At 43.9% G+C, this 144,179-nt stretch overlaps 3 protein-coding genes and 1 long non-coding RNA gene across 4 annotated transcripts; 3 read left to right on the top strand and 1 right to left on the bottom strand.

Moving 5' to 3' along the window:
* The first annotated feature begins 28,291 nt into the window (after window positions 1-28,291).
* On the top strand, window positions 28,292-34,643 carry APLN (apelin). The gene is given in 3 exon segments (XM_033201538.1): window positions 28,292-28,695; window positions 34,472-34,533; window positions 34,535-34,643. Coding segments are annotated over 3 exon segments (234 nt in total). The 5' UTR covers window positions 28,292-28,628; the 3' UTR covers window positions 34,640-34,643.
* A 39,081-nt stretch (window positions 34,644-73,724) lies between these two features.
* LOC117077507 lies at window positions 73,725-84,383 on the top strand. The gene is made up of 3 exons (XR_004434788.1): window positions 73,725-74,025; window positions 77,995-78,191; window positions 83,324-84,383. It is a non-coding gene; the product is annotated as an uncharacterized LOC117077507 (long non-coding RNA).
* Window positions 84,384-87,203: 2,820 nt separating this feature from the next.
* Window positions 87,204-139,584, bottom strand: OCRL (OCRL inositol polyphosphate-5-phosphatase). The gene is made up of 23 exons (XM_033201153.1): window positions 139,492-139,584; window positions 134,403-134,482; window positions 131,163-131,201; window positions 122,036-122,146; window positions 121,521-121,610; window positions 120,723-120,843; window positions 120,475-120,636; window positions 118,307-118,408; window positions 117,664-117,778; window positions 116,745-116,861; window positions 116,459-116,646; window positions 114,185-114,296; window positions 112,701-112,810; window positions 110,614-110,749; window positions 104,817-104,927; window positions 104,005-104,170; window positions 103,515-103,750; window positions 95,386-95,409; window positions 92,634-92,750; window positions 91,488-91,572; window positions 90,738-90,865; window positions 89,793-89,904; window positions 87,204-89,604 (listed from the first exon to the last, which is right to left on the bottom strand). The coding sequence occupies exons 6-23, from the start codon at window positions 120,809-120,811 to the stop codon at window positions 89,480-89,482; spliced, it is 2,235 nt and encodes a 744-aa protein (XP_033057044.1). The 5' UTR covers window positions 120,812-120,843; window positions 121,521-121,610; window positions 122,036-122,146; window positions 131,163-131,201; window positions 134,403-134,482; window positions 139,492-139,584; the 3' UTR covers window positions 87,204-89,479.
* On the top strand, window positions 136,551-139,469 carry LOC117078444. The gene is made up of 3 exons (XM_033201993.1): window positions 136,551-136,695; window positions 138,407-138,685; window positions 138,937-139,469. The coding sequence occupies exons 1-3, from the start codon at window positions 136,551-136,553 to the stop codon at window positions 139,302-139,304; spliced, it is 792 nt and encodes a 263-aa protein (XP_033057884.1). The 3' UTR covers window positions 139,305-139,469.
* Window positions 139,585-144,179: the final 4,595 nt, after the last annotated feature.

Raw genomic sequence — 144,179 nt, 5'->3', positions numbered from 1 at the left:
CTCTTTTCTGTTACTTTCTTCTTTTTTCATTCATTTAAAAATGCACTCACCATGCATTAAGCACTGTAGTAGTCAGCCTGGCTGCCTTAATAAAATACCAGAGACGGTGTGGCTTCAACAACAGAAATTAATTTTCTCACTTTTGGGGGCTGGAAATCCAAAATCAGGGTGCCAGCATGGTCAAGTTCTGGTGAGGGTTCTCTTCCTGGCTTGTAGATGGCTTCCTTCTTGCTATGTCTTCACATGGCAGAGGAAGAGAGAGAGATCTCTTCTTCTTCTTATAAGGCTGCAGTCCTATCTGCTTAGGGCTCCACCCTTATGACCTCATTTGACCTTAATTACCTGCTGAAGAGCTTATCTCCAGGTATAGTGATATTGGGGGTTAGGGCTTCAGCATATGAGTTTTTTGGAAGTTGGACACAATTCAGTCCATAGCAAGCAGATACAGGGATTGTTAGATCCCTAGGAGCTACAGCAATGGGGAAAGCATCAGTGCAAACAGATGTGACCAGTGTTGTTAATGCAGTATAAACAGAACATAGCAGGAGCATGGAGGGGCAGGGGTGAATAGGTGCCTCAAGAAATCAAAGAGGGCTTGACAGAGAAGGTGACATCTGAGGTATGAGAAGTAATTTGCCAGGCAGAAAACAGAAGACCTATATTTCAGGCAAAGGGAATAGCATGTGCAAAGGCATAGAGTTGTGAAAGGGCATGGCCTGCTTCATAAGCAATGAAAGGTTCTGTAGAACTGGAAGTGAGGGTGTATGGCGGAGGGGGAGGGGGATGCTGGAGATGCAAGCTGGGATTGTCACATGAAGGGCCCAAGCAGGACATGATGATGGTCTAAAAAGGGCAAGGACAGGGAGGCTGGAAAGTAAGGACAGGGTGCAGGGGACACTGGCAAGATCAAATTGACAGCATTTGATAACTGCTTGAATATTGGAGTGATGAGGAGGAGAAGTGGAGGGCAACTCCTGAGTTTCTAACTTAAGGACTGGCACCATTTACTGGAGATACAGGAGGAGGAGTAGGTCTGGGGTGGGGGTGAGAGTGGATATAATGAGTGTTAAGCATCTTTAGAATGTTCTGAGGTTGGGTACTAGCAGTGAAGTAAGGATGGAACAAACTCAGTGTAGATTCACTAGCCCACGTGAGGAAACTATTTAATGTTTGAAAAGGGACTATCCCGAATAGTTAAAAGAACAGTGATCATAACTCACACAGGGCTGGGAATAGTGCCTGCTCCCAAGCAGCTAAAATTAGAGTATTGGGTAGTGCTGCAGTCTGAATTTTTATGTATCCCCTGCCCCCTAAATTCATATGTTGAAATCCTAACACCCAAGGTGACAGTGTTAGGAAGTGGGGCCTTTGGGAGTTTACTAGGTCACTAGGATGGAGCCCCAATGATGAGATTAATGCCCTTAGAAGGAGACACAGGAGAGAGCTTGATTCCTTTCTCTCTCTCTCTCTGTCATTCTCTCTCTCTCTGTCATCTGAAGGTACAACAAGAAGATAGCAATCTACAAACCAGAAAGTGGGCCCTCACCAAGAACTAGATGATGATGGTGCTCTGGCGTCAAACTTCCAGCTTCCAGAACTGTGAGAAATAAATTTCTGTTGTTTATAAGTTACCCAGTTTTGGTATTTTGTTATAGCAACCTGAGTGAACTAAGACAAGTAGAGTACACAGAAGGTTCTTGCTTCAGTATGGTGAAATAATTAGCCCTAAACTTAATACTGTTCTGGTCTCATTTAACAAAGCTTAACAGAAAGACCCAAAAAGATCAAACAATTTCCAACAAACTTAATTAAGTCCTGGAACAAAACTCAAAAATACTTACAGCAAGATTTCCCAACCTGAGAATGATTGACACATTGGGCTTCATAATTCTTATTGTGGGGGGCTGTCTTGTGTATTGCAGGACGTTTACCCTCATACCTGGCCTCTACCCATTGGGTACCAATAGCACCCTCCAGTTGTAACAACAAAGAATGTCTTCAGACAAACAAAACTGCCTTTAGATGAGAACCACTGATAATAGAAATTAAGACATATAAACAAACAACAAAGTAGAATACACAATGTCTGCCATCCTGTAAAAAATTCCCTAGCATGGAAAGAGCAGGAAACTGTGACTAATAAGGAGGAGATAAATCAATTAATTGAAATCAAAGCAGAACTGGCACAGATGTTAGAATTAGCAGACAAGGATAAAAAAGTTAATACGACTGTATTTTGTGTGTTCAAAAAGTTGGGTGGAGACATGGAAGACTTTTTTTTTTTTTTAATTTTATTTTTTTTGAGAAGGAGTCTCGCTCTGTTGCCCACGCTGGAGTACGGTGGCGCGATCTCGGCTCACTGCAAGCTCTGCCTCCCGGGTTCACGCTATTCTCCTGCCTCGGCCTCCCGAGTTGCTGGGACTACAGGCGCCCGCCACCATGCCCAGCTACTGTTTTGTATTTTTTAGTAGAGGTGGGGTTTCACCGTGTTAGCCAGGATGGTCTCGATCTCCTGACCTCGTGATCTGCCCGTCTCGGCCTCCCAAAGTGCTGGGGTTACAGGAATGAGCCACCGCGCCCGGCCGGAAGATATTTTGAAAACAGCCAAATCAAGCTTATGGTAATCACAACCACAATATGTGAGGTAAAAAATACATAGGATGGAATTAATAAAAGATTAGACATTGCAGAAGAAAACATTAGTGAACTTGAATACACAGAAATAGAAATGATTTGAAATGAAACACACATAGAAAAGAGAATTACAAAATGAATAGAGCATCAGTGAACAGTAGGAAAAATTCGGATGGCCTCGTATACGTGTAATTGGAATCTCTGACAGAGAAAAAGAAAGAAAAGGGACCAGAAAAAAGTTTGAAGAAACAATGGCCAAAATTTTTTCAAATTTGATGAGAATTATAAACCCACAGATTCAAGGGATTCAACAAATGCCAAGTGCAAGAAACATGAAGAAAATTATGCTGAGACATATTGTAATCAAATTGCTCGAAACCAGTGATAAGGAGAATATCTTAAAAGCAACCAGAGAAAAAAGACACATTATATACAGAGAGACAAATAAAAGATTTCTCATTGTAAACAATATAAGTGAGAAGAAGATGAAGCAAAATCTTACGACACTGAAAGAGAAAACTGTTAACCAGGGATTCTGTATCAGGCAAAAATATCTTTCAAAAATGAAGGCCAAATAAAAACATATCAGTTATACGAAAGCTCAAAGAATTTATCACTAGCAGACCCACGCTACAAGAAATGGAAGAAGAATAATAGATGAAAATATGAATCTACACAAAGGAAGGAAGAACACTGGAAATAATAACTACACAGGTAAATAGGTAAATTGTTTTAAAAAGTATTTAAATATCTTTAATAGTGGGCTGTTTAAGCAAAAATAATAACAATGTAGTGTGAGGTTTATAACATATGTAAATGCAAAATATATGACCACAATAGCACAGAGGTTGCAGGGAGAAATGGGCATATAATATTGTAAAGTTTTTTGTTTTTATACTTTAAGTTCTAGGGTACATGTGCACAACGTGCAGGTTTGTTACATATGTATACATGTGCCATGTTGGTGTGCTGCACCCATTAACTCGTCATTTACATTAGGTATATCTCCTAATGCTATCCCTCCCCATGCCCCACAATAGGACCCGGTGTGTGATGATCCCCTTCCAGTGTCCAAGTGATCTCATTGTTCAGTTCCACCTATGAGTGAGAACATGTGGTATTGGTTTTCTGTTCTTGTGATAGTTTGCTCAGAATGATGGTTTCCAGCTTCATCCATGTCCCTACAAAGGACACGACCTCATCTTTTATTATGGCTGCATAGTATTCCATGGTGTATATGTGAAACATTTTCTTAATCCAGTCTGTCACTGATGGACATTTGGATCGATTCCAAGTCTTTGCTATTGTGAATAGTGCCACAATAAACATACATGTGCGTGTGTCTTTATAGCAGCATGATTTATAATCCTTTGGGTATACTCCCAGTAATGGGATGGCTGGGTCAAATGGTATTTCTAGTTCTAGATCCTTGAGGAATCACCACACTGTTTTCCACAATGGTTGAACTAGTTTACACTCCCCCAACAGTGTAAAAATGTTCCTATTTCTCCACATCCTCTCCAGCACCTGTTGTTTCCTGATTTTTTAATGATCACCATTGTAACTGGTGTGAGGTGGTATCTCATTGTGGTTTTGATTTGCATTTCTCTGATGGCGAGTGATGATGAGCATTTTTTCATGTGTCTGTTGGCTGTATGAATGTCTTCTTTTGAGAAGTGTCTGTTCTTATCCTTTGCCCACTTTTTGATGGGACTGTTTGTTTTTTCCTGTAATTTGATTGAGTTCTTTATAGATTCTGGATATTAGCCCTTTGTCAGATGAGTAGATTGCAAAAATTTTCTCCCATTCTGTAGGTTGCCTGTTCACTCTGATGGTAGTTTCTTTTGCTGTGCAGAAGCTCTTTAGTTTAATTAGATCCCATTTGTCAATTTTGGCTTTTTTGCCATTGCTTTTGGTGTTTTAGACATGAAGTCCTTGCCCATGCCTATGTCCTGAATGGTATTACCTAGGTTTTCTTCTAGGGTTTTGGTGGTTTCAGGTATAACATTTAAGTCTCTAATTCATCTTGAATTAATTTTCATATAAGGAGTAAGGAAAGGATCCAGTTTCAGCTTTCTACTTCTGGCTAGCAAATTTTCCCAGCACCATTTATTAAATAGGGAGTCCTTTCTCCATTTCTTGTTTCTGTCAGGTCTGTCAAAGATCAGATGGCTGTAGATGTGTGGTATGATTTCAGAGGGCTCTGTTCTGTTCCATTGGTCTATATCTCTGTTTTGGTGCCAGTACCACGCTGCTTCGGTTACTGTAGCCTTGTAGTATAATTTGAAGTCAGGTAGCGTGATGCCTCCAGCTTTGTTCTTTTGGCTTAGGATTGTTTTGGCAATGTGGGGTCTTTTTTGGTTCCATATGAACTTTAAAGCAGTTTTTTCCAATTCTGTGAAGAAAGTCATTGGTAGCTTAATGGGGATGGCATTGAATCTATAAATTACCTTGGGCAGTATGGCCATTTTCACAATATTGATTCTTCCTATCCATGAGCATGGTATGTTCTTCCATTTGTTTGTGTCCTCTTTTATTTCACTGAGCAGTGTTTTGTAGTTCTCCTTGAAGAGGTCCTTCACATCCCTTGTAAGTTGGATTCCTAGGTATTTTATTCTCTTTGAAGCAATTGTGAATGGGAGTTCATTCATGATTTGGCTCTCTGTTTGTCTGTTACTGGTGTATAAGAATGCTGTGATTTTTGCACATGATTTTGTATCCTGAGACTTTGCTGAAGTTGCTTATCAGCTTAAGGAGATTTTGGGCTGAGACAATGGGGTTTTCTAAATATACAATCATGTCATCTGCAAGCAGGAACAATTTGACTTCTTCTTCCTAACTGATACCCTTTATTTCTTTCCCTTGCCTGATTGCCCTAGCCAGAACTTCCAACACTCTGTTGAATAGAAGTGGGGAGAGAGGGCATCCCTGTCTTGTGCCAGTTTTCAAAGAGAATGCTTCCAGTTTTTGCCCATTTAGCATGATATTGGCAGTGGGTTTATCATAAATAGCTCTTATTATTTTGAGATACGTTCCATCAATACCGAACTTATTGAGAGTTTTTAGCATGAAGGGCTGTTGAATTTTGTCAAAGGCTTTTCTGCATCTATTGAGATAATCATGTGGTTTTGTCTTTGGTTCTGTTTATATGCTGGATTACGTTTATTGATTTGCATATGTTGAACCAGCCTTGCATCCAGGGATGAAGCCCACTTGATCATGGTGGATAAGCTTTTTGATGTGCTGCTGATTCAGGTTTGCCAGTATTTTATTGAGGATTTTGCATCGATGTTCATCAGGGATATTGGTCTAAATTTCTCTTTTTTTGTTGTATCTCTGTCAGGCTTTCAATCAGGATGATATTTGCCTCATAAAATGAGTTAGGGAGGATTCTCTTTTTCTATTGATTGGAATAGTTTCAGAAGGAATGGTACCAACTCCTCCTTGTAACTCTGGTAGAATTTGGCTGTGAATCTGTCTGGTACTGGACTTTTTTTGGTGGGTAGGCTATTAATTATTGCCTCAATTTCAGAGCTGCCATTGGTCTATTCAGGGATTCAACTTCTTCCTGGTTTAGTCTTGGGAGAGTGTAAGTGTCCAGGAAATTATCCATTTCTTCTAGGTTTTCTAGTTTATTTGCATAGAGGTGTTTATAGTATTCTCTGATTGTAGTTTGTATTTCTGTGGGGTCAGTGGTGATATCCCCTTTATCATTTTTTTATTGCATCTATTTGATTCTTCTCTCTTTTATTCTCTATTAGTCTTGTTAGCGGTCTATCAATTTTGTTGATCTTTTCAAAAAACCAGCTCCTGGATTCATTGATTTTTTGGAGGGTTTTTTTTGTGTCTCTATCTCCTTCAGTTCTGCTCTGATCTTAGTTACTTCTTGCCTTCTGATAGCTTTTGAATGTGTTTGCTCTTGCCACTCTAGTTCTTTTAATTGTGATGTTAGAGTGTCAATTTTAGATCTTTCCTGCTTTCTCTTGTGGGCATTTAGTGCTATAAATTTCCCTCTACACACTGCTTTAAATGTGTCCCAGAGATTCTGGTATGTTGTATCTTTGTTCTCATTGGTTTCAAAGAACATCTTTATTTCTGCCTTCATTTCGTTATGTACCCAGTAGTCATTCAGGAGCAGGTGTTCAGTTCCATGTATTTGAGCAGTTTTGATTGAGTTTCTTAATCCTGAGTTCTAGTTTGATTGCACTGTGGTCTGAGAGACAGTTTGTTATAATTTCTGTTCTTTTATATTGCTGAGGAGTGCTTTACTTCCAACTATGTGGTCAATTTTGGAATAAGTGCAATGTGGTGCTGAGAAGAATGTATATTCTGTTGAATTGGGGTGGAAAATTCTGTAGATGCCTATCAGGTCCGCTTGGTGCAGAGTTGAGTTCAATTCCTGGATATCCTGGTTAACTTTCTGTCTTGTTGATCTGTCTAATGTTGACAGTGGGGTGTTAAAGTTTCCCATTATTATTGTGTGGGAGTCTAAGTCTCTTTGTAAGTCTCTAAGGACTTGCTTTATGAATCTGGTGCTCCTGTATGGGTGCATATATATTAGGATAGTTAACTCTTCCTGATGAATTGATCCTTTACCATTATGTAATGGCCTTCTTTGTCTCCTTTGATCTTTGATGGTTTAAAATCTGTTTTATCAGAGACTGGGATTGCAAACCCAGCTTTTTTTGTTTTCCATTTGCTTGGTAGATCTTCCTCCATCCCTTTATTTTGAGCCTATGTGTGTCTCTGCATGTTAGATGGGTCTCCTAAATACAGCAAACTGATGGGTCTTGACTCTTTATCCAATTTGCCAGTCTGTGTCTTTTAATTGGACCATTTAGCCTATTTACATTTAAGGTTAATATTGTTATGTGTGAACTTGATCCTGTCATTATTTATTAGCTGGTTATTTTGCTCGCTAGTTGATGCAGTTTCTTCCTAGCATTGATGGACTTTACATTTTGACATGTTTTTGCAATGGCTGGTATCTGTTGTTCCTTTCCATGTTTAGTGCTTCCTTCAGGATCTCTTGTAGGGCAGGCTGATGGTGACAAAATCTCTAAGCATTTGCTTGTCTGTAAAGGATTTTATTTCTCCATCACTTATGAAACTTAGTTTGGCTGGATATGAAATTCTGGGTTTAAAATTCTTTTCTTTAAGAATGTTGAATATTGGCCCCCACTCTCTTCTGGCTTGGAGAGTTTCTCCCAAGAGATCTGCTGTTAGTCTGATGGGCTTCCCTTTGTGTGTAACTCGAACTTTTTCTCTGGCTGCCCTTAACATTTTTTCCTTCATTTCAACTTTGGTGAATCTGACAATTATGTGTCTTGGAGTTGCTCTCCTCGAGGAGTATCTTTGTGGTGTTCTCTGTATTTCCTGAATTTGGATGTTGGCCTGCCTTACTAGGTTGGGGAAGTTCTCCTGGATGATATCCTGTAGAGGTTTTCCAACTTGGTTCCATTTTCCCTGTCACTTTCAGGCACACCAAGCAGATGTAGATTTGGTCTTTTCACATAATCCCATATTTCTTGGAGGCTTTGTTCATTTCTTTTTACTCTTTTTTTCTCTACACTTCTTTTCTCGCTGCATTTCATTCATTTGATCTTCAATTGCTGATACTCTTTCTTCCAGTTGATCGAGTTGGTTACTGAAGCTTGTATATTTGTCACGTAGTTCTCGTGTTACGGTTTTCTTCTCTATCAGTTCTTTTAAGGTCTTCTCTGCATTGATTATTTTAGTTATCCATTCATCCATTCTTTTTTCAAGGTTTTTAGTTTCTTTGCGCTGGTTACGTAGTTCCTCCTTTAGCTCTGAGAAGTTTGATCGACTGAAGCCTTCTCTCGACTCGTCAAAGTCATTCTCCATCCAGCTTTGTTCCGTTGCTGGCGATGAGCTGCGTTCCTCTGGAGGGCGAGATGCGCTCTGATTTTTTGAATTTCCAGCTTTTCTGCACTGCTTTTTCCCCATCTTTGTGGTTTTATCTGCCTTTGGTCTTTGATGATGGTAACGTACTGATGGGGTTTTGGTGGGGGTCCTTTCTGTTTGTTAGTTTTCCTTCTAACAGTCAGGACCTCAGCTGTAGGTCTGTTGAAGTTTGCTTGAGGTCAACTCCAGACCCTGTTAGCCTGGGTATCAGCAGCAGAGGCTGCAGAAGATACAATATTGCTGAACAGTGAGTATTGCTGTCTGATTCTTGCTCTGGAAGCTTCGTCTCAGGGGTGTACCCCACCATGTGAGGTGTGAGGTGTCGGTCTGCACCTAGTGGGGGATGTCTCCCAGTTAGGCTACTCAGGGGTCAAGGACCCACTTAAGCAGGCTGTCTTCTCTCAGATCTCAACCTCCATGCTGGGAGATCCACTGCTCTCTTCAAAGCTGTCAGACAGGGGCATTTACCTCTGCCGAGGTTTCTGCTGCTTTTTGTTTAGCTATGCCCCATCCTCAGAGGAGGAGTCTACAGAGGTAGGCCGGCCTCTTGAGCTGTGGTGGGCTCCCCAATTCGAGTTTCCAGGCAGCTTTGTTTACCTACTTAAGCCTCAGCAATGGTGGGCGCCCCTCCCGCAGCCTTGCTGCCGCCTTGCAGTTAGATCTCAGACTGCTGTGCTGGCAACGAGGGAGGCTCCGTGGGCGTGGGACCCTCTGGGCCAGGTGTGGGATGTAATCTCCTGGTGTGCCATTTGCTAAGACCCTTGGCAAAGTGCAGTATTAGGGTGGGAGTTACCTGATTTTCCAGGTGCTGTGTGTCTCAGTTTCCTTTGGCTAGGAAAAGTAATTCCCTTCCCCCTTGCGCTTCCCAGGTGAGGCTATGCCTCGCCCTGCTTCAGCTCTCGCTGGTCAGGGTGCACCCACAGACCAGCACCAGCTGTCCGACATGCCCCAGTGAGATGAACCCGGTACCTCAGTTGAAAATGCAGAAATCACCCGTCTTCTGTGTTGCTCATGCTGGGAGCTGGAGGCTGCAGCTGTTCCTATTTGGCCATCTTGGGTGCGCCCCCAATATTGTAAATTTTTTATAGTATATGTGATGTGGTATATATCACTTGAGGGTAGACTATGTAAGTTAAAGATGTTTATAATAAATCTAAAAGTAATCACTAAAATAACAGCACAAAAAGTTATAGCTAATAAGCCAATAAATGAGATAAAATGGTATCATAAAAACATTCAGTTAATCCCCAAGACAAAAAAAATGTAACAAGGAATAGATGGGACAAATAGAAAACAAATAACAAAACAATAGATTTAAACCTAAGTGTATCAAAAATTAAATGAAACGTAAATGGCTTAAATACCAGATAAAGGATTGAGATTACCGGATTGGATATAAAAGCAACAGCCAATTATATACTGCCTATAAGAAAAACATTTTAACTCCAAAGTTAGAAATAGATTAAAAGTGTGGAAAAAAGATATACCATGTTAACACTAATCAAAAGAAATCTGAAATGTCCATATTAATATGAGATAAAGTGGATTTCAAAGCAAAAAGAATTTCCAGAGGCAAAGAAGTTCATTTCATGCTGATGAAAGGGTCAGTTCATCAAGGGGACATAACATTTCTAAACATTTATGTACCCAATAACAGAGCTTCAAATATCTGAAGTAAAAACTGACAGTACTTCAAGTAGAAATAGAAAAATCCACAATTGTAAATTGCAGATTTCAAGACTCATCTTTCAATAATTGATAATAATCAAAGAGAAGATCAATAAGAATATAGAAGATATGAATAACACTATCAACCAACTTGACTTAATTGATACTTATAGAGCACTCCACCCAACAAAAGCAGAATGTACTTTCTTTCCAAAAGCATACAGCACACTTACCAAGATAGACCATATTCTGGGTCATAAAACAAGTTTCAATAAATTTAAAGGAATTCAAGTTATGTAAAGTATATACAAAGTATATTCTATGACTATAATGAATTTAAATTAGAAACCAATAACAGAAAGTTCTCCGGAAAATGCCTAGATATCTGGAAACTAAATAACACACTTCTAAATAATCCGTAAGTCAAAGAAGAGGTCAAAAAGAAAATTAGAATGTATTTATAAATGAATGAAAATGAAAACACAAGATAATAGAACTCATAGGATGCCACTAAATGCCTATATTAGAAAGCAATAATGCTCTTGAATTATTTAGGGTTCTCCAGAGAAACAGAACCAATAGGATAAATAGATAGATAGATAGATAGATAGACAGATATAGGGATATAGAGATAGATAGATATGGAGATATATAAAAAGATATTTATTACGAGAGATTGGCTTACATGATTATGGAGGCTAAGAAGTCCCAAGATCTGCTGTCTGTAAGCTGGAGTCCCAGGAAAGCCAGCCAGGTAGTTCCAGTCCAAACCCAAAGGCCTGAGAATGAGGGAGCCGATGGTGTAAGTTCCAGTTCGAGGGCCCAAGAACCAGGACTGCTGATGTCTGAGAGCAAGTGAAAAAGAATATTCCAGCTCAAGCAGAGAGAGCACATTTGCTCTTCCTCCACACTTTTGTTCTATCAGGCCCTTAAAAGATTGGATAATGCCCACTTGTGTTGGTGAGGGCAATCTTCTTTACTCCATCTATCAATTCAAATGTTAATCTCTTCTGGAAACATCCTCACGACACACCCAGAAATAATGTTTACCAGCTATCTGGGCACCCCTTAACCCAGTCAAGTTGACACATAAAATTAACCATCACAGTTCCTAAATCAGTTATCATAGTTTCCAGAACCAAAAAAGATCCCACATTGCCAAGACAATCCTAAGCAAAAAGAACAAAGCTAGAGGCATCATGCTACCTGACTTCAAACTATACTACGAGGCTACAATAACCAAAACAGCATGGTACTGGTACCAAAACAGAGATATAGATCAATGGAACATAACAGAGTCCTCAGAAATAACACCACACATCTACAACCATCTGATCTTTGACAAACCTGACAAAAACAAGAAATGAGGGAAGGATTCCTTGTTTAATAAATGGTGTTGGGAAAACTGGCTAGCCATATGTAGAAAGCTGAAACTGGATCCCTTCCTTACACCTTATACAAAAATTAATTCAAGATGGATTAAAGATTTAAATGTTAGACCTAAAACCATGAAAACCCTAGAAGAAAACCTTGGTAATACCATTCAGGACATAGGCGTGGGCAAGGACTTCATGACTAAAACACCGAAAGCAATGGCAACAAAAGCCAAAGTAGACAAATGGGATCTAATTAAACTAAAGAGCTTCTGCACAGCAAAACAAACCACCATCAGAGTGAACAGGCAACCTACAGAATGGGAGAAAAATTTTGCAATCTACCCAGCTGACAAAGGACTAATATCCAGAATCTACAAAGAACTTAAACAAATTTACAGGAAAAAATCAAACAACTCCATCAAAAAGTGGGCAAAGGATAAGAACAGACACTTCTCAAAAGAAGACATTCACACAGCCAACAGACACATGAAAAAATGCTCATCATCACTCACCATCAGAGAAATGCAAATCAAAACCACAATGAGATACCATCTCACACCAGTTACAATGGTGATCATTAAAAAATCAGGGAACAACAGGTGCTGGAGAGGATATGGAGAATAGGAACATTTTTACACTGTTGGTGGGAGTGTAAACTAGTTCAACCATTGTGGAAAACAGTGTGGTGATTCCTCAAGGATCTAGAACTAGAAATACCATTTGACACAGTGATCCCATTACTGAGTAAATACCCAAAGGATTATAAATCATGCTGCTATAAAGACACATGCACATGTATGTTTATTGTGGCACTATTCACAATAGCAAAGACTTGGAACTAACCCAGATGTCCATCAATGACAGACTGGATTAAGAAAATGTGGTGCATATACACCATGGAATACTGTGCAACCATGAAAAAGGATAGTTCATATCCTTTGTGGGTACATGGATGAAGCTGGAAACCATCATTCTGAGCAAACTATCACAAGGACAGAAAACCAAACACCACATATTCTCATTCATAAGTGGGAGTTGAACAATGAAAACACTTGTACACAGGGTGGGGAACATCACACACTGGGGCCTGTCGTGGGGTGGGGGGAGCAGAGAGGGATAACATTAGGAGGACCTGATGTAAATGACAAGTTAATGAGTGCAGCACCCCAACATGGCACATGTATACATATGTAACAAACCTGCACGTTGTGCACATGTACCCTAGAACTTAAAGTATAATAATAAAAAAAAAGAAACTAGAAAGAGATAAATAAATTAAACCCAAAGTAGAAAAAAGAAAATAATAAAAATCATAGCAGAAATTTAAAGAAATAGAAAAGAAACAAACAATCGAGAAAACAAATCAAGCCAAAAGCTTAGAGTTGAAAGTTCTTAGACAACATCTGAAGTTCTTAGAGATAATCAATAAAATTGATATATTTTTAGCCAGGCTAATCAGGAAAAGAAAAAGACACAAATTACCAGTATGAAGAATGACAGGGGTGACATAACTACGGATTCTCCAAATATTACAAGAATACTAAGGGAATATTATGAACAACAACTTTTTGCCAATAAATTTGACAACTTAGATGAATGGAAAAGTTTTTGAAAGACACAAAACACATAAACTCACTCAGGAAGAAGAGGCACTATGAATAATCCTCTATTCAAAAAATGACTTGTGGCTAAAAACCTTTCTACAAATATAACTTCAGTGTCAGATGACTTATTGGTAAATTCTACAAAATATTTTAAGAAGAAATAATACCAATTCTAAACAAAACTGTTCCAGAAAATTGAAAGGGAAGAAATATTTCCCTTTTCATTTTAGCTAAGTTTATTACTAGCATTACCCTGATAACAAAAAAGGAAAAAGATGTCATGAGAAAACTACAGACCAGTATCCCTTATAAACATCTATGCTAAAATTTTAGCAAATCAAATCTAACCATATAGAAAAAGGAGGATACACCCATGATCAAGTGGGGTTATCCCAGCAAGGCAAAGTCGGCTTAACATTTGAAAATCAAGCAATGTAATTGCCACATTAATAAACAAAAGGAGGGGAAAAACATATGATTATCTCAGTAGATGCAGGAAAAGCACTTGACAAAATCCAACATCCTTTTTTTTTTTTTTATTGTACTTTAAGTTCTAGGGTACATGTGCACAACGTGCAGGTTTGTTACATATGTATACATGTGCCATGTTGGTGTGCTGCACCCATTAACTCGTCATTTACATTAGGTATATCTCCTAATGCTATCCCTCCCCCCGCCTCCCAACAATAGGACCCGGTGTGTGATGTTCCCCTTCTTGTGTCCAAGTGATCTCATTGTCCAATTCCCACCTATGAGTGAGAACATGCGGTATTTGGTTTTCTGTTCTTGCGATAGTTTGCTTAGAATGATGGTTTCCAGCTGCATCCATGTCCTACAAAGGACATGAACTCATCCTTTTTATGGCTGCATAGTATTCCATGGTGTATATGTGCCACATTTTCTTAATCCAGTCTGTCACTGATGGACATTTGGGTTGATTCCAAGTCTTTGCTATTGTGAATAGTGCTGCAATAAACATACATGTGCATGTGTCTTTATAGCAGCATGACTTATAATTCTTTGGGTATATCCCCAGGAAAAACTCTCAACAAACTAGGAATAGAAGGGAACGTTCTCAACTTGAAGAGGAGTATTATGAAAAACCCACAGTTAACATAACATGTAATGGTTGACTACTGAATTCTTTCCCTCTAAGATCAGGAGATGAAGAAAAATGTCTGCCCTTATTTGATATTTTACTGGAAGTTCTAGCCAGTGCAATGAGGCAAGAAAATGAAATAAGAGGCATCTAGATTTAAAAAGGAAGAAGTAAAATTGTCTTCATTTGTAGATAACATGATCATGTATATAGAAAATCTAGGAGGATCTACAAGAAATCTATTAGAACTAACAGATAACATTAGCAAGGTTTCTGGGTACAAAATTAATATATACAAGCCAGCAACAAACAATTGGAAACTGAAATTTAGAAACAATACTGTTTACAATTCAATGAGAGAAAAAAGTCTTTTCAACAAATGGCGCTGGGACAAGTGGATATCCACAAGCAAAACAATGAAGTTGATCTCCTTCCCTACATCACACATAGAAATTTACTCAAAATAGAGCATAGACTTAAACGTAAGAGGTCAAACTATAAAAGTCTTAGAACATAGGTATAAGTCTGTGTGCTCTTATATTAGTTGTTTCTTAGGTACAACACCAAAAGCACCAAGGAAAATATAGATAAATTTCACTTCATCAAAATGAAGAACTTTTGTGTATCAAAGAACACTATAAAGAAAGGGAAAAAGAAAAAAGACAACCCATGGAATAAGAGAAAAAATTGCAAATCTTATATCTGATAAGGGTCTAGTATCCAAAACATGTAATTAACTCTTACAACTCAACAATGAAAAGACAAATAACCCAATCAAAAAGTGGGCAAAGGCTCATTTCTGCAAAGAAGATATACAAATGACCAACAAGCATATAAAACGTCATTAGTCATAAGGGAAACGAAAAATCAAAACCACAAGGAAATACCACTTCACACACACTAGAATGGCTATAATCAAAACAAAAACAGAAATAAGTATTTGGATAGGATATAGAGAAATTGGAACCCTCACACATTGCTGGTGGGAATGGAAAGTGGTACTGTTGCTATGGAAAACTGTTTAGCAGTTCTTCAAATGGTTAAACATAGAGTTATCATATGGCCCAAGTAAATATTTGTAGGTATATTCCTGAGAGAATTGAAGATATACATCCACACAAAAATATGTACACAAGTGTTCATAGAGCATTATTCATAATAGTCGAAAATAAAAACAACCCAAATATCCATCAACTGATGGATAGATAAAATCTGGTATATCCAAACAATTGGATATGATTTGACAGTAAAAGGGGATAAATTTCTCATACATGCCACAACATGGATGAACCTTGAAAGCATTATGCTGGTGAAAGAAGCCAGACACAAAAGGCCAATATTGTATGACTCCATTCATACGAGTGCTCAGAAAGGGCAAATCTGTAGGGACAGAAAGTAGGTTAGTGGTTGCCAGGGGGTGGAAGGGTAGGAGAATGGGAAGTGACTGGTAATGGATATGGAGTTTCCTTCTGGGGTAATAAAAATGTTCTAATATTATATTACTGTGATGGTTGCACAACTCTGTAACTATACTAAAAACCATTGAATTGTACACTTTAAACTGGTGAATTGTATGGTATGTGAATGATATCTCAATAAAGTTGTTAAAATAATTCAATACTAAGAAAACCAACCAATAAAAAATGGACTAAATATTTGAACAGACAATTCACCAAATAAGATATCTGGATGGCAAATAAACACATATAAAGATGCTTAACCTCATTAGCATGAGGGAGATAAAAATTATTATTATTATTATATTATTATTATTATTTTTTTTTTTTTTTTTGAGACAGAGTCTCGCTCTGTCACCCAGGCTGGAGTGCTGTGGCCGGATCTCAGCTCACTGCAAGCTCCGCCTCCCGGGTTCACGCCATTCTCCTGCCTCAGCCTCCCGGGTAGCTGGGATTACAGGCGCCGCCACCTCGCCCGGCTAGTTTTTTGTAGTTTTTAGTAGAGACGGGGTTTCACCGTGTTAGCCAGGATGGTGTCGATCTCCTGACCTTGTGATCCACCCGTCTCGGCCTCCCAAAGTGCTGGGATTACAGGCTTGAGCCACCGCACCCGGCCTGGGAGATAAAAATTAAAACCACAGTGAGATACCACTACAGATCTATTCGAATGGCTAAAGTTAAAAAGACTGACCGAAGTACTATTCTGATTATGTGAGGTAGTAGAGTAGTTACAGTCATAGAGATAGAAAGTAAAATGGTGGTTGCCAGGTACTGGGGAAGGCGCAAATGGAAAGTTAATGTTTAATGGGTACAGAGTTTAAGTTTGGAAAGGTGTAAAAGATCTGGAGATGGATGGTGGTAATGGTTGCAGAGCAATGTAAATACACTTAATGACAATAAAATATAAACTTAACAACAGTTAACATTTGTTATGTGTAATTACCTACAATTAAAAAATAAATGAATGAGGTCTTCTTAAAAATGTCTAAATGGTAAATTTTGTCATATATACATTTCACCACAATAAAGAAAACAAACAAAAGACTGACCATACCAAGTGTTGGTGAGGATATGGAGGAACTGGAATTCTCATACTCTACTGGTGAGAATGTTAAATGGTACGATCATTTTGAAAAATGGTTTGGTAGTTTTATAAAAGTTAAACACACATCTACCATATGGCTTAGCATTCCATTCCTAGGTATTTACCCAAGGGAAATGAAAGTCTTTGTCCATACAGAGACTTGTATATGAATGCTCATAGCAGTTTTATTGGCAATAGCCAACAACTAGAAAAAAAAAATCCATGTGCATCAACAGGTGAATGAATAAACAAAATATGGTGGAAACCACTCAGCAATTCAAAAGTAATGACCTGCTGATACACAAAACACTGTTAATACATACAACAGCAGGAATAAATCCCAAAATAATTTTTCTGTGTGAAAGAAGCCAGCAAAAAAGTACATATTGTGTTACTCTTTTTATTAAAAATTCTAGAAAATGCAAACTATATATTAACAAGAAAACCTTCCCTCCAGCCCCTCCCCTCTCCTCCATCCCCAGGTGACTGCTTGAAAGCATTATCCCCAAGTGATTGCTTGGAGATGGAGCAGAGGGGAGGGGCTGGATGGAGAGCTTACAAAGAGGCAGGAGGAAACTGTAGGGATTGATGAAAACTTGATAGCAGTGATGGTTTCATAAGAGTATGTATATGTAAAAACTTAGCGAACTGTACACTTTTGTACAAGGCATGAAACTTGTGCAGGCATTGTATGTCAATTATACCTCTATAGTGCTATAAACAAAAAAGGAGGATGTCTTTGAACAGATGAACTTCAAGGTCCTTTCCAGCTTCAATTCTGTGGTAACTATTAGAGAAAATTATCCCAAAGCCTGCTACTGAAGTAGTCCTTTGTACTGGGATGCCCAAATCATTGAGACAAAACTGAGGATTTTGCTTGGATTATGCATAGACATGCTCCTGTTATTCACCTCTCTGGGGCTGTGTAGACAGAACCTCAAAAGCCAGTGGGACAGAGTAGGGAAGCACACCACCAAACCAGTGGAAAGACATCCAGGTCAGAGGAGGAAACCGGGGAAATGACAGCCTAATGAGCACTCATCTTTCCAGTTTCTTTGTCTATGATTCAGAGGATCGGCTCGCCCTGAACATTCCAGACCAGTGAGGCATCTCAGGGCCATGAATGCATAGATATCCCAGGGGACAAAACAATGGAAGACAAGATGGAAATAAGAAATGGCCTTTTTAGGTCTCTTGACCCAAATGCAAGGAGCTAAGAGGATATGGAGGAAGAGTGGAAGTATCCCTTTCCTGCAGGAAAGGAGATTATGACTTGATGGGGTCTAGGGAAATCAAATGTAAGAAACCAAAGACCTGGAATGTCAAGCCTCCTGGGATGTTTTTTAGATGGACGTGCTAGAGGAGCAAGAGGAAGGAGGTGATACCACCTCCCCGCACCCCGCCCCCAGCCCTGCCAACCCCTCCGCCTGCTGCTAACAGTGAAAGCCAAGAAGACCAGGAAGTGGAAGAACGCAAAGCCAAGAGGCACACTTCAAAGCCATTTGTCAGCTGGGCAGTGCCTTAGGCAAGTACCACGGCTGATGGATCACCTCATGGGAAGCACCAGTCAAGAGGGAGCCAGCCCAGGAGGCTGTCACCCTATCCTCAGCCTGCACCTGGGTTAGATGCTTTAAAGGAAGGCAATCCAAATCCTAAATACCCGAGGTGACTCCTGGCAATATTTACACCTGAGCAGAATGGCATTTTCTTCTTGATCCCAGAGGGTGATAAGTTATAAGCTTCAAGCCTGAAGCAGGGGAATTGAATGTTCTTGTAATTTTATCCTACATAGCAGAGCCACAGAAACTCTTCTTATCCAGAGGAATGTAGACCTCAAGTATCCTTCCCCGCTTTCACCCTTGTTCCTCCTGCTAACCCTAAGCCGTGCACAGTGCACTTCCCATTTCCCCAGAAGGCTGGTTACATTGGCCAATATTGTAATAATTCCTCCAATTAGTAAGGCATTTCATGGTTTATAAAGCTCCTTCCCTTTCATTCTCTTGTTTAGACTCTTATTCAACCCTGGGAGAGAAACACTGTTTTCTCATTTTTTTAGGAAAAGAACTTGAGGGACCAAAGCACAGATGTTCAGACCTATTCGTTCATTAATTAATTCATTTATGTATTCATTCAGAAAATGATTGAACACCTACTATGAGTTAGATACTGGATAGATGCTGAGGACACAGTCATGAAACCAGACAGCCATGGCCCTTGCCCTTATGGAGCTCAGTCTAGTTGGACGGTGAGGGGTGGGTGGGGTGAGCCAGACATTAATTGAACACAAACTGAATTGTGAACTATGAGAAGCGATTACAGGGGAATTTCAGCCAGTCTGAGGGCCAAAAAAAAAATCTCTTGAGGAGTGATTTGACATTAGAGATGAGCTGATGGATGATAGGCATTAGCCAGGAGAAGATGGGGTAGAGCAGAGAATCGTTCAGTAGGAGGAAAAAGTATTGGGAAGGCACTGTGACAGGAGGGACATGGAATTGCAGACAGAAAGAGGATGAGAGGCAAGAGAAGAGGCTGGCGAGGTGGGTAGGGGCTAGATTATGCAGGGCCTTGCATGCCATGGTTAAGAGTCTGGTCTTGGTCCTAAGAGCCATGAGCCACAGAAAGTTTTCAAGCCAACTGGCATAACCATTCTGGTTGCTATGGAGAATGATGTGTGAGGAATGACAGGGCTGGAACAAGAATAGGGCAGCAGAAACATAGAGAAGTGTAGATTTGACAGCTATTTGGAGGTTAAATTGGCAGAAAGTTCATGCTCTGTTGATTCCAGCATGCCAGAAATGTAAATGGAGGTAGTGGGATGTAATGGGTTGAATAGTAGCCCCCCAAAAGATATGTCTATGTCCTAACCCCTGGAACCTTTAAATTTGACACCTCATTTGAAAATGGTCTTTGCAGGTGTAAAAAGGTTAAGGAACTCAAGAGAGATCATACTGGATTATCCAGGTGAGCCCTAAATCCAATGCTGACAATCTTTATAAGAGTGAGGCAGTCATGCCTATAATCCCAGCACTTTGGGAGGTCAAGGTGGGAGGATCTCTTGACTCCAGGAGTTTGAGAACAGCCTGGGTAACATGGCAAGACCCGTCTTTACAAAAAAAATAAAAAATAATAAATCAGCTGGTTGTGGTGGTGCCTGTAGCTCCAGCTACTGAGGAGGCTGAGCCAGGGGCATTGCTTGAGGCCAGAAGTTCTAGGTTATGGTGAGCTATGATCACGCCACTGCACTCCAGCCTGAGTAACGGAGTGAGACCCTAGTGAGGCAGAAGGATATCACATAGACAAAAGGGTCAGGTCATGTGAAGATGAAGATGGAGGCAGAGATCGGAGGGATGCAGCCCTAAGTCAAAGAATGTCTGGAGCCACCAGGGGATGAAAGAGGCAAGGAAGAATTCTCCCTTACACTTTCATTTTCTCTTTATTTATTTTTAATTGACAAATGATAATTGTGCATGTTTATAGGGTACAATGTGAGGCTTTGATCTATGCATACATTGTAGAAAGATTCAATCAAACTAATTTACATGTCTATCACTTCACTAATTTATCATAAACTTCTCACCCTAGAGATTTCTTGATTTCATATTTCTGGCTTCCAGAAGTGAGAAGAAATAAACTTCTGTTGCTTTAAGCCACCAAGTTTGTGGTAATTTGTCATAGCATCCCTGAGAAATTAACACATAGAGTTTTGCTTTAAGATGGCTAGTTTTCTTTCTTTTTTCTCCAAAAGTGTTACCTTTTAAATTTTAGTACAATATTTGACTCTCTCTATGTTTATGGGAAATGTATGAAAGTCAAAAAGTGAGAACCTCAAAAGATCTCAGTCTGTGGCCACGGTTAGGATTCAGGTGGTGATGGGTGTCAATCCAAACTTGAGTTGGGATAGAACAAAGCTGACCTCATTATCTCTCTGACTTTGACCTTATTATCCAGAACTCTAAGCCCATAACGGAACTGGTCATAGACTCAATACCTGTCCTCAACAGTCTTTGCCCTGGCTCTGCAAACAAAGGTGCCAGATTTGAGACATATAATATCCTTCAAGATATAAGCCCAGATAATATTAACCAGCAAAGCAAGAGGAAGAAAGGTTCAATGGACTTTGGAGATAAACCTGCTCCTTTGGGAGTGGCTATCCTAGCTCACAGGGCCTTGCTGCTTAAGGAAGGAATTCACATGCCTCCCCTGGGAGACTAGGGTATTTATAGACTGTAGGGGAGAGGAAGGATGGAGGCTCCTGGGAGACGTCATAGAGGATGTGCAGAGGAAATGAAACTGCTCTGAAAGACAAACAGGAGGAACGGGGACCTGTGTGGCTATGGGAGAGGATCAGAAGGAATTAAGCAGGATGTAGGGAAAAGGGGATAATTCTGTGGAGCTAGGCTGGGCTGGGTGCAGGAATAGAGGAACAGTTCTTCACCTCGGAGAATCTCTCTTAGGACTTATTCAGCTAATAAACTGTGAACCCTTCAAAGACATTTGAAATACAGCTGATTATCTGAATTCCATTGACATAACATTTTTCAGGAACTTGGGTGTTGTGTCAAGGAAGGCATATCTGTGGGAACCCCTGGTGTTCCTTAAATATATCGGACGATCTGAGAAGGTATGTAGTTTGCAAAGAAGTTGGAAGAAACAGGGAAATGGAATAAGCATTTCCAGGGCAGTTGGAGCCCATGTGGCTGTGGTTGAAATGTGCCCCATGGAAGGAATTAGCATGCAGAGACTTGAATATAGTATTAAACACTTGAGATGTGAATAGAGATAATGTGGTTATGCTGCAAAGTGGCTACTTCTCTAATTTTTGCAAATGTGATACCTTGTGATGGTTAGTATTTGACTCTGTGTGCTTGGGAAGAAGGCAAGTGTGAAAGACAAGATCTTGGTCTGTGGCCAGGCTTAGGACATAGCTGGTGATCAGAATTAAGAGGCATTGGACATCAAGACAAGAATCATACAGTTAGCTGAAAAAGAAACCCCAGCAAAGTCCAACAAAGAGATTACTCCCTCAAAATGATCATTAGGGTCTTTTGATTCACGGAGTAAGTTCCAGGCTAAGTTTCACATAATGAACATCATTATGTGAGAATATAAAAATGAATAAGACATAGTGTTACTATGTCATATTAGTCAGATATACACAAATACCCATGGGAATATGTAACATTTACACAATGCTTCCCTTACTATAGGAACAAAACTCAGTCAAGTACTTTATAGGTATTGATTCTTTTAATCTTTTCAATAACAATGGGAGCTAGGTGCTAGCCCTTTTTCAGATGAGGCATCTAAGGCTCAGAAAGGTTAATAATTTGCTCAAAGTTACCTATGTAGTAAGAGACAGAGCTGCCTTATTCCAGAACCCATGTGCTTAACCACTATGTGCTTCATGGCTTCCTAATTCAAGACAGTATGAGTTAGGTGCTAGAAGTTCAAATAAAGTGATAGGTGGACCCAAAAAGTGAGAAACTGCTTCTTGATGTTCAGTGAGGGAAGAGTGTGACTTTTAAGGTTAGGCAGTGATATAGTTTGGTTCAGTGTTCCCACCCAAATCTCATCTTGAATTGTAATCCTCACATGTTGAGGGAGGGACCTGGTGGGAGGTGATTTCATCATGGGGTCCTTTCCCCCATGCTGTTCTCATAATAGTGAGTGAGTTCTCATAAGATTTGATGGTTTAAAAGTGTATGGCAGTTCCCCCTCCCTCTGTCTCTCTCCTGCTGCCAGGTAAGATGTGCCTGGCTTCCCCTTTGCCTTCCACCATAAGTGTAAGTCTCCCGAAGCCTCTCCAGCCATGTGGAACTGTGAGTCAATTAAAACTCTTTTCTTTATAAATTACCCAGTCTCATGAGAGCTCTGCCCCCATGATCCAGTCACCTCCCACCAGACACCACCTCCAACACTGGGGATTATAATTCTACGTGAGATTTGGTGGGGAAACAGATCCAAACTATATCAGAGCCTTTTCTTTCTCATCAGTTTCAGAAGGCCAGAGGACAGACCCAAAGGTAGGGGGAGAGGCAGGTCAGGAGGAGGAGAAAACTAACATCGAATGAGCAGCTACCATGGGCTGGGGACTGTGCTAAGTACTTTACATACATTATCTCATTTAATCTCCCAACCATAAGGTCTTTGTCCATTCCTGTTGCTATAACAGAATACTCGAGACTGGGTAATTATAAATAATCCAAATTTATTTCTTACAGTTGTGGAGGATGGGAAGTCTGAGATCAAGGCGCTGGCAGTTTCTGTGTCTGGTGAGGGTCCAGTCTCTGCTTACTAGATGGTGTCTTGAATGCTGCTTCCTCTGGAGGGTACAAACACTATGTCCTCATATGACAGAAGGGACGGAAGGGCAAAAAGAGAACTAGGGTGCCCCTTCCAACTTCTTTTACAAGAGCACTAATTCATTCATGAAGGTGGAGCCCTCATGACTTAATCAATCTCAAAAGGCCCTTCCTCTTAACACATCACCTTGGGATTTTAATTTCAACATATGAGGCAGGGCGCGGTGGCTCACACCTGTAATCCCAGCACTTTGGGAGGTTGAGGCGGGGAGATCACCTGAGGTCAGGAGTTCGGGACCAGCCTGACCAACATGGAGAAACCCCATCTGTACTAAAAATACAAAAAATTAGCTGGGTGTGGTGGCACAAGCGTGTAATCCCAGCTACTCGGGAGGCTGAGGCAAGAGAATCGCTTGAACCTGGGAGGCAGAGGTTATGATGAGCCAAGATCATGCCATTGCACTCTAGCCTGGGCAACAAGAGTGAAACTCTGTCTCAAAAAAAAAAAAAAATTCCAACATATGAATTTGGAGGGACACATACATTCAAACCTAAGCACATAAAAAATTAGGTACCATTATTATCCTCATTTAACAGAGTTAAAAACTGAGCCTCTGAGAAGCTAAATAATTTGCCCAAGGTCACACAGCTAACAAATGGGATTGAGGGACAGGATTTGAATTCAGTTATGTGAAACTCCAAAAGTTGAGTTCTTTTTAATGTCTCACACTGTTTAACCCACAAGAGAGGTGGGTGAGTCAACTGAACAGCAGTGGCTGGTGGTGGCATAGGACAATAAGCAGAACTGAATAGCATGTGCATAGCTCTGATGAGGGGGGCAAGTCACACTTTTAATTCACATAAGTCAGTTATCTCATTTCTGTCCCCAGCAATGCACTGAGTCCTGCCCTTGCCTCCAGGATTGTCCCTCACCTTTACTGGAAACAGTCTTGCTGCTGACCACAGGTCCTGAGCCCCAAATGCAACAACGCTTCCAGCAACTTCACAGCTACTTGCTGCCTCAGGGCAGGAGAGTGTGGACAGTTTCATGTACCTCCTTCCCACCTCCAGAGAAATACCTTGAAACAGTGGTCCCAACATTTTTGGCATTGGGGGCTGTTTTCATGGAAGACAACTTTTCCATGAACTAGGGTTAGGAGGGATGGTTTCAGGATGACTCAAGCGCATTGTATTTACTGTGCACTTTGTTTCTATATTATTTTGTTGTGATATGTAATGAAATAATGCTACAACTTGCCATAATGTAGAATCAGTGTGAGCCCTGAGTTTGTTTTCCTGCAACTGGACGGTCCCATCTGGGGGTGATGAGAGACAGTGACAGATCATGAGGCATTAGATTCTCATGAAGAACATGCAACCTAGATCCCTCACATGTGCAGTTTACAGTAGGGTTCATGTTCCTATGATAATGTAATGCCACCACTGATCTGACAGAAGGTGGAGCTCAGCTGGTAATGGGAGCAATGTAGAGCGGCTGTAAATACAGATGACGCTTCACTGGCCCATCTGCTGCTCACCTCCTGCTGTAAGACCTGGTTCCTAATAGGCCAGGGAGCCATAATGGTCCATGGCCCAGGAATTGGAGACTTATGCCTTAAAACATTTATTCTGCTGATATTCATTCAATAGTATCATCCTGAACAAAAGACAGCACAGAGTTGGGCCAACAGTTACTTACTTACCTGACAGGCAGTTGTGAAGTATCAATTATGTGCCAGGCATTGTGCTAGGTGCTATTACAGCAGTGACCTTAAAGTCTGGCAAATAGATACAGATATTCGAAAACTGGTCATTTCAATCTGATATTAAGATATCTGGGAGCCTACAAGGGGTTCAGGGTGGGCAATCAGAGCTGTGTTCCTTGCCTCTTGAGCCTTGACCCCTGAATGGATATGGTGGTGATGGGTCCTCTCTGCAGAATTACAGCAGGCCCATAGAGCACGGTGTGTAGATGCAAAAGCACTCCCAATGCACCATGAGAGCATCTACCAGTGAAAGGTACAGCCATAGCTGTTATGGAGAGGGCAAAGTCACCGTGGGCAAGAGTGTCCTGAGGAAGAAAAATGAAATCTTGGATCTGGGACTACAAAAACAGATGTGGTCAGGCATGGTAACTCACACTTGCAATCCCAGCACTTTGGGAGGCCGAGATAGGAGGACTGCTTGAGACCAGGGGTTTAAGACCAGCCTGAGAAACATAGTGAGACTCAGTCTCTACAAAAAATAAAAATAAATTTAAAAATTAGCCTGGTATGGTGGTGCATGTCTGCAGTCCCAGCTACTTGGGAAGCTGAGGTGGGAGGATCACTTGAGCCTAGAAGTTTGAGCCTGCATCGAGCTGTGATTGCACTACTGCACTTTAGCCTAGGGTAACAGAGCAAGACGCTGCCTCTAAAAAAAAATGGATGTAACTTGGTTAAATGAAGGAAGGATTCAATTAAAAAATGATTATTCCAGGTGTCAGATATTTAAATCTTACTGTAAATGCATGCCTTCAACTTGGCTTGAATTCTATTGGTTTGCTTTTATGTTTTTTCCCTCACCTTGTACATTTTGAAGGCTAGGTAGGGTGGGAAAACGGACTATAGAAAAAAGAAGAATGAATGAGTGCTCTATCCAATAGAACTTTCTTCAATGATTGAAGATTCTATTCTGTGCTGTCCAGTGCAGTAGCCACTAGCCACATATGGGCAATTGAAGCGTGGCCAGTGGAACTGAGGAACTGAATTTTAAACTTCATTAGAAATGTGGTTAGTAGCTATTGTATTGGAAAGCGCTATGTTTTCCAACCACTTAGCAATATGTCATACACACCCTAGTAAAGGTGCAATTAAATATGAATGCTTCTTTTAACCTAGTTATGGGGGACACTTATTTGGGTGTGCATGGGCTTGTCCAATCAAGGATTGGAGCACCAAGGTTCCTAAAAACAACTCTGCAAGGGATTATTCTTAATTTGTACAGTACCTTCAGGCACATTATCTCACTTAGTCCCATAACAACTTTGAAGTGGGTAGAGCAGAGATTATCACCTCCATGAACCCCAGTAAGTTGAGGTGATGATGGCAAGGCCTTATAGCAAATGGGGGTGGAGACTAGAAGCCAGATGTTCTCCTCCTGGTTAGAAAACACTTTCCAGCCAGGCATGGTGGCTAACGCCTGTAATCCCAACACTTTGGGAGGCGGAGGCGGGAGGATCATCTGAGGTCAGGAGTTCGAGATCAGCCTGACCAACATGGTGAAAACCCGTCTCTACTAAAAATTTATACAAAATTAGTCAGGCATAGTGGCGCATGCCTGTACTCCCAGCTACTCAGGCTAAGGCAGAAGAATTGCTTGAACCCAGGAGGCAGAGGTTGCAGTGAGCCGAGATAGCGCCATTGCACTCCAGCCTGAGCAACAGAGCAAAACTCCGTCTCAAAAAAGAAAAACAAAAAGAGCGAGAGTGAGAAAAAGAAAAGAAAAGAAAAAGAAAGAAAACTCTTTCCAGGGGAACAGTGAAGGGAGAATGGTCTCCTGCTACCCATGCCTGCTACCTGCTACTCATATCCTGGGTCTCAAGGATGAAGAAGGGTACCATGCTTCACGTGCTTTTTTTTTTTACTTGAGTGTGGTTAATGGGCCATAGGCTATTAATGGGAACCTTATCTTATTCCCTTCCTGCTACCTGAATTTAGGCAGTAAAGATGTTTTTGAAAATTTCATTCATATATTCAAACTTATGTATTGAGTACCAGTCATGTCACAGTCACTGTTCTAGGTCTGGGGACATAGCTGTGAACAGAGCAAAGATCCCTGCCTTGTGGAGGTAACCCTTCTGGTGGAGATAGACCGATAATAAATACATTGTGTATATATAGGATTTTTGTAACATTTCAAAAATATTTTAAATATGCCGTGGTGTCTCATGTCTTTTATGGTACACATGCACCCTGTCCAATGTATCTTTTGTGTAAATCTGGACTTACACTTCAAGCAAACTGCCTGGCTTGCTGAAAGGTGGAGACACCTTTCGATTCAGTCTTTTAATATGTGTTGAGTGCCACCTATGTGCAGAGCAAGATATTGGGGACTTTGGAGAGATCCAGAAGAGTGAGAAGACAGTATCCTACCTTAGGGGGTTCCCAGTCCAATGAGGGAGGCAGCCCCATGCCTTGGGAGCTCCCAAGCTATAGAAGGAGCTAACAGTCTAGTCTGGAAAGGCAAACAACTTCAGGACCTGCTTCTAAACCGCAATCCCAAGTACACCCAAAATGAATCCAGCCTTGACTGTGTGGAGTTGGGTAAACCACCTGCCTCTTATCATGATGGGGAACTAGAATGAGGACAGCTCCAGGGAACAAGAAAGGGGCCACCATAGGAGCTGTCGCATGTCCCAACAGTGGGGAGGAGCTGAGGGGCAACCCTTGCTGGATTAGTGTTATCCTGGGAAGGCTTCTGGATGCGATGGGATTTGAGGTGCTGCGGCAAGAATGAATTGCTCACGGAAAGGTGGGGTGGGGGCATTCCAGGTAGAGGGTGCCTCCTGGGGGATGCAGGGAACATGAGGGTGCTGGGCAATTAAGCCTTGGGCACAAGCCTAGGCAGTCACCCCCAATTCAGAGCCAGTTGAAAATGCAGAGGAGAGAGGAAGGCCAGTGTGTGGGTGTCTTGACCAAACCCTTGAAGCTGGCCAGCGGCAAGGGCAAGGACCAGGGTCAGGTCAGAGGTAGAGGGCGTGAGTGAAGGCGACCCAGACTGAGTCCTTCCCTAAGCACCTAGGTTTCCTGAGAGCTGTTAAGGAAGCAAGGTGAGAAAGGGTTAAGTATGCCCCTCCACCGCCCCCAAATGCTTCCTGTGTTTGAAATCCTTCAGGTCTCTGCAAACCCTCTGGCCCCCGCCAGACGGGCATTGTCCGGGGAGCGGTTGTGGGTTGTCAGAGAGGCCGCGCAGCCTTTGTTGTGGGGCCACCTCAGGGTTCCCTCTCGCGCTCTGGCTGGGGCTGCAGAGTGCGTGCCTGGAGGGGGGCGGTGCGGGAGGCTCGCTCCCTCTCCCTCTTCCTGCCCCCCCTCTAGCCCTCCCGATGACCACATGACCAAGTGGGCTCGCGGCCAAGCCACAAGCTACAAAATGCAGCCCCTGGAGTGAGCGGGGAGCATTCTCGCTGGCAGCCGGGGTCAGGGGCAGTTGCAGCCGCGGCTGAGCAGCCAGCTGCTAGGAAAGAGCTCGCCGCTGCCGCTCCCGGAGCCGCCAAGGCCAGCTTCGCGGCGCTGCCCCGCGGCGGGAGAGGAGGCTGCAGAAGAGCGGAGGCGGCCAGCGGGGGCGGCGGGGCTCAGCGCGCACACTCAGCGGCCGGGGAGCCTCCCGAGCTCAGCGCCCGCACGCGCCAGCCGCGGCTTGCGCCTTTCTTGGCCTCCTGGCGCCCGACCTCTCCTCCCCTGCGCCGGCTCGCCGGGGCCGCGGCGGCCCGAGGAGCAGCATGAATCTGCGGCTCTGCGTGCAGGCGCTCCTGCTCCTCTGGCTCTCCTTGACCGCGGTGTGTGGAGGTGAGTGCGCGCCCTCCCGCTCGCCCGGGCTGCAGCCGGCGCGCTCCTTTCCCTCCGCCCTCCTCGCACTCTCCCCGCCTCCCGGGGAGCCCGGCGCGAGCCGTGCAGTAGCAGCCACGCGCCGGCTAGCGCCAGGCAGCAGATTGACAGGGCGCCCCGGGCCATGGGGCGGCTGCTGGCCGCAAGAACCGCTTCTTTTGCGGGGCTCAACTTGGCCTCTGGCATCATCTGCCCGTCACCTTGTCCCTCCTAACCGTCGCTCGCAGTCCCAGGAGCGCAGGACCACAGGTGTGCGCCGCGTGTCCCATGCCCTGCACCCCGTGTGGTGAGGGTGGAGGCCGGGGACATGCCCGCTCCCTCGTGGATCGGTGGAAGGAACTGACCAGAGTCGGGTGGGCTGGGCCCCCATATTAAACGTCTTCTGGTCCCTGAAGGCTGGGAGCCTCCCGCCGGTCCAGGGGCGCGGGAAACCGGGGATGATGTGCCAACATGCAGACGTGACACTTGTTGCATAGGCAGGAGTGCGCGGAGGGGGTGGCGGCATGGAGCCCAGCTGTTGCTCCTTTTGGCCTGCATGTGTGAGCAGAGGCAGCCACCCCAAGGCAGGGCCGGGCCCAGCCGGGCTGGGCTGGTCTTCTCCTCCCTAACCCCAAGGTCCTGGCTGGCCTCCTCCCCTGCACAGGATGCCCTCCCCATAGCCTCCATCCCACCCCCAGATACTTGGTTCTCTTACATCCTGGCTCCAGCCTTTCTTTCTGTCCCAGGCATGGGCATGCTTCACCTTAGTCTCCCTGTCGCTAGGCACCAAAGGAGGAAGCACAGCACCTGACCCGACCCCTCCCTGCAGCTCAGGAAAGGGGAGTCCTTTTGCCCTCACCTGCCAATACTTGGCACTAGTGCCCATGTCCGCCCCTAGCCTGGTCCCCACCCAAGCCCCAGCAGCCCCATCCCGGGCTGCCTGTCCTCTGTGTGTCAATGTCTCCTGGGGCTGCCAGCTCCCACCTCCAGCTGCCACAGTCCTATGATCTGGCTGTCATTGCTGCCTGCCTGGCACCACACAAGGGGAAGGCCAAGACCAGGTGGACTAATGCCAGGACCATGGCTGGAGTCACAGGGAGGTGGGAGCAGAAAGAAGGAGAAGGCAGAGCAATGAGTTTCCTAGGGCAAGGGCACAGGGCCCTACGTGGTTCCAAACCCTCCAGAACAGGAGGATGGCATGCAGCCCAGGAGCCTCTGAGGGGTCCAGCCAGCTCTGCCTGCCTCTCATCGCAGGCCACCTCCTTTCTCTGCTCTTGCTTTTTGGCCCTGTTGTGGCCCTGGGAATACTGCCTGACTTCTCAGAAAGGCGTGGTGGTTGGGGCTGGCACCTCCTGCCTCCAGGTAGCTGGCCAGTGATCTCTCTCTTCAAGACCTGAGCATGAAGTCAGCCACCGCCACAGTAAGAAGTGGGCAGGTTTTTTTCCACAGAAACTCCTATCAGGCAGGTAACAGAGGGAGCAAAAGATACTAATGTAAGATACGAATGATACACCATACCAGCCTGTCCTCAGGGAGCCTACCGTCTGGTGTCATTAACAAGGCACGACACTTGTACAATACCACCACAGGCAAATAGTCCAGGGTGGTGACTTCAGGGAAGAAAAAGACTGGGTGCAGAGAGAGTGTTCCAGAGGAAGGTGGGGCTTCTGGATCTGCACACTTGGTGCTCCCCACAGAGGCTGTGGGGAGACCCCTAGCCAATAGACAACCATTCAGACTCTCCTGGGGCCCAGCCATTGGGACAGTACTAGCAAAGGGGAGAGAGCTGGTTTCAAGGGAAGGGAAGTCGGCCAGGATGCCTGAACACCGTGTGGCTGGTCCAGAGCCTGCCACTTCGTGCTTTAATTCCCCCGTCTTCATTAGGTAATCTGTCTACTCTGATTTGGGTAAATTCGTTGCCCTCACATTTTGCTCAAGCCTCGTGTGGGAAACTTTCAGGGCTCTCACTGACTTCTCTACTCCCTGACTTCTCCTGGAGCCAAGGAGGGGCACGTCCCTGGAGGTGGCCACCAGCCAAGGGTCCAGGTACACATGTCCTGCTCCTGCTGGCTCCTGTCCTGGGTTAGAAGTAGGAATCCCAGAACCACTTTGTCCTTGGCCCAGACTGGCGTGCTGTCCCTGGCCAGAGTCCCCAGTCAAAGTTCCAGCCTGAATGCCATACTTCCTCCTCTCCACAGTCTGTCCTGACTTGGAATGTCTGCCCCCGACCCCTCTCCACACCGCCTCTCATCACCCCGATACCACCGTGTACACTCCTCCACTGCCTCCTGACCTGGGATACACTTTGCTCTTGTGAATCTGAGAACTCCTGGGCCAGGGCCAAGTGTCCCTCGGTCTCTGAGCACCTCTCTTTTTCCCCTTCTCCTCCCCCTCCGCAGGCCCAGCTCAAAGCCTGCAGTCACAGTGGGAGTGTGAGGAGAGCCTACTGTACCCCTCCTGCTCAGGGAAGGGCATCTCCACTCCATCCCCAGTCCTTAGCACTAAGCACCCATGTAACCTGAGCCAGGCCTCTCCACGCAAAGAACTAAGGCAAGGGAAGCAGAGGGCCGCCAGATAGAGCATGATGTATCCCAGGGCAGCAAAGCTGGCACTGGAGACAGCACAGGGCCCTGGAGAAGGCGATGGGATGGGGGGGTGGGCAGACAAAGAGACACATGCAGGACCACAGAGCAGTGGAGGGGCATTGCCAGCGGGGTCCCCAACGGAGGACACATTTGGGCTTTTAAAGTCATCACAAGACAGGCCAGACTGAGAGGAAAAACAGGTGCGTCATTCCTGATGAAGCTGGCATGTTCCTGAAAAGTCGCACGTACCTCTTGGTGCATTGGCAGGGTTGGAGTTCAAATTGCATAAAAGTCAAATCCTGTCCTCCCCCGACTGCAGTTCTCAGCGTGGAGATGCTGTAGCTTCATGGCTGATGGCGCTTCAGCAGGCAATGGCTCCAATCTCTCTAGGCTCAAGATTGTTTGGGGGATTGCTCCAGCCTCCTTTTACGTAGCAAATGAGCTAGAAGAAAATATTTAAGTGCATTAGGGCTGGCCTCCATTTCTAAAGGGGAATTCTTTTGTACAGTCAAGACCTCTGCAGTGATGAGAATCAACAGCCTCTAATTTGTTCCTTTGGACAGGATAAAGCCAGGGTTTCAGGTGTCAGCTTATCTGATGGTGAGCTAGACTCAGAATCAAAAGTAGGAAACAGGTGGGTGATGGGCTCAGAGTGCGGGAGGAGCCAGCAGAGCTCGGTGATGCTGAGGACAATGAGTCCCCCACCCAATGGGAGGGATGCAAGAGGCCCAGGGCTGGTCTCCAGAGCTTGGCTGGGGGCTCAGTCAGCTCAGAGCAGTTCTTCTCTGCAGACCTAGAGTCTAGACATCTTCCTGGCCAGAGTCAGAACCACCAAGCCTGCTCCCCATCCTGACATACGGCCTCTAGCCCTCCCTTTCTGACTGCCATAGACTTACAGTCTTGGGTGCTGAGCACATGGAGATGACACCCTCCCCCTCCTGGCACGGTGCTTCTCTTCTCCATGTCTGCCACCACTCTGAGCTACAATGGCCTGCGTCACTGCCCCATCCCTTCTGCACCCCCAGCAGTTCAAGGTGCAGAGGTGAGAGCCAAGTGTTGACTTGGTTCACTTCACAAGGCCCCTAGGTCCTTCCCCTGCGTTATCAGCATCATTCAGATCCATCCTCAGTGATCACGGTGAGCCTTGTGGGGACCCCAGAACTCAAGGGAGAGGCTGAAGCAGCTGCGGTGGGGAGCTTAGTGAAGGTCTTTCCCTCCTCCCCCTCTCTAGCCCCAGCCCCCTCACAGATGGCGCCAAGAGGGTAGCTCTGTGATAGTCAGACAGAAGCAGCCCACTTGTTCCATCCATACTTACTGCTCCAAAATGCTAAGATAATTTTTCTTTAATTCTCATAGGTTATGAATTTAAGGAATAAGTTGGCATGGAATTGTGGCTAGCTAACCAAATGACCAGCTCAACAGCGGGGTCCTCATGGACCTGACGATTTTTCTTGGGGAAAGAGGGAAGGAGGGTGCAGGCTTGGAGAATATGCGTTTATGTATGTGTTTGTGGAGGGGGTGGGCATGTCTGGGTGTGAGTGGGGAGAACTGCAGGCCCAGAAGCCTGGGGGAAGAGAGCCCTAAGGCCAAACCCCCCACTTTTGGCCCAAGAGGAGCCTAAACACTTGGAAATTGTGTGCAAGTGGAAGAGGACTCACAAGAGCCAAGGAGCCAAGGAAGGAACAGAGTGTGGGGATGTTGGAGGCAGAGGCAGAGGGGAAGAGGGAACTGCCAGTGGTATCACTGGGGTGTGAGCAGCCAATGGGAGGCTCTGTGGAAACTGTGAGCAAGTGGTGGGAATTCCTGGGTAGATGGCAATGGGGCTCAAGGGACAGGAATCTAGATGCAGGCAAATCAGATGGTGTGCAGGGGGAGAGACTGTTACTCATGATCTCTGGCCTCAGATGCTGTATCTGCACAGGCCTGTACTGGGCATTGCACAAGTACCCTGCCTGACTGCCTCTTCCCCGGCACCATCTCATCTCCGCACATGCCTGCTGTCACCAACCAGGCTTGTCTTGGGGGTGGCAGCTCGGCTTCCCTGCATGGACTGTAGGCTTCGTGAGAGTTGGCCTGCATGACTTTTCCCTTACTGCACCCAAGGATACCCTGCACCACTTGGATTCCATTGTCAGGGCTCAGTCTGGTGTCAGGAGGCTTCTACTCTAAGCCTCCTGACAGATGTGGACAGATGTAAAGAGGAGCCCCAGAATGCAGAATAGAAGCCAGTTGGGATTGAAATGGAAGGAATTTACATGAGACACAGGATGTAGGGTGTGATCCGGGAATTTCAGGAGGTAGGGCATTGGTGGGGAGGTACCAACGTGCACAGCCCACCCCGCTCCTGGTGCACAGACATGCTGCTGAAGGTGACCATTCTCTCATTTATTCATTCTCAAATATGCGTGCAATATTTATTGGTCTCTAAATCTGGTCTCAGATTTCTAAATCTGGTCACAGTATGAGGCAGGCTGAGTCAGAGACCCCTCCCTCTTAACCCGCCTGGCCCAGCCCCATCCACTGGGAGGATTTGGTGCCCTAGAGAGGCCTAACCACCAATGAGACACCCAGGGGTGAGATATGAGCTCCCTAGTACTCAAAAGTGGGTCATCCTGCATATCAAAGGATGTAGGAGTAAAATGACGTGATGTTCGGGATTTGCTTTAAAATACTGCAGTCAAGGAAAATAGAAAAGGGATAACTAAAGCATATGTGACTCCATCTGGATAACTGTTGAATCCAGGTGATGGGTACATGGTGGTAGGAGGGTCATTGTAATGTCATATGTCTAAAATGTTTGAAGTGTATCAGTCGCAGGGGTGCCATGGTGATTACTGCCTCCTGCCACCCAGCCAAGTACAGGCATGACGCCCCAAAGTGCACACCCCCCAATGATGTTCCAAAGAACCCACTTGTGCCTGTCAGCAACATGATATAACTGTCAAAAGGACAGAAAATCAGCTGCATCAATGGCAAGATGTGAGTAGTAGGTTCCGTTTGTGCCAGGACAGTGCAGAAATGGCAAATTTTCCTCAATATGAACAAGAGAAACAAAGAAAATCTATGAGAAGTGCCGCCACATGGAGAGACCACCCCTCCCGTGGGCCTGTGGTCTGCGGCCCCTGCTCGTTTCCAACAACCTTCCTCACTAACAGGCTTTCTCCTTCCTGCAGGGCCCCTGATGCGGCTTCCCTATGGGAATGGGCTGGAAGAGGGCAATGTCCGCCACCTGGTTGCAGCCCAGAGGGTCGAGGAATGGGCCAGGGCCCTGGCAGGGAGGTCGGAGGAAATTCCGCCGCCAGCGGCCCCGCCTCTCCCATAAGGGACCCATGCCTTTCTGAAGCAGGTACTTGAGCCTTTGCTCAGTGGACAGTGCTAAAGCGGAGGGAGAGGGACAGCCTAGAAGCCGGGTGACCCTGCAGCTCAGCACTGGCCAGACACATCCATCAAGCAGTCCTGGCGCCACACGCACAGGGACTTAGAGTTGGCAAGAGAGCTTATGGGGCAGCTGTCTAGCCCCTTTATTTTACAGACGATCTCCTCATCTGAGGCCCAGAGAGGGGCTTGACACTTGGGGCCAATCTTCCTTCCACCCTGCTGCCTGGGGTTGGGGAGGCTGGCCTGCTTAGAGATTTCTAGACATTCTGGTGGACCTTAATGGCTGGGGAGGGATGCCCAGGGCAAACCTACAGATGTCCAGTGTAGACTGTCACCAGAGTTGGGGAAGGAGGCAGAGAGCTCTAGGGGCTCTCAGGCAGAGAACAAGAGGACAGCTGTGGCTGTGGTTGCCTGGAGCTGTGAGAAGGAGGGAAGAACCAAGGCGGCAGCAGAGAGAGGAGAGCTGAATTCTGTCCCTCACCTGGTCTGCTGGCTGTCCCACTGCAATGGGGACAGGCAGGCACCAACTCAGGGGCCTTGGGCTCGAGGTTTGGGCTGAGTGAGTTGGGGGGAGAGAGAAAGGGGTCTCCTCTCCTTTCCTGGGGAGTTCCTTTGGTCTAGGATATGTCCATGACTTCTCTGTTGTCATTTTTGTCTCCTTAGGACTGAAGGGGCCCCCAAGTGCCCACCCCCTGTGGTTCTGTCTTCTCCATAGATTGGTCTGCTTCTCTGGAGGCCTCACGTCCATTCAGCTCTCACCTCACACCTGCTGTAGCCACCGATGGGCCCGGCTCTTCTCACCTGCCTGCTTCCCCCAGTGGCGTGTTCCTGGCTATAGTTTGGATGATTCCCGTTCTCTCACAAGGATCCGTCCAGTCCATCTTCCTGGCCCCTCCCTGGACTGACTTTGGAGACCCAGCCCCGGAAAGCCTCCCTTCTTCTCCAGGTCCCCACTGCTCTAGTCCCTGCCTGTCTCATCTAACGCCCCAACCCTTCACTTGGGCCTTCCTTTCTCATGTCTGCCCTGGGCCCGAGGTGGAAATGCTCCCTTCTGCGGGCTCCAGCAGATCCCTTGTTTTCCTGTCAGTTGGACCCCTCACCTGGCCTCCAGGGAGGAATGCAGAGAAAAGCAAGGGGAGACTCTATTTAAGAGGTGCTGGCTGCGGGGATCCAGACAGGGAACACTGGGGGCACAGAAGTGTGGCAGGGGGAGCGCTGGTGAAATGGGTGGAGCATCAGTGTTTACTCAGTTAAGGAAGAGGTAAAGGAGAGGGGCCTGTGAAGTCCTTTGTCCCTTCTCTTGACTTACTGTGCCTCCCAATACTCCCTTCTTCCTGCCCCCACACCCCATCCCCAGCTAGCCCAGCTCCAAGTCAGGAGGGGAGGGTGCTGGGTCTGACATGGCTCTATACCCTCCCAGGAGTAAAAGCCAAGCAAGAGGTTGTTTTTGCCAAGAATCACAGAATATTAGAACTGAAAGGACCCTTGGAGATCACTTAGCCTTCTTAGGCAAACGCCTGTAAAAACAGAAGCCTGGAGAGGGGAGTGACCTGCTCAGAGTCATTGCAGAGCTGGAATGGGGACCAGGTCTCCCATCTCCTACTTTATGATGTCCTCTTCCCTCTTGATGATGTCTTTTCAAAGCAAATGAAGTGCCTTTTCCGGAGGCTGGGGCTGGGGGTGACTGGGAGGGGAAGGGAAGGGAGAGGCAAGCTGGCTGTGAACTGTCCTGTTGTGGGGCCGGAGCTGCTCCCACTTCCCTGACCTACCCCTGCTGCACCATTCCCCCAGCTGGGCTGGAAGGTTCCATAACTGGTCAGCTGCCCCCATTCTGGCAGCATTCCCAGACCCGGGGTACTCTAATAGGGGCGGCTCAGGAACTGAGACTACCGTTCAACCCCTGTGGTGATGGTTTTCAGGAGCATGAGGTAGCCTTCAGTCATTGGACTCCATGGCCTTCCCTTCGTGCTGACTGGACTTTCCTTCCAGGGCTTTTCCTTTGGGGGAGGCGGAGAGGGGAGAAGAAGGAAGGGAAGGGCAGAAGGAAGGAGGGACAGGAGGAAGAAAAGAAAGCAAAGGAAGGGAAGGAAGGAAAGAAGGATGGGAGGAAGTGCAGCAGGAATAGCACCCTCTCCCCGGGAGGCCCCAGCTTCCATGAGGGGCCATCACCAGCCATTCCTTGGAGGGAGCTTTCTCACCTATTGCTTGAGCAGGCTTCCCAGGAGGGAGAAAGGGAAGACAAAAGCCTGATGCCCAACTTTGTGTGTGTAGGGACGGGGGAGTCAGGGCCCCCCAAGTCCCACAATAACCCCAATGTTTGCCTATCCGCCCCCCCCCCAAGCCTTCCTTTACCTCTGCTGCTGCTAACACTGCTGCTGCTTAAAGGCTCATGCTTGGAGTGGGGACTGGTCGATGCCCAGAAAGTCTCTTCTGCCACTGACGCCCCCATCAGGGATTGGGCCTGCTTTCCCCGCTTCCTTTCTGTGTCTCCTGCCTCATCGGCCTGCCATGACCTGCAGCCAAACCCAGCCCCGTGGGGAAGGGGAGAAAGTGGGGAACGGCTGAGAAAGCTGGGAGATAGGGAACAGAGGAGGGTAGGGGTGGGCTGGGGGGGCTGCCTTATTTAAAGTGGTTGTTTATGATTCTTATACTAATTTATGCAAGATATTAAGGCCCTGTTCATTAAGAAATTGTTCCTTTCCCCTGTGTTCAATGTGTTTGTAAAGATGTTCTGTGTAAATATGTCTTTATAATAAACAGTTAAAAGCTGACAGTTCACCCTTACTCTTGGAGGTCATGTTCAGGAGGGGCGTTCCTTTCCCCTGGGGGCCATGGTTGTCCCCATGCCCACATATTGCACATGCAGGGAGGTAAGTGCCTGCATCCCAAATCGATTCTAGGTCAACTGGCCTCAAACCGATTTGCCATGAGCTCACAAAATGAATCCCTATGCTTAATGACCAGGTCACATAAAATCCAGCCCTTATAGGTTTTCTGGCATCTGTTTGGGTGTCCTCATTTTTTTGGCAGTGTCATTTAAAGAATTTTTCAAAAGCAATTTATTTAAGAACATGCTGATTAAATGCAGGATCGCTACTAAAAATTGTTTTGTATCCTTGGTGGGTGTCTTCTGCTATTTTATCTACTTTTGAACACTTTCAGGACTTTTTAGCCAGTTTGCCTTTCTTGAAAAATGTTGTGTTTTCAGTAATAAATACATTTGATAATGACTTTGTTTGTATCATTTTATGTTTCACAAAGTAGAGTTGCTTGATAAATGAGATAGCCTGAAAAATAAAATGCAAAGAGTTGAATATAATTCTGCCCCATCTGTCTCACTTCATGCTTTTGTCAAAATGCCAATATCTTGCATAACAGAAGGGAACATTGGGTACATGCTAATTTGGTTAAAAACCCACTAGGTGCACACATGCATACACATTACAAAGCAAAACTCAGTGAGAAGCAGAGAGGAGGGATCGAAATGGGTTCATTTGATAAATCTCGTGGGAAATCCTGTAGATTTGACAAGTATTTAGTGCTAGAAATATACAATTTTAAAGAAAGGGTCTTCAAACAAACTCCCTAAAAAGTCATAAAAATGTTCAATAGGAGAGAAAATAGAAAAAGTCACCCCCAAGCATACAAAACAATCTCATTATTGACAAAATGCTGCAAGTTGTGATAGTGATTTAAAAATGCAGTGTTACGGCTGGGTGCAGTGGCTCACACCTGTAATCCCAGCACTTTGGGAGGCCGAGGCGGGCAGATCACTTGAGGTTAGGAGTTTGAGACCAGCCTGGCCAACAAGGTGAAACTCCGTCTCTACTAAAAATACAAAGATTAGCTGGGTATGGTGGCGGGCACCTGTAATCCCAGCTACTTGGGAGGCTGAGGCCAGAGAATCGCTTAAACACAGGAGGCGGAGGTTGCAGTGAGCCGAGATCACGCCACTGTACTCCAGCCTGGGTGACAGAGCCAGACTCCATCTGAAAAAAAAAAAAAAAAATGATGTTATGTTGGACGTGCCTCTTATTCCTAAGAGGTGTAAAATGCCTTATTTAAAAATTACTAGTTTGACTTTTAGGCAAACAGGTCATCAGAGGAACTGGTTTTAGGCAGAGGTTTCAGGTGGACTGACTTTATGCTGATTAGTCTGTAACCTCCCTAATCATCCCCAAAGTTCTAAATTCACGTGAAAGCAAGGAGAAGCGGGTGGAGCATGGGGCAAGACAACTTAATACCGACCCATAAGTGTACAGTGAATTAGATAAGTGAATCTAGAATCTGGTCTTCAAATTCCAGAACACAAATTCTTTCTACAGTACTACAGAAGGTCCCCTAACTAGAAAGAAGAACTAGATACAAAACGTGTTTGATATTCTTTTTTTTTTTTTTTCCCCAAGACAGAGTCTCGCTCTGTCTCCCAGGCTGGAGGGAAGCCAGTGGCGTGATCTCGGCTCACTGCAACCTCAAACCTCCACCTCCCGGGTTGCAATGATTCTCCTGCCTCACCCTCCCAAGTAGCTGGGATTACACGCACCCGCCACCACGCCTGGCTAATTTTTTGTATATTTATTTATTTATTTATTTTTATTATTATTTTTCAGTAGACACAGGGGTTCACCAGGTTAGCCAGGCTAGTCTTGAACTCCTGACCTCAAGTAATCCGCCTGCCTTGGCTTCCCAAAGTGCTGGGATTACAAGCATGAATCACCATACCCAGCTGTGTTTGATATTCTTAGTAAATACAATACGAATTCGTGTACAAGATGGCACGGTGTGGACTGGTGGGATCAGGGAAAGCTAATAGAGGCTAAGTGATAAAAACAGGCCCTAGAAGGCACAATAGCATTTGGTTAAGTTGGCGAAAGGATGATGGGCAGTGACGGCGGGGACAAGGAAGGGGGAGCAGCCACCAGGGTCCATGGAACATATGTAGTCAACTGGATACTACTGGGTGGATGCAAGTGTGACCTCCTTGGGACAGGGGATAAGGAAAATAAAATTGGTGGCTTCTGTAAAGATAATTAGACCTCAGACCAAAAGAAGGCTGGACATATGATATGCGTTGCTACTACCCTTTGGAGATATCTTGACCAAATAAATACAACAGAAGCAGAGTAGGGCATTGTTTTTCAAAATGTAGAGCTTAGGAGAAGAAATAGGAGTTCACTTAACTGATTGTTTCTGGACTGGAGGTCCTGAGCTGAGACGTTGACGAATGGGGGCAGAGAACCTGAAAACCAACACTCTTTCAAATCCATCTGGAATTAGGCAGCCTCTGAAATGACAGAGATTAGGGAGGCAAACAGACTCAGACCACACACAGCTTTTCAGGACCCCAGGTATGGTGTAAAATGAGCCATAACTGTTTAGAAATCTAACATTTCAGACTCTCCTGTAGGCCTGGCTGGCTTGGTACCCCCCGTAGGGGCTGGGCTCCTCTGCATTGAGGGAACCACGAGGCCTGGCCTGAGCAGCCATTCTGAGGTCCTTACAGAATTCAATTCTCCAAGCCTAAAGGTTATTCAACTGAAATGTCTCAATCCAAAGTTTCTTTCTGACCAGAGCGTGCCTGTGCCAGCTAACTGCCAAAGGAGATGGCAGAGATTTACTCAATGTCTTCCTCTCCGGCTTCAGAAGGGCCGCTGACTTAGCCAGCATTCTCGGTAACTCTCCAAAGGAAGGCTTCTTCTCTAGGACTCCTTTGAAAATCCAGCTTTTCCTATGTAGTGGCCAGTGCTCAGAGAAGGAGCCCAGCAAGGGACACCCCTTGCCGCTGTCTTGGACTTCAGCCAAAGGTCCAAGTCGCATCCAGGACACTTCCTTGAATGTTTCAAATCAGCCGCCAACAGACTTTTTCTGTAAAGAGCCAGATAGTTTTCTTGACTTTTTGAGCCATATGGTCTCTATCCCAACTCAAACCTCTTTGAGTTTGATGCTGCTGCCTACTTTTTAGCACTGTGGTCGGAATTGACTGTGACGACGCAGGTAAAGTTTTTGGCATGTGCAAAAGCAGCCATACACAATACATACACCAGTGGACATGACTGTGTCAAAAAAAAAAAAAAAAAACTTTATAAAAGCAGGTAGCAGGGCATAGTTTGCCCAGCTCTGTCTCAAATGAAGCATCAGCAAGCTCTTCAACTCAGCCCCTGAACCTTGCCTGGAGCACAAGGGGAAGACTTACATTCTGCAGCAAAGTGTAGAATTAAGTGATTGAATACACTGGTTATGAGATGGCCTCTGATGATAATCATACTGACAGAGTGATTCCAGTGGAAGAAGTCTGGAGTCAGATCAGGTTCAAATCCTGGCACCACCATTTACTCACCTGCGTGACCTTGCAGCAAGGGTCTTGATCTGGATGAGCCCATGTTTCTGCTTTGGGCAGGATGCTGCTGCCCACTTTATAGCACTGTGGTCAGGATTGACTGCGATGATGCAGGGAAAGTGTTTGGCACAGTGCCTGGCCCATGTTATGAGCTTACTAAGTGGGAGCTATTATTATCTCTGCTAAGCCTCATTCTAGCCCTGAGAACTGGACAGGGCAACCATCATTATCCCCAATTTATAGATGAAAAATCAGGCTCATGGAGGTGAGGTCACTTGTTCAAATTCACAGAGCCACTCATGGGTGAGTAGAGCCTCAAACCTGGGTCTGTCCCCGGCTCAGGTCAGCTGCTGCTATGGTTTGAATGAATCCTTCAAATTCATATTTTGGAAACTTAATCCCTAAATTCAAATGTTGATGGTATTTAGAGGTGGGGCTTTGGTACATAATTAAAATTAAATAAGGTCATCAGGATTGTGCCCCTATGATGGAACTGGGGACTTTATAAGAAGAGGAAGAGAGACCTGAGCTGGCACACTCTTGCCCTCTTGCCATGTGATGCCATTTTACCATGTTATGATTTGCAAAAAGGCCCTCACCAGATGCCAGTGCCATGCTCTTGGCCTTCCCAGCCTCCAGAGCTGTGAGCTAAATAAAGTTTTTTTCTTTATAAGTTACCCAGTCTGTGGCTACAGAAAACAAACTATGACAGCTTCCCTGCTCCTGCTAAGGGTCCTCTTTCCCACCATGAGTGTGCCTCAGCCACTGGAAATTTCTGGTCTCCCAGATAACCTATAGGGCCTCCCCAGGGACAGATTGGGTCCTCGGCATTTTTCTTTGTAGAAGCTTAGCTTGGGCAGCAGCCCAGGAGGCCTCTCCAAAGGTGTTAAGTGCTCACCATTAACATCTGATCTGTCTGGAAGTCTGGAGCCAGGCACCTGTTTCAGGATACCTGCTTGGCTGTTGGGGTTCCTTTCTGCACAAGGCTAGGGGCTCAGAAACCTGGGTTCCAGTCCTGAATCTGCTTCTACCTAGGGCTTGCTGGGTAGCTTAGCAAAGTCTTTCCTTGGCCCTTTCTGGGCCTCAGCCTACTCACCTGCCCAGGACACCTGGGTGGGTAGATGTGAAGCTTCTGCTTGTGACTAGGGCTTTGTTGGGGTCCCAGCTGTAGGGGGTGATTCAGGCTGCCCTCCAGAGGCCATTCAGGACCTGACCCAGGGACCTGTAGGGAGGAGCTCTGGGAGAAGAACTGGGCATATGGCAGGAAAATGGGAACCTAAGCCAATGAAGGAGTCCACTGCTGGGTTACGTGGGTTGCACAAGCTTCCCATAACCCCAGTGGCTGCTGGAACTTCCATTCCATACTTCCCCCTTTGCACAAATTAAATGCTTTCTGATCTTCTCTGAGTGTTAAAAAATTGGCACACTGCTGCAGAGCTAGCCTGGGGGCGTGAAACTTGGGGTTCTGACCTCTGGATCCTAATCCCAGCTTCACCAGTAACTGGCTGTGCGATTCCAGGCAGGTCTGTTCGTCTGTTAGGGGTCCTGGTTCTCCCTCATCTATTTTCATAGGATGACAATCTCTGCTTTCCCTACCTTAAACACACAGAATCATAGAAGGGCAGAGCTGACATGAGTCTGACAGATCATTCAGTACCCTAAGCCCTGTTATTTTTACAAATGAAGAAAGTGGGACTCAGAAAGGGTAAGTGAACTCTTAAAAGAACATAGCTAGATAGTCCTAGGAAGCTCATATAGAGTGCTTCTCATGTGCCAAGCACCGAGGAGCTTCACCTGTCCTGACTTACTCAGTTCCCATCACAATCCCATTTTATAGCTGAGGAAACGGAGGCACTCAGAGGCTAAGCCATTAGTCTAAAGATCTGTGGTATGTGAAATGAACTGACAGAAACAAGGTGGCATTGCTTAAAGGAAGGCAAAGGTACTGCTGAAATGCCATCATTCCCTCCAGGGCTGCAGTCACCTCTCGTCTGTGGGGAATGGGCTTCGCTTTGGCACCCTCAGTCCCAGGGCAACAGAACTGCTTGTGATTTAGGGGCTGTGGGAGGCCTGCTGGGAAGAGGGTGCCCCTTTTTCCATCTAGGCAGAGACATGTCTGGCTCCCTCTCCAGCAGGTGTAGGGATAGAGGCTGGTGACTTTGGCATATGTTATGGGGGTTTCATCCCCCATGTCTCTAGGCTCCTGAACTCTCTGGAAGCCTGGAGTTCCTCTCTCCTTTGGAAATTCCCAACTCCTCAGATGTGAGGGATATGGAAAGATAAGGGAGGATAACAAAGCAGGGAGAAAAAAGGTCCCAGTGAGGAGTGCAGGGGGATGGAGGAGGGGATCTCACCACACAGCCCCTTCTACCTCCAGCACCGCAGAGATCTTCTGATCTGATTATCCTCTTTCCTCCTTCCCTCTACTCTGGGCTACTCCCCAGATCAGCTCCACAGCCTGCCCCACCCCCATTCCCACTCCCAAATTGCCTGTCAAGTTTTAGGTCCCAGGCCTTGTGTAAGTTTCAAAAGGAGCTCCCCTTCTCTCAATCTATGCCAAAACTTTTAGAACCCAAGCCTAGAAAGAGCTCTTTGGCCTACCCCTACCCCAAATAATCAGCCTCCTGGACAATCAGCTAAAAAACACCTACCCTTGGCCAGGCACGGTGGCTCACGCCTGTAATCCCAGCAGTTTGGGAGGCTGAAGTGGGCAGATCATCTGAGGTCAGGAGTTTGAGACTAGCCTGGCCAACATGGCAAAATCCCGTCTCTAATAAAAATACAAAAATTAACTGGGCATGGTGGTGGGCACCTGTAGTCCCAGCTACTCAGGAGGCTGAGGTGGGTGAATGGTGAATCCCTTGAACCTGGGAGGCGGAGGTTGTGCCATTACACTCCAGCCTGGATGACAGAGCGAGACTCCGTCTCAAACAAACATAACAACAAAAACAACAACAAAAACGCCTAATCTGTGCAGGACACCATGCAAGGGACTGTGGAGGAGGAACAGTGGAGAAAGACTCGTCCTCACCTTTCCTCTGGGAGGCACCACTGAAAGGAGGTGTGTGGTGAGGGTGTGACAGCCCTCACTAGCTGTTGTAGCCACAGTGCCCTCTGTACCACTCCCCTGCAACCCCAGGGATGTTCCCCTGGCCTTCAGCCTGCGCACTGGCCTCAGCAGGACCTGCAAGGGAGGGAGCTTCATACCCATCTTTTAGGAAGCAGAAGCAGGGAAAGCCGCAGCCTAAGTCACCCAAACCCCATTTCCGGTGCTCTTCTAGTTTCCCCAGACTTCCCTTCCCAGGTTCTCCATCTTCCTCCAATTCTCCGGGTCCTCCAACTTCTAGCCAAGGCTTGCCACCCCCCATAAAGCCTCCCTGGATGCTCTCCTAGCCCTGAAGGTCACCTGCAGGTGAGGCCAGAATTGGAACCCAGACTTCTCCCCGTCACCTCCAAAAGCCCTTGTGCTCGCCAACCGTACACTTCCTTGCCAGATCAGGCATGGCCATAGCCACGATGGAGGTGATGATGCTGACAGTGATAACAAGGGAATATAATGATCATACCTTCCAGCACGGGATGCAGAGACTTAAACATCCTGACTCCTCCAAGTTCCAAGCCTGGGTCAGTCACTTCACCTTTCTGGGCCTCAGCTTTACCTTTTCTAAAATGGAAGTAAGAATCTCCGGCTCCCTCTTGGACTTCTAGTGACTGAAGTTTCTGAAGTTAAAATGTTTGGTACGGTAGAGAGTATTGTGCTTGTAACAGGGGGAAAAAAAACCCACCTTTCTTAGCGGGTGCCATGAAGACCACCCTGTTTGCATGTGAAAGTGCTTTTTGATCTGTAAAGGGGCTATGGGAATTCATTTCTCAGCATTCACTGAATGTTTATTGAGGGCCTACTTTATACCACATTCCTTATAACCTGGAGAGGGAAACATGTTATTCAAAAATCACAACCGAATGTCTAACCAGGAACTGTGGCAAGGGCTCTGGAGGCGAAAACAGGCCTCTAGGAAGTTTATCACTGAGTGTACGATCTGGGGTCAGAGAAAGCTTCCTGGAGGTGAAGTGGGAGCTGACACCTCAGGAGTGAGTAGGGGTTAAGCTGGAGAAAGGAGGTCTCAGCAGAGGGAGCACAGGGCTTGTGTCCAAAGCGCCAAGGTGGGAGGAAGCAGATGTGGTTTATTGTTAAACCCATTTCACAGACAACGAAGCAGGCCCTGAGAGAGGCTGTGACTTGCAGAATGAGAGATTCCGCTGAACTCCTGTGTGCTGGCTGATTTCCTCTGTGGCAAGCAGGATGTACTATGGTCACTAAGACATCCTCTTCCGATAACTTGCCCAGACTCTATCAAATTCACCAGCTGAATATGAAGCGCTGAGAATTCCCCACCCACAGGAGTGGCTGGCTACATGCATCTGGGTCAGCTTGATGGCCTGACACTTTGGAAATTTCTTAAATGTTTCCCTTTCTTTGCGCTCGGCCTCCCTTTCTCCTCCAAGCCTGCTTATTCTTTGGGGGAAACCCAGTGTGTCATGAGCGGCTGCCCCCTGCTGGCTCAGTCCTGGAACTGCAGGGACTTCTTGAGGCTTGCGCCAAGTCTAGGCACAGGCCATTATAAGAAAGTTCCCGAGGTCATCTCCTCTTTCCTGTTCGGCAGGAGGTGTGAGAACGAGCAGAGGCCAAAGTGTGTGTAGAGGAGTGGCTGACTGGTGTTAATCAAAGACGGCTTTTTTAAGGGGGGCAGCTCTAAAATTACTTCTGCTCCAAGATTCTGAGTCTGAACAATTTTGCGGGTGTGCCCCTCTGACTTGAGAGAGTGAGAGGGTGCCTGCCTCTACAGGTCATGGGCATACGTGGGCTCCATGCATGTGCTTGTGTGAACACCGAATGGGTATGCATATTTGCTGCGCGCTGTGTAGCATATTATAGTTCGTATGTCTGTTCACTAAGAGAGGGAGAGGAGTTGCCACCCAGAGGCACCAGGGGTGAAGTCTGCGAGGGCAGAGGGCAGCATCTGGGTCTCCAAGGCCAGGTCAGGCCCCATTTGCATCCTTACAGGACTGTTCTAGGCTGTCTGGCCCTCAAGCTGTCCCAAGGAGCTCTTCCCCCAGTGAGCCCCATGTTCCCACCAATTTTCCCCCTACCAGGTACACCAACCCTGCCCCACCCCCTACAGCTGCTATGGGAAATCTCATACCTTCTGGTGGCCACAGGCAGATCTGATTCCTGCGTGTGCTCATGGGAGAGGCCTCAAGGAGCAAACCCTCCCTTCACCCGGCCCTTGCCACGGCCCACATCCAGGGCTGCTGTTTTCCTCTATCTGGGCTGGTGCATCCTTACAGCGTGTTTCTGGCCAGCAAACATTCTAATCAGTTGGTGTCCAGACCTTGCTGGCTATTAAAGATTTTCACTATTGCCCCTGTCCAATTCCCATACTCCCAGGTGACATGTGCATTTTAACCTGGAGCTTCATGAGGCCACGAGTTAGGGCGTTACTCTTGTTCTCAGGCAAGGTTTTTTTTTAAACAATCCTTTCTCACTGCTCCTCCAAATGGCATGAAAACACTAGCCCACCTTGCTAGTCTCAGCAAGCAAAATCCCTTGGTGAGGCCATGAGCCATCCGTTAAATACTTGAGCTATTAGGTTGAAAGCAGAAGTGTCAGATCACAGTTGAATGACCCCCTTGGACTTTGCCCAAAAGGAAAGCTTTCTGAGTGAGCTCAGAGGGATGGGAGCTCTGGAGGCTCCAAGTTCAGCTCCAAGTGAGTGCTCACACGCAGGCTGAGCCTTGTCTTTTGCCCATGGGTGGAGCACACCAGCCACACCCGCAGCATTTCTAGGAAACACCCTCTTCTGCTCCCTGGCTTTGGCCTCAACCCCTCCTTGCAGAAGTGCAGACAGTGGAAAGTTGATTTTCATAGGCTACTGTCATGCTGGGCTCCTCCTCTGCCCAGCCCGTGACTTGCCCCTTCCCAACTGCTGTCCTCCCCTTATGGTGCCCCTGGGGACGGTGAGGCGGTGTGACAGAGAGGAAGCTTTCATCCCAGTTGTACCACTTGGTAGGTGAACCACTCTCCCCCTCTTAGCTTTACTTCCCATTATCTATCTCAAGGGGATGGTAACTGTACCCTTTGCTGTTGTCTTTAGACCCAATTGAGACACTGGATCCAAAAGTACTTGGAAAGGAAAACCATTGCTAGAAGCACACAAGTGGTGAGCTCAAAGCTCTGAGATGCTACCCTCAGCCAGCGCTCTGGTCGGCACAGAATCTTACCCTTGCCAGAGTCCCTTTCTGATTCTCCGTGTGCAGGAAGATTTGTGACCCATAGTCATATAGAATCTCAAGCTTGGCAGGGACCTTTGTTGGGCCATCAAGGGATAATACAAGCTACCATTTCTTGAGCAATTATATGTTATGTACTGTTCTAAGTGCTTTATATATTATACTCATTCCATCCCCACAACAAGCCCATGAGGTAGAAACTCTTATCATTCCCATTTACAGATGAGGAAATCAAGGCTCAGTATGATTAAGTGAATTGCTCAAAGTCACACAGCTGGTAAACTGAGCCAAGATTTGAAGCCTGGCTGTCTGGCTCCAGAATCTGAGCTCTGAATCGCTGTGCTCTGTGGGCTCTACACGGCCCTCACTGGGCAGGATTTTTTGCCTCTGCTTGTACATCTCCAGTGATGGGGAACTCATTACTTCCCAACGTAGCCTATCCTAACTTCACATAGCTATGGCTGCTGGAAACTTCTAGCATGTCTGGCCAAGCCTTTGGTGATTCAGACCACACAAAGATCTGTTTCCTGAAGACTTAAGCAGGGGATAGGTGAAAAACAGGAGGCTACAGAAAGCAAGCATTCTCCCTGTACCCCTCGACACACAGAGACCCCCTGATCCCATTCCTTTGGGTATGTCAACTCCTTTTCCTCCAATGGAGGTTGACACAGGAAGTAAGGTGGTCCCCTCCACCTCAATATACTTTTCAACTGAAGAGAGTTGGTAAGCCCACCTGTTTGCTCCAGTTAGAGCGCAGGACATATGCAGTGACCACTGTGTTAATGAGTGTGCACTAAATACTGAATGAACGAATGAATGAATGGGCATGTGAATGAAGAACAGGATCACGGCTTCCTTTCCTGCCAGCCTCAGTCTCCTGGAAGACTTAGTTTTGCACTGTGCTTTGAGATCCTGACAAACAGCATTTCCATGGTAACGAGGCATAGACCTGCCAGTCTGCAGGGCCAAATTCTTTCCTGTCACATGGACTGTGAGCTCGCTCCAGAAAAGATCCTAAACTACCGTCAGTGTAAGCAGAGCAGGTCACTGTCAGCTGGGAGACCCTCAGAGTGGGCACTGTTGGGCAGATCTCCCAGCGCCTGTCTCCTCTGGGAACTTCCCGGACTGATCGACTCTACTGGAGTTTCCATGGTAACAACACTAGGCTAATGGGTTGCCAGGGTGATGGTGTGCTACTGCTAAGATTGCATGGACCGGACCACACAGGGCCACCGAGTTGAAAAGATGCTAATAACACCTTTCTGAGTTTCCATGACAACAACACTCGAGCACCGGGTAGGCTTTGTCCCAAATGCAGATTAGGCCCCCGCCCTCCACACTCTGGGAGAACGCCCTGGGAGGTTGGGCCACTGGGAACTGTCGTAACCTCCTAAGGGAAAGAGGTGGCCAGGGCCTGTTCCTCCTCCTCAGTCTCTTCTCTATCCAGGGCCCCTTGCCATACTGTTCCTCAGGGCATCTGGTGGAAGTAGCCTGGTTTTGGGCAGTTGGAACTGTCAGGGAGGAGTTCTGGGACAGAAAGACAGCTCAGGATGGGTGGTGTGGGAGAAAATGGAGCTTTGGGGTACCTTTGGGATCCAGTGCCTCTCTTGGTGTATCTGCTCCCCGGCCAGGGAACTCATGCACTCTGGGGCTGAGGAAGCGGCCAAGGAGCTCTCTTTCCCTATCAAAGCCAAAAGCATGAGGTCAGAGTTTTCAAACTTTTTTTTTTTTATACAGAGTCTCGCTCTCTTGCCCAGGCTGGAGGGCAATGGCACGACCTCAGCTCACTGCAACCTCCGCCTCCCGGGTTCAGGTGATTCTCCTGTCTCAGCCTCCTGAGTAGCTGGGATTACAAGTGCCTGTCACCACACCCGGTTAATTATTATTACTTTTTTTTTGTATTTTTAATAGAGACGGGGTTTTGCCATGTTGGCCAGGCCCGTCTCGAACTCCTGACCTCAGATGATCCACCTGACTTGGCCTCCCAAAGTGCTGAGATGACAGGCATGAGCCACTGTGCCTGACCTCAAACTATTTTTTTAAAGCCTTGGCACATGTAAATTCCATCAAAGTAGGCTCAGGGGCCCAGAGCCCCACCCATTCAGTCTCATCCCTCTCCCTACCACAGAGTCCCCTGAGGCATCCAAGCTTCTGTGGAACACAATTTGAAAAACCTCTGGTCTAGGCCACTCCATCTCATAGTCCAGACAGAGAGACTGAGACCGCCAATCATTAGGGCTGCCGGAACTAAAACTCAGGAGTCTCACGTTTGTAGGGTTACTCCAGGAGCTGGGGTGGAGAGAAGGTTCTGTTGTGGGGGCAGATTAGAGGTCAATAACATCCTGGTGTATTCTGGGTTCTCTGACTTCCAGCCCATCTCTACTAAAAATACAAAAATTAGCCAGGCGTGGTGGCACGCAAGAGAATCTCTTGAATATAGAGAGGACCGCTGGAGCTTCTGCCCTTCTACCTATGGGTCAGCCTTCATTCCGGTGGTCCCTCCTGGAGCTAGTAATGAGACATCTCAATAACTTGAGGTTCAGTTGTGGGGGCAGGCACAAATGTTTAGAACAAACCTTCCAGATGTGACATTTTTAAGCATCTACTAAGTGCTAGGCATTATGGTAGGATACATTTTTCTAGGCTGGTTGTCATCTTTTTATTTTTTTTGAGACAAGGTCTCACTCTGTTGCCCAGGCTGGGTGCAATGGCGCGATCTCGCTCCAACCTCCACCTCCTATATTCACCTGGCCCTGTTGTCATCTTATCTCTTCTTTATAACAAGTTATTGAGACAGGCATGGGTATCTTCAACAGATAAGAAAACAAAAGCTCAAGGGGAGTGAACTAAAGCTTGGGTGTATTAAACATTGAGCATATCTTTAGCAGGGGTGTCTCATTACTAGCTCCAGGAGGGACCACCGAATGAAGGCTGACCCATGGCCTATCTCCGGTGACACTAGGCTGAGGCAGGTGGATGCATTCAAAGCATTAGAGACACCTTACTGCCTGCTGCACCCTCATCCCCTCACTAAGTCTGCCCCATCAGGGATGACTGTAGGGTAACTCCAGTCTCCAAGGCCGGGCATGTGTTATTTATTCACAACATGACACAGCTGCTGGCCACAACAGACAGAACATCTTGTGGGTTGAGTTGGGGTGGGGGGCGGTGGTTCCTAGTTGCCATGGAAACTTGAGAAGGTGTCAGGAACACCACATCATGTAAACATTCCATAATTATTCATTTGGACTGGGGCGGCAGCAGGCAGTCACTTCCCCAATTACTAAATGCTTGGCCTTGCTGGGCCACAACCAAGGCTGGTGGGCCTGATGGGTGTGGTTCCTCCTTTGGCTGTCCAGGAACCGCCCAAGCGTGTGGGCTGCTGCCAGTGGCTTTTCTGGGACTTCACTGGGGCTCATTGAGCACTGAACTTTCTCCAGTCACACCCCTCCACCTGGATATCCTTCTCCTGTCTTAGTCTGTTTGTGCTGCTGTAACAACATACCTGAGACTAAGTCACTTATAACTGGAAATCTCTTTCTTACAGTTCTGCAGGCTGGGAAGTCCAAGATCAAGCTGCTTTCAGGTTCTCTGCATCCAAGACGGCACCTTGTTGCTGCATCCTCTGGAAGGAAGGGACACTTGTGTCCTCAGGTGGTGGAAAAGACAGAAGAGCAAAAGGGAAGGAATGCTGTGTCCTCGCATGGCAAAAGAGCAGAAGCCAAACAAACCTACTCACTCAAACCCTTTTATAAGGGCCCTAATCCCATCCATGAATGCTCCACCCTCATGACTCACCTCCGAAAGTGGAGACTTTCATAATACTGTCATATTCGCTGTTACATTTCAACACATGAATTTTGGGGGACACATTCAGACTGAAGCACCCTCCTTTGAACTCCAGCTCCAGTAGGATAGCCCTTCTGCCTAACCCTGCCTGCCTCATGCCTCTCCTTAGTTCATAACACCCCTCTTTCATCTGAGCTTGTTTGCATTTGCTTGCTTTTGCTGTAGCAGGGATCATGCTGGATTGGGAGTCTAAGCACTGACTCTGGGACCAGCTCTGTGACTCACCCACTGAATGTTCCTGGGCAAGACCTTTGACCTCTCTGGGTCTCAGTTTCCCTCTCTGTAGTCTGTTTGCTAGTTGCTCTCCCCCTCTAGACTGTGAGCTCTCTAACTGCAGGGATAGGTCTCTGGTCCGTTGCTACAGTCTCAGCCCCCTGTACAAGCACATAGTAGGTGTTTCATAAGTGTTAAATGACCAGAGATAATAATGGGCTGCCCTGTACCCTCCTCCATTCCTATTCAGATTTTTCCACCCTGGTTCAGTCTCCTTAGGGCCCTGCTATCCCTGCAAAGGTCTGAGAAACTCATGGCAAAGCCTTCATTGGGCTAATGGCCCTACCATTCCTAAAAGAGGCCAGGAGGGAGACACCTAAGGCCCCAAGACAGAGGTGGAGTGGAGACCTTGGGGCCTCTGGCAACCCCAACTTGTGCCCTGCTATGCCACCTCCAAGCAAGGGTGGCTGTGAGTGTGTCAGTGAGTGGGCCTTCGATCCGCAGGGGCAGCAGCTCCACTACAAGCTGCCTTGCTCAATGAAACTGCAGTATAACCTAGTGATTAGAAGCATAGGTATTGAAGTCAGATGGCCTGGGTTCAGATCCCAGCTTTACTTCTTATCAGCTGGGAGACTAAGGGCAAGGCACTGAACTTCTCGAGGCTAGTTTCCTCATCTATAAGATGGAGGCAATGATAGTGCCTGCCTCATAGAGATCGTGTGCATTAATGCTGTGTGTGTGTGTGTATGTGTGTGTGTGTGTGTTTCTGATAATGCTTGCACTAAGTAAGCAATCAGTAAAATGAAGGGGGAAGCAAGAGGGGAGCTCTTTATCCCAAGTAAGGGTGGGGCGTCCCTCCCTCTAATCTACCCCTTCCCCCCATTGCCATTACCCCAGTTTCTGGTCAGAGTTGTCCTACTTTCCCATGGGAAAAAAGCCCAGCTGGCTATTCTAGTGTCACTGATCTGGACCCAGCAGGACCCAGACCAGGGTAGAGTTTTCTATTCTTGTGGCCTCGTCCTTCCCAGCTCCCCCGCAGCAAAAATCAGTTTTATTTATTTATTTATGCCCCATTTGTTGAGCACCTAGTCTATGCCACTCGCATGCTTCAAGTGTTTCTTGGATCGACTCTCTAAACTCTGCTTAGAGGAGCTCCTACCTTAGCTGCTTGACAGTCCCTTTTTCTGTAGCATCAAGTCTCCTCCAAACTATGGCCCTCCCATTCTGCCACTCAGTGGCTCTGTGATCCTGGACCAAATCCCTCCCCATTCTGTACCTCAATTTCTTTAGCTGATAAATGAGGGTCTGGAAGGTTTCTCTGGGGCCCTGTGTAGCTCAGGTGGCTATAGATGACTGGTTCACTGGCTCCTTGTCCCAGGGTCAGAATGAATTGCGTGTATCCTAGGAGCTCACAAAGGGAAGGGCTTGGAAGTTTGAGCCGCTGGTTTCCTGCCTGCTGGGGCAGACACAGTCCCCAGTCTCAAGATGCTCCAGGTTTCCTGGGGAAAAACTAAGACCCATGGTGGGAGCAGGGGTGGGGCAGGATTCCTAAAAGGGAGATCTCCATTTCCTCAGTAAGTTTCCAAATGTTACCCAAAGTGGGCTGGACTCCAGCTGAAAGGCCTTGCCAAGGCTGGATAAAAGCAGCTGCCCAGCTCTCACTGGGGCCTTCCAGGCCTGGATGGAAACTCTTTCACTGGGCTTGTCAACTGCTTGGAGAGCCAGCAGGGCTGAGTGGCTGGAAGAGGATATAATGGGGACAGCTCATTCGCAGTGAGAGCCAGGCTCCCAGCCTGCCTGTCTTCCTTGCGGGCCCTTACTTGGCCCACGTGAATACTCTCCCCAACACTCCCTCACTGGACCTAATTAGAGTCCCACTGACCTATGGCATGCATCTTACCACCTCACTATGCAGGGGCTTCCCCACACCACCCTCACAACTTCAACCTTAATTCGGGTTACAGCCTCTTGATTGATAGTCAAGGAATTCTCACTAATTTTCAGCCGTTGTCTGGCCTGCTTGAACTGGAAACTCTCATTCGGTTCCCTGTAGGGCAAGAGAGTTCTTGACCTTACAGACTCAAGGGAGAGGACTTGAGCAGAGGAGCAGCACGCTGAAAGTGCTGAGGCCTAATGAGAAGCCAGCACTAGACTTGAAACACTTAGAGACTGGATACCTGAATTCTAGTCCCGGCTTGGCTGTTTATTGCCTATATGACCTAGGCAAAGCCATGTCACCTCTCTGCATCTGTTTCTTCACCTAAAATAGGGACAATGAGATCCTTGTTCTGCTAGCCTCACTGGATTGATATGAGGCTCAAGTAAGCCTGTATGGTCATCCTTTGGTATCCACGGGGGTTTAGTCCCAGGACCCCCTGGATCCATGTATACTCAAGTCCCACAGTCAGCCCTTTGAGACACATACACAAAAAGTCACCCCTCCATGTACACAGGTTTCACAATATGCGAATATTCTATCTTCAATCTGTGTTTGGTTGAAAAAAGAAATCCATGAATAAGTGAACCAGTGCAGTTCAAACCCATATTGTTCAAGGGTAAACTGTATATGGAAAAGTACTTTTTTACCTACAGAGCACTGTGTGTGTTTCTGATAATGCTTGGCACCAAGTAAGCAATCAGTAAAAATGAAGGGGGGAAGCAAGAGGGGAGCTCTTTATCCCAAGTAAGGGTGGGGCGTCCCTCCCTCTAATCTACCCCCTCCCCCATTGCCATTACCCCAGTTTCTGGTCAGAGTTGTCCTACTCTGGGTAGATGACAAGATGCCCTTCCTCTTCTCCTAGAAGCCTAGCGTCCACATTTCCCTTCCCCTCCACCATTTGCACTGGCTTCTTCCCCTGGCCCTCAAATGTGCTCAGCGATACCCCATCCAAGTTCTGACACAAATGGTCTCTACCAGACGTTTTCCCATTCTCCTACTCCTGCTCTCTGGCTTTCACTCTATGCCCCTCCTCACTCTTCTTCCTCCTCAATGTCTCTGCAGGCATTTCAACAATCGATCCTACCCCCACCTAAGTCCTTTGGTTTCCATGCTTGGCAGCTTCTCTGATAGTCCCTAGTGATCCCTCATCCTGATGTTCCTGCCCTTGTCTAATCCCGTCCCCTTGGATGTGGGCTGGGCTAAGTAACTTGCTTCTAACAAATAGAATATGGCAAAGATGATGGGCTGCCATTTCCAAGATTAGATTGTGAGACTGACTCCTGCCTTTCTCACACACTCACCATCTCTCACTGGCTTGCTCTGAGGAAGCCAGCTGCCATGTTGTGAACTGCCTTCTGGAGAGTTCTGTGTCTCAAGGAACTGAGGACAGCCAATAGCCAGCAAGAAACTGGGGCTCTCGGTCTGATAGCCAGTGAGCACCTGAAGGCTCCTGCTGACAGTCATGTGAGTGAGCTTGGAAATGGATTCTTCCCTTGTTGAGCATTGAGGTGACTGCAGACCTGGCCAACACCTTGACTACAGCTTGTGAGAGGGCCCAAGACAGAGGGTCCAGTTAATCTGCACTCAGATCCCTGACCCACAGAAACTGTGAAATAATAACTCATTGTTTTAAGCCACTAAGGTTTGAGATAATTAGCAAAGTAAAAATCACTGCTGTTACTTTCTTCTCTTTCTTTCTTTCTTTCTTTCTTTTTTTTTTTTTTTTTTGGACAGAGTCTTGCTGTGTAGCCCAGGCTGGAGTGCAGTGTGCAATCTCAGCTCACTGTAACCTCTGCCTCCTGGGATCAAGCGATTCTCCCACCTCAGCCTCCCAAGCAGCTGGAACTATAGGTGCACACCACCACACCTGGCTAATTTTTGTATTTTTAGCAGAAATGGGATTTTTGCCATGGCCAGGTTGGTCTTGAACTCCTGACCTCGTGTGATCCACCCACCTCGGCCTCCCAAAGTACTGGGATTACAGGTGTGAGCCACGGTGCCCACCCTATTGCTGCTAGTTTCCAGCACCTTGGACAACATGGCTAACCAAATATCACCAGCTTAGTAAATAAGTCCCTGTGAAATCAACAGATATGATGTGTTCCCTGTTGCCTGGGAATTAATGATCCCAGGCACACAGATGCAGGTTAACAGAAATACTCAATCATTTACTATCTGTGTGCCCAGCACCGCAAAGCATTATATCACACTCTGTGGAGTACAAAAAAGCATTCGGAAATCCAAACAACCCCAATTATCCTAATAATAGGGTAGTAAGTACATAAATTGGGACATATTTATGTAATGGAATACTATGGAATCAAATGGAAAGAGCTAGATGTTTCAGTGTGAAAAATCTCGAAAACTTGATGTTGAGCAAAAAGAGCAAGTTGCAAAATGATATGTACAGGAAATCATTGATGGAAAGTTCAAACACTCATAAAGCAATCCTGTAAATTGTTTATAGATACAATGCACTGGACAAGTATAAAAAACACACAGGAGCTGGGTGTGGCGGCTCATGCCTGTAATTCCAGCACTTTGGGAGGCCGAGGCGGGCAGATCACGAGGTCAAGAGATCAAGACCATCCTGGCCAACATGATGAAACCCCGTCTCTACCAAAATTACAAAAATTAGCTGGGTGTGGTGGCGCACGCCTGTAGTCCCAGCTACTCAGGAGGCTGAGGCAGGAGAATCACTTGAATCCGGGAGGCGGAGGCTGCAGTGAGCTGAGATTATGGCACTGCACTCCAGCTTGGCAACAGAGCGAGACTCCATCTCAAAACAAAACAAACAAACAAACAACAACAACAACAACAAAAAACAGGAAAGGTATAAGTATCTCCCTTGAGCTCCAGACTCATGTACTAAACTGCCTATTCGTCATCTCCCTTTGGATTTCTAACAGGCTTCTCAAACATAATGTGACCACCACTGATTGCTTGATCCTCTCCTGCTGCATACCTGGTCCCTTTGAAGTGAATGGCAGTATATGAGAATTCCCATGTGGCTGAGGCAGAAATCTTTTTTTAGAAAACATTAGATTCAGGGGATATATGTGCAGGTTTGTTACATGCATGATGCTGAGATTTGGGCTTCTATTGATTCCATCACCCAACAGTGAACATAGCAACTGGTAGGTAGTTTTTCAACCCTTGCCCTCCTCCTTCCCTCCCACCTTTTGGAGTCCCCAGTGTCTATTGCTCCCATCCTTATGTCTGTGTATATCCAATATTTAGCTGCTGCTTATAAGTGAGAACGTGTGGTATTCGGTTTTCTGTTTCTCTGTTAATTCACTCAGGATAATGGCCTCTAGCTTCATCCATGTTGCTGCAAAGGACACAATTTCATTCATTTTATGGCTACATAGTATTCTATGGTGTACACATACCACATTTTCTTTATCTAGTCACATTGATGGGCACCAAGGCTGATGTGATTCCATGTCTTTGCTATTGTGAACAGTGCTGCAATGAATATGCGAGTACATGTGTCTTTTTGGTAGAACAATTTATTTATTTTTTGGGTACATACCTAGTAATGGGATTGCTGGGTCGAGTGGTAATTCTATTTTCAGTTCCTTGAGAAATCTCCAAGCTTCTTCTACAGGAGCTGAGCTAATTTACAATCCCACGAACAGTGTATGAGTGTTTTTTTTTTTTTTTCTGCAACCTCGCCAACATCTGTTATTTTTGACTTTTTAATAGAACCAGTCTGACTGGTGTGAGATGGTATCTCATTGTGGTTTTGATTTGCATTTCTCTGATTAGCGATGTTGAGCATTTTTTCATATGTTTGTTGGCCACTTACGTGTCTTCTTTTGAGAAGTGTCTGTTTATGTCCTTTGTCTAGTTTTTAATGGGGTTGTTTGTTTTTTTTCCTTGTTGATGTGTTTAAGTTCCTAATAGATTCTAGATATTAATTAGTCCTTTGTTGGATGCATAGTTTGCAACTATTTTCTCCCATTCTGTGGGTTGTCTGTTTACTCTGTTGATGGCTTCTTTTGACATGTAGAAGCTGTTTAGTTTAATCCGATCCTACTTGTCAATTTTTGGTTTTGTTGCGTTTGCTTTTGAGGACTTAGTTACAAATTCTTTACCTTGGTCAATGGCCAGAAGAGTATTTCTTCAGTTTGATTCTAGGATTTTTATAGTTTGAGGTCTTACAGTTAAGTCTTTATTCCACCTTGTGTTAATTTTTGTATGTGGTAACAGGTAAGGGTTGAATTTCATTCTTCTGCATGTGGTTAGCCAGTTTTCCCAGCAGCATTTATTGAGTAGGGTGTTCTATTGGGTATTCCCCATTCTTTATTTTGTCCACTTTGCTGAAGATCAGTTGGTTTAGGTGTGCAGCTTAATTCAGGGGTCTCTATTCTGTTCCATTGGTTTATGTGTCTGTATTTATTTTTGTACCAGCACCATGCTGTTTTGGTTACTGTGCCCTTATAGTATAATTTGATGTCAGGTAATGTAATGCCTCTGGCTTTGTTCTTTTTGCCCAGGATTGCTTTGGTTATTCTGGCCCTTTTTTGGTTCCATATTGATATGGGTTGGCAGTGCTTCCGCCCAAATCTCATCTTGAATTGTAGTTCCATAATCCCCACATGTCGTGGGAGGGACCCAGTGGAGGTAACTGAATCATGGGGGTAGGTTTTTCCCATGCTGTTCTCGTGATAGTAAGTCTCATAATATCTGATGGTTTTATAATACGGAGTTCTCCTGCACACACTCTCTCTTGCCTGCCAACATGTAAGACATTCCTTTGCTCCTCTTCACCTTCCACCATGACTGTGAGGCCTCCCCAGTCATGTGGAACTGTAAGTCCATTAAACCTCTTTTTCTTTATAAATTACCAGTTTGGAGTATGTCTTCATTAGCAGAGTGAGAACAGACTAATACACATACGAATTTTAGGATTACTTTTTCTAATTATTTGAAAAATGATGTCACCATTTTGTATAGGAATTGCCTTGAATTTGTAGATTGCTTTGGGCAGTACGGTCATTTTCACAATATTGGTTCTTTCAATCCATGAGCATGGAATGTTTTTCCATTTGTTTGTGTCTTCTCTGATTTCATTGAACAGTGTTTTGTAGTTCTTCTTGTAGACACTTTTTACCTCTTTGGTTAGATGTGTTCCTAGGTATTTTATTCTTTTTGTGGCTATTATAAATGGGGTTGTGTTCTCGATTTGGTTATCAGCTTAAATGTTATTGGCATATAGAAATGTTACTTATTTTTGTACATTGGTTTGTATCCTAAAACTTTACTGAAGTTGTTTATCAGATCTAGGAGTCTTTAGGTGAAATCTTTAGAATTTTCTAGGTATATAATCTATTGTCAATGAATAAAGATAATTCGATGTCCTCTTTTTTATTTGGATGTCTTTTATGTCTTTCTCTTGTCAGGTAGAAACATTTTGAGTCATCTTTGATTGTTCTCTTTTACATCCTGCCCTCCATCTAATCCATTGACAAATCCATCTACCTTCAGAATATTCTATATTCTGCTCACATATCACCACATCCACCATTACCACCATGGTCTAAGACATCATCATCTTTCACATGGATTATTGCAAGAGATCAAGAAATTATTGCAACCAATCTCCCTGTTTCCACCCTTGTCCCCCTACAGTCTATTCTCAATACAACATCTGGAATAATCACTTACAATCTAAGTCAGATTACATCAGACCTATGCTCAGAACCCTCTGGTAACTCCCCCCAGTCTCTCTTATTACAAAGGCAAATGAGGTCCCACAGAATCTGGTCTCCATCACTTCCCCAGCTCACCTCCTACTCCTCCTCCTTTGAGCCCTCCACCCCACACACACTGGCCTTCTTGTTATTCCTTGTTCACACCAGGCACATTCCTACCTCTGGGCCTTGCATTTGTTTCTCCCTTGGCCCGGAATGTCCTTCTTTGAATATCAGCATCGTTTACTCCTTCACATCCTTCAGTATTTACTTAAAACATCACCTTCTCCAGTAAAACCTTCCATACCCACCATATTAAAATAGTAGATGGGGACTGGGGGCAACTTCTACCCAGGAAGTTTTGCCTGTCAGTCAGGGGAGGCTTCCTGGAAGAATGTCAGTCACTTACCCACAGAAAAAGTAGCTTCTGGCCCTGACACACCTGATGGCTCCCCTGGAAAGATGGGTTGGGTGAGAGAGTGCATGTGAGAGCATGTACAGAACTGTGTGGAATGGGTAGAATTTGGAATGGAGGGACATGGCTGTGTTTGTGTAACTCTGCGGGTAGTTGTGTGCAGTACTCAGGAGGGAGGGGGGAAATACTTGCTGGGGCCTTCAAGTGAATTCAAGACACAGAAGCCTAGGTAGCCCCTCAGATTTCATCTTTGACCTCAGGCAAGTGTACTTGTACTGCTAGCCTAGCCAGATTCTCTCACGCAGCACAGCATCCCTTGAGGGCCAGGAGGGCCGGTGACTATTAGGCCAAGCATCTGAAGCGTGAGGGCGAAGCTTCAGGCATTTCCCTCATGAGCCAAAGGAATGCCGGAGAAGCCCCAGAAGCCCTGAGAACAATGGGGAGTTGACAACCCCTCTGAGGACTTGTGACGTGGGCCCTTGGAGGGGCGCACAGCTGCCTGCCAGAACCTGGGGCAGGGGAGAGGATTTGGCGAGGATACAGAGGAACCCCTGGAATCCTTGAAGGAGGAAGCCGGAAGCAGCTGGGGATGACACTGATAGGCATTTCCCGCCTCAGGATGCCCTCCTGCTTTCTTTACTGCCGCTGCAGCTGCAAAAGCAAAGCTGCAGCTTCCCTCTGGCCTCAATGGCTGGTCTTGAGGTTGGGAGCTGTAGGGCCCCAGTCAGACCCCCTACTTCTTGCCTCCTTCCGTCTCTCTGAAGAAGGTAGGCAGCCCCCATTCAACTCACCCTGCCTAAAAGGCAGGGTGCCTTTTAGGCCTAGGGAAAGCAGGGGGAGATTAAGGCCATTGTCCCTTTTCTGTTTTTGTTTCTGTTTTTGTTTTTACAGACAGGGTCTCTCTCTGTTGCCCAGGCTGGAGTGCAGTAGTGTGATCATGGCTCACTGCCGCCTCGACCTCCTGGGTCAAGCAATCCTCCTGCCTCAGCCTCCTGAGTAGCTGGGACTACAGGCTTGTGTTACCATACCCAACTGATTTATTTTTTGTAGAGATGGGGGCTTGCTATGTTGCCCAGGCTGGTCTTGAACTCCTGGTCTCAAGTAATCTTCCTGACTCAACCTTCCAAATTGGTGAGATTATAGATGTGAGCTACTGTGCCAGCCAAAGGCAATTGTCTGTAGCTCTTTCCCTGCCTGAAGCCAGGCTTATGCTTCCTTTGCCAAAAGTAGGGCTGGTCCTGAGGGCATCTGGGCCTGGAAGGTGTACTTACCCTCTTGCTGTCTCACTGGGGCCCACACCAGGGTAGGATGACTGGGCATTGCTTAGGCTCCAAGGCTTCTATAGGTGCTTCAGTGAATAGCACCAGGCCCCAGGCAAATTGAGGCCTCTCTGTCTGGAGAATCTGTCTCACCTTAGTCCCCTGTTCCAGGATTCCGCCATATTTTTTGCAGTGCGACGCCCTCCAAGCATGCTTCCATTGACATAGGTTGTGATTTCATCCCACCAAAGATCTTTAGTAGATTCCACTACTCACATTTTCTTGGTGGGAACTGAGAAAGGGTCTAGGTCTGGTGCTTTGGTCAACAGTGTGAAAGCACAGACCAAGCCCAAAGCTGCAGAACGTGGGTGGTAAGAAGGCCATGAGGATATAAATCTTCCCTCTTCCTCCACTCTAAGGGAAGGTGGCTTAGAGTGGGAAAAGGAAGGTGGCTTCAAGCTCAGTCTTTAAGCACTGGAGGACAATGGGTCTCACGGCACTTTAAGGAGTGCAGTAGCAACTCACCCCAGGCCTTGCTCAAGAAAAAGTAGCCATGCCCCTCTGACCAGGTCCAGCCCAGACGATGCTGCCCATTTCCCAGAGGGCCTTGCTGAGCTTCACTGGCCAACCACTAAGCTCTAAGGCGACTGTTCATTCGAGGATTTCAATAGTAATCCCTAATGCTTGGCAGAGTGCTTACTATGTACCAGATACTCTTCTAAGTGCCTTGCAAATAGTAACCCACTTAGAAATTCAAAATATCTTGGGCTGGAGTCTCGACTTGCACTGTTCATGGCACAGGGGTAGAAGGAGGCTCAAAGCAATGTCATTTAGATCTCAAGGGGCATAGAGGGCCCTGATGACTCAGAGATCCACTTGCATGATCAGAATTGTAAAAGTTAAGAAAAATATAATCAGAGTGACTACAGCTTTATTTCCCATCTCCCACCCCTTGATTCAACCAAAAAGAATTAAGGAAGCTTCTACTACAGGCTAGGCCGACATCTACCTCCATGCTATGTGCTATGATGTATACAAAAAGTCATGGTCACTTGCAGCACACAAAGAAGTCATTTCAGCAAGACGTAGCACCGGCAAAGAACAGAAATCAAATAATAGAGTAGTTAAAGGTATGTGGGGGTGCTGAGTCCTGCCTCAATGGATGGTGGATCTGACTCAAGGCAGTGCTGGATATGTCTAGAATCTTTGGCCAGGAAGGAAGGGAAAGCAAGCAGGCAGCATCTGGAGGCCCAAGTTCAGCAGCAACTGGGTAAGTCGTATGAGAAGGGGACCAGCAGGTTGCGTTTTGAGGGAAGGGAATGTGTAGGCTTTGGCTCTTAGTTCAAGATTGATCTGGCTCTACTGTAGAGCCAGAATCCTGGGATTCAGGTGGACATAAAGCAACCCAGATCTGGTCCAGGATGCCTCATGCTTACCATCAAGGGACAACATGGTAGAGGCTGCTTGGCATATCTCTTCACTGTGTTCCCTGTTGACTTTGCCCCAAGCCTTGCCAGTGCTCACAAGGAAGACCTGATAAGGGAGGAGTGACAGATCTATGTGAGCCAGTACCAACTGTGACACACATAACTCGCTGGCGAGGAGTCAAGTCCCTTACTTTCTGGTGGGGAGGCCAGCCAGGCTTAACAAGCAGCTGTGCTCTCCTCCTGGGTCATGTTATCACCCTTTCAACTCCATTCAATCCTTTTCCAAGGATCTATTGAGCAAATACTTGGTGTAAGGCCCTTTGGAAGAGTCCCAACCCTCGGATAGCAGATACATGTGCATACATTGTTATGATACCAGGTAGGTAGCTCCCCAGGAGAGATCTAGTTAAAAGGCTATGGAAAGTTAGAGGAGGGAGAGAACATTTCCACTGGGGTGGATCAGGAGGGATTCATTGGGGAGGTGGCATTTGAGCTGAACCTTGAAAGAAGGTAGGATTTCAATATTAATTCCTAATGCTTGGCAGAGTGCTTACTATGTACCAGATACTCTTCTAAGTGCCTTGCAAATAGTAACTCACTTAGGGCTTACCACAATCCTATAAAGTAAGTGCCATTATCACGCCCTTTTAACAGACATGGAAATGGAAGCACAGAGAGGTTAAATGACTTGCCCAAGGCCACATGGATGGTAAGCAATGGAGCCCAGAATTAAACCTAGACAGATTCCATGCTCATCACCACTGTGCATACTGCCTCTTGGATGGGCAGAAATGGGGATGGGGGCAGAGTGGTCCAAGCAATAGGAATAGAATAAGCAAAGTCAGAAATGCAAGAAAACGGCCTACTCGTGGAAAGTGGGGATGCATCTGATATGGCTGGAGTGTCTGGTGCATGAAAGGGAGTCAAATAAGATGGGGTAGAAAATAGGTGATGCAGTGACTGACATCTGTAATCCCAGCACTTTGGGAGGCTGAGATGAGTGGATTCCTTGAGATCAGGAGTTGAGAACAGCCTGGAAACATGATGAAACCCCGTCTCTACTCAAAATACAAAAATTAGCCAGGCGTGGTGGTGCATGCCTATAATCCCAGCTACTCGGGAGGCTGAGGCAGGAGAATCACTTGAACTCAGGAGGCGGAGTTTGCAGTAAGCTGAGAACACACCACTGCACTCCAGCCTGGGTGATGGAGTGAAACTCTGTCTCAAAATAATAATAATAAGATAATAATAATAATGAGGTAGAAAAGGAAGGTGACTTCAAGCTCACTCTTTAAGCACTTGAGGATGATGGGTCTCACGGCACTTAAAGGGGTACAGTAGCAACTGATTCAAGAAAAGGTAAGCATGCCCCTCTGACCAGGCTCAGCCAAGATGAAGCTGCCCATTTCCCAGAGGGCCTTGCTGAGCTTCACTGGCCAGCCACTAAGCTCTATGGCGACTGTTCATTCGAGGACAAGAATGGAAAATTCATCATGCTCAAGGCAGGAAATTCACAGTGAAGGCCTCTTGAGCTATCATTGCAACAAGAACCATTCCTTGTGCAAGACAGGTCCCATTCCTGTTTTGTTTGTTTGGGGACTGAATGTTGTTATTCCCTGCTCTGCCTGTGTTTATGTCAGGGAACGTTTACCATCAGAAAACAAAGTCCAGGCAGTAGACCCATCAATGCAGCCAACCACGGAGCCCTTCACTCCGGCATTTCCGGGCTTGCTCCCACCTAATGGATTTCTCAATTGAACAACATCAAAGATCTTCTTCTAGGTTCCCTCCCATCTTAAAGGGACTGTGGTGCTGAGAGGAAGCCATTTGATGCTGGAAGCAAAGCAATTTCTGGACTTGGCATCTTCACCTGTCTTCAGTCTGAGTGAGAAGCAAAACAGGCTTGTCCCACAGCCCCCAGCAAGCAGTGGCACAGATCCCAAGGCTTGGACCCTCAGGCTTTTGTGCCGGTGGACGTACATCCACAGAAGCCAGTATGGCCCAGCCCTGGGAGAGCAGCCCTAAGACAGCAGTTCTTGCTGAATGAGATCTCAGAACTGGAATGAAAAGCAGGAGAGGCAACACCACCAGATTCCAGAATGAGCACATTTATCTTGCAGATAAAATAACCAAGACTCAGAAAAAAGGGAGGAGGATGACAAAGAGACCCAAAAAAAGGGAAAGAGAGTAGAGGAGGGGAGTGATGTGGAAAATAAAGGCTAAAAAGAGAACAGAATGGGATTTGGAGGAAAAAGACTACCCCCATGGCCTCTGCCACCTTCTGGCCAATGGTCCCTCTATGCCTTTCTTCTGCCCCCAGCCCTGACTCCCACCTCGCATGCTCCGCCTCTTGCCTTGGCCTGATGGACATCTTCACTCCTCATGGGACATGGGTCTCTGCTTCCAGACGTCAGACAGCTGAACACATCCCACTGGGCCCAGGTTGGAGTCTGCCACCCCATTCCAAGCCTTCTTCTCCCGAGTCTCCCTTCCTCTGGTATGGCCCTCACTGCCCTTGCACTCTTCTTAGACAGCATAGAGTTTAGACTGCATAGTTTAGCACTGGGCTGTGTACCGAATGCCACATGGATTTCCCCACTCCCTCCTGCATGAGATAACACAATCCGTCAGGCAGGGCAGAGGCCAAGTCCTGTCCCGTCCTCTCCTCTTTTTCCAGTGGGCCATGCTCTGTGGGTGAGTGAGCTATATTGCTATGATCCAAAGAGCTTCCCGTTCACCATGGGGATCCACTGACCACTAAGGCTAGTAGTGACTGAGGACATGGATTGGAGAGTGTGTGGGTGAGTATGAAAAAGAAAGAGGACCCAAAATAATAGGAAGAGTCTCTGACAGGAAGGGGAAGCCACTTCCAAAGAAGAGGTAGGGAGTGATGGTGCCTTGCCAACGGCTGAGACACTGAAGAGGGTAAACAGAAAAACACTGACCCAAGGCTGGGCACCATAGCTTTTGTCTGTAATCCCAACACTTTGGGAGGCTGAGGCCAGCAGATCACCTGAGGTCAGGAGTTCAAGACCAGCCTAGCCAACATGGCGAAACCCCGTCTCTACTAATAATACAAAAATTAGCTGGGCGTGGTGGCACATCCCTGTAATCCCAGCTACTCGGGAGGTTGAGGCAGGAGAACAGCTTGAACCCAGGAGGCAGAGGCTTCAGGGAGCCAAGATTGCACCATTGCACTCCAGCCTGGGTAACAAAGGGAGACTTCGTCTCAAAAAAAAAAAGAAAAAAAAAGAATTGACTCAGAAAATCACTGACCCAGATCTCCACTGTGTCCAGACAGGCCCACAGAGCAGCTCCTTGCCTTGGTGCTGAGCCCTCCGTCCCAATGCCCCGTGGGGAAGGCCTGGCACTCAGCACTCAGATGACATTCTGGCAGCGTGGTGGGGGACCATTCGTGAGGGTAAGAGTCTGGGTGTTGCACCCAGCTGGTGACACTCCCTGGCCTGAACCCCATGGGTCCCACGCCAGGCCCCAGGTGCTTGCACACTCAACTGCAAGGTCCCTTGGATGAGGTGGGGCAGCCACATCTGGGTGAGGAATGGAGCCAAGCTGGGCCTTGTCTGACTCATCTTTGAGTTCCTCTTGCTAATTCTGCCAGCACCTAGCACTGTGCCTGGCACGCAATGGGTGTGCAGTAAGCCCTGGCTAATTAATAGTAATAGCAGCTGTCATTTATGAGACACCTACTATGTGCCAGGCACTGTGCTGAATGCCTTTCAAAGATGATCTCATTTAATCTTGACAACCTTACGAGGAAGGTACTGCATTTGAGCTCCATTTTACAGATGAGAATAACACTCAGAGAGGTACAGGTGGCTTGTCTAAGGTCATACGGCAAGCAGATGGTTGGGCTAATATTCAACGTCAAGTCAATGTGATGCTAGAGTCAGGCCGGTAACCCCATGCTGTAATGTTGAATAAACAAAAGAACAGGAATCCATGAGTATTACTTCAATAGCCTTATGCTCAGAGCAAAAGACAAACGAATCCATGAAATGTGAGGGTCTGACATACAGCCGCCCTTCCACTGTGTGTGTGCACATACCGCTTCCCCCGCACACACACCTTGGGCTTTGAAAGCCGTCTTTTTGGTGCAATCGTTGCAACCTCCAGCAGGGAAGTGACCCTGCGATGCAGAGCACAGGCTGTTGGGGATTGGAAGGGGAAGGAAGGCCTGTGCCAGGGCTGCCTTCACACTAAACATACAAACCCGGAAGGACAGACAACAGCTGAGGTCCTCAGCAGTGCCTGCACCAGGAAACTGATAAGGTTCTGGGGAGGGGGTTTGCCCCTTTGAGAGTTTTGGGAGCCTGTAGTGGCTCTTTGACTGTCTCCTGTCTCCAGGAGGGGCATGGGGGTGGGGTCATTTCAGCACAGCCGCTTTCCAAGCCCAGGAGGGATGGGTGGGTGCCCTTGGGCTGAACTGCTTGTGCCAAGCCCCACCCAAGAGCTGACAAACACAAGCAGGCTCAAAAAGAAGAGGGACATCTAGGGCAAGCCATGCCAATGCCTAAGGTCTCACATATACTAGGGCCTCAAGCTGGACGACTGGAAATGCTCTCACTCCCTTCAGAGCTTTGCTTATGAGTTACTTCCTCAGTGAGGCCTGCCCTGGTCACCCTATTTAAAGTTGCACCCAACCCCCGCTCTCCCTATTCCCCTTCTATGCTTTATGTTTCTCCAATAGCATTTATCATCAAATGACAATTTTTACTTACTCATTTCTTTATTTTCTGTCTCGCTCTATTATATCATATGTACCATGAAAGCAGGGGGCTTTAGGCTGTTTTGATCACTGCTGTAATGCCAGTACCAAGAATTGTACCTTGCACATAGTTGGAGCTCAAGAAGAATTTGCTGGATGAATGAATTCACTGATTTCGATGATTTGTGAGCAGTCTACAAAACACGATGATATTTACATTGTACTGCATTTTCAGACATTCCTTGGGGGAAGCACGGTGTTTGGAAACATTTCTACATAGAATTCATTAAACTGGGTAGCGTGAGAGCCTAACATAGAACAAAGAAATTCTTGTCAAATGACTTCCCTGCCAAGATGACTTTTTGAAATCTTCACTTTTTTTTTTCCTTGTTTTTCCTCTCGACTTTTATTTTAGTTTCGGGGGTACATGTGCAGGTTTGTTACATGGGGAAATCGCATGTCACTCAGGTTTGGTGTACAAATGATCCTGTCACCCAGGTAGTGAGCATAGTGTCTGATAGGTAATCTTCACTCCTGATTGAGATTCAAAACTATTAAGTCACATACAAAATCAATGAGAAAAATCAGCAGCATCTACTAGGGTATTGTTTGTTTACCACAACTATCAGCAGACAGGATCTAAAATACCGTAGGAATTGATGTAGCACTTCCTAAGCAACCCAGGTCAACAACAACCACAACAAAAACAGGGGAATTCCCAGGTAGTGACTAATAATAGCTCATTTCACCCTCACTGGCTGTGTGGTGAACAACCTGTTTGACCTCTCTGAGCCTCAATGTCCTCATCTGTAAAACTGGGAATAATAATGGTACCTACCTCATAGGGCCACTGTGAGAATTAAATGAGTTAATAGATGCAAAGTGTTTGGAACAATGCATGGTACATAATAAGCACTATATAAGTGTCTCTTATTATTTATCTTGTGCTGGGCACTGTGTGTCTTCAGAGAGGATCTATAACCCTCTCCCTGTGCCCAGCACAAAACACACAAGCATATATGTGTTAGCCATTGCTACTACTATCAGTAATTATTAAATGATGATAATTAAAAGTAGTAATTATTTGATTTATGCTTTTTCCATTGGAACTGCAAGTTTCATGGAGGCAGGCAAGGACCATGCCAACTTAGAGCCCTAGAACATAGTGGATGCTAAACTTATACACAGGTGCTCAGTGAATCCTCAGGAGTGTCTTTCACCTGGGAATTTGATAACTCTACTACTACTTTAGGACTCAAGTATTTTTTTTTTTTTTTTTTTTTTGAGATGGAGTCTTGCTCTGTCACCTAGACTGGATTGCAGTGGTATGATCTGCTTTCCAGGTTCAAGTGATTCTCCTGCCTCAGCCTCCCATGTAGCTGGGATTACAGGTATCCACCACCATGCCTGGCTAATTTTTGTATTTTTAGTAGAGACAGGATTTCACCGTGTTGGCCAGGCTGGTCTCAAACTCCTGACCTCAAGCAATCCACCTGCCTCGGCCTCCCAAAGTGCAGGGATTGCAGGCGTGAGCCACCATGCCCAGCCAGGACTCAAGTATTCTTAAACATGAGTCAGCACTGCCTCTTCCCTACCTTGCAGGAGGCAAAGGCTATAGAGACTTCAGTCCCTATTTTCCCTTGGGAAACTCACAGTCTAGTAGGCTCAGCCTATGTGTGTCCCCCATATCCATATATTGAAACACTAGCCCCCCAGTGTGGCTGTATTTGGTGTTAGGAAGTAATTAAGGTTAAATGAGAATGAGGCCCTGATCTAATAGGATTAGTGCCTTCGTAAGAGGACATACCAGAGAGCTAGCTCTCTCTCAGCCATGGGAAGGCACAGTAAGAAGTCAGCCATCTGCAAGCCAGAAAGAGGGCCCTTACCTGACACTGAATCTGCCAGTGTCTTGACTGTGGGCTTTCCAGCTCTCGAACTGTGAGAAATGAATTCCTCTTCTTTAAGCTATCCAGTCTATGCTAGTTTGTTAGGACAGCCCATGCTGACTAAGACTATTTGCTTCTCCATCTCTCTTTTCCCCTGCTGTGGAGTTCTAGGAGGCCACATGTTTCAGGTTGGCCTTACTACGTGTCGTCCAACCTGCACTAGACTTTTGTGAGAACCAGAAAGAAGACTTTCTTGTGTTAAACCCCTGATATTTCAGGGTTTCTGTGTTATTGTGGCCTAACTCCACATATTCTGACCAATGCACAGTGACAGAGAAAAGGACATGGCACACCATCTTTGTCCAAACAAAAGTGAAAGCCGATGTGGGCCACCAGCTGTCCTCCCTCTGGCCCATCTTGTCTCCAAGGCTGAAGGTGGCCCCAGTGAGTCCTGGGTATTAAGACAGATGCAAACTGTGCTTCCTGGATCCTGGGATTCAGCAAACTATGAAGATTTAAACTGCTGGAGGAATCCACTGAGGTTTCAAGTAAGAAAACAAGAGCTCCAGCTGCTAAAAAGTTGGGAAACCCTGAGAGGCAAGGCATTGTTTCTAGAAAGCCCCCATTGAAATGCATACCAGTTCCCTGGAAGAGGTCAGGCATTTATCCACTGACAACCAAGAGGCACATGTTAGGGACTGATTTTTCAGGGGAGGGCTAGAGGGACAGGCCCAGGGCCTCAGGGCCACCCTGGGTCACAAAGTAGGAGGTAGACCGCACAGCTTGGCCCAGAGTTCTCCCTCCACTGCCTGTGAGGAGGTTCAGATTTCAGCAGGAGTAGGAGGGCCATGTCACTATGTCAGTTTCCCTATGACTTCTCACTGGCATGCCCCTCTTGGGCCAGGCCACCTGCATGACCATCTCTTTAGACCATCTAGGAGAGAGGATGGAAGTAAACTTTGGGGCCTTACTTTTTTGTTCCCCCAATGCTTGGCAAGACTTACTTATATGCATCTTTTTCTGACATTCCAAATTTGTCTCCTGTTGTCAAGGCCAAATTCAAGCTTAATCTCCCATAGGAGATTTTCCCTGACCCCTCCTTCCCTTTGTAATGGCTGCTGATCTCTTAATCATCCTAGTTAAAGCCAACATTTATTGGGCACCACTCTGTATTAAGCCCTGTGCTAGTTCATTCTTCTTGAGTACCATCTCATCAGATCCTCCCAGGTCCTGAGGGAGGTGTTATCATCCTTACTTTACATCTGAGGAAACTGAGGTTCAGAGAGGGGAAGTGACTTATTCAAAGCCACACAGCTAGGACGTGCCAGAGCTAGAAACCAAGGTCCCTGCTCTTAACAGCTGCTCTCTACTTCCTCCCACAGCTCAGCCCTCTGTCATAATCTCTTATGAATTGCTACCCAATCCCTGCAAGATCTTTGATGGTAGGGATGGCTTCTTTAAAACTAATTAATAATTAGCTTCACTTCTTTGATCAGTGCTTTACAGTTGATATAAGGCTTCTACATACATAATCTCATCTAATCTTTATTACATTCCTGGGACATTTGTGTTATCTGCAGTTTACAGATGAAGAAACTGAGTCTCAGGGAGTTCTGTGACTTGTACAAGGTATGCATCCAGTGACTGACAATGAGTTACTCTTTCCACTACTCCAAGGTCCCTTTTACTTGAGAAGGGCTCCCAGCTAATCCTTCCTCCACTCTTGGCACTTCGCATTCTATGCCCCATTTCCATCCAATGTAAAATAGCTGAGGTGAAGAGGGGACACTCATTTTCCCTCCAGTCCTTAGGAGTTGGAACAGAGGCATGCAAAATTATGCAATTGACATTCAACAGGATGTGAGTGGGACTTCTATAGACCCGAGAACTGGCAACAGGGGCCCAAAGCTGAGGACTAGTTCCAAGAAAGAAGCGCCAAGAAACTTCCAACGATAGGGGACCAATGCTTCCTTTAGAGCTTATTAAGAGCTTAGCAAACAGGTTCTACTGCTCCCCACCTCATCTAGATAAGCAGAAGGTGGTGGTGGGGCACCACTGGGATGATCAGGAGACTTTGGTCCAGTGTTGTGGCCAAGTGAGGGATTCCAAGAGAATGCCATCAAGATGGGATGGGGTGGGGTTCAGGCTGTGAAGTGGGGACATGTTATCTCATTCCTGGTTGGACATCTGCTTGGGTGGCAGCCTTGTGGCTCTGCCCTGAGCCTATGAGAACAACTAAAGGGGAGTGGAGAGAGGGCAAAGAGCAGGGGCAGCAGTGGTGTAGCCAGCCATGTGGCTTTCCTTGGGTCAGAGGGACACCTCCAAAGATCACACATTTGAGTTGTCTTACCTTGTCCTGTTCAAGAGGACTGGCTTCAGGGTAAGGGGACCTCAACAACAAAGGTCTTTGGAGATACTGCTGGGGACAGGTGTGTGTGTAGGTGTGGGTGGGGATTGGGTTGGTTGGAAGAAGTAGTGGCCAAATAGCTTCTCCCACGTCAGGGAACTCTGAAGTGGGGAAGCCTCCAGAGCCCTGCCAAGATGGTTCGTGACTGTGGAAAGAGAAAAGCATTGTGTGTTTGTACCCTATTGAGTTGAGCCTCTACAATGGAGCAGTTATACAGGGTGGAACACAGTCTCTGGTGGTCACTTGCCATCCATCTCACCTTCCTTAAAGAGCTCAAGTGGCTCCTGCCTCCTTGAGACCCCTCCATGGTTAGACTGGCCTAGCAGCTGGAGGAAAGCAGAACAGAGTTTCTGTTCAAATACTGCACCCAGGGCTGAAGTTAGAGGGACGCAAACGAGGCCCCTAGGGCACACAGTGTCAGGAGGGGCTCACTCTCAGGCTTCACCCCTGCCCTTGCAGGAGTGCCTCCCTAGAGTTTGCATTCCAGATACCCTCATTTGTCTTACCTATTTGTAGCTGTCACAGGGCCTGGGCCAATGCCCAGTGGTTCCCCATGAGATTTACGGAACCTGTCAGGCCCATGAAGATGTTCTGGGCTTGAGTGCTGAGGATGTAGGGATCTGGGGTTAGCACCCACTCACCGCCCCAAACAAAAAAAAGGCCAAGAAATTAGCTGGGCGTGGTAGCACACACCTGTAGTCCCAGCTATTAGGGAGGCTGAGGCAGGAGAATCGCTTGAACCTGGGAGGCAGGGGTTGCAGTGAGCCGAGATGGCGCCACTGCACTCCAGCCTGGGTGACAGAATGAGACTCTGTCTCAGAAAAAAAAAAAAAAAAAAAGAGTCAAGCAAAGATTTGTGAGTGTAAGAGAGGTAGGGGCACTAGAAAGGAAGATTGGAAACCTGCTTGCATCCATCCAACTCCCTGCTCTACCACGGCATGATCCAGTCAGGTGACAACCTCTCTGTGTCTGTTCCCCACCTGCAAGACAACAATAGTGCCTCCGCTCATGGAGCTGCAGTGAGGATGAAATGGGATCACGTCTGCAGAACACCGGGCTCCAGGCCTCCTTGTACCACTCACTTGCTGTGTAGTTTGGAGCAAGTCCTCTAACCTCTCTGTGATTGGTCTGTAACAAACCAAAGAATGTTTTTCACTACCTGAAAACAGGTAGTTAAGTGGAAATGGAAAGAATTTTTTAACTACGAAAAAGCAGAGGACTGGTCCCCACGGTTTCTTAAGGTCCATTCCTGCTTTATGTTTCCGTGATTTAAAAACAAAACAAAGCAATAAAAACTCTTCTCTTTGGAGCTGGAGAAGGGAGCCCAGAGCCAAGAAGTCAGCTTTCTGTGCCACGCCCCTCTGCCTTAAAGAAAACTAAGGTTATTCTGCTCCCTGGTGTCCTGTCCTGTCATTGCAGTCACTTCAGTGGCCCATCTAGGCTTCAGATTTGGAATCACGAATATTCATTCATTCATTCATTCATTCACTGAATGCCCCACTCTGGGCCAGGCACTGTGCTGTGCACTGTGGTTGCAAAGATGAATAACACTGGGCCCCTTCCTTGAAAGAGGACACAGTTTAGTGGGGGAAGTCAGACACCTAAACAAATCATTTAGATACAGTTAACCAAGTGCTCTGCAAAGGCTACTATACAGTGCAAAGAGGGCGTGCTTGGCTTGGGGAAGGCAGGCAACATGTCTGGAAGAGCCTGACAAAAAGAGGTGGTAGTTGAGTTTGATGACACGTTTGAATTCTAGGTGGCTGGACAGGGATAGGTGTGTTGTAGAGGATGTGGGGCACATTTAAGAGGCTACAGTGTATTTGGTTTGCTGGGGGCATACTGTGGGCTTAGGGAAACAGGGAAGATGGACTTGAGAGCTGGGAAGTGGTCAGGGTTTTAAGCAAGACAGTGACCTGGGTAGATTTGAATTTCTGTATATTCATTCTGGCTGCTCTGTAGAGAAAGCCTTGAGGAGGCACAGGCTGGGAAAACTCTTGGTTGGGCTGCCAGATTTAAAAACAAAACAAAAGAGTGAAACCAAACCAAACCCCGGATACCCAGTGAAATGTGAATTTCAGATAATAGAGAATGGTTTTTTAGTATAAGTACATCCCAAGTATTATACAAGATGTACTAAAAATTACTCTGTGTTTATGTGAAATTCAAATTAACTGGGTGTCCTGTATTTTATTGGCAACCCTATCTTGGAGACATCAAGGAGAGAGAGGATGGTGGCTTAGACAAGGGCGGAGGGAGCAGATTTGGGTCAAAGGGGAAAAATTCCAGGGATATTCAGGAGGTAGAAATGAAAGAACTTGACGATGACATGGACGTGAAAACATGAAAGGGAGGTGTCAAAACAACACCCAGTCTCCCGTTTGTTCCGTGTTGGGTCCTCCACTGCACCGCATACCCCCAACCACCACACACCTGGAGGTCAAGAGTCCTTCCTAAAACATCCCAAAGAACCCGCGCGAAGCCAGGAGCCAAGACGTCGTCTCCAGGGCCCCGCCTTCCTTGCTTGGCTCCGCCTCCTGCTTGGTTCTGCAGTGTGGCGCTCCCCGCTTGTTTGGGCCAAGTCATCTGCCCGTGGCTGATGCCTGGGATGAATTAGGGCCCCTTTAGGTCTCTGTTCTTTTCCTCTTTGCACCACCCTTCGCAATGGCCAGCATGAGGTGCCAGCCCAGGTCCCCACTGCTGACTAGAACAGATCCTTTCTGCCGGGGAGGATGTCCCAAAGAGTCCCAGAATCCTGCACGTTTCCCTAGGGGCTTTCTCACTTCCCGGAGGCTGGGACTGAAATGGTGGCCGCGCTCCTCCAAGCTTCTTGTGACCTCACAGTGCCTCTCAGTGGTCACACAGCACACTGCAAGCCGAGGTGAGATGGAAGACGGATTTGTAAGCATTGGGAAAGTTTTGTGTGTGTCTTTCTTTTCTTTTCTTTCTTTTCTTTTTTCTTTTCTTTTCTTTTTTCTTTTCTTTCTTTCTTTTTTTCTTTCTTTCCTTCCTTCCTTCCTTTCCTTTCCTTTCCTTTCCTCCTTCCTTCCTTCCTTCCTTCCTTCCTCCCTCCCTCCCTCCCTCCCTCTCTCTCTCTCTCTTTCTTTCTTGAGTCTCGCTCTGTCGCCCAGGCTGGAGTGCAGTGGCATGATCTGGGCTCACTGCAACCTCTGCCTCCCGAGTTCAAGCAATTCTCCTGCCTCAGCCTCCCAAGTAGCTGGGACTATAGGCACCAGCAACCACACCCGGCTAATTTTTTTGTATTTTTAGTAGAGATGGGGTTTCACCAGGTTAGCCAGGATGGTCTTGATCTCCTGACCTCATAATCCACCCACCTCGGCCTCCCAAAGTGCTGAGATTACAGGTGTGAGCCACCGTGCCCGGCCAGCACTGGGAAGCTTTTCATTCCTGATTCTCCCCTGGCAGGGCACAGGGCTCCTGCCTCTGCTGCTGGCCACCCATCTGTCAGGAGTGCTGTTGGCACTCCTCAGCTCTTAAGGATCTGAGCAAGACATTTGTGCAGTGGACCCGCTGGTAAGGAGGTGGCCTAAGATGACATTTTGCAAATCAAACAACTAGGCCCTGAGGTCTCCATTCTTGGTGGGATTCAGCAAGATGCTTCAGGTTGAATGGGTCAGAGATTCCAAAATCCCCAGCCTTCCAGATTTCATAGGTACCAGCCTACAGATAAAGCTTGATGTGCTGGAGGACCCGCCCACACCTGCCTGTGGACATCTCCGCCCAGAAAACTGGGGTGAGGCAGAGGGGAATCTCACAATTGGGTTCCCCACAGTGGGCATGTTGCCAGGCCAGGTGGTAGGGCTGGTCATCACAGAGGGTGGCTGCCCAACTCTCCAGCATGACACCTCCCTCTCTGGGGTCATAGCCAGTCAGAAAGAACCTCCAAAGGCTCCATCCTATATCCCTTCCACACTGGAGCCTGTGTACGGCAAGAGGTGAAGATCCATGTTCCCCATCCTGTATCCCTTCCACACTGGAGCCTGTGTACGGCAAGAGGTGAGGATCCATGTTCCAAGGAGGGGAGCTGAGAGACAACCAGGCCTCAGATGACTTTGTGGGCCAGAACTTGAAGCTGGTCTGAACACTGAACAGGAGCCTGGCTCAGGAAACTCAGCTCCCTCTCTTGTCTTCAGACTGCAGGCATGTGCTGTGAGGACTGGGGACACCTCAGGATGTAGTGCAGAGGCTGAAGCTGTCACTGACCCACTGCTGGTGCCTCCCTTTGACTTCCGATGCCCTCTGTCTGCAGATGGTGAGCCATGCTGTAGGAATGGCAAGCCCCCTCCTTTCTCTCGAGTTTTGGTCATTAGTCTTTCTTTACTATATCCCCTTGGGAGTAGCTGGATTACAGGCACGCACCACCACACCCGGCTAATTTTTTGTATTTTCAGTAGAGACGGGGTTTCACCACGTTGGCCAGTCTGGTCTCGAACTCCTGACCTCAGGTAATCCACCCGCCTCAGCCTCCCAAAGTGCTGGGATCACAGCCACATTTCTTGAAAGAGTTGCCTCCACTTGCTGAATCTCAGGTTCCACCCAGGAAGAGGAGGGGCCTGGCTCCTCCCCGCTGCAAATGACAGGAACTTATGTGGCTCCGCCCCACTTTGCATTCTTCCCAGTGCGCAGGCCGCAGGAGGTTCGGTCAGGGAGCCCTTCCCATCTGGCTATCTCACTATGTTAAGAGGCCCCAAGCCTTCAATGGTGACGGCTGAGACCACAGTCTAGATCAGGGCTGTCCAATCTTCTGGCTTCCCTGGGCCACACATAAAATGCACTAACGATAGATGATAAGCTAAAAAAATAAAAAATTAAAAAAAAAAAATCAAATCACAAAGACATCTCATGTTTTAAGAAACTTTATGAATTTGTGTTGGGCTGCCTTCAAAACTGTCCTGGGCCATATGCAGCCCACGGGCCATTGGTTGGACAAGCTCGGTCTAGATCAAAGTTCGGCAAACTTTCTGTAAAGGGCCAGATAGTAAATATTTTAGACTCTGAAGACCATACAGTCTCTGTAGAAACCACTCAACTCTGCTGTTGCAGCCCCAAAGCAAGTATAGACAATATATAAAGAAATGAGCATGGGTGGCCAGGCGCAGTGGCTCATGCCTGTAATCCCAGCACTTTGGGAGGCCAAGGAGGGCAGATCATGAGGTCAGGAGTTCAAGACCAGCCTGGCCAACATGGTGAAACTCCATCTCTACTGAAAATACAAAAGTTAGCCGGGCATGGTGACACACGCCTGTAATCCCAGCTACTCGGGAGGCTGAGGCAGGAGAATTGCTTGAACCTGGGAGGTGGAGGTTGCAGTGAGCTGAGATCACGCCACTGCACTCCAGCCTGGGTAACAGATTGAGACTCCATCTAAAAAACCAAAACAAAAAAAGGATGTAACCTGAATCGAATGTGATGCCACTGTAAACAAGTCTGAAGTGTGTGGTGGCAGCGACAGACTGCTTCAGATAGAGTTTGGAGACAGCTGCAGACAGAGGAGCGAGTGGGGTTTATGGAGGAGTAGTGTAGAGTAAGAAGAGAAGTGACCCAAGCCCAAACCTCAGCACATGCCATCATCTACTGGAGGGGCCAAGAAAGTAGAGGAGCCTGCAGTGGAGATGGAGATGGAGTGGTCGCTGAAGCAGGAGGAACTCCGGGAAGAGTGTGGAGTTCCAGCAGCCCGGTGAAGGGAGTGTTCCTGAAGAAGGGGTGGAATGCTGCTGAGAGGTTGGGTTAGGTGAGGACTAAGAAATGACCTTTGGTTTTGGCAGCATGGGGGTTGCTGGTGACCTTGGTGAGAATCATGTCAGAGGAATGGGCTAGAAAGGGTTGAGGGGTGAGTGGAGGTAAGAAAATGGGGACAGCAAGTGGAGACAACTCTTTCAAGAAATGTAGCTCACACCTGTAATTCCAGCACTTTGGGAAGCCGAGGCGGGTGGATCACCTGAGATCAGGAGTTTGAGACCAGCCTGACCAACATGTGAAACTCCGTCTCTTCTAAAAATATGAAAAATTAGCCGGGCATGGTGGCAGGCGCCTGTAATCCCAGCTACTAAGGAGGCTGAGGTAGGAGAATCGCTTGAACCCGGGAGGCAGAGGTTGCAGTGAGCCGAGATCACACCACTGCACTCCAGCCTGGGCAACAGGAGCGAAACTCCGTCTCAGAAAAAAAAAAAAGAAAAAGAAAAGAAATGTGATTGTGGAGGGGGTGATAGAATGGTAGAGGAGGAAACTTCTATCCTTCAGCCATCACCCCCACGTATCAGGTCCAACAGTCCTGGAAGTGTGTGAAGAAATTCTATTCTGATTTTACCACTGTTTCATGGCTCCAAAAGCCTTGTAATTAATTTCCCAGGGCTGCAGTAACAAAGTACCACAGTGGGAGGCTTAGAAACATGTTGTCTCACAGATCTGGAGGCCAGAGTGTGAAATCGAGGTCAGCAGGGTTGGTTCCTTCTGAAGGCTGTGAAGGAGAATCTGTCTCATGCCCATCCTGAGCTTCTGATGGTTTGCTGGCAATTTTTGGCATTCTTTGGCTTAGAGATGCATCACCCTGATCCCTGCCTTTGCCTTTACACAGTGTTCTCCCTGTTTGTGTGTCTCTGTCCAAATTTCCCTTTTTTATAAGGAAACCAGTTACATTGGATTAGGGGCCCCCTACTCCCAGTATAACCTTATCTTACTTAACTAATTATATCTGTGATGAGTCTATTTCCAAATAAGGTCACATTCACAGGTACTGGGGATTAGGACTTCAACATATCGATTTTCGGGGGGATACAACTGAACCTGTAACAAGCCCCATTCCCTTTTGGTCTCCTTCCTCTCTACTTCGCTGTGCCATCTTCTGGCCAGGGATTAGTCTGTTTCTTCCCAGGTCACAACTGTGCTTCTCCCCGCCTCTCCAACTGCCTGGATTGCTTCCATCCTTCCTTCCCAGCTGACCCCTCTCCAGAGAAGATCGAAGTCATTACCTTTCAGCAGTGAGATCACCTCCCAACCATTGTGGACACTTTCAAAATAACTTGAAACATTGATGGACAGTGAAAGAGGTAAGAGAGGAAAATGTGATTTAATTCTGTGTTCAATGAAAAGAAAGAGTGCTGAAACTTCCATGAACTTTAGATACTTTTAACCTAGTTCTGAAAAAAAAAAAAATGTTTTTGTTTTTGTGGACTTTTAAGGCCATAAGTAAGAGACTGTAAGGAGAAAAGTCAACTGAATTTCCCAAAATAGAAATGATCATGAAATAAGAAAAGTAACTGCAGCTTTAAATACCAATTTTATTATACAACTAGGAACTGTCATTCTCCTCTGCCATCTAGTGGCCACAGCTACAATCAGAAAATGATCCTTGCTCTTCAAAGCTAGGGCCACCATTAGAGGTAGAGGGGTATAAGCCCATTGTTGTCAAATGGCCTTTGCAAGTGTGCTTGGCCCGTGGACATGCCTTAGAACTCCATGCTCCACGGCGCTGCCTCCGAGGTGCACAGTCAAGATGGGACCTTGCCGCCCAGCCATGTCAGCAGCTGGAGGACAGATGCCTGCGGGTGCGAGGAAGAGGGGCAGGCTTGTGATGTGAGGGAGCTGCGGTGAGCGGCTGTGCTGGCAAGGCCCTGTCCTGCTTGAGCAGGACACTGTGTTCATTCATCCCAACACACAGAAATGCCTTTCTTTCATGAATAATGTTTTCCTTAATCTTTTTCTGATTATAAAAGTCATATATCTTCATTGTAGAGCATTTAGAAAACCAGACAAATATGAGTAAAAAAAAAAATCCATTGAGGTTGGCTCCAGAGAGTGGCTTGGGGGCTTTATCCTAATCTCTATGAGCACCCCCATAGTCACTCTGAATATAGATGCAGTGTAAGGCAAAACCCTGCTTGCTATGCAAAGACATCTTGCAGCTTCAAGACAAATCCCCTAGCCTACCTTTCAATGGTTTCTAAACCCTCCTATGTACACATTCTGAAGCCATGACTGCCCATGACGCCACCCTCTAGGGGTGACTGCTGTTAACAGTTTGGAGAATGGACTTCCACTATTTTTGTGCCTATGTATTGTCTTTATATCTGATTTTTAAATTTAGGAACATTAGGTACATACCTACTTACATGCTGCCTTTTCCACCTCGTTATATCCTAACATTTTTCCATGTCACAATTCCTCAAAAACATTATTGACAAGGCTCTATAATATTATATCCATAAACATCTACAATGTGTTTACCCATCTTCTGGTGATGAAGGTTATGTAAACTGCTTCATTTTTGTGCTAATGAATATGTTGAGAAAAACGGGTAGACTTACGCCATTGCGCTCCTCTAGGGTGATTTCCTAGAAGTGAAATTACGAGTGTGAATGCTTTCAGGCTCTTAATGCATGTTGCCACATTGCTTTTAGAAAGGTGACACTCATTTACTCTTGTCCAAGCAGCAGGAAGGCTTATTTTTCCTTGCCTTTGCCAACACTGGAGTAATCAATGATGAAGATTACTGGATGCCAGGCATCAGGCTAGCTGCTGGAGCTATGATAGTAAGGGGAGGAAAAGATGTGGTCTCTGCCTCAGCAGCGTTCCTGAGCTGGTGGGAGAGAGTGACCTTGATCAAATAATAAATGTGTAATTACAAAGTGAAGGAGAGGAAAGGGTGCAAGGAGAGTGTGTCACAAGGACATGTTACATCCTAGGCTAGGAGGTGGCCAGGGAAAGCTCCACAGAGAAAGTGATGTTTTTGCAGAGACTGAGGCCTTGGGAGGAATTGGATCTGTGTGAGAGGGAGCAGGGAGCAGACAAGGACAGAAGTCCAGTCTGAAAGAATGGGGGATGGGTCTACGGCCACACCACCGTGAATGTGCCCCACCTCAGCTGAAAGAATGGTGGATGGCAGGATGTGGGAGGAGGTTTGAGTCCATGACAAGCAGACAAGCCAAGGCTTGTGGGTCCAAGTAAGAATTCTGGGACCCAGAGAGGGGCGATGTGATCAGACTCACCTTTGAAGAATCACTTAAGATTTAAAAAAATGTTAATCATGGTAAAAAGCACAAAACAGGGGTCAGGCTCGGTGGTTCACGCTTGTAATCCCAGCACTTTGGGAGGCTGAAGAGGGCAGATCATGAGGTCAGGAGTTCGAGACCAGCCTGGCCAACACGGTGAAACCCTGTCTCTACTAAAAATACAAAATTTAGCTGGGCATGGTGGCAGGCGCCTGTAATCCCAGCTACTCGGGACGCTGAGGCAGGAGAATCGCTTGAACCTGGGAGGCGGAGGTTGCAGTAAGCCAAGATTGTGCCACTGCACTCAAGCCTGGGTGACAGAGCTAGACTCAAATAAAAAAAAAAGGAAAAGAAAAGCACAAAACATAAAATTGATCATCTTAGCCATATTTAAGTGTAGAGTTCAATAGTGTTAGGAGTATTCACATTGCTGTGCAATGAATCTCCAGAACATTTTCATCTCGCAAAGCTGAAACTCTATACCCATCAAACAACTGCCCATTTCCCCAATTCCCAGCCCCTGGTAACACCATGCTTCTTTTCTCTACGGATTTGGCTATTCTAGGGACCTCATAGAAGTAGAATCATACAGTGCTTTTTGGAACTGGCTTATTTCGTTTAGCATAATGTCCTCAAGTAGTAGCATGTGTCATGACGAATTCCTTCCTTTTTAAGGCTGAATCATATTCCATTGTATGTAGAGAACGAATACATTTCGTTTTTCTATCCATGGACATTTGGGGTGCTTCCATCTTTTGGCTATTGTGAATAACATGAACATGGGTGTGCAAATATATCTTTGAGACCCTGCTTTCAATTCTTTTGGATATATCTCTAGAAGTGGGATTATTGAACCATATGGTAGTTCTATTTCTAATTTTAATAAACTTTGAGAATCAATTTTAAAAAGCAAATTCAACAAGGCCGATTTTGTTGCCTACAAAACAATAGAAAATAACAGTACTGTGTGGTTGCTAAAAACTATTATCTTCTTGGATTACATTAATATAATTCAGTAAGTCCCCCCCTACCACATGAATTCCTCTAAAGTTAATAGAGCTCAGAATGAATAATTAAATGTATATACATTTCAGGAACACTTATTGGATACACTTATGCTTTGAGGGACAATCTTTATTAGCCAAACATCATTGAACACTTACTCTCTGCAAAGCATTGTGGGAAACCCAAAATATGCCCAGCTTGGTTCCCACTCTCTTGAAGCTTCCAGTCCAAAAGGGGCAAAACATCCTTTGGTATGCAGTATTTTTAAATGGTGGTACAGAGGGCAGGTTCTAGGAGTTCAGTAGGGGCAGGGGTTGTGGGAAAAGGCTTCCTGGAGGAGGTGACATTTGGGTTTGATGGGGTTTGGGCAGGTGGGGAGGTGGGGGCTGAAGGGTTCCAAGTGGCTGGTACAGACTGAGCCAAAGCAGAGAGTGCACATGAGTTTAGGGAAGGGAACAGCATGAGAAGGTCAAGTGGGAGACTCGGCCTGAGAGGTGGGTGGAAGAGACTAAGGAGAGCTTTGCATGCCAGGTGGAAGGATTGGAACTTCCATGGTAAGTGGGCTGGGGGGGCCAGCAGGGGTCTGGAATAGGGGAGAGACATCAAAACAGTGCAATGATGTGTACAGGGAGAGAAACTGGCAACTGAGAAATTAGTTAGAAAGGAGTTAAATACATCAGGCGATTTAACTCCTTAAATGAGGCAATGAGTGTTTGAATTTTATTGGGGAGGAGGGCAGGAGTTGGAGGGGCTGGGAAATGGGCAGTGGAAAGGAGGGGCCAGCTAGAGACTGCAGTTGAGCTGATCTTGGCCCCTTTTCCGTGGAGGTCCTCCCTTCCTCCCTCTTTCTTGCTTTCTTTACTTTTTATCATCCTTCCTCCCTCTTTTCTTCCTTCCTGCCCTTCTTTCATCCATCTTTCCTTTTTTTCCTTCTTTTAAAAAAATATTGGCCAGGTGCGGTGACTCACGCCTGTAATCCCAACACTTTGGGAGGCCAAGGCAGGCTGATCACCTGAGGTCAGGAGTTCAAGACCAGCCTGGCCAACATGGTGAAACCCCATCTCTACTAAAAATAAAAATACAAAATTAGCTGGGTGTGTTGGTACGTGCCTGTAGTCCCTAGTCCCAGCTACTAGGGAGGCTGAAGCAGGAGAATCGCTTGAACCCAGGAGATGGAGGTTGCAGTGAGCCAAGATCGTGCCACTGCACTCCAGCCTGGGCAACAGAGTGAGACTCTGTCTCAAATGAAACAAAACAAAACAAACAAAAATATTATGTCTGTCTTGTCTTGTAACGACCAGTCTCACCCATTTTGGTTTCCTTCAGAACCTTGCATGGTAGCCTGCACTTGGCAGGTGCTGGATAAATATTTGTTGAATTGCAATTGGTAACTGATTAGAAAGTGGGGCAGGGGCCAAAAATAACCAAAAGCTTAGGCCTGGGTGATGGGAGAGAGAAGGATGCCAGGAGAAGCTGGTCAGGGTCAAAGAAAAGTTGAATTTGACCTGCCAGCAGGCAATCTAGCTGACATGAAATCTTGGGATGTAGCTAGAAGGGATAGGGGTTTTAAGGAGTGCCCTCACCTTCATGCCCAGTCCAGCTGGGGAGACAGTGGCTGTGTTTAAGAGCACAAATCTGGGCTCTGAAGTCATTTTCTGGTCAGCCACTAGCTGAGTACCAAGTTACGCCATCTCTCTGAGTCTCAGTTTTCTCACCTATAAAAGTGGGATAATGGCCGGGCACGGTAGCTCATGCCTGTAATCCCAGCACTTTGGGAGGCCAAGATGGGTGGATCACAAGGTCAGGAGTTCAAAACCAGCCTGGCCAAGGTGGTGAAACCCTGTCACTACTAAAAATACAAAACTTAGCCGGGCCCTGTCACTACTAAAAATACAAAACTTAGCCAGATGTGGTGGCACATGCCTGTAATTCCAGCTACTCGGGAGGCTGAGGCAGGAGAATCGCTTGAACCCAGGAGGCGGAGGTTGCAGTGATCCGAGATTACGCTACTGCACTCCAGCCTGGGTGACAGAGCTAGACTCCGTCTCAATTAAAAAAAAAAAAAAAAAAAGGTGGGATAATGTAGTACTTTATCAGCCTATTGTAAAGGCTAAAGTGATATTAAATGTATTAGTACCTGGGATAAATGACAGCTAGAGTTATTAGTTATTATTACTCTTTCTAAGGTTAGGAGAAGGAGCATACAGAAGTCACGTCACTTCCTGAGTAAAGGCAGCCATGGCCTCCTGTGGTGTCGAATGAAATGCAAGCTCCTGCCCGAGGTTCCTCAGGCCCTCTGTGACCACGTTCCTGCTCACCTGTTGTCCAGCAAGTCCTGTCCCTCACGGAGTTCTGCCTGGCTGTCCCCTGAGCATGGCCAGCTGTTTTGCTGCCTCAGGGCCTTTGCATTTGTCTTTTCCTTTGCTCGGAATGTCTTTTGCCAGATCTTGCACATGTGGCTCTTTTTGGGGGTATTCAAATCAAGATATGGTGTCTTGGCTTCCTGAGGTTTAAGTCTCAACTAAAACATCACCTCTTCAAAGCAACTTTTCCTGACCAAGGCTCCCCGCTGTACCCTCGAGTGCATCCCCCTGTTTGATACTCTCCACAGTACTTGTCAGCATCTGTAGTGACCTTGGGTACTGTTAATTTGCATATCTGTCCACCCTCATCCCTGCCCTGCCCTCTTGATGAAGGCACCATGAGAATGGCAACCTTGCCTGGTTTACTTCTAGATCCCCAGCACCTTGAACAGCATGGGGCACACAGGAGCCACTCAACAAATACTTGTTAAATGAATAACCCATACTGAGATGTAAGAGGAGGGGTGATGGTTGATGGGGAAAAGTCCAGAGGGTGGAGGAGAAGGGCTCAAAAGTGCAGGTGAAAGAGCTGGTCTTGGCGAGGAAGACCGCTTATTTCTCAGACAGATGGAAAGAGAGAGAGATGAAGTTAAGCTGGAGACATTTTGATGTGCAGGGGGCAAGGCTGTTTTGACATTTTCACAAAGCAAAGGGTACAGTCACCTGTTGGGAGCTGAAGGGCAGCAGAAGTGGGTTCTGGGCCTGGAAGTCCATGGAGGGCTTGGGAATAACTCCACTAGTTGCCATTTATTTAGCACTTAGGCACCAGGCACTGTTCCAAGGCCTGGAAATGTATAACTGATCTCATCCTCATGATGATACTATGAGGAAAGGTGCTATCATTACTTTTAAGATGTGGATACACCTTCAATACATACAATTTTTCTTCTCAATTATACCCAATAAAGCTGGGGAGAAAAGACACGGAAACCAAGGCACAGAAACGTCAATTAACTTTTGATCAGGGTCACATATCTAGGAAGTGGCAGAGCTGAGATTTGAACTCAGGCAGTCTGGTCATTGGAGCCTATGTGAAGAACCACTATAGTTTTCTGCCTCCCTAGGCCCCATGGAGCAGGTACGTGAGGTCATCAAGAGAGGAAGAGGAAGATTGTGGAAGAGTACATGGCAAGCCAGGGGCAGTCAGCCAGAACGCTGTACCAGAAAGCCCAGGAATGAGGGCAGAGAGTCAATGGGACAGGGCGGGTGACTTATGGTTAGGCACAGCAAAGATGGGGACTGAGGCAAGAAAGAGAGAGGAAGGAGTTTTCTGGGTAAACAGCACATGCAAAGGCCCTGAGGTTGGAAAGAGTTCAGCTCACCGGGAAGAGTAAAAGGACAGTATCAGAGTATAGTGGCAGGGGTGAGGAAGGCTTATGGTAGGCAGAGGTCAGATCCTTTAGGGTGGTATTCCTCAAAGTGTGGTCCAAGCACCCCTGCATCAAAATGCTCTTGGGTCCTGATTTAGAATGCAGACTCTGTGCCTTATCTCAGACCAACTTACTCAGAGTTTCTGGAGCCTAGGAATCTGCTTTTTAACAATGTCTCCAGGTGATTCTTCTGCACATGAATATTTGAGACCCATTGATGCAGGGCCTGGTGGGCCACAGGGAAGCTTAGGTTTCATTGTAAATGTCACTGAAGGGTTATCCACAGGGAAGGGATGAGACTGATGTAATTAAGTCATGCTGCCTGCTGTGTGGAGAATGGATTGGAGGGCAGCAAAGCTAAAAGGAAGACCAGGCAGGGCATGGTGGCTCATGCCTCTAATTCCAGCACTTTGTGAAGCCAAGGTGGGAGGACTGCTTGAGCCCAGGAGTTTGAGACCAGCCTGGGGAACACAGGGAGAACCCACCTCTACAATTTTTTTTTAATTAACCAGGCTTGGTAATGTGCGCCTATAGTCCCAGCTACTCTGAGGCTGAGGTGGGAGGATCACTTGAACCTGGGAAGTCAGGCTGCTCAAGTGAGCTGATCGTGCCACTGCACTCCAGCCGAGGCAACAGAGTAAGACCCTCTCTTAAAAAAAAAAAAAAAAAAAAGAGAGAAAAAGAAGACCAGGCAGGAAGTCATTACAACACCCTCGTAATGGTGGTGGCCTTGACCAATAAAATTGGCAGAGGGGGTGATGAAAAGTAGATGTGTGGGGCATGCTGCTGACGTGGTCGGTCGGTAGGAAAGAGAGAAATCAAGGCTAGCTCCTAGATGCTTAGCCCCAGCAACTGGCCAGATGGTGTTGACATTCTCTGAGCTGAGGGGAGACAGCTAGAGGATCTAAGTTGGGTGGTAGTAAAAGAACCAGAAGTAAAGTAATTCTACTTTGGAAATGGTGAAGCTTGACATGCCTGTGATACATCTGAGGGGAGATGCCAGCTAACTAACTGGATATACTGGGCAGGAACTCGGAAGAGAGCTATGAGGTGGAAACGTAACATTGGGAATCAGGGTATTACAGATATTTACAGCCACGGAAATTGATAAGATGTCACCAAAGGAATTAATGGGCAAGCAGAGTAGAACTGTTTGAAAAAAAAATGCCACTATACCATGCAGTGTCACTAACCTAAGTAACCTTAGGTCAGTCATTGTCCCCTCTGAGACTTTCCCTATCCAAACAATGAAATCAGATTAGGTCATCACTAAGGTTCTCTCCCTAACATTTAGTGATGCCACTGTTGCAATGTGTGGCTTTTACATTATGAGGCTACACCAAGAGCCAGTTCTTCAACTTGCCCTGCAATCAGAAAGGCCCTAATGGGTCTCCTATAACAGAAGCCTAGCAGCTGGAGATGCCATTTCCTCTCTAACCTCTGGAAAGATAGATCACCATGCCTGCTATGCACATTGCCTGCTGCTATGTAAAAACTTCTGGTGTCAGTCTCCATCTGCTGGGGGGAAAATCACTCTCAGAAAGAAACACCTTCTCCTGCCAAGGCTTTGGGTGGGGCTTCGAAAGTTGTTTATGACAACACTGAGTCAGCACATTCAGCAGGGTCAAGCTCACAGCTGGAGGGAATTGGAAGAGGGCCTTAGCAGAGAAGAAACCTCCAGCTGTGGCTTCTTCAGTCTCAAAGGGAATGGAATCAGAATCCACAAATTCATAATAGAGACTGGCACCATGCGCAAATCAGGGGTTTCCTCCCAACATGTTAGACAGTTCAGATGAAAACAACAAAAAGTACTAAATTTATGGACTTGATCACCCCAATAAGTCATAAAAGTTCAAAACTGGTTTTCAAAAGCTGCAAAATAGGATTATGTTAAAACAGGCTCTCTGGGGAAGCACATCTTGAGACTATGTGAGCAGGGGTAACTGGGTTCTCCCCAGATGTGCATCAGGGTTTGTCAGGTTTCTGGGGCTGGAGGGATCACTGATCTGACCTAGTGTGACATTTACATGCATTAAGAGTCAACATCCTTTCCTCTAACTCAGTTGTTTTGTTGCCTGAATCCTTAGGGTTAAAATAAGCGTACGTGGCTGACCTCTGAAAGTATAGGACACCTTTATTAGCCTCTGAAAATGCATGGTTTCTTCTCATCTCTGAGGGTGAATATACCAAGAATTCTAATAAATGGTATTTCCCTGTAAGACAGGTAATGACAGTACAGGCACAGCTGATGGGGACTGCAGTCAAGTCAAATGGAACCCAGTGACACATAAGCCCTCCCTCCTGAGTGCTTCCTCACCAAAATCACACTTTGCTTTTTCACACAACATATATTTATTCAGAAAAAAATTTGCAATAAATTATAATAAAAAAGATGACACGAAATATAGAATCCCACTAGCAGCTTTGCTTAGTGATCAAGACATTTTTGGGAAATATAACAAACAATTATAGAATAAGAAAACAGTGAAAGGGAGACTAACGCAATGTCACCACATGGATTTAAAACCATTTCTTCCCTAAGACAGCAGGTGCAGAGTCTTTCCCTACCAGTTGAATCTGAAATCATTACTTCAGAGCAGCTACAAATTAGTACCTTAGAGGACTTGGGAATCACAGGTGGGGTGTTGGAATAGGCATGGTAGGGAAGCAGATTTCTTCTGTCTGGGTCTACGTCTTGTCTCCTCTACTTAGAGATTGTCTAAAATTCTCAACCCTGTATATGTTCCAGGATGAGCTGAAAAAAGGTCGAGGCAGTACACCAACTTAGTGTTTTGACCTGATGTAGAAAGAGATAGGATACTGCATACGTGCAGTACAGAGCCTCCACTAACCACACCCTTGATCACCGAAAGATCCCAGGTCAACAATATGCTAGAAAACAAGCCCAGGAAAGGCATTTCCCTGGGGTATGACCCTACCCCAGTGTCTATTATCTGCCTCTTTTTGTGGTCACTTTCTGGCCTTGCGGAGATGACAAACCTGTTCTGCTCTGAGTCTTCCATTAACTAAGTTCAACACCCAGCCCCTGACCTATCATACCTCCAGCTCTGTGGCACCAGTAACTTGACTCCTACTGCTTTAACTCTCAATCAGGAAAGCGTTTAGCCGTATTGCAAAATACGTACCTTTTTTTTTTTTTTTCAAGAAATGGGGGAAATCACTGGTGGTGCCTTGGATATGCTAGAAATGTCATGGAGTCAATGCCCAGGATCGTACACAGAGCCTGTACGTTATGTTCCTTGCAATTAACGTAAACAGGTAAGGGTGGTTGTAACAAAAGAAAACCAGGAGGAAACCAACTGCATCAGGCAGTTTTGCAGTCAGTGGTTGGTGGCTTATCAACCAATATAGATGAATTTTTTTTTAAAAAGGCTGTATCACAGAGTTTGAATAAATGAAAAGCTCAGAGGGTCATCTTGGATGGGAGAGGTAAGGTGCTTGGTTGGTCCTGTTGGCCAGTCTCTTTACACAACACTGGATATGGTCTGGGAGCCAAGGGGAGTCTCTAAACCCTTTACGTGCAGGAGCTGGTTGTAGAGCACAGTCAGTCCCGCTGAGGAAGGAGGTGACACCTGCCCTTGGTACTTCACAAGACCAGAAAACGGATTCTAAGGGTCATCCGCAATACTTTTGCTGTGGGAGGATCAATAGCTCTAGATGGGCCTGCCTGAGGTACAAGACTCCCTCTTTTACTGTGGGGCCAGTGTTGCTCTGGAGGTGGATGTCTAGACAGGAGATGGGTCTCAGAGACACCCAGGATTAGTCCTTGTGTAAAATTTGAGTAACAATAGGAAAAGGATAGTGGGAAGCAGGACCTGTCAAACACGAATGCTCTCACTCTTCAGATACTCAAAGTGCTTCCATTCTGATTGTGATTCTCTCACATCGATGGGATGCCATCTCTAATAGTCCCTAAAGTTATGCTACTAAATGTGATCTAAGAGAATATGGTTCCACCCAGTGTGGAGCCATGAAAAGGCCAATGTTACAGAGACATAAAGATGCCATTGTAGTAGAAATGCACAAATGCATGTAATAACTGCACGCAGACAGTGAATTCACTGTTGAGGACACCCAAGGAGTCACTAGCCTCACTCAGACTTCGTTCAAAGTGACAGAACGAGGGGAGTGCAGTGCAAAGGAGTGATCCGGGAAGGGGTGGGTCAAAAGTGCATTATACAAAGGACTCTAGACAAGTCTCAGCTACAGCAAGTAGTGCTTGTAGGCCCAGAATGGGAACATCTCAGAATCTAGGCCTAGGGTACTAAGGACAATCATGACAATTGGATAGGAGGGCAACAAACACATCCCTAGGTAAAGGAGTGTAAATACAGATATTTTTGCCTTATAAAGAGAAAACACAAAAACACCAAAATATGGTAACTTTGGCTTGGCAATATAAGTCTAAAAGTATTTTGCTGTAGAGGATATGGTAAAGGAGGGATTAGGAAACACTCTTCCTTTTTACTATAAACAGAACTTGAAATTCTGCAATAGACCCTTCCTGTGGCATGACTTTTTAAATCATTCTGAAATACTTGGAGCCCGAGATCGTCTGCTTCTAGAATATCAGAGAATAGTAAAAGCCTTAGTCTTCTTCGCTCCCAAGCAGAAAGCCCAGAAGGAACTGAATAGCACGCTGGCGGTCACTTGGAGTCTGTCTTGCCATAAGGTTGGGTGGAGGCCTCAGGAGAAGACTAGTGAAGAGAGTAGCTAGAAGACGACAGAAAGACAAGCGGAAACTTTGTCAGACATAACCTAAGCAAAACCTCAGGGCTGGAGGGCCTGGGGACAATGACTATTGACTGCCATGTGCCTGCACACGCAGTAAGGTATATACTGGATACAATGCATGAAGAGTATTTTCAACAAATGCCCCATGCTGCATGAAGCACTCTTACCGATCATGTTGGCATTGACGCTATTGTATTCAGAGAATTTTAAGAGTTCTCGAAGGAATGCCATCAAGTAACGGAAAACATTTCTATGGCATCTCGGAAGCTGGGAGATCACCTGTTTTTAAAAATAGGGGTAGGCAGTGAGAAAAACAGGTGGAAGATGAAAGTAAGAGGAACTTACAGCTGGCATTAATAGTAGTCTATAATCCAACCCTTGCAGGACCCATTTCATCTGTCACCTTCTATTATCTCCTCATGGCCAACACAACACCTTCCAAATTATAACTTCAAAGTAAGAACGGCAGTGCTGTTTGGTCCCTGTCCACTCAATGACCAGGCCACGTGGTCATCACACATTCACACGCACACCCCGCCTCACAATAGGTCGGTGTTCATCTGCTCTTTTCCCATTTCCGCAGGCATGTAGCCACGGCACCTACCAAGCTGAATGGTTTTCTGTTCTTTTTTGTTTGAATGGTTTTCTTTACAATGTCACTTAGCACGGATGGGGACTCCTCCCAATACTCACTAGTCCAATTCACAGGTACTCTGGTACTCTCAGCTACTGTGCATCAAAATCATTTCAGGATTAAAAACACACACCAAGAAGAGAAAAAGAAGAAAGGCTCCCAAGTGTCACCCATCCTTCCTGGTAATGTCAGCCAGAATTCCATGTACAATCAGCTTCACCAATTTACCCTAGAGTAGAGGGATCCACCCCACTATGTTTTCTGTAAACAGAAATAGGCCAATGGGGAAAAGGTGGCAAATATCACAGGAAATAACACAACCTAAAATTTAAGGGTAGCAAATGTTCGTGTCCTGCCACTAATAACAGATCCAGACCCATCCTACCAGACAGCTGGCTGCCTATCTGGCTCTGTAAAACTGACGACTTCTCTATGGGGGAACCTGCGTCAAACACATCCTCAGGTCAGTAGAACCCACCTGTCGGCAGATCCGGGGATCATGAGCAGAGTCAAGACATCGCTGATACAGCTCGTAACAGATGACTGGCTCTGGCAGGGCTTCCAAGAAAATGAGCAGTGCTTCAGCCACAGAGTGGTTGCTGCCAGCTGAATCAACTTAAGTCAAGGGAAAGGGGCTCCAGGAGAAAGGCCACACAGAGCCCCGACGGGCTCCTTTCCTCAAGATCCTGCAGGGACTGTTTTCCTCCTCTTATTTGGGGCACACTGATCCTAATGGGGGTTGATATTTTATTGATTCAAGTGCCCTGCAGCTGAGTTGTTACAGAATTGGTCAAAGACTCTTGGCAGCTTTGGCCCAGCTTCAGGGTCAGGGGAATATAGCCTGCAGAGTGACAGTTGACACTGGAGCAGTCCTATAAACCAGTTGCCCATGTTTCCCATCCTTCTCCCTGCCCTGTCAACATTACGTGTGGTGGCAGGAGTGACTGATCACCTGAAGGAGAATAGTACCGGTGTTGTGGCTTCTATGTCCCATGCTTTTTAAGTCATTGTTATCTACCCCTTGCTTCCTTTTAGTAAGAGCTGGATATGGAAAGAGGTCAAAAGTTCATAAAAAGAAATGAGAAACAAATGGATAGTCAGTGGTTATCCTATAATAAAAGACATTACAAAGAAAATAAATATAGAACCACAAAAAGCAAATATAGGTGCGAAGAAGAGTTTGACCAAGTACTCATCCAGCTTCTTACGCTTTGGTCGCAAAGGATACGGATTGTCTCAGGAATGCTGGTATCCAGACAATCAATGATCTGCTGGAGCTCTTCCTGCATTCCAGGGGTCTGGAACAGGTCCTCCTACCAAAGAAGTCAGAATGAAGGGAACAGGCAAGATAATCACTCCTGAGGTTATGATGATTACCCAAGGATCAGAAGAGCAGCAGGAAGCAAAACGGAAGGGTGGTATGTGTGTTAATAATTACAAATGGAGGTGTGAAAACAGCACATTTTTCCTTCAGCATTTCTCTAATCCATGTGAAATGTTATTTCAAATAAGAAAATGTTCTTTCCAAAGGTTTTAGCCTACACCTGATAAGGCAGGGGACCAGATGGCTAGAGCAAGAAATCAGGTGTTCTAATTCTAGCCTCTTTTTAAATTTTTTTAATAGAGATGGGGTTTCACCATGTTGCCCAGGCTAGTCTCGAACTCCTGAGCTCAAGCAATGCGCCCGTCTTGGCCTCCCAAAATGCTGGGATTACAGGCATGAGCCACCGTGCCTGGCCTACTTGTAGCCTCTTGACAAGAAGCAGAAGGCAGAGTCCAAACAGAATAACCACATTCAAATGCTAGTACTACTGAACGCTGGGGAAGGAGGAAATCGCATGCTCATACTAAACCTTGCTTTCAAGTTACATTATTCTTCGGTAGGTAAGAGAACATTACCTTTCAGTTTAGTCCCAAGAAATGTCTCTTTTGGGGGTGAATGAGTTGGGGTGGTATTTTAGATAGGATTTAAAAGAAAAACTAGGACCAAGTTAAAAAATGGGTTTAAAATCTGCTTTGGATTTTAAAATCTCTAATGCCTACATGACTCATAGCCAAAGTAGGCATTATAGACTCAGGTGTGCAGCTGTCCAGGGAAAACGAGAGAGTAGCCAGGAGACAGGTGCTCTTAATTTGGTCCTGGCTCTGCCACGACTACACTTAGGCCTTGGTCTTAGTAAGTAACTTAGCTTTGCATGCTTCAGCTGTGACATCTGTGACTAGGGACACTTCCACTCACCCAGTTGATCTGACAGTGCCACTGTGTGCAGGTAGCTTGGGAAAGTTAAAAGCGCTATGCTGATGTGAGGTGTTATGATTTCCTATAGTATTTACACACCTTCCAAAGTTGTAGGGAAGGTCTACTCTCACTTACCTGGTGACAGGCATATTTGAATAGGTGATCTACTAGAAGCCAGATCTCCTTGGGGACCTGAAGGGGTCTCTCACTGGCACCTTCATCCAAAGGAACCATTTGCAGAAGGGATTTCTCCTAATAGATGGAAAAGGATGAGAATCAAAGGGGTCTCAGAATACAGATTTTGGTGTATAACTTAAAAGTCCTTCAAATTCTGGTCATGCAGGTACAATGTGATCTTCATCTCTTAAGATTTTCCATTTCTTCTCACTGGGGACACCCCTGGTCAGAAGGCACTTGATAGCGAGTCCCACAGTTAAAGAATCTCCTTTCCTAAATGCTTCACTTAATTGTTCTGCATTTCATTTGAGTTTATTATGTTTATTACATGGATGCCTTGTGTTTAAATCCTTTCAAAGGTGACACTGAGAACCATTGCTCCAGTGATACAGTCACAGTGGAGTCCATACAGCACTGGTGACTTGGGGGGACTATTAAATTACAATTGTCAATGTAGTACTTTGAGAGATCAGGGTCTACACTTAGGTTTTGTTTATTTCTAACTTACTCTTCCTTCAGGTCTTATCACAGATACTGTTGTTTGTTTTCAATGTTGATTTAAATGAGCTTCTTTGGTTGTCAGGAATTAAAGACAACTCTCCACAACATTAGACCCACATATGTAAATATTTCAGGCTTGATGGAAGTTCTAATCTTAAGGCACTAAAACTCATAAGCCTTAAGGTCCAAAAATAGTAACTGAATATAGCTAACCAAGAGGCAGAAATACCATGAAAAGTCTAAGGTCTGAGTCCAGAAGTTACATTTTCTAGGAATAGCTCAGCCAAGATTTCTAGGGGCTTTTACTCCTTCATCTATCTTTCTACTATCTGTTACATTCTTCTGAAAGAATTTTGTAAGAGAAAAACCCAGAAGTGACATAAATTAAATCAATCACTATATGTGAATTGGAAATGGCCAGGAAATAAATTCAGTTATCTTAGGTTCATGTAGTCAATATAAATTACATGAAAAAATGTTTGAAATAGTAAAGGCATCTGAAGGTAGCCTTCAGAAAAATCCCAGTGGAGAGAACTATGACCAAATTTTTTGCATCCTCCTCCCTCCCCCGCCTCTAGCTTGAGGTCATATATATTCTGCATGTTTAACTAAGAAATTCTTGCCCGACATTGTGCAACTTGTGAATTCCATCCACAACCCCCAGTCACGTAGCTTTAAAAGAAAAAAAAAAGGAGCATGTCACTACTTTGACAGAGACCCCATACACCACAGCCAAGCTGAGGTCTCTTCTCAACATTATGTTCTTTCACAAGCACTGATGACCTTTAAAAGCTGCTGTGCCTTTCTAAGGGAATAAGAAAGAGAAGGGAGTGTGACAGTTGGTTACCATTTAAAATCTTTCTTTTTTTTTTTTCCACATTCAGTTTGCTTCCTTTCTGTCCCTGGGATTCTATCACTTGATATTCATGTCCTAATAGTTGCCAGAATGTCTATCAATGGCTCATCCATTTACTTCTTTCCAGTTGCAAGTATCAAATCCAAGCATCCACATGGTATTTGAGCCAAAACACTGTCCATCTTGCACTTTGCTAACTCTCTGGACCAAATGCAGCACATGTACTGATTCTTTAGCAGATGCCTCCAAACTTGCCATATAGAAATTATGCAGCACTGATTCACGTACTTTTTAAAAAGTCTGACATCCAACTGGAGCTTTTCCTGTACTAAGGCATTAAGGCAACACAAGGCACTGTGTAAGATAAAAAGACAGAACATGGACTGCTCTTAACAGGGAAGAGCTAGGAAGCACAGCTGTCTCAAACCTTGGTGGTTTAAAAGGGTTAATAAAATGTCAGTAGATTACATACACCATCCACTATTCATTTTCAAATTCCTGTATGATAATATGGAATGCCACAGTTGTGTCTCCAAAGTCTAGAGAAAAGATCATGCACAAGAAACAATACTTGAATAATTTCACAAATTATCCTGAACTCTAATTTTCAAAGGAAAACCAAGGTACTTTGTCTTCTTTCAACAAGACACATTCAGCGCCTGATAAGCCCACCCTTTGTAACCTTACTTAGTGTTAATAGCTACAGCATGAAAACAGTATGCCATCCCCATCATCAAAAGGCATTAAATTCCACCAAGTGGGGAGGGTGTATGACTTCAGGAAGTTTTTCAACCTTTCTGGGCCTTGGTTGTCTCATCTATTAGAATGGAGAAAATACCTTACCCTGTCTGAAGGTAGAGGCCTGAACCAGATGATCTTTTATGATCTTGTTCAGGTCCACGATTCTATTCTATGCTCTATTTCTTGATCATATCTGTGTATTTTTTTTCTGAAATTAATTGCTATGATCACTAACCTCAAATCATTCTAATGCAACAGAAAGCTACTTCTTTTTGTTTTATTGTCATTGGAAATGGAGGACAGCTAACTGGTACCCTCCAATTCATGAGCATTCAGATACGTCAAGACGGCTCTGTAGTTACTTCTCATTTCAAAAATACAAATCTAGAACCTTGAGTCCTACTGTTTTTATGTACCGAGTCTCAATGACTTGACTGCTACAGTAAATATGTTTCCTGTACTTCAAACACTTAAGGACAGCTAGTAGGACTTTAGGGGAGTCTCACCAAGTCAGAGGTCTCTGATATGGGAATGCCTAGGGACAAATTCCAGGGACCACAGTTAAGTGTTAAGCACAGGGAAGCTCTCATAACCACCAATGGATTGCATTACCTTTTCTAGGAAGCTGTCTTCTTCCTGAGAGCGGAGCAGGAAAAGAAAGTCATTGACAGACAGAATATGATTAGAATTATTTACAGAATTAGAAACAGATCAGTATTAGAACTCACTATCTTACCAGATATACATGCTTTAAACAGCTTTGAATTCTTCAAATAAATTATGATTGTTGAAAATGAAATACATTTTTCATACACAAAGTTCTCTACTAGACATTTTAAATTTTTGTGCAGTTTGAGAATATCACTCAATAAATATCTGCAGTTCTAGACTTCTGTGCCCTTTGGCATCTGCCAACTGACCCGGCCAAATGCCCCAATGTCTCTTCCTGTCTGCTGCTTGGAGGCAGGTGCACTGAGGTATATACCTCACTGAAAGAATATGGCTGTAGGCCCAACAGTGGCCATCTGGCAGGAGATGGTAAACCACTCTACTTTCCATTTTCATTCTTCTCACGCCAGCCAGCCTCCTAAGCAGCATCCCAGATTCCTTTCTATCTCCTCGTATCCACTCCCCTCCTCAAAGGCCCTCAGAGTGCCCAGATTGAAGGTCCTTCTGAACTATAAATGAATTTCATTTCAGACCTTTGCAGATCAGAAGATCCATCATTATCCCCTATTTTTATTTTCCTATTGGGTATAAGAGAAAAAAGAGAGGCAGGGGATAGGTAAGAAGGTATCTTTTTAATCTTCCTGTCTTTTAGGCTGTTATTACAATCCAATAACAATAGCAGCAATAACTACCACCACCACTTAGGAAGCATCTGTCATATACCAGGAACTGTGCAAAGTGCTTATATACAGTCATTTAATCTGTACACACGTCCAAAGTAGATATTATTCCCATTTTACAGATGAAGAAACTGAGGCTCTGAAAGTGTAAATTATTTTCCCAAGGCCACACTCACTATTAGGTAGTAAGTGGCTGAATCAGGATTGGATCCCAGGTCTGACCAACTCCACAGTCATTATCACTATGTTCTGTTAGACAATTCAAAAAGGACAATGTGACTGCTTCCTGGACAGAGAGGTAGAGGAAAACTGTGAGAATATATTCTCCATAACAGGCTAAGGACAGTGAGAAACCCCACTTAAAAGACAGCATGGTTAATGGAAAGAGTATAGGCACTGGTGTTGGACAGGCTTGGGTACAAATCTTTGTTCCACCTCTTGGCAATTTTGTATAGCCCTCGCACAAGTTACCAAACTTCATAGAGCCTCAGTTTCTTCATCTCTAAAACAGGGATAGTAATATTTACCTTGAAGCAGCCTAAAACCAAAGGGTGATGGGGCAGTATGCCAGCAGAAGGTCTGGGTCCCTCAAGGTTTCTCATACCTCCCCAGTGACTCCCAACCTGGATTGTTTCAAATCTGACTATGGACCACTAAGCACACAAGTCTAAATTACATGTCTCAGTTCTTACAGGTAAAAGGAGAAATCCCAATCTTACTGTCTGAGATGCACGGGAGCTGGGAGTGGACAGGGAGGAGGAAAAGCATGTGTTCCCTGGCATTCCTAGTGGTAATACTGAATGCATTCCTCCCAGACTGTTATCCATGGGGATTAGGCGTTTTAATATTGGTAGATACTTCACGAATTAAACATGCTTTTGTGGGTTTACCTAGACTCTTAAATATCACATGAAATAAAGTAATTAGAATAATAGTCTCTATAAGGTACATATTTATAGTACTATAATAACAATACCTTTTAATGTCAAGTTGATTTTGAGTACCCAACATCTGATACAATTTTAGACTAGAACCTCTTGTAAAATTTAGGACGTGTTATCAAATGAAGAATCTATCTGACACATTTTATTTTTTTCCTTCCATGAATATCTGATACATGATATGAATAAAACTAGACAGAGATTCTGTATACTAACCTGTCAAACCAGGCTCTCAAAAAGTTTTCTTTAAGCAGCAGCCATCCTCCGGTACAAGGCATTGTGCTAAAATGCCTTTGCAGGGGAAGGCAATGAGAAATGAGGATAAAGGAGAAATACCTGGTTTGTCCCTGACTCTGATTTGCAACTGAGTTGGGGTGAGGAGTTCCAGAGTTTACAGACTGGTATTGTCATAATTCATGAATACGAGTTCTCAACAGATCATTGCTAGCCCTTTAAAAGACTCACAGAATTTTAAAGGGTAGAGATGGGGAGAGAATATTACAAGTGGAAGAGGCAGAAATAAGCAAAAGGCACAGAGACTGTAAATCACAAATTGAGATTACGAAGAAGTTAGTCATCTGTTTGTGGGGTGCATGGAGAATGCCAAGAAAAATAGTGGGAAATAAATCTGAAAAGATATGTTGAAGTTAGCCTTGGGGGGACCTTACATGACAGATTAAGGCATTTGGATTGTATTCAGCAGGCATGGGGGAGCCACTGACTACCTTTAAGCAAGGAAGTGATAGGCCCCAAAGCAGTAGTACAGAAAGCTCAATCTGACAGCCCTGAATAGGAAAAATTGAAGGGCAGAGACAGAGAAAGAGAGAGAGAGAGAGAGAGACAGTGAGAAAGACAAGGGGATCATTCAAAGGCTACCGAGGTAGGTCAAGCAGAAGAAGGTAAACATCTTAATAATGGAAAATTAAAAACATATATATATATATGTATATACACACACATAGGTATATATTTAATTTCTAAGTATATATATATTAAAGGGTATATTATATATATAATAAAAGGTATATACATACACTTACAAATGAATACAAGAGAAAACTCTGAAAGAAGAATCGAAAGGACTTTGATTAAATATGGATGGAGGGGCCGGGCGCGGTGGCTCAAGCCTGTAATCCCAGCACTTTGGGAGGCCGAGACGGGCGGATCACGAGGTCAGGAGATCGAGATCATCCCGGCTAACACGGTGAAACCCCGTCTCTACTAAAAAATACAAAAATCTAGCCGGGCGAGGTGGCGGGCGCCTGTAGTCCCAGCTACTCGGGAGGCTGAGGCAGGAGAATGGCGTAAACCCGGGAGGCGGAGCTTGCAGTGAGCTGAGATCCGGCCACAGCACTCCAGCCTGGGCGACAGAGCGAGACTCTGTCTCAAAAAAAAAAAAAAAAAAAAAAAAAAAAAAAAAAAAATATGGATGGAGGGACAAGAGATTTACTTCTCTAGGTACAGGTACAAAGAAACAACATAGAAATTACATTGAATTAAACCCTGGTCTCAATTTGAAAATAGAAACGTCACTTAACCTTTATAGTAAACAACTTACTCCCATAATAATCCTAAGGTTTCTACTATGAATCACTTAGTCCAACGAATTTTAAAGAGCAGAGATGCCCACTCTCTGCAAAAGGCTATACATGGATTACATTCAAAAAGGTAACTGAGTTCAGGATTTCCCCAGTGGGACAACACTGGCACATAGCAAATGCAATGCAAATCATTCTTTACCCCAACATTCACCCTCAGAAGAATATTCCCCGTGGTAAATGCAGCTAAAATAATATAAAAGAGTCAATTAGAGGTAGAATATCCACATTTAAAAATAAAAAGCATAGCCGAGCACAGTGGCTCAGGCCTGTAATCCCAGCACCTTGGGAGGCTGAGGCAGGTGGATCACCTGAGGTAAGGTGTTCAAGACCAGCCTGGCCAACACGGCGAAACCCCATCTCTACTAAAAATGCAAAAATTAGCCAGGTGTGGTGGTGCGCACCTATAGTCCCAGTTACTCGGGAGGCTGAGGCAGGAGAATAACTTGAACTGGGACGCGGGGGTGCAGTGAGCCAGATTGTGCCACTGCACTACAGCCTGGCAACAGAGTGAGAATCCATCTCAGAAATAAATAAATAAATAGCCGAAAACTGAATGGAAAATGAAGTTCTAAAAAGGATTAGTTCATATGAATAGAGAAGAAATACAAGCCATATACTTAATAGAGTAAGAAAGGATGGTTAGATTAGTAAGACAAAGTAAAAACATAGTGAAAAAAAAAAAACTATGGACAAATTAACAAGTTATTCCTGTTATTTCAAATTTTTAATATTGTTCTCCCAACAGATATGTCCCCAAGCAAATACAGTTTCTCTATCCATCCCTCAGCTTTTTTCATCTCTGTATTTACAACTTAGCCACATCTGGCAAGTTCAAGTCTTGTCTCCTTTCAATTAGTCCATTCTACAAGCAACACCAGAATGTTCTTCCAACTATATCAATTTGCAACCTCATACTAATCAGCAAACCCTTCTGATGGTTCTAGATACCCTCTGGCTCAAGTATAAACTTATGTATTGACTTCAAGACTCTCTACCACCTGCCCCATTCTCCCTAACCAGCTTCATACATGTTTATCCTTGATCTTTACTTGTACCAGGGAAATCTTACAGTTTTTCATAGAGTCTTTTCACTTTCACCTTCTACCCTTTATTTAAGATGTCCCTTATGCCTGGAAGAGCCTGCTCACCCACTATATTAATACATGTTTCCTAAGTACTTGGACTTGACTGAAAATACTTCTGTAACTAACCCCAAATCCCTTTCCTAGTTCACTTTATTCTTATGTGCTAAACTTATTTCTCAGTCATGTTAATGTTACATGTATTAAATATTCGTTAAAATGAAAACAGGCTGATTCTGATTTCTACAGGGATTAGCTGGTCAGTCAATAAGCTTTTATAGCATATAAGGGCTTTAATAAATAACACAGGAAAGGAACCTATTGTTAACACAAACTACAACCTCCATAATACTCATCTTAAATGACTTTCCAAAATACTGACTTACCAAGCACACCAGACATTAGCCAGTAAAGGTGGTCAATGTTCAGATTATCTGTAACCAAACTCCCTATTAACCATGACTTAAAGTTTAGCCATATTTTACATGTAAATATACTTTCATCACCACTAAATTATGGGAACTCACATGAACTCCATAATACTTTGTATCCAGTGTGTAATGAATCAACATTGAGGATTATTTGCTACTTAATATTCTAGTTAATATAACAGAAAAATCTATCTTAATTCTGAAAAAGAATAAAGATGATTACAAATGGTAGATTTTCATCTGTTTCCCACTTGTGCTAATCCAACTATTCTAGAAGTGGCAAAGTCACTGTTATGAAAGAGCTGGAAGGATAAAAAATAATTATGTCAGTTATTTCAACTCTGTATTTGGTGGGAAGATGGTGTGGCATAAGGATCTTTCTAAAACAGTGCATAAGGATCTTTCTAAAACAGTACATAGAGAGACAACACATACATTGAACTCATTTCTGGCTTCAACAAAATTTCAGAGCAAATAATACAACAGAGGGCAGGTACCATTATTAATAGCATCATCTCATGAGATTTGAAATATGATATTGGGTCTTCGGAAAAAAAACATGAATACTATACCTGAGGAATCATGTCAAAGGTCAAAATCAAGTCACAATAGAGTGGGAAGGTATTAAAGATAGGGTACTAATTGTTTTCAGATTTCTTGTTTACTGCTCCACACTAATGCAGGTTGACTATCCCCAATCTAGAAATCCAAAATGCTCCAAAACTCGAAACTTTTTGAGTACTGTCATGATGATCAAAGGAAATGCTCACTGGAGCATTTCAGATTTCTGATTTCCAGATTAGGGAAGCTGAACTGTTAAGTACATAATGGATACATTTGAAAATCTGAAAAAGATTGAAATCTGAACACTTTTGGTCCCAAGCATTTTGGATAATAGATAATCAACCTGTATAGATAATTTCCTCATCAATGAGATACAGGAATTTAATAACACTGAAATGCAACAGACTGTGAAAAGAATCAGAACCCTAAATCCTACAAAATAAAAGCTTTAAAAGAAAAATGATGACCACACACATACATTTTAATAAAAACTCAGAAATTCTGTAATTAAAAATGATCAGGGTTCTATTATTTTAACCCTGAATCACTTGTGCACAAAAAGAAGGAAAAAGGCTTCCCAAAGAGCCATTCATTCCTCTAATGATTTTGGTTCCTTTCTATTCATGAGCCAACATGGTAAAATTACCTGATAGTATACTTTACATAAAATAAAAACTTTATGCTGGTTGAGCCTCTTCTGGCCAATCCCAGAATACGAAAAACTGTCAAGTTTTTCATATTAATGGCTTTGCAGTTTTTCATATTAATGGCAAAGATATTCTAATATCTTCACTGACTTTGATCAAAAATAAGGGTAGGTTCCACTTTACATGTAGGCGGAAGGAGAGAGTATAAAAGGGACAAGTTTGAAAAAAAAAAAAAAGAACAAGAAGAAACAACCAGACGAATTTAGAAAATGGTGGACCCTTGACTGGACATTTGTACTGGACTCTTAAAAAAGTCAATGTCACTAAAGAAAGTGGGACCTGCACTACTCCAATAGCGACTTTGGAGACCTCACCAAATACTATATGAACCCAGATTGGATTTTGGTTTAAAAAAAGGTGTAACAGAAATTCTTGGAACTGAAGAAATCTGAATATGGACTGAATGTTAAATGATACTATGGATTACTGTTAGTTTTCTTATACATAATAATGGTATTGTGCTTAAATGTGCCCTTTTTGTTAAGAGATGCAGGCTGAAGTGTTTAGTGGTGAAGTGACATATTACCACTTAATTTTACATGACACAGCAAAAAACATCTGTGTGTATATATGTACAGAAGGCATGTGGGGGTGTGTTGTACTATTCTTTCCATTTTTCTGCACATTTGACATTTTCATAATAAAAAGCTGAACAAAGAAAGCTGGGAAATTATGTCTGAGATGAAGGAAAGGGAGTAGGAGAAATAAGGGAAAACAACTTCATCATCTAAAATGTATTCTAAAAGGTGAAATACTAAAATCTGAAAGACAGAAATATAATGTTAGGAGAAAAACAATTATCATGAAAAACAGCAGAACGGTAGGATATGAATTTCTGAAGAAAATGGTTCTCTCTCAAACAGAGGTAATATACTCAGCCATGAGGGCTCCAGGGAAATAAGTATAATTCCAAGAAATAATGCCGGGGCTGGACTCAGTGTTTTAATCTGCTATCTGAGTCACAGCTAAAACAATTCCATGGCAACAGAACAGATCGGACTCAGACAAGCCAGCAGCCTGCCTGCGGGTCTAGACCTCCCTGCTAGACACAATCACTCGCTCTGGCTAGGCCTAAAGGATCCATGTGAATACTAACAGTAAGGATAACGTATGCTGTCACCTCACCTAATTTTCTTTGGTAAAAAAACCAAGAATATACTTTTGTAGCCCAAAGAGATTCTGCATACAATCCAACAATATTTTCATTTAGAAGGAAATTTCTTAATACAATGAACTTTATTACTAAATCAATTTATGTTACTGAAGATAGTAAGTACTTCCTTCACAAAAACATTAATATTATAGCTTGGCTTGCGGGAGAGGTGGGAAAATCAACCTCCTTTTCTTTCTTAAGCACATCACATTAAATAAGCATCAAATTTCAATGTACATTATAAGCATCTGGAATGCGGATAAAATGCAGATTTGTAGGCTCCACATCCTGAGATTCTGATTCCATTGCCAGAAGTGAGGGTACCTGTAATAAGCGCCCCCAGGGATTCTGATTCAGGTACTCCAGGGTTGCAGTATAGTTTTATGTTTCCATAAGCAGCAAAGTTTTACTCTGATTAGATATAATGTGGTATTAGTGCGGAATACTAAACTGGGAGCCAAGGAATTGGGTGCTAGATTTGTTACTAACTGATGGTATCTGACTTTGGGCACATTAATGTCTCTGTGCCTCAGTTTTCTCATATGCTCAATGAGAATAATTCTGCCTGCCCCACTTAGCATATCTCACGTACATGCTAATTTATACAAAAGTGACTTGAGAGTATGAAGAGCTTAACAAATAAGCATTATATCTTTGAGAGGGGAGTGTTTAATCTTATTTGGTGAGCTTAGTATTATCTATTGTACTCCCAACAAGAGCCAACTGCAGATTAGTCCCCCCTCTTTCCTCTAAGGCTTAATCTAATCAAAACAGTACTAAGTAACATGCTTCTTTATCATTTGACATCCCCCGTGGCCAAAAGAAGACAGAAAGCACAAAGATAAAGAGGATGTCACTTAAGTATTATGAAAATTAAATGTAAAAGAGGTTTATGTCTCGGGACAGTTCTTACCAAGTCTATGAGTTTGGTAACAGGAACTTCTCGGATTGGTCTTTTCATACGGCACAAAGCCTCTAAGGATGTGCCAAAACAACTTGGGAGGTAATTTCCACTGATGGTCAAGAAGTAATCTTTGCCTCGATCCAGGTGAAGGACGAGAATATCTTCAATCTTATCTTCCCCCGAGTTCAGGATGGTTACAGAGTCTTTGCTGACATACACATCAAGAGAAATGTCCACTGTCTCATCTGAAATGTAAGAGATGATACATGGTAATAGAAAAACTTCCAGTGGGAAAGCAAAAAGTGTAAGAACCAACAGAAAAGTGTCCTCTAAAAAAATCATTAAGCAATGAGGGGGAAGAGACAGGACACATACAAGAGGTATCACCAATATGACAGCAAAGGTAAGAGACATGTGGTTAGAAAACAGAAAGTTAGACCAAGGGGATGGGAGTCATGAGGACATGACCAGCAGAGACAATGGTAAAGGGAAAACTCACTTGGCTCCAAGTAGCCCTCAAAAGGTTCAGCCCGAAGCCATGGCTTGCAGTACTGGCTGTCATTAAGTTTAGGGATGAAAGAAAAATGGCAGGGAACCTGTCCATTGTTGCTGATCTGGAACTTCTCCTTTTGTAGTTGCCGAAACTTCACATTTTCAAACACAAACTGGGGAATAACAGACAGACACAAACATGCATCACTAGTAGGGGAAGTAAGTCAGTTGGATTATTCCATAGAGGATATGAGGAGTAAGGTAATTGTTAAGCAGGTGTGCAAATGCCATAGACATTCACCAACTGAACCAACTTCACACCATCCACTTGCATGTATTATTATACTCACAACAGCAGAGAAGGAGTTAGGTGGCTCCTGCTACTTCTCCAGGCTACTCTGATCATTCCTAGGATCCTAAGAGGGTAACCCAACCTTGGTTCAGAGTATTCATCCTGTGACCAAGTCCTGGTTTCTGAGATATAAATTAACTAGCAACTCTGAAATATTAAACAAGAGCAGCTAACAACGGAGGGCTTACTATGTCCCGGGTGCTGTTCTGAGAGCTTCGCGTGTAGTAACTCATGTAATCCTTACAACTACCCCTTAAACCAGAAAAGGAAACTGAGGCTCTGAGTGGGTAAGACACTTGCCTGAGGTCATGCATCTACTAAACAGCAGTGCTAGGACTGGAATGGAGGCAGTCTGACTCCAGCGACATGGGCTTAACCACTGTGCTATGTTGCCTTTTCTAAGCAGCAGTTTCTTCTGTGCTAACCACAGTGGGCAGTAGACAGGGAGATCATGTATTTTTGCTCACCTCCCTCCTGCTGAGTTCTAAGGAAGGAAGGAAGTCATTTTCCATTCTGTCCATGATGCGTACACTATCTTCAAAGACTTTACGGTACCTTCGTTCATCCACAACCTTCACCTGAAAGAAAATGTATCCTCTTTTGAGTCTTCTATGCTTCTAGCTCATCTGCCTTGGAGATTATCTAACAATTTAAAACTGGTCATTACAGCAACCATTTAAAATAAACTGTGGTGCAAACAACATCCTCAAACACTTTCTATATCTTGCTTCATCCACAACTTTCACCTGAAAGAAAACAGATCCTTGCTTTAGTTTTACATGCTCTCAACTTTTATATCTCCAAGAGTCTCTAAAGCAAACATAAATTGAACAAAGCATTATAGAAGCACACGCTTTAAGGTAAAGGTAAGATTAATTGGCTAACGTCCTGTAAAAGTTAAACTCCTATGTTAAGAAGCTTGGCAATAATAAATATTTGGGAAGAACATTTTCTTGCCTCATTGTTAAGTTATTTGGTAGTGGAAAAAATGTGATTGTGGTAAAAATGATTGCTTGCACTGTACAAAATGACGGTGTCGAAACACAGCAATTACTGTTTCTAACAATCATAACTTGGTGAGGTGGCAGAAAATATTATTAAAAAGCTTTTAACTCTATTAGATTCTATGTACAATACCAAGAAGTATATATCACTGCAAAGATATATTAATAAATGGAGCCTACAGCCATTTTAGAAAATGGCTGAAACAAAATGCCCTAGACTAGAGTAAAACCATGACAACGGATAAACACATCTTGACTGATAAATAAAAAAATTCCCACCTGACACAGCACTTTCAGCTTCCTGATATAGCTGTGTTTTTTTAAAATATTAAAACTTCATACAAACCAATGCCAAAATTAACATAACTAACAGATTTTAACTTGAGATATCGGCTTCTTTTTTAGACTAGGAAATTTCACAAAAATCCGTGTCAAAAAAAATTGACACATGCAGCAAAGGTTCTAAAATGATGTGGAAACAGATGCTGGCGAGGCTGTGGAGAAATAGGAATGCTTTTACACCGTTGGTGGGAGTGTAAATTAGTTCAGCCATTGTGGAAGACAGTGTGGCGATTCCTCAAGGACCTAGAACCAGAAATACCATTTGACCCAGCAATCCCATTACTGAGATATACCCAAAAGAATATAAATCATTCTACTATAAAGACACATGTACACGTACGTTTACTGCAGCACTACTTACAATAACAAAGACAGAACCAACCCAAATGCCCATTAATAATAAGACCTGATAAAGAAAATGTGGTAAATATACACCATGGAATTCTATACAGCCATAAAAAGGAATGAGATCACGCTGGGCACAGTGGCTCACACCTGTAATCCTAGCACTTTGGGAGGCCGAGGCAGGAGGATCACTAGAGGTCAGGAGTTCAAAACCAGCCTGGCCAAGACGGTGAAACTCTGTCTCTACTAAAGTACAAAAAAAATTAGCCAGGCCTGGTGGTGGGTGCCTGTAATCCCAGCCACTCGGGAGGCTGAGGCAGGAGAATCCCTTCAGCCCAGGAAGCAGAGGTTGAAGTGAGCCAAGATTGCACCACTACACTGCAGCCTGGGCAACAGAGCAAGACTCCATCTCAAAAAATATAAAAAAATGTCCTTTGCAGGGACATGGATAAAGCTGGAAGCCATCATCCTTAGCAAACTAACACAGGAACAGAAAACCAAACACGGCATATTCTCATAAGTGGGAACTGAACAATGAGAACAGATGGACACAGGGAGGGGAACAACACACACTGGGCCACTCGGGGTAGTGGGGTGAGGGGAGGGAGAGCATTAAGGTTAAACAGCTAATGCACGTGGGACTTAAAACCTAGATGATGGGTTGCTAGGTGCAGCAAACCAACATGACACACATATACCTATGGCACAAGCCTATACGTTCTGTACTTGTATCCCATAACTTAAAGTAAAATAAAAATTTTTTTAAATGTTAAAAATAAGAACATCAAAGCTGAGTCAAGTATCTCAGACTGGGGAAGTTTTTCACGTATTTGAACTGTAACTCTTACAGAACTGAGGATCAAACATCATTTTACCATCACCAGGGTCCATACTATAGCATTAGGTTAAGATGAATTTTATACTTTCACAAAACTCTGCAACTTTTAATTTCCAAAAGTATTCTGCACATGTCTTTTAATTTTCACAACCTGGAAGGCTACCAAAGCAAGGAATATTTTTGTTCTGAGAGTTGAGAACATTAAGATACACAACAATCAACAAACTTGTTCACTGCCACAGTTAATACCAAAGGTGATATCTGGACTAGTGTAAGACTTTTTCCAATATACCAGATATGTGGCAGAATCAACTTGAGTATGTCTTAAAAGCACAGCTGCCTGGGCCTACTAATCACAGTCTCCAGGGGTGGGGACGCATGCATCCACACTTTTTTTAAAGCTCTCTAAGCAATTCTTACATCCACTGAAGTCTGAGAACCAATGCAACGGATCACAGTACCAAGTGCAGGGTTGGAATCCTATCCCAGCTCTATCTCAGCCAGCCCACAGAAAGTCTTCTGAAATTAATTGGCCACGGTGCACTCGGCTCCTTTGTTAACAGTCATTGGTGCCAACGGTGGTGAAAATGTAGTGTGGTTTTTAAAGCCTCTAATCATAACATGCCCAAGAATCCAAAACATGGGGTGATTACTCAATAAAATCAAACTTTTTCTCAGCGGGTTATCATGATCACATCACTTATTGGCAAATCAAGGATAATGAGGTAGGGAAAAATCCCAAAGAATTCACGACCTGACACATCCATTTTAGTAAAGGAAATTACTGACGAAACTAGGAATTTGAAAAAAAAGTACAATGAGCTAGGTCTTTATGTAATAAGATGGGAGGTTCTCCAAGACACACTGCTGATTTAAAAAAAAAAATCAAGTTGTAGACCAACACATACATATGAGACCGTTTATGATATAGAGACACACACAAATCAGTATTTTGTCTACGGGTGAACAAAAAAGCATATACAAAGGTCTAGAACTGCACTGTTCAGTACAATAGTGACTGGACACATAGGGAATTTGAATTTAAATTACTTTAAATTAAATAAAAAGTTCAGTTCTCAGTTGCAATAGCCACACTTCAAGTACTCAATAGCCCCTTGCGGCTAGTAGCCACTGGACTGGACAGCACAGATACAGGACATTTCCATCATCACAGAAGGCTCTATTGGACAGCACTGGTGTAGAAAGATATAAACTCCTAAGGGTAGTGGCCTGGCTGGGGAATGGGGGTTTAGGCAAAGGTGGGAGTAGGAGACAGAACAGGGATGAAGAACTTCTGCCTTATCTGTCAATTCTGCTTAAATTTCCTTTTAATTTTTTTGAAAGCACTTGTAATTGCTGTACAATTTAAAAATCATTAAAAACTCAAAAGCAGATCTTTATTAAAGATACACATAAATACACAGGAAGCCTGAAAAAAATGTAAATATCCCACTAGAAGCTCTGCATTAATGTGTATGGAGTATTAAAAACATCCCAAGGTTGGCCGAGCGCAGTGGCTCACGCCTGTAATCCCAGCACTTTGGGAGGCTGAGGCAGGTGGATCATAAGGTCAGGAGACTGAGACTATCCTGGCTAACATGGTGAAACCCTGTCTCTACTAAAAATACAAAAAATTAGCCAGGCGTGGTGGTGTACACCTGTAGTCTCAGCTATTAGGGAGGCTGAGGCAAGAGAATGGGGTGAACCCGGGAGGTGGAGCTTGCAGTGAACCAAGATCACACCACTGCACTCCAGCCTGGGTGACAGAGCAAGACTCTGTCTCAAAACAAACAAACAAACCAAAAAATTCGAAGGTTTTGAAAAGAAATACAAACAAAAAAGCCAAGCATAGCTGATCTAACCAAAGAGGTTAGTGTTTGAGGAAGGATATCGTCTCAAAATGGATTAAGAGAATTCAAATGAAGAAAAAGGGGCAGCCTGCAAGTACAAACTAGAAATTAGATGGGCTAAAAGAAGTTATCTAAAGGTATATTTTGTCAAGTTCTATAGAATTATAGAGGCATTGTGGGGTAGTAGAAAGAGCACAGAGTTGGGAGTTAAGCCAACTTAAGATTGGAATCTCAGCTCTCCTCCTAGTTGAATGCTCTTAAATAAATTATTTAAACTTGCTGTTCTCCATCTGCTCATCTGTTAAATGGGAAATACAGTTGTCCCTTGATATCTGTGGGGGATTAGTTCTGGCATTGCCTGTGTATAATCAAATTCACGCATACTCAAGTACCACAGTTGGCCCTCTTTATACGTGGGTTTCACATCCTGTGAATACTGTATTTTCCATCTGCATTTGGTTGAAAAAATCTGGGTATAAGTGGATCTGTGCAGTTCAAACCCATGTTGTTCAAGGATCAACTGTATTTAATTCAAAGCGTTGTTGTGAGGAGTAAATGAGATGTGTGCAAATTGCCTCACATAGTGCCTGCCACACAGCTACTAGCTGCTATCTGGGGAACAGTTACTATTATTGATGATTATTATTTTAAAATTTCAAAATGGACAAAAGTAAAGTCATGACTATCTTGATAACATTTAAAATCTATTCTAAGACCAATAACTAATTCTGATCTTAAATGAAAAGCCCCAAGTCTTTCTTCCTTAAAACAGGAGCAGGATAAAACAGGTTGGTGATATCTATCTCAGAAGCCCCCCAAATCAACACACACACAGAGGAAAGAAACCTATCCCATTACACTATCCACATGTCTGAACTCATTCATCTTCATAAGTATGTACCAATATTACCCACACTTAATAGAGGAGGAAACTGAGGCATAAATATGTTACATAAATTGTCCATGGTTACACAGTTAGAAAGTGGTTGAACTGGGATGCAAATCCCAGAAGTCTACTACAAAGTCCATTCTACTAAGCACTGCACTGTATACATTCCACCAGATTATAGGGCTGTAGATCTGAAAAATCCGCAAGAAATCACCTAAATGTACTGGCTATAACAAATTAAATCAGCATGATTACAAGATATAACCTACATACCAATAACACACAGTTTAAAAATACAATGGGAAAAAAAAACTTTACTCACAATACAGACAGAAAATTAAATAACTGGCCATTAATGCAGCCCAGGATAGAACAGAGTTAAATAAAAAATTGGCTTGGCACAGTGGCTCATGCCTATAATCCCAGCACTTTGGGAGGCTGATGCAGGGGAATTGCTTGAACCCGGGAAGAGAGGTTGTAGTGAGCTGAGATCACACCACTCTAGCCCGGGGTCAGAGCAAGACTCCGTCTCAAAAAAAAAAAAAAGAAAAAGAAAAAAAAAAAAGTGTAGGGATGACACTACGTCCCTTAAGGCAATATGCAGATTTGGCTGTATTCTGATCAGTCTGTGCCTTTGGTCCTGCTGTCTCTACCCTTCCACCCAGAATCTCTCTCCAGGTGTTTCCCTTCCTTACTATCTGATAAAACTTAGTTTTTAACTCTTCATTATGCATACTTACTTTAGGAAGCTCAAGTTACCACCTAACCACTATGTAGCATGAGAAACATCTGTGTCACTAAAAGGCCTGGAGCATTAAGAACTATACGGACAGCATTTGGGAGGGTTGGGGGTAGTAACCTTTCAATGCTGCAAATGGTTACTTGGTTATGGAACATTTATGGCTTGCTGAATTACTGATCTGCTCTGAGTCTAAATAATCCTCTAGTAATTGATACTTAACACACAAATAAGTGAATGTACAAACAAGTGTTTACCCCAATATGGAAGAGGGCGCTAACAGGCTTGTGGTCACTGGTTTTCAGTTCCATGTGACTCCGATAATTAAGCTGATTAACATTTGTTCCTCTCCAAAGAATTCGGTCACACCAGGCTGGAACCCGGCATTTCCCACTGTAAGTAAAGAAATGAGTTATAAAGAGAACATACCACACAAGAACATAATACCTACCACACTGGTTTAGATCAGGGTTAGGCGGTCTTGTTACATGCTCCCAAAGAACCGTGTACTTCTCCTTCCCTAACAACCCCTAACTATCATCCTCCCTACTATTCTGCAAGCTCTGTGAAGGGATTGTATTTGCTTGTTTGCCACTGAACTCCTAGAACCTAGCATGGTATCTGGTGTAAAGTAGGTGCTCAATGCATAGCTGTCTAATGAATTAATGGTTCTGTTAAGATTGGGAGTACATCTTCAACAATGTCACCACAGGAGAAAATAGCACGTCCTTAAAATATCCTCAGAAGATTTGGATTATATTTTGAACACTTCATTTTCCTTTCCTCTATGAGTGTCAACAACACTTCACAACAGATAGATAACTAATCAAGTCTAAAATTCCAATCTTCTCTTCCTAGACTGGGCTTAATCTTTGGAGAGGAATAACAGTATTTATTTCTCCTTTAAACCAGACATTTATGGACAAGTCTAGCTTCTTCTAATAGAGACAAAATAAAATCAAACCATGCAAGTCTGAGCAGGTATCAGTCCACAGAATACCAAGGGCAGGGAAAAAGAACCTATTCATCATTCCATTAAAACAAGCAACACCTTGTACACCTGATCCAGAAGGTGGCACACATATTTCTCATCAGTAGCTATGCAGTTGACTCTAAAGTCAGGTGAGTGAAACAAACATGGCAAAGTGTACAAGATCTAACAGTGTCACTTCATTTGCTGGCCAGTTACCTAGGAGCACAGGAATATCGACTCCCCCCCACCCCCATGCCAGTACTCTCAAAGTTCAAAACAGCTGAACATCCCTGGGAATTCTTTGTCTTTCAAGTTTCTGTGCTCAGCCAGCTAGGAGAAAAAGAAAGAAAGAGAAAAAGAACAAGAAAAAGAAGAAAAAGGAAGGAAGGAAGGAAGGAAGAAGGAAGGAAGGAAGGAAGGAAGGAGAGAGAGAGAGAGATAGTAGGTAGAGGACAAATAGTCACTAAGAACAGTGAGGGCACTTTACTATGGTGATTAGGAAATCAAAAGGGTCTACTAAACAGTAGTTCTCAGTGTTCTCCAGCTGTGGCAGATATTAGGTCCAAGCATTAGTTTTTTTTTTTTTTTTTTTTTTTTTTGAGACGGAGTCTGGCTCTGTCGCCCAGGGTGGAGTGCAGTGGCCGGATCTCAGCTCACTGCAAGCTCTGCCTCCCGGGTTTACACCATTCTCCTGCCTCAGCCTCCCCAGTAGCTGGGATTACAGGCACCTGCCACCTCACCCGGCTAGTTTTTTTTTTTTGGTATTTTTTAGTAGAGACGGGGTTTCACCGTGTTAGCCAGGATGGTCTCGATCTCCTGACCTCGTGATTCACCACTCTCGGCCTCCCAAAGTGCTGGGATTACAGGCTTGAGCCACCGCGCCCGGCCCTCAAGCATTAGTATTTTTTGAAGTTCTCTAAGAGATTCTAAAGTCTTTTAAGGATTGAGAGCTACTGGTGCCAGAAGAACCTTTCATGGCTTTGTTTTGCCTTCTGGTATCCTGAGTTAAACAGTTGAGTAGTTTGGGAAAAAAGGAGCCAGAATAGGTAATAGGTAAGAAACAAAGGCAAAATCAAGAAGGCAAAAATTTAAGCAAGTCTAAGTCTGCTGAGGTGAGAGAAATAAGGCACTGTAGGCAGCCCACAAAACTTCAACAGTCTTGACATATAAGTAATAACTTCCCTAAGATAGGCTCACCTTTCAGTATAGATGAATGAAACACTCCTATTGTTCTACAATAGCACTGAGCCATTAGGTTTTTATATCTGCTTATGGTATGGCCTAAAAAATTCCTAGCCCCTTACCAATATGGAGGGTCAGAAGTAAGATCAAGCCTTAACCTTTTCTGTGAGATGGTTCTTATTACTTTACCTGGAATCCCACCGGTCTGTTTTAGAGTCATACTTATAAGTGGGGATGAACTTGATTTCCCCTTCATTGAAGTCAACAAAAGCTTTTTTCTGTGTGCGCTGAATATTTAGCTACAGATAGAAAGAAGCATCAAATAAGCAGGATAACACTATCTTAATATAACAGATAATCAGGTTGATAAGCCACTGTTCCCATTTCTAAGTATCTAGTTCCACAGCCTTTACAACTGTTGTGAGGGTACATAAATAAAACTTCTATACCTTATGAATTAAATCTCAGCATTCCCATAGCATCTAAACTCACCCTCAGATAGGATGCTTGTTATTAGCACATCACTATTCTTTTATTGCTAATAATGGCAGAAGGTAAAATGGAAAAACGAAATCTGAATAATTATAAGTTCCTTGGAGCTGGGCAGAAACCACCCAGCACAATTTTAATTTAAAGAAAAAGCACACAAATATTGAATGAATAATTCCACAAACCAAATTCAGCGAATAGTTTCAAATTGTTTTGAAAGATCCTCACTCAAATATTTTACCAGAGTTACATAAGACTCAGAATTTATCCTAAATATACCCCTTTTGGAGGCAGAACAGAGAAAGAAAAAGCAAAGAAATTTGCCAGCCAACCACAATGTGAAGGTAGACATAGACAAGAACGGCTCACTACAAAAACCATTCTGCTGCAAATCACCTGAATGTTGGCTACGTCTGAAGGTTGAAAAGGCTCTCATAACGATTTAAAGATTATTCGAATGAAGTCAAAACATTTTCTTCCCTCAATAAGCAGCATTCACTTTTAGCAGCCAGTATCCATATGTTGAAGTAAAAATTCAAGTCACATGCCAGGTTCTGAAGCAAATTTACTGCTTCAAATATATGGAAACCAGGTTTTTGAATATCAGGTTTTATGTAAATGTTACTGACTCAATGCTTTTTCTGCAGGTTTTAAATACCAGTTAGCTTCAACTTATCATCTAGTTCCCATGAGCCCATAGCCTATGCTGTTCATCCCAGACAAACTTCTTTTCTGTGCTTCCCAATTCCCCTCACAGGGCCTCCCTCTTTTACCTCCAAGCTGTTCCTCAGTCTGCCAAGTAATCATAGAACAGTTTTCCCTGTTCCATCTGCCAAACCACATCAACATAGCTGAAGGCCCACTTCCTCCAGGAAGTGTTCTCCAATTAACCCCACCCATTCACCAACTCATTTATACAAATCTCTGAAATCTCTTCTTGATAAAGACGTTTTGAATAAATGTTATATTTACTTTTTATCACTAACGTTATCTTCCCTCCTCCCATCCAAGCACTTAATGAAAGCACTACAAATCTTGTATGTAGTCAATGCATCACTAGTTACACTGTTTTCACAAGACAGTAAGACGTTTCCGTCACTCCCTAGAGTAAGACATACCTCCCATAACTCTAACAACCTCATCTCCCATCTAGGAAAGTTCCTTTAAAATGAAACTTTACTTACCTGGTCGAATTTCAAGAGTCTCTGAAGGTCTTTCTTATTAATAAGACTTTTCACCTCATTGGCATCAGGCATGCAGAGTCTATAATTCAAATCTCCCAACCAAATGACAACACTAAGGATCAAAAAAATATATGAACAGAAGTAGCAGTGATTAGCATAAAAAAACAGAGAAGGATGGAGAGAAGAAAAATGGGTAGATTATTGACAAACGCTCACTAACCACTACCTCACAAGGGTTTAAAGTTGTAACTAATCCTTTGAGGGCAACTACTATCAACACCTGAGAGAGACAAGGGATTACAAAATAGGTGGGAGAACAGGACTCTACACATGAAGAATGAAAATGGGAAATATTATGTATGGGATTCAGAAGCCAAGGAGTTAATGGACTGAGAAGTATGCAGTTTATTTGCTGGACTAGCTTCAAAATTTTGCCTGGCTACTAGCCAGGTCTTTAGGGAAAGAGAATCTGAACGTCTTCCGCCTCTCAGAGCCCTGAAGTTCTGCAGGTTCTCCACTAAGGTCTGCATGGTCTGAGTGACAGCTCTCCCAGGCAGGACCCACTAAGAAAAGTAGGTCCAGGGCTCTCTAGTGTAGCCTAATCCGTCTACCATTGCCCAAGTTACAGGCAGGAAGGAGACTGGCATTCCATGGGATCCTCAGCTCCCAATAACAGCAACAGGCCCTTAGATGTGCTGAGCCCCACAAAGGGAGACAATGAAATTACCACATCAAAATGGACTCTCCTGTTGAGTGATCTCAAGTCCCCAATGGGTCATTCTGACAATCTCAAATGCAACATGAAATTTATGGAATCTGGGAAAATAAATTTATGGAATTTCATGGCAACTTCATGACCATACATACATTTTAAGGCCTTAACTTTACCACTGTGAAATAGAATTCCACATGATCCTAATTATTGAGACATTATGGAAAATAGTTGAATATCCCTACTCTTTCCTCCTCTTTCCCCAATTACTCTACTCTCTATATTAATTTCTTTAAAACTAATCATTTTCTACCACCACCATATCTACTCAACACATCTCTGCTTCTATGCTTATTAAATCCCATTCTTCACTGATCTCTCTCTGCTGCCCCTATTTTTAATAATCACAGCCATTAAAAAGAACAATGTAGATCTAGGGGCTTGGAAAGGGATCCACAATAAATACAATAAATAGAATAATATAGTCATGTTTTTTTTTTTGAGACAGAGTCTCGCTCTGTCGCCCGGGCTAGAGTGCAGTGGCAGGATCTCAGCTCACTGCAACCTCCACCTTCGGGTTCATGCCATTCTCCTGCCTCAGCCTCCTGAGTAGCTGGGACCACAGGTGCCCGCCACCACGCCCAGCTAATTTTTTGTATTTTTAGTAGAGACGGGGTTTCACCGTGTCAGCCAGGATGGTCTCGATCTCCTGACCTCGTGATCCGCCCGCCTCGGCCTCCCAAAGTGCTGGGATTACAGGCGTGAGCCACCGCGCCCGGCCGAATCATATAGTCTTATACACCAGGTACCTATGTGTGTGTTTGTATGTGAATAGACAAAAGGCTAGAATAGCACTATTTAATAGAATTATAATGTACCTCACAATATAATTTTAAATTTTCTAGTAGATGCATTTAAAAAGAAAAAAACTAGTGAAAATATCAATAAATTTCATTTTACTCAATATATTCAAATTATTTCAACATGTGATCAATATTTTAGAAATCAAGATATTGTACATCTTTTTCCTAAGTCTTTAAAATCCAATATATAGTTTATGCATACAGCATATCTTAATTTGGACCAGTCACTTTCAGGTACCTAACAGCCATATATATGGCTACTGGTTGTCATCTTAGACAGTACAGATCTAAAAGGCTACACACCCAACTGTTAAGAACGGTTTCCTTTGGAGAGAGGGACTGGCTAGGTAGAGAATATGAAATGAGGAAATTTTAGTTCTCATTTTATCTCTTATTACATTTACAATGAGTATTTCTACTTTATCATAAAAACAATAAAAACTGACTCCAACTACAGACCCTCCAGCATTATTCTAGATGCCCCACTAATAGAACTATCCTTTCCTCTGATATCAACTCTAATTTCTCTGCCTCAATGATCTGTTGTTACTCAAAAACCCTCTCTTCTTTGTGACCCCAATCCCTCACTGGTAATCTTTCACTCTTCACAGCTCTACAGTATTTCACCACATTTAATCTCTTCACTATCCAAACTCCTGTAGCCACTACTCAAAGGCTACAGGTGAGTTAATCACTTACTCATGCTTCATGATGTTCAATTGTGGGAGGGTCTGATTTGGGACCACAAAACTCATTCTTGCACAAATGTCCTTATAATCTTGATTCCTTCTCTCAAAGTCCTCCACGTGGGCAGCCAGATGGGAATTGACAATGCAAAAGGTGGTGTTGTGAAACACAAATCTCACAGCGACCCCACCTTTGTTTCCCTGTTAGCAAGAGTAATTATTCAATTAGTACACTGAACTAGCAACTGAACTTTACATGAACATGAATAATAATCAAACTCATTTCCAAAGTAACTCACCATTTTCCCCATGATTCCAGTTCCAACTGTTTCTGTAGCAATATCACGAATATATCGACACTGATCCTTTCTGGCAAATATAAGAAGCATCATCCCGACAAGGCGTACCAGTTGAACCTATGGGTTCCGCGGAGTTATAAAAGGTTAATGTTAATACCAATTGTTGCCACATATCTAACATCCCATGACTAATTTTTCATCAAGATGATATACCAATGCCCAAACCTGAATTCATATCCTCTAATTTCACAGTGGACCCCATCAAGTGGAAACCAATATTCTCTGGGGAGGCTCTAATCTGGCTCTGACCAGTAAGAGTTAAAAGCCTGGAGGGACAATGAGTACTTTCAGCTCTAGATCCATTCTTTTAATCACTTCTTAGCCTACCAGGAGTAAGCAGCATTAAAAGTTCAAATAATAAAGCCACTACCCCAGCTTGTTCCTTCCACCTTTCCTTCCTAGTTTCTGATGTCTAATTTTCTAAGAAATTGAAATCAACCAACAGCACTCCTTTTTACTTCACTGATTGCAACACATGCACCATGAGCCCATATTTCATACTGCTTTTCTGTAAAGCATTCAGTTCTGACCATGTCAGTGAGTAATCTCAATCTTCAAGTTTTACTGCATAAATCAGAACTCTTATGTGTAATTATTTCAAACTAAGTACTGATATATGAATAATAAAATTCTTTTTTCCCCTAAAAGCTATCTAAGCAATGAAAATACAGTATCCAAAAGCTTAGGGAAATTTTTTTCTAGGAAATACGGATGAATGATCAGTCTGCCCTATCCCAGTACTACACACAGAGAAGAATTCAATTAAACTGTTCTTTTCGAACAAGTTGTAGATAATGGAATAACTCCCGGTGAGCCCTATTTAGTCATATACTTAAAAAGATAATTAAATGCGGCTTACTTTTTTATACTTGGCTTTGGAATGCAAACCCCTCTCTACAGCCATGGACCATTCTTGTTCCTTCACAGATTCAAAGTAAAAAAAGGCTTCTGTGCTCAAGTCCAGTTCTTGGAATCTGAGGAAAAAAGGGATGTGAGATCTATACATATCCCATAATTATCTCTGGCTACCTCCTGTCCCATATGTTGAAACAGCAAATGAAAAAAAGATGGGAGAGAGATAAATTTTATAGAACTGCTCTGTTCACCCAAGCTATAAGTAACGACAAGTAGCTTTCTTTTCTAAACAATTCCCACAAGTACATTCATAAGCTATGCAAAAAATAAATCAAAATACCTCCCACAGAGGGTAACAGCAGAGCTTTGCGCTTATATCCTAGGAACTGTCACTGTTAGAACTGACCTCAAGTCTTAAGTTTCTATGCAGAATATATAGATTCCTATGGGTTTCAAGAAAGTTAGATGCTTCCTCACACCATTTTAGGTATCTGTTCCTTTCTGTTCTCACAAATTTGACCCACAAGTTAACTCTCGTGTATAGTCTACAGTAGGTTTTACCAAATTCTTTTTTAAAAAAGGCAAAAACATCATGTAAACTAACACCAAACATATAGCCAAAAGGAAATTCCAGAAGTGTTCTTTACCCAATGCAGTAGATATCAGGAGGACTGGGATCACAGTTCAGCCAAGGTTCTAACCCGCTATCTGGAGACTGGCCATTCACATTCCAAGTTCCAACAAAAAACCTAATACATAACATGAAAAGATAATTTGAAAACAAAGATGAAGTATAAACCAACAGAAGGTCTTTCTTTTCACTTCTATACAAAGGTATGTTCACAATATGCTAACATAATTCCTCAAAATGTTTTGCTACATATGTAAGAAAGATCTTTTGCATCTAGAACACAAAGGCAGTGGGCTTATTTTCTCTAAATTTTACATTAAGTAAAACTACAGAGGAAACCAAGTCTCTATTTTTAAAAAATGCAAAGGTAATTGCTATACCACATTTCCTTTCAATTAAGCTCCATCCAAACTCATACTTGAAAGGAGAGCTTACGGATGGGAAAGAGGTATCTTCATGCTGTAAGCTAGTCAAACATGGATAAATGTTCTATAAGGGGCTGTAGTTGACTCCAGAAATTCACTTCCTGAAGGATTACAAAGACATCTGTGTAGGAAATTCTGATGAGGCAGACATAGTATTAAGGGGGAAAGCAGAAGGGAAAACTCATGACTGTCTTAACTGTTTACACACAAATATAAGCATAGTGGGCAATATGAGGAACTGGAAGTTTTAGCACAGTGATATAGTTATGATTGAATTAGAATAAATGAGGCATGACAGGAAAGCAGATGGGACTAGAATCTTGGACTAGAAGGGTACATTCTGCTCATGAATAACAAAGAAAGGTGGTGTTGCTTCATGCATTGGTGATACATGCCACATGGTACCTCACATGCAGCATACACACACAGGTCCAGAAAAGAAGATGTCGACAAGTAAAGATGAAATAAAAAATAATACAGATGAAAGAATCCAAGATAGACCTCCCAATCAAGAGGACTGGGTGAAACTTTCTTTACTTACCAAAGTAAGTAAGTTAAGAGCTAGTGGTAATGATGGACTTTAATTTTCTAATATTGGCTGAAAAAAAAAAAACTTAGCAGGCCAGATATATATATAAACACGCTTGCTTATGGAATGTGCTAGGGGAAAATTCCCTAGTACACGTGACCTTGATTTGGTTCTCTAGGACTCGATAGAGACATTAGTAGACATGGCATAAATTAGTAGTTAGAAAGTCCAAGGGAAGGCCAAGCACAGTGGCTCAAGCCTGTAATCCCAGCACTTTGTGAGGCCGAGGCAGGTGGATTGCCTGAGTTCGGGAATTTGAGACTAGCCTGGGCAACATGGTGAAACCCAGTCTCTACCAAAAATAAAAAAATTAAAAAAAAAAAATTAAAAAAAAAAATAGCCGGGAGTGGTGGCAGGCACCTGTAGTCCCAGCTACTCGGGAGACTGAGGCAGGAGAATGGTGTGAACCTGGGAGGCGGAGCTTGCAGTGAGCTGAGAGTGTGCCACTGTACTCCAGCCTGGGTGACGGAGTGAGACTCCGTCTCAAAAAAAAAAATTAGCTGGATGTGGTGGTGTGTACCTATAGTCCCACCTACTTGCGGGGCTGGGGTGGGAAGATTGCTTAGGACTAAGAGGTTGAGGCTACAGTGAGCCATGATCTGCTCTCCAGCCTGGGTGACAGAAAGACCCTGACTCACAAAAAAAGAGAAAATCCAAGGGAAACTGTAGCATCTGCATTATTTTTGATATGCATGTTATTGGCCAGCATAGAGACAGGAGCTTGAAACAGGCGACCATTCGTTTTTATCATATTTTGTTTTTTTGTTTTTTTTTTTTTTTTTGAGGCGGAGTCTCGCTCTGTCGCCTGGACTGGAGTGCAGTGGCCAGATCTCAGCTCACTGCAAGCTCCGCCTCCCGGGTTTAAGCCATTCTCCTGCCTCAGCCTCCACAGTAGCTGGGACTACAGGCGCCCGCCACCTCGCCCGGCTAGTTTTTGTATTTTTAGTAGAGACGGGGTTTCACCGTGTTAGCCAGGATGGTCTCGATCTCCTGACCTCGTGATCCGCCCGTCTCGGCCTCCCAAAGTGCTGGGATTACAGGCTTGAGCCACCGCGCCCGGCCGTTTTTATCATATTTTGATTCTTAATTAGGCTAATGTCTTAAATATCACCAGGCCACTGTGTTATACCTACTAACTTTTTAGACTCAGGAAGCAAAAGAGACACTAACCTGAAAGTCTGAATGTTGACATATTCTTTCTCTCGCTTTGCCAGGATATGTTTGATGAGACCCTCCCGCTGCCCAGATTGGGTATTTGGTACAAAGAGCTTCCGCATGGTGTTGGTCACTTTGGGCTGCTCCTTGTTAGAAGCTTCTTTTTCACGTGGAAGCCTAGCAAATAAACGAGAGATTCAAAAGTAAAATTGTTAAAACTATAATTCTCCTACAGGGGAAATATGTTTTCACATGGGACTTACATTTTATTCACTAAAGGGGGTGGAGGTGGGGGTTCCCGGTGAATCCCAGTAGGCTGATTTTGTGAATTTATTTTCTTGTCCAAATTCATAGAAGAAAAATTGTCTTCAAATCCGAGAAGCCCTGAAAGACACAGACCCCAAAGTCAAAGGGGGAAAAAATCTAACATCCAACATATCCAGGGTAACAGGGCTTTGATTTGATCACAATTTGATCAGTGGTATTACTAAACAGAAAGCTACCATAAGGGTAGAAATTACTTGGATTGGGGTTTGAAGAAGCACACCCATTCCTGAAGCACTGATATACTAATTAGAACAATAGTTTACAATAACTTGGAACAGACTAGTAATAGCTAACATTTATTGAAGACAGCACAATGCCTGGTTGACAGTAAGGGAATATATCATTATCTCACTTAATCATCACAAAAAACCCACAAAGTTAGTACTATTAAAAATCTTCCCATATTAAAGAAAAGAAAATGGAAGTTCAGAGTTGTTGAGTAACTCGATGAAGGTCGTATAACTAGTAAGTCCTTCACTTGGGATTCAAACCCAGGCTGTCTGGCTCTGGAGCTTGTACTTTCTACTATCCTCCTAAGCTGGCTCCTGAACAGCTACCATGCTACAGAAAGGATAAGGAGTGAATGCTGGTCAGTGGGTCTGGACTTGATAAAACTACTCTGCAGGAGAATGTGTCTGACATTGGCTTTAATCTACATCACCATATTTGGCCTGATAAAATCCACTGACTCTGCAATGACCATAGCAACAAGGGAACCAGGAACTTTTTAGTACCTGAAAAAACAGAAGGTTTGTCCTTAGTGTCTAATTTCTGGTACCAGCTAGATGAGTCCTTTTGCTCTGGAACAAGAAGTTGTGACTGAGCTGGAGAGATAAGGTTCATGGTAAGAAACTGGGAAGTCTTTCATTGAGTAGAATTTACCATAGCCAAAAGCCATTCTTTCAACATTCCTTAAAAGCAGGGGCCAGCACCATCTTTGGATACAGTGGAAGAAACTAAGGAAATGAGGGCAGCTCTGGGGTCATCTAGGGGCAGAAGGAGAATTATAGTCTATGGTAATCTGTGCTTGCCACGACACTGAATATTCTGAAAACAGGCCTAGTGTCCTAAAAGCTGGGCAGATTTGTTCCCTAACCTATCCCTGTGTTCACTCCTGAAGAAAAAAAAATCAGCTATCAGGGCTTCAAGGGTGAGGTATTTTGCCAATGGCCACTTTCCTCTGTATCAGCATGTCAGAATTCCACTCCCATTGAAATAGAAGAAAGAAAATTGCTGAGTCTTGAGTTACCTTTCTGAGCAGCAAGGACAGCTGAGAGGAACTTCAAACAGTGTTCCTCATCAGGGATTTCAAAGCGGCGCTCTCTGATCCAGTCCCCCTGAACCCGAATTTTGCAGCCACCTAAAAAGAATTGAAATCCATACATACACTGCTATGGGATAAAATGTTTTACTGGGATCATATTCTCAACTTATCAGGTTAATAGAAAGTCCAGAACACAAATATTCCAGATCTATAATATAGGAAGCACATGTACAAGATCAAGAGAGTCAGTACGACGGTGGTGGAAGGGGTGATGCAGAGAGGGAACCCTAAGGGAAGTGAGAACTCCTAGGGCTGATGAACTGTGTCAATGAGCAGCCCCATCTAAGGATATGACACACACTAAAATCATACTTTCCTGCGTTCTGATCTCTCTCTCAGACATCAAAGCAGGGACCTTCGAATTCTAGCAAAAGGTAAATTCCTCAAATCACCCTCCTCCCATTCCTTAGCTGGAAATTCCTATCATTTCAAGTCCAGATCATATTGTCAGAGTATCTGAAGCACAAGGGGAATAAAAGAAGTAGGACGGTTTGTCTGTAAGTACAGATTAAATTTACAAAATGACTTAAAAATAGTGATACTGAAGTATTCTGAAAAGAAGCATCTACAACTCATTACCTCAAGTTTAAAATGTATGTGTTGAATAAACATACAAAAACAATATAATGACCTATGGTCAGAAGTGGTTTGGTTCAAGTATAGCCCAATTGGAAACTAGGAGAATTAGAAGCAAAGTTAGCTAGGACTTTAATTTCATATGTGTATAACATATTGTCTCCCCTTTTCTGATGCCCTATAGTTATCATCTATATCAACTGTTTGGATGTGGTGATCCAGGAAACCTATGTACTTGTTTCTATTCTTATTGTAACTGATTTATTACATACGTTGTTTTCTCATGCCTCTGGAAACTACAAGCTCCTTAAGGGCAAGAGGCAGCATACACATGCAGGGTGCACATACAGGGAACCCAGCACTTTCAGCAGTCTAGGGTAACCAACTGTCCCAGCATTATATGGGACTCAGAGGATTCCTAGGACTCAGGACTTCCAATGCTAAGACTGGGAAAGTCCCAGGCAAATAAGGCTTGCTGGTCACTCTACTGGTGACAGTAACATTAGACTTCACAGACAGAAGGTATTTAATGACTGATGAACTGGACTCTTTAACACTTGTGAATAACAAATACATGAGAAAATGAACGAAAATCCTAGTTTATTTTTTATGGTGGAAATTCACTTCTGAACCTTTGGCTTTTTGTCCTCTGCATTTTTTCTTGTTTCTATCTTTGTAAAGTGAGTTACAAAAAGGAAAATAAAATGATTAGTTAGAAGAAAAGAGATAAAAATGGAGAAAAAATGTGAAAGAAGGCACCCTAATAGACTACAGATAAGAAAATTAATGAGGGTGCCACTGTAGAAAGGAAAAAAGAGAGGAAGGAATAAAGTGTCAATTACAGCAGCCATGAAGATACAGGGAAAACTCCTTCAGGGCCTAACAAGTCCTTTCTTTCTCAGATAATTTATACTAAATGTGGTTTTAAAAGAGTAGTTTCTATCTGACATAAATTTAGAACAAAAACCCTTATTCTCTCTCATACACACAAACACACAATTCCTGAAAGACATATTTTAGCAAATACATAACTGACCTATTTAATGGGCCAGAAATTGCTTACAAAATAACGCTGGATGCTCCCTCACCATGTTGCTTGAGAAAGAGAACAAATTACCTCAAGACTCAACCTTCTACTCTTCTTGTCCATCCTGAAACCCTCTGCACCTCTATGATCTGCAAACACTCCTACATCCTCAACTTCATCTGAATATTCTCTGCATCTCTCAGTAGTTCTCAACTATGCATGCATTAAAATTACCAGAGGCACTTCATTTTTATTTATTTATTTATTTTTTGAGATGGAGTCTCACTCTGTTGCCGAGACTGGAATGCAGTGGCACGAACTCAGCTCACTGCAACCTTGTCCCCCGGGTTCAAGCAATTCTCCTGCCTCAGCCTCCTGAGTAGCTGGGATTACAGGTGCCTGCCACCACATCCGGTTAATTGTTGTATTTTTGGTAGAGATGGGGTTTCACCATGTTGGTCAGGCTGGTCTCGAACTCCTGACCTCGTGATCTGCTCACCTTGGCCTCCCAAAGTGCTGGGATTTTAGGCGTGAGCCACTGTGCCTGGCCACCACAGGCACTTTAAAAACAATATTGAATCCAGGCCCCACTCCAGGACAATTAAAACAGAATCTCTGGAGGTGAAGCCCAGGCACTCGTAGTTTCCCAGCGATCTGACCATATGTCCACATTAAAATTCAGAGTCTACCGCAAAACTGGCTGGTCCCTAGGAGAAGCACTTCTCCTACAACCCTCTTGTATGGATGGATGTATGTATGTATTTATTTATTTTTGAGATGCAGTCTCTATTGCCCAGCCTGGAGTGCAATGGTGTGATCTCGGCTCACTGCAACCTCCACCACCCGGGTTCAAGCGATTCTCCTGCCTCAGCCTCCCAAGTAGCTGGGATTACAGGCACGCACCACCACGCCCAGCTACTTTTTGTATTTTTAGTAGAGACGGGGTTTCACCATGTTGGCCAGGCTAGTCTCAAACTCCTGACCTCATGATCTGCCCGCCTCAGGCTCCCAAAGTGCTGGGACTACAGGCCTGAGCCACCGTGCCCGGCCTGACCCTCTTAATGGAGTCTGTTTATATTCTCTCACATCTGAAGTAATTTTTAGTTGGTGTCTTTATTTGTCCTAATAACACCACCAGACTATTCTTTCTCCTTCTCCCTCAGGCAAAATCCTTTCTCCTTTGAGGCTCATCCACTGGAATGTACCATTTCCTCCCTTTCCTCTACAAGATCATGCATCATCCTCCCAGAAACTTCAGAATCTAAGATAACACTCATAAGACTTTCTCTACACTCAATCTCCTGCCATTAACTTTGGGTCCCTTTAAAATCAGCACAGAAAACCCAGTTAACACCTTCAACTTCCTCATCCAATGAGATTCCCCCTCCACCTCAGCCACCACTTCCTCAGTTGCCATTGGAACCCTCTCAGTTATACCCTGGATTTTGTCATCATAGAACCACCACCACTTCATAAACCTCTAATTCAAATATCCCTCCCTGATATGTTATTCCTTCCAACTTACTTGCTCATTATCCCCACTGTAACTTTTTTTTTTAACCTCATGGGAACCTCCAGTCCATTAATTTCTCCATTTCCTTACTATCCGTCAGCCCCTTCCTGTTCTCACTTCCCCTTTTACCAAACAGATGCCATCATTACACTCTTGCAAAAACCCAGAACTGCCTTACCTCTCTGTTCTTCCATGGTACCTACTTGGCTAAATACCAACCCTCATAAATCGAACTAATTGCTTTTCTGAACTTATACCTGAACAACCAGAGGGGGCAAATATGCACATCCACAACCAGATGGCTATCATTATAAATTCCTGATTGCCAATCTCAACTGGGTCCTCTATCATAGGAAGCAACCTAAGTTCCCACAGTCAATCAGTCTCCTACTACTATCTGAAACAACTGTTTCACACCTACTCATTTATCCTCAAAATTTGGATCCCCCATCTTCTTGAGCCCTCTTATTCTAAGCAGAATGCTTCAGCTCATACTTCAGAGAAAAAATAAAGCTATCACATGGAAATTATCTGTATTTGTACTCATCTCATCCTTTCCTACTGATACAAGGAAGAAGATCCTCCTATCAAGCCTCCTTCACTTTGAATTACAACCCCTCTGATTCTCTCAGTAATCGTACACTCACAACTATTCCCTAGACACATCCCCATATCCTTAACGCTTTCCCTTTCACTAGTTCCTCCACATTAGCATATAATCATGTTCTAAGTCCTTCTCATCTGAAAAACAAAAATATTCCTGGGGCTCTGATTTCCCTCCAACTCCAGTCCATCTCTATATTCCCCTGCAGTCATGTTTCTTTAAAAGACACACAGTCACAGACCTCCCATTTCTTACTTGAATCCATTCCAATATGACTTTCAAACCCACTACTTATCTGAAATTGCTTTAAGTTCACCAATAACCTCCATCCCATGGATATTCTTCAGTCATCTTATTAGACCTATTAGCAGAAATCAACAGTTAATCAGGGCTTGACATAATCTCTTCCAAAGGCTTCTACGATACCATACTCATCTAGTTTCTCTCTCTCTCGTCACTAATTTTGAGTGCCCTTGAAGTATCTCTTCCTCTATCTAACATTTAAAAAGTGGAGCTCCTCAAGTTCAAACATAAATCTTTTTTCTCATTCTATACCAGTATTGTCCAATGGGACTTTCTGTGACTATGGGCATGCTCTAAACTGTGCTGTCCGATTTGGTAGCTAACAACTTGATATGCGACTGCTGCAACTGAGGGACTGAATTTCTCATTTTATTTCTAATTATTTTAAATAGGCACATGTAGCTAGTGGCTACTGTATTCGATAGCACAGTCCACACACAATCACATCATCTCTTACGATTTTGAGTATCATCTACGTGCTAGTGACCCAGACCTTTCTTCTGAGATTCAGATGCATACGTTCACTCGCCAATTTATCATCTACACTCAAGTGTCTCAAAAAAAAATCTCAGCCAGGTAAGGTGGCTCACGCCTGCTAATCCCAGAACTTTGGGAGGCCGAGGTGGGCAGATCACCTGAGGTCAGGAGTTCCAGACCAGCCTGGCCAATAAGGCGAAACCCCCATCTCTGTTGAAAGTACAAAAATTAGCTGGGCATGGTGGCGGGCACCTGTAATCCCAGCTACTCAGGAGGCTGAGGCAGGGGAATAGCTTGAACCCGGGAGGTGGAGGTTGCAGTGAGCTGAGATTGCGCCACTCCCCTCCAGCCTGGGTGACAAGAGCGAGGTTCCATCTCAAAAAAAAAAAAAAAAAAAAAATCTCAAACTAAACATGACTGAAACTGAATTCATGACCCTTCCCCCTTAAGGAAAACTCATTCTTTCTGCAGTGTTCTTATTTCTGCAAATGGTACCATCATCCACAGTCATGTCAGAAACCCGAGATTCATCCTTGACACTTCCTCTCACCCCCTACACTCAAACCAATTCCTATGGATTTTACCTCCAAAAACATCTATCAAGTCTGACTGCTTATCTTCATTACTACTGCCACCACATTCTCTAGCTTATGCTATGGAAACAGCCTCCTAACTGGTCTCTCTGCTTCCATGCAAATGATGACACCCCAGCATAAAATCCTTCATATTCTTCTCATTTTTGAAATCTCAAAATTCAGATTTAATACAAGGCTTACAAGATCCTGCAGATCTGTCCCCTAGCCCGTTTTTCTTACCTTGGTGCCCAAGACCTGTTTTAGGCACCCTGGTCTTCTTTCACTTCAAAGAAAGTGTCAAGCTACTTCCCAGCCTGGAGCCTTGTGATTCCCTTTACCTGGTAAATTCTTCTCTCTCCCATCTTAACCGGTCTCTTACTTAGCCCCTCTGGTCTCAATTTAATTGTCACTTCTTCAAAGTGGTCTTCCTTGACCAGCCTCCTAATATAGTTACTCCTCGCATAAACTCTTAGTACCTTCCCTCAAGAGCATTTATTAAAACTACAAGTATCTGGGTCGGGTGCGGTGGCTTACACCTGTAATCCCAGCACTTTAGGAGGTTGACACGGGCAGATCACAAGGTCAGGAGATTGAGACCATCCTGGCTAACATGGTGAAACCCTGTCTCCACTAAAAACACAAAAAATTAGCCAGGCCTGGTGGCGGGCGTCTGTAGTCCCAGCTACTTGGGAGGCTGAGGCAGGAGAATGGTGTGAACCTGGGAGGCGGAGCTTGCAGTGAGCCGAGATGGCGCCACTGCGCTCCAGCCTGGATGACGGAGTAAGACTCCGTCTCAGAAAAAACAAAAACAAAAACAAAACAAAACAAAAAAAACCCAAACAACAATTATCTGTATCTTATCAGTTTAAAGTCTGTTTCCTATATTAAAATCCTTAAAGTATCATGACTGTACAGCTTTCTGCTATATCCCTAGAGCCTAGCGTAGTTCCTGGCACATAAAAGATAGTCGTATTTTTATAGAATGAATGATTGAATTATAGGTATCTGTGTGACACTAGTACCAAATTGCACAGAAGCAAGAACCAAAGTAGGAGCAGCAACTTTATCTTTGTCATTCTGTACTGATTCTGCACTTACAAAAGTGCCTGACAAAGAGAAGGCACTCAACAAATATTTGTTGAATAATAAATAAACAAGGGGCAGTTTAATATTAGGAAATTAGTACAATACAGTGTACCAATTGGTCAAATAAGAAAGAATAAAATCATCTCCATAAATACTGAAAAGACATTTGCTAAAATTCAGTATACATTCATAATTTTAAAAAACACAAACTTGAAATAAATGCAGTTTCTTAATTAAAAAAAAAAACCTGTTAAATCAACAAGCAATAATGTCATTAACAGTGAAATACCACTTGAGGCATTCTCACTGAAATCAGGAGCCAAACAAGAAACATCATCGTTTACCACTGGTCCCAATATTCTCACTGGTATAGTGTACAACAATAGTAGCTACTAGAAAAGAGACAAAATTATTATTTATAGATGATTAAGGTTAGCTACCAAAATGAAAAAACAAAATGAAAAGCAAAAAAGATTAAAAATAAATTTCAATGAAGCAACTGGATAAAAGATAAATATCCATAACTCAACAGCTATTCTGTATACTAGTAATAAACAATTAGAAGGGCATAGAAAAAAACTCCACTTGCAATAGCAGCAAATAAAATCCACCACAAAATACTTAACCTAAAAACTATATATATGAAGAAACTATAAAATTTTACTGAAAGATATAAAGGAGGACCTGAAAAAAATAGATACATCATGTTCCTTGACAATGACTTAATTTTATGAAGAAGTTAATTTAATAAAATTTGGCACAGACCTATGGTGAAATGTTGGTCTTTAAAAAGCATATTATAAAATAATTATAAATGACATAGGAAAATGTGACAATATAATGTTAAATGAAGATGCAGGATAAAAAACTATATATGAGGATTCCATTATGTAAAAATATAAAGAGTGGAAGGAAATACATAAAAATGTTAACCACAGTGGTGATCTCTAGATTGCAGGAAAATAATCTTAATTTGATACTTTAAGCTTTTCTGAATTTGTAAATTGTATATAATGAAGATGTATTACTTCTATAATGAAAAAAAATTATTTACAAGGCATTTAACACCAATATCCAGACAATGGGAAAATGCATATTTACATTAAAATCAGGCCTGCCTAATAAACCCAAGATCTCCTTCGTGCAACACACTGTGTACCGTAAAGGTTTATGTATGAAGCCCAAGGATCAAGATAAAATATGGTTTCAGTGCAAATATTACTAAATGGGTAGAAATAACCAAGGATTTTACTTAAGTGGTCACTTACCTATTTTCCCCCTATGAGCCAGTAACTAGAACTCTGGACATAGCAACACATGGCTAATGTAGAAGCAGCTACAACAAAACTAATGCCGAAAATTAAGTGCTTATAAGAGAAAAGACACAGCTCAGTTTAACTTTTCAGCTTTGAATCAAATACCTCTCTATATCAAATACAGGACGTTTCCATCTCTTATTTCAGCAGCAATTTCAGTTGTTACAGAATTGCCTTTGTTCTAATTTTGCTTTTTTAAGTGTTGTTTTTGCCTTCTCCTTTCTAAGCACAATAAGAAATAGACATTAAGTTATTTTCTCTCTTGGATACTTGCAGCTGGGGTTTACCTGGCCTTTCAGGCACAGCCTTTAAGACTTCTAAAATCCGGGGCCGGGCGCGGTGGCTCAAGCCTGTAATCCCAGCACTTTGGGAGGCCGAGACGGGCGGATCACGAGGTCAGGAGATCGAGACCATCCTGGCTAATACGGTGAAACCCTGTCTCTACTTAAAAATACAAAAAACTAGCCGGGCGACGAGGCGGGCGCCTGTAGTCCAGCTACTCGGGAGGCTGAGGCAGGAGAATGGCGTAAACCCGGGAGGCGGAGCTTGCAGTGAGCTGAGATCCGGCCACTGCACTCCAGCCTGGGTGGCAGAGCAAGACTCCGTCTCAAACAACAACAAAAAAAAAAAAAAAAAAGACTTCTAAAATCCACAACCAAAGGGAAAAAAAAAAACTCAAGCCAGAAAAAAGCCTACTTAAACCGTTCAATACAAATTAATAGTGCCAAGGGTGGGACTCTGTCTAAACAAAGTTATGTAAACCCCTAGTCCCAAGCTCAGTGCCAGTTCCCACTCATCCAAGGACTCAACCAAGAGATAAGGCAACCCATTTGATTTCGATTCATGTGGTCAGATACTCTTTTCCATAGCAACCTCACAGTAGCATAGAGTGCCCATTTTCTCCACCCCATAAAATAGGACAATTAGATGATAAACAAAGAACAGCTTGCACAGAAAGTCAAAGATGATTTGCTTCAACAGATAAAAATGAGAGAATGGAAACACTGAAAAGAAGATCATGTTCCCTCTAATAAAGAGATGCCTTGAGGGGATGGGGCTTAAATAAAAGACTAAACTTTCTTTTTAAAGGAATGCCTGGACAAGCAATTAAGGGACTCTTCAGCCTTCCAAAAAATACAACAAATAAAGGAAAATATTATGACCTAATTTAAAAAGAGGGTAGGGAAAAAACTTAAAATGTAATAGCAGTTAAAAGTGACCAAAAAAACCCACCATAAACTTTATGTGCTTTAAACATTAGCCCTTCCTACAATTAACAATTCTACAGCAATGATTTAACTGACAGCAACAATACTGGTAGCTCAATGAAGTACAGCATTAGAAAGGTAGATCATTATTTTTAATTTTTATAAAGATTCTTACCAGCCACCTGCTTTTTCTTAGGCTTAGCCTACATGTTTTTGGGAAACAATGCTAATTTGTATGGCTGCTACAGGAGACTACAGGAAAAGATGATAAAATAAAAAATGTGCCCCAAAAGGTGTCTTAAATGTAGTGAGTGTTCAAGTAAATATTTGTTGAATAAAAATCAAGCACATTCAGAAAGATACTCACTGTTAGAAGCTATGTCAATCAAAAGAGTTTCTTCTGCTTCTGAGATGGGAAAAAAAAGAGTAGATCAGGGAAGAGAAAACCACTCATTACAACCAAAAGAATACATGCCTAACTAAATAACTGCTTCTCTCAGTCACTACTCCTAGGTCTTAGAACCTATTTTTTTAAATCCTTTTTCATTTAATATTTTTTAAAGGGATTTTTAATAGCACTAGATTCTAAAGACTATGAGCAAATCAACTAAAATAAAAATGAACTGAAGAAGTAACCAAATGGAACTCCTTAAAGCAAATCAAGGAACGAGAAATTAATAGTACAGAATATAACAACATGTTAATTCAAGCAAAAGCAAGTTTAATTCCCCTTAACTGTAATATACTGATTTAACTCCGGGTCCTTTAGATACTTCTTTAGATACCAGAAGGCAAAGGAAGTTACCCTGAAAGCCCACAGGTGAATTACTTTCTTAACTCAGATCTATTCTATGAAAACTTCCCAGTGATCTCATCATGTCTGCCCCTGCCCCACACAGGTGGGTAGAGTATACCTTCAGGTTACAATTACCACCTGTGGGCTAAAGGCCCTCCATACCCAACAGGGTGCAAAGCAGTCTGCAAGTTTAGAGTTCTCTTATCTCTCAATGGTTCTCCTGGACTTCTTCCTTTACAACAAGTGTCTAGATCCAAGCTATCTCTTCCCCTCTGATTTCTCTGGATTTGACCAACTGCACCTGCCAGACCCTCCAGGCTAACTGAATTCCGGGTACTGACTCCGTGGGATTAGCTTGGATCTACCTTGGTCAAATGGAGTAGTCTCACCTTTTTCACCTCCCTCCCAAGACTGAATTATTTATTTGGCTCCATTACTCAGGTACAACAGAAGCAACTGGCAAGAAACTAACTCACTTAATACCAGAAAGTAGTCTCGATATTATTAGGATGACTAAACAAGGGGAATTAGGGCATCAAAACATAGCTATTGTAAGTTTACTACTGTTCTTCATTAACTTTTAGTTTTGTAAAACCTGGGTGTTTACAGATGGTTCTCTTTTTCTTTAGAGACGGCCTCACTCTCTCACTCAGGTTAGCATGCAGTGGCACAATCACAGCTCACTGCAGCCTCGAACTGCTAGGCTCAAGCAATCCTCCTGCTTCAGCCTCCCAAGTAGCTGGGACTACAGGTATCTGCCACCACGTTTGGCAAATGTTGTTTTCTTAATTTTATTTTTGTAGAGATGGGGTCTCGCAATGTTGCCCAGGTTGGTCTTGAACTCCTGGGCTCAAGCAATCCTCCTGCCTCAGCTTCCCAAAACGTTGGAATTACAGGCACAGTTTATAAAATAGATGCACAGGTCAGGAAATAGAAAGGAGGTGAAAATCATACATAAGTCTTCCTACAGTCATGGGGAACTACATTACATGTGTGCACATATTTTCCCAGATTCTAAGCAGCAGCACTACGATCTAACAATCAGCAATTGATTTCTTATTAAAAATACTAAGAGAAACAGGGTAAAAGAGATCCTAGAGGTAGGGTAAAAAGGTACAAAGCTAACAGGATATTAATTTAAAGTCATGTTCTTTGGCTCTTCCCCTCTGTGAAGGGCTACATCTTGAAAAGTGAGGTGGCCACAGCCACTTACTATGGCACGCAGCTACCTTGTTTAGAATGTCTCTCTCACATAGGGCAGGCTAAATAGCTATCACTCCAGTCTTCTGTACAATATGGACACTATTCATTGAAGCTATTTTTAATTCTTAACACAAGCATTCTTAAAAAGTCATATCCACTAGCTTAGTATTTTCACTTACAGGAATAAATCCTTAGGAAATAAGAGATGTGCAGGTATATTTAGGTGCAGAGATGTTCATCATATTACTATTTATACTAGTGAAAAAATAACCGAAATGTCAACATAGCGGAATTATTACATTATGGACCATTCATAAACTGGAATGGTATATAGCCATTAATGATATGGAAAGTGCTCATAATATGATAGCATGTAGAACAGATAAAAAATTGTATAAGATAAGTATCACTCATGCTGCAATGTATGTATAGAAAAAAGGAAAATGCTAGGTGTTTATCTCTGAAGGATGGGAATTTAAGTGACCTATTTTCTTTATACTTTTCTGTTCTTTCCAAAGGTATTACATTATGTATATGTCACTTAGTGATTAAAAAAAAGTTCAATGTAGTTTAAGAAATAATCCATGCAAGCTAAGATTTCAGTTTTCCAAGAAAGGCCAGGCATGCTGGCTCACGCCTGTAAGTTGCCCAGCACTTTTGGAGGCTGAGACAGGCAGACTGCTCGAACTCAGGAGTTTGAGACCAGCCTGGGCAACATGGCGAAACCCCGTCTCTACAAAAGTTACAAAAAAATAAAAATTAGCTGGGGGGTGGTGCACCTGCAGTCCCAGCTACTTGGGAGGCTGAAGTGGGAGGATCGCTTGAGCCTGGGAAATGACCTTGTCTTGAAAAAACAAGTTTTCCAAGAAGCTACAATTGATACAGAATGCTTCTGACTGATAAAGCCACTGGTCCTAGTGAAAACAGAATGCATTTGTTCTCTAGTATCAATTTCCTTTCTAGAGCAATGTGAGATGACAGAAGCAACACCTCCTACACAAACCTCCCAATTTTTAAGTTTCATCGTAGCAGATGAAACAACAGATTTTCTGTGCTCCGTCCCCAAATTTGAGGGCAGGAGGCCAAATATTTCCTCCCCAGAGTCAATTTTCTTATGATTCACCAATGTCAAGGTTTGAGAATCAGCACAATTGAGAATCAGCACAAGATATTACAATCTGGCAAGGTATGTTGCCAAATGTCTTAATTTCAAATAGCATGTGGAGAAAGTGCTGAATGTGTGTGAATCCAAGTGACCTTGGTACCTTATAATGAGCACTGTGTCCGTTAAGCCCAAGAATGTTATTTAAATCCACATATAGGTCAGTCAGCATAAAAAACTACCTACACAGGTAACAATCTACGTACATCTCTAACCCAAGCCAAGGAAACAGGTGAGCCAACAGACACACGCATATATACAAATACATTGCAATATAACCCTTCAGCATTCTTAAAGTATCATCTCCTCAATGTTATCTTTTTATGCAAAGAGTAATACATTTCATTTTACATGCAGTGACAAATTTAAATATGCATGGTATTACATAATGCAGTAATGACCAAGAAAAAACACTATAAAACTAGCTAAGCAATTAAAGCTAGTACCTTGAACACATCTGAAGTGGCTATTTATAGGAATGATATCTTGAACATGCTGTTCCTTCTCATGCAACTGGATTATTAACCTAGGAAACAGAAGAACGCATCAAAGAATAGCCATTGAAAAACCCATTTAGCAACAAAATACTTCGCTGTCCTGTTATACAAATCTAGTCTGTATTTATTAGACTTGCTGCATCTAGTTCCCTCGATCTGAGCATCATGACAGCTAGATATTGCTCTAGACCTAAAAGGATGCTAGTGGTGATGAACATCTGATTACCCACACTGTTCTCTAGGCCATATATCCTAAAAGCAGCATACAAGCTTAAGAGCATGAATTACAGAGTATATAGCTTCAGAGTATGCATACCAGAGTGAAGAACTGACAGCCAGATGTGAAGTCCAGGGACCATAGCTATCTTTACACCATGGAATTTCTAGTACCTAGCACAGAGCCTGGCACACAGCAGTTGCTCGTGTGTGTGGAATCAATGAATTAGAAAATTCATAAATTAAGTTTCCAATTACATTACCATGGCTTTTTACCAAAGAATGGATCTGTCTCTTCAAACAAGCATTCAGGTTCATGGAGGAGTAAGAGGGAGTGCCGAGCCAGCTGGATCGGTCAAAATATCAGTGACCAACAAGGTGGCAGATACCACAACCGATTGCCTTCAAATCCCTTGTGTTTTTTCTCTGGTTTCTAAGTTTACGCTGGTATTTCTATGAACATGAGTAAACCTGGCTCCCCAGTATGAAATCCATACTTCTAAATCCATATGTACTCCTGAAATATTAATTTTTCATTTATTATTTATCCTTAATGGCCCAGAATCAAGGTACAACCTACTGGTAAACAGCCATTCTGAACGTCAACTAGCATTCCCAAAGTCAAGCACTCTTCCAAGTATTGTTTTTAGTTTTGTTTTTGTCAGGAACACTCTGTTTCTTCCTGAGTTTCATCTCAAATATCACCTCCTCTGTGAAGCTTTCCTCAATACCCCCAAGCAGAACCAGCAGCCTTATTGCCTTTGTTTGCCCCTCTAATAGAACACTTATACACTCCATTATGGTTATATTTATTTCCCCTCACTGATTTGAGCCCCTTGAAAGCAAAGACTAGATCATAATCAGTTTTGTTTGCAGCCTAACAGATGCTCAACAAATACTGGTTGAATAAATCAACTAGCTTAATTAAGCTATAAGCAGAGGTGAATTTTAAAATGAAACTGTTTAACTTCTGACATTAAAATGTCATCGTTTTGAAGGGTTTGACTTCTATTTTGTTGTCTTTTGGGGTGCTTGTTGCTTTTGCTTTTTGTATTTTCAAATGTGTTAACTTTGAAGAGGATAACCTGGGATAGGATAAGTAATTACTTAGATAGAACTAACAGAAATAAAAGTATTAATGCTTCTTTTCTGCTCTGATCCTTCTTGCCTAATTTGCAGGGGTTTGTATTCTAAGGTGACTACAGGAATATGGGGCAGGCCCCTTTCAATCTGGAAAGTTCATGAGTTGAGTGGAGAGTCCTATAAACCCAGATGGAAACCAGAAGCCAGATAAAAGGCTGAGAAATCAAAGGTTAAGGAGGAAGAGCTTACTTTGAGGAAGATAAACACAAACCACTAAAATCTCAAAATACATAAAAAAGAAACGGTGTTGAACATCTAGCAGTAAAGCTTCATGTGAACAGTACTGTTAAAAACTACTACAAACAGAAATAAACTGAGAATTTAAGTGAATTCCACAAACATTTATTGAGTATTTACTACGTAATTGAGTATTATACTATTGAGTATAAACACGTGTTACCCACTAAATTACGACGAAAGAGTAGGGCTAAGAATAAGCATAAAAATTCTACCTGAGTGTAATTATTCATTTCAGAATATAAAGATTAGAAATAATTAGTATACAGCAAAACAATGGAATTCAGAATTTGGTAGTTGTCAAACAGAAAAGAGTGACAAATCCTGAATGCCAACTCTGCCTTATCCCTAGGAAACACTTTGATTTGTTCAAGGAAGGTTAAAGGTCAAACAGGTTTTTTCATAATCTATTATCCTTGAAAAAGATGAATCTTAGTGTTTGAGTCCCTGTTTCCAAAAAAACCTGATTTTTAATTGCAATTTTGGTCAAGTAAATTTCCTATGGTTGACAGTAGGAACCACAGACCTAAAGATTTAAGACAGGCTTCAAGTTCTAGGACAAAAAGGCCAAAAGTAAAAAGTTCTGGACGTTTGAGTCAGAGAAGGCACCAGAGACAAGAAGATGAGGATTACAGATGGTATTATGGTATTAGGTGTCTCCAGTAAATGCTTTCAAGAGAAACTTCTCAGTGTCATTCTGAGACATGTTACATAGGATCAGATCTCAGGTATTCTACTTCCTAATTGCAAACAAGTGACTTAACCTGTCTGTGCTTCAATTTCTGTATCTATAAAAGGGGGATGATGATATTACTATTGTATGTAACCCTCACACGTGGATTAAATGAACTAATTAATGAAAAGTGCTTAGAACAGTACCTGGCACATAAGCAGTCATTGAGTGTTAGTTATATAGCAACAACTGTATCAGCTGTTTATATATAAACTATAGTTTATATATATTTAAAACTATATAGTTTATAAATAAACTGTTAATATAGTAACAACTATATTAGTTGTTAGTTATATAGTTGTTAGTTTTATAGTGTTACTTATATATTAGTGTTAGTTATATAGCAACCCCATACCCCCACATATACCCCCAACTATACCCCCATAACTTACACAGAATTGGAACACAAGACTTCCTTATTAGCTCAACAGAGTTCCAAATCTACTAATCCGAGGGACCACATTCTGGGCTGTGGTCATCTCAGTAATGTAGCTATTCTATTCAATCTTCAGATTTTTGTTTTTACATTAGAGGAAACCAAGGCACAGAAGTTTTACTGGTTTGCTCAAGGGTCACCTCTCTCTAACCCACTCTAGCCTTTGGAAATGTTAGTGGTGTTCCACTTTTCTGCTGAATTTAGTTTTATTAAATTCTGAATTTAGTTTCATTAAACTAGTCTTCCAGGGTTGGATGAAATCTGGGTTTGATGAACTTCCCAATAGAGCTGACTAAGCAGGACCTAGGAAGGAGCTACTTCATAGAACTAGCTGACATCCAGTTACAGTGGCATCAATAGTCTCAGAAAAGAGCAGGTTGGGCCAGTGGGGATTTCTTCCATGTAAATCAGACAGCATAGACACAGAGGATCTAAAAGTGGGGACTGAGGAAATTGGTTTTAGGCAGAACCCAACGTTGGGAGATGGCAAGATTTAAGTGAACAATTTTTAAACTGGGAAGGAATATTATGTCAAGAAGCCAGTGAATATCCAAGGGAGGTGTCTTGGGCACACAGGGATAGGGACCTATGATATGTAAAGGTCACCATGGATACTTTTGAGATGAGGCATTAGTGACAATAGAGGTTAGCAGCTATGGTGATAGCTTATCAAAATAATCTTTTGATCAATCATTCAACAGTATTTACTGAGTTCCTATGTCTAAGGCAGAGAGGAAGGTGACACACTGATAAAATACTGTTATTTCTATCTCTACACATTTCATTACATTTTCTTTCTAACAGTCAAATCAGTAAGTGAGGCAGTTTCTGGCCTACACTAAACCATTACTGAATTAATGAATATGCCTTCAAACAAGTGGGATAAGGGGGTGGGGAGACTGGAGAAACCAGCTGAATAGGGTTAAGACACGTCTGTAACGTGAACAATGAGGCATTTCCATAGCATTTTTACGTTTTGTAAACCACGCTCGCATTTATTTTTCCCCCACTTATAACTCCAAAGGCTATAAGGTAAGGCAGTTAATGGTTTTATTAAACTGAAGAGTTAACTTTGGCCCAGAAAGCTTTATTGACTTGCCCAACGTTACACAACACATGTCAGTTGCAGGGGCAGGAACTAAGAACCCAGGCTTCCTGCTTCCCGGCCCATTCAGTCATTCCACTGAGCCACACTGCCAAGCAAGATCCAGAGGCGTGGAAGTTGGGGACAAAGCCCCGAGGTTAGAGAGCACTGGTACTTCACACCTGGACCTGAACCTGTTGCCCGCGTGGCCTTAGTAGGAGTACAGTGGGTGACCCGTCGCGGTTTGGGGTTGGGAGGTAATGGCAGGCTCACCTCCTCTGTGGGAATCAGGTGGTTACTTACTCATATTGCCCGTTCCTCTGGGCTAGGGTCAGGGCGCAGGGCTCCCGGAGAGGACCCTTCATCTCCATACCCTCGACAGTATGCGGGCGCTAGTCAAGGGTCTCCTTTGGAAGCGCGGTGGGGAGAAGTGGTGCACTGCGGGCGAAGGGGGTCTTCCACCCACCCCCCCCCCGGCCGCCCTCCCCCGCCCCGCCCGGCTTCGCCTCCCGCGCCGGCCCCCTCCCCCACTCTGCTCGGCCTCTGGCCACCCGGCCCGCCGTGTTCCGCAGGGCCCCCGACCCCCACCCGCGGCCCTGCGCGGTCTCCCCTCCCCCTTCTCTCCGGCGGATACGGCAAGGGGCTGGGCTCCGACCGGGAGCGGCGGCTCCATCCAGGCGGCCTCCGGGCTCGGCGGGACAGCGGACTGCAGGCGGATCCGACGACAGTGGCTCCCGAGTCCCCACACCCACCCACCTCGGCTGCGTGTCGTTTGAGGAACCGCTCCGCGCCGGGCGCCGGGCGCCGGGAGCCGGGAGCGGGGTGCTGGGAGCTGAGAATCTGACCCGAGAGAGAGCGGCGCCTCGCGCCCCCGCCAGTTTTCCAGGCCGCCGCAGATTCCGCTCCCTGCGGCCAACCTGCGGAACTGCAGCGAGAGACCCGACGGACTGGGGGCTTCTCTACCACGTCCAGCAAGGAATGGGGTTTAAATGCCACCTGTGACATCAAAATTGTTCTGCGGACTTTGAAGATGGCCACAGAAACAAAACACAGTCACACCTATGGGGGATCTCAAACCTGTTGTGTCAATGCGACCCATATCATCCATATATAAAACAATATATATAACATATATAATATATATATATATATTTCTTAAGGTTATAATGCTCCGTGTTGGTTATCCTACCATTTCCCTTCCTCTTCTTTCTTCTATGCCCTATATCGGAGAATTCCCTAAAGCCCAGACCTTTGCTCCTCCTCTGCGTCCCCTCCAGGTCACCTCTAACTAGACAGTGTCCAAATATATATCCCTGGCCCAGGCCTGTTACCTAATAGTGTCCATTGTTAGCACATCACTACGTCACAAAACTAACTCATTATCATTTCACTTGAAAGTCATACATTGTCCTCCCCCTCCTAATCTCTATATCCAATCAGTCAACAAACCCTGTTAATATTTTACATGGAATTACTTTTAGATTCCTTATTTTCTCTCCATTCGCACTGCCATAACTTTATTGTAAGCCCTTGTGATAGCCTATCTGGGTTATTGCATTTTTCTTTAAATAAATCCTGTTGGGTTTACTCTGTCCTTTGACCTGTTTACTCTGTTGACAGCCATAACAATATTTTTCCCAAAGTAATTTTTTGATTGTGTTATTCATTTGTTCCAGAATCTATACACTAGGTATCAAGACTGACTGTAAATCTGTAGTAATTAAAAGTATACTATGGAGATAGACAATCAATGAAACACAATATAAAAGCCCCCAAACAGACCACACATATTGGAAGGTTGATATGCAGCGTGTGGGACATTTCAAATCAGTGGGGAAATAATGGATTATCCACTAAGTGGTACTAGGACTACTGCTTATCCATATGGAAAACTATAAAATTAGACCCCTACCTCTAACCATGGAAGAAAAATCAGTTCCAGGTGGATTAAAGATCTAAATGTGAAAAGCAAAACTTTATAACTTTCAGAAAAAAACTGAGTATCTTTATGAGCTTGGAATATGGAATGAGAATAAGACATTTAGCTAAATAAAATTCCAAAATGTGTGTACTTCAAGACAATATAAACAAGTTAAAAGACAAACTGGCCTGCACAGTGGCTCATGCCTGTAATCCTAGCACTTTGGGAGGCCGAGGCGGTAGGATCCCTTTAGCCCAGGAGTTTAAGACCAGCCTGGGCAATGTGGCAAAACCCTGTCTCTACAAAAAATATAAAAATTAGCTGGATGTGGTGGCAAGTGCTTGGAGTCCCAGCTACTCAGGAGGCTGAGGTGGGAGCATCCCCTTGAGCCAGCGAGGTCACAGCTGCAGTGAGCCATGGATGGCGCCACTGCACTCCAGCCTGGGAGTCTGGGTGACAGAGCAAGAGCTTGTCTCAAAAAAAAAAAGAAAAAGAAAAAGAAAAAAGGCCAGCTGTCATCACCTTTCTGACATCTCCCTCCATTTCCCTCCACTCTCTCTAACTAGCTTTGCTTAGTCACACTGACTCCTTGTTGTTCCTAGGACTTGTCAGGCACACTCTTGCCTCAGGGCCTTTGCACTTGCTGTTCACTCTGCCTGCACTCTCACCTCCTTCAGGTCTTTGCTCAAATGTCACTTTCTCGCTGAAGCCTTCCTAGACCACTTTATTGAAAACTGTAATTCAACAATCCCCTTCTCCATCACCACACATACAGGTTTCCTATCCCTCTTCCCTGCTTATGTATCACTATTCACCACTTCTGTTTTATTTATCAATATTATTGGTCATTTACCTTCACCCACTAGAATGTTGAGTTCCATGAGTGCGAGGATTTTTGTCTGTTTTGATCATAGCTACATTCTCAGTGCCTAGAACCATTCTTGGAGCAAAGTATGTGCTAGAGAAATATTGATTACATGAATGAATGACTTAGTATCCAGGATATATAAGAACTCCTATAAAAAAGAAATAAAGAAACCTAATAGAAAAATTGAAAAAATATCTGAGTAAGTAATTCATAGTCAAGGAAACCCAGATGGCCAATAAAGACATGAAAGATGCCTAACTTTATTACTATTCAGGGAAATTGAAAAGTAAAACCACAAGATACCATTTCACAACCATCGGTTTTGTGAAAATTTAAAAAGTCAGACAACCCCAAGTATTGTTGAGGTTCTAGCAGTAGAACTCTGATTTAAGGCTAGAAGGAGTTTAAGTTGGTAGAACTGCTATGAAGAACAATTTGATGATGTCTAATAAAGGCAATACCCCTGAATCTAGAAATCCTATTTCCAGATATAGACACTGGCAAAACTCTACCTTTTATATGCACAAAGAGACATATAAAAGAATATTCGTTGCAGTATTATATGTAATCCCAAAAATGGAAGCCAAGTAAATGTCAGCAGGTGAATGAATAAATAATGGTGTTCTCGATGAATGAAGTTGAGCTACAAGTAGTAACAGCTAAATTTCAAAAATATAACGTTGAGCAAAAAGCGAATTGCAAAACATGTACAGTATACTGTGTATATAAAGTCTGAAAATACCATCTATTGTTTATGGCTACATAAATGAGTAGTACTGTAATAGTATATAAAACATGAAAGGGCATGATCACCAAATTTAAAGGAGGGAGAGGATTGACACTGGGGAGGGGCATACAGAGAATATCAAATATATCTGTAATATTTATTTCTCAAAACAGAATCTGAAAAGTGATGCTGCAAGATTTGATAGAACTGGGTGGTGGGTACATATATTGGTTCTGTTATTCCATGTACTTTCCTGCACTGAAAATCATTTGCAGTCAATGAAAATGAAAGATAAAGAAGGAATATGCAGGGGAGGGTTAGCAGTATCAAATGCTGAAAATAGGACAAGAAAATGAGGGCCAAAGAGACTTTGTTTGGATGTGTCAAGGAGTTCACTGGAGACCAATACTTGTTTGGTTTCAATAAGTGGTGAGGATAGAAACAAGATTATGGGGAATTGAGGAGGAGCTGTATTGTGAGAAAACGGAGACAAGAGACCACAGATTAAAGAGGTTTGGAAATAAAAAGGAACGAAGTACAATTTTAATTAAATTAGTTAGAAGGGTCAAACAGAGGTTGTCGACAAAGCCTGAAGCCACTTTAAAGCAAAGAGGAAGGAGCCAACAAAGAGGGGGCCTTTTAAGATGCTAGAAGAGAGAGGTGGTAAGGTTGCAAGCAAAATCCCTCAGTAATTGAGAGGGACAAAGATCCAAGATGGAGATGGCAGAATTGGCCTTAGGGAAAAGGTGAGATACTTCTTCTTCCAAGTTTACAGTATCCTCAGCACCTAAACAGTGCCTTGCACATAGTGGGTACTCAATAAATATTTGTTAAGTGAGGAATAACAGGTTGTATGGAAATTAAAATATACTGAGGTAAGGATACTAAAAACTGAGGTCTCTCACAGGGTAAATGATGGTTGCATATAAGTGGCTTCCAATGCAAAGAGTTAAAAAAATTCAATAAAATTCAAATAAATGAAACTCTGGCTTCAAGAAAACATGAATCTCACCACCTTTACCACCACTATCACCACCACCACCACCTGCACGTGCGTGCGTGTACACACACACACACACACACACACATATTCAATGGGTGCTCAGTGCCTGCCTTTTATCCATTAGGCGACTGTCACTAAGTGTCTACAACTTACAGGCTTTTCAGAAATAAAATTTAAAAAAAAACAGGATCTTTAAAAAAGACTAGAGCCGAGCACGGTGGCTCACACCTATAATCCCAGCACTTTGGGAGGCCGAGGCAGAAGGATCATTTGAAGTTTGAGATTAGCCTGGGCAATCTAACGCCACCCCCATCTCTACAAAAATAAAATAAAATAAAATTAGCTGGGCATGGTAGTATGTGCCTATAGTCCCAGTTACTCGAGAGGCCGAGGCAGGAGGATCACTTGAGTGCAGGAGTTCAAGGTTGCAGTGAGCTATGATTGTGCCACAGCACTCCAGTCTGGGCGACAGAAGGAGACTCTGTCTCTAAAAAAATTTGTTTTTAAGTAAAGGCTACAAAATGCTAAAATGACAAATTAAAAAATAATAATTTAATTAAATGGCATACAAAATAGAACAGTATATCAAGTTCATTAACAGTTAAATTTAGTATGCATTAAAAAACCCATTATATTTGAAGACGATTTTTAGGTTGAATTTCTCACTTCCCAAGAATTCCCAAGTACATATAATTCTTATGGAGAAATCACAGCCATGTAAATTAAATTAGTTATGCACAGACAAATAATTTCAAAAGCAAAATTACCAAAGCATTTTCAAAAATTTATAGCAAAAATATAAATGTTTAATGCAGGATGCAGATGCATTTTAATATGTTTATTATGATGTTGGCTGAAGTCTCCACAAGTGACAGTGTTTAGGGCCTGCGAAGGCAAAAACAGGCCTGCCTAACATAGATGAGGCTGGGAAGGAAGATTTTGCATAGGTGAGTCAGCAGCCAGAGGCTGGAAGGCAGGCCTAGTGGAAGCATAAATGATTCATTGATTTTTAAATCACCACTAGTTGAAAAGCCTCCCTTTTCATATACACAAATCCAGCATGGGTATGGCTTTCCATACAGAGCAACACAAAGAGTTAATTTTTATTTACATATTTCTGATTTGCATTTCTATATGTCTACTTACACATTTCTATGTTATTTATGTCTATTTTCATTCCTTATAGAGTTTGGGGTGAGAAAGGCTCATTACTTGGGGCCACAGCCCCCTCTTCACCACTCTTTCACCAAGAGTGTAGGGGCCACACCTACACTCTTGGTGAAATGGCGACAGGCATGGCAAGCAGGAAAAACTGGCCTCCTTTGGCACACAATGCCCTCCAGGCCCTTCTTTCCCTT

This window comes from Trachypithecus francoisi, unplaced genomic scaffold (assembly GCF_009764315.1).
Source record: "Trachypithecus francoisi isolate TF-2019V2 unplaced genomic scaffold, Tfra_2.0 Lachesis_group6, whole genome shotgun sequence".
NCBI classification, from domain to species: domain Eukaryota; kingdom Metazoa; phylum Chordata; class Mammalia; order Primates; family Cercopithecidae; genus Trachypithecus; species Trachypithecus francoisi.
This window is presented reverse-complemented; position numbering and strand designations above follow the sequence as displayed.

Excerpts from the sequence above, each read along its gene's own strand:
- OCRL (XM_033201153.1), bottom strand. The coding sequence starts at position 120,811 with ATGAATTTGGACAAGAAAATAAATTCACAAAATCAGCCTACTGGGATT. Across the intron at positions 120,637-120,722 it reads CCCCCTTTAGTGAATAAAAT|GCTTCCACGTGAAAAAGAAG; the intron begins GTAAGTCCCATG and ends TTTATTTGCTAG. Across the intron at positions 91,573-92,633 it reads TCAAATATGCCTGTCACCAG|GAGGACCTGTTCCAGACCCC; the intron begins GTAAGTGAGAGT and ends CTTCTTTGGTAG.
- LOC117078444 (XM_033201993.1), top strand. The coding sequence starts at position 136,551 with ATGGTTGACAGTAGGAACCACAGACCTAAAGATTTAAGACAGGCTTCA. Across the intron at positions 136,696-138,406 it reads GGATTACAGATGGTATTATG|CCACACTGCCAAGCAAGATC; the intron begins GTATTAGGTGTC and ends CATTCCACTGAG. Across the intron at positions 138,686-138,936 it reads ATCTCCATACCCTCGACAGT|GGCAAGGGGCTGGGCTCCGA; the intron begins ATGCGGGCGCTA and ends TCCGGCGGATAC.